Source organism: Armigeres subalbatus, unplaced genomic scaffold (assembly GCF_024139115.2).
Source record: "Armigeres subalbatus isolate Guangzhou_Male unplaced genomic scaffold, GZ_Asu_2 Contig307, whole genome shotgun sequence".
Taxonomy (NCBI): Eukaryota; Metazoa; Arthropoda; class Insecta; order Diptera; family Culicidae; genus Armigeres; species Armigeres subalbatus.
This window is the reverse complement of record NW_026943050.1, coordinates 1-102,924: the sequence shown is the minus strand read 5'-3', so window position 1 is coordinate 102,924 and position 102,924 is coordinate 1. Positions and strand designations below refer to the sequence as shown.

Below are 102,924 nucleotides of genomic sequence, written 5' to 3'. Positions count from 1 at the left end.
TAATGTATAATCACACGCTGATGGTAACTTACTCAAACCCCACAGTTCCTTTGCCACCGGGTTCTTTGGGAGAATTGACTTTGAATAAGCCAAAGAAACGATTGAGACAATGAAACGGGATGCAACTTTTGACAGGAAAGGTCAATTATCGGGTTTTTAGAAATCTTAAAAATAATTATACTCAAAATTTCCTCAAAGACTTGCTGTATCACTCTCACATCCGAATGTGCTACAATCATTATAAACTAGCTCATATTTGCATATCTCTTGTTTAGTTTAACTTCGGGAGATGAGCACGGCAGCGCAAAACAGATAGGCATCATAGAACAAACTGCAAATTTCAAAGAAGGCTTTTTGTGTATCAACCATCGACGAACGGCACTCCCGTATATACAAGGCGAAAGAAAGAGACAGCAAAGCATGTGATGCTGCTATGTCTAATGCGCGTTGTTCAGTAAAGCTTTAATTCCACCGCTAGGTTCGCTAGCGTTCCAAAATCATGGAAGGACCACATTCCACGACAAAAATGCCTATATGTTATGTGACGGCAGTCTAGTGATTACCGCTTCTGCCTTATATACAGGAGGTCTGCTGGAGAATACATCACATAATGTGGCATCACTTTTCTAAGTGAATTCTTGATCTATACTTCTGTGGCAGAGGTATTCTTTGTCTCTAGCAGCATAAAAAAAACTACACACTAACATTTCTCTCCTTTCCCAACTGACAGGCGCCATTATTGATCTGAGCGCTCTGCAACGTGTATATCCTGAATAGGTGGTAAATCACAACCTTTATTCACTTGGATCGTAGCGTTCTGATGAGTCACGGAGTCACCATTGACAAGTATAGTCAGTCTAAGCTAAGCTATTTAGCTACATCCTCGTTTAGATATTCAACTTTTGTTAATTCCTGTCGGTCTGTCAACTATTATAAAATTTCAGAAATTCTCTGAGCCTCCCTGAACTAGCAGAAATAATAACGGAAACGTGTAGTTTTCGGCTGTTGAAATAATAACGTACTTCCAGAAAAATTTCAACAATTGTATGGAAGAGCAGAAACTATTAGAAACTTCCAGACTTCTTGGAAAATCTCAAAACATAATAACTCCACCACGATTATCAGTTTAGCCTCTGATAAACTATCAAAAATCTGATTAAATTTGGTATTTTCTTACCATAGTGCCATATTCATGAGTAGGACAATGCTTCGACTGTCATACCCAGGTATTTTTATGCGTGAGACATGTCCTACTTGTCCCATCCACTCCCGGCGACACTGCCTATGATGATACTCCTAAACTGTATTCCCTATGAACCATCAAGCTGCTTGGCATCTATGGGGGCATCGGTGAGTCGCTGGCTTATCGTTAAGTACATAGATGTCATATCATCATTTCCTATCAGTATGCAGTCTACGAAATACTTCGTTACAAGGCAACGCAACGCAGCAAAAAAAAAGTAATTCGTGGTTCAGAAGACCCAACCCCACACATAAATATGAACATTTTTGACATTTTTCCCATATTTTCTATTAATAATGCAACATAATGTGACGTAACAACAATAAAAAAAATCTATGTCAGAAGTGGGGTTCGAACCCACGCTCCCAGATGGGAACCAGAGCTTAAATCTGGCGCCTTAGACCGCTCGGCCATCCTGACTGGAGGAAAACAGAGAGGCTCAAAATCAATAAGGTAACTGGACTTTATATTTTGGTTGACACCAAAAGTTGAGATCTTTCATTAGGATTCCATATAAAAACGGCCTCAATAGTTGGCCTCGATTCTTGGTTTCAAATGGCAAAATAGGGATGTTCTTTCCTGCACAAACGGTCGCATAATTCTTAAAATTTACATCACTATGTATTGAATCACTTCCTTTCTGCTATACTTAACAAATGTCTTACTTCAGCACTTCAAACTGCCAAGGCACAACTTGAAGATCAGGCTTGTATCGCTGATGCGGTTCTGAAACGGAAATCATTTTCAAAGTTAATCGATTCTACGATTTTTTGCTGTCAACTTACTAATCATAGCGTAGTGTTGCACATTCTGTACCAGCTCCAAATTGCCGGTAGCCTGTGCTGTCGCCTCAACATCCTGCCCGCTGCCGGGCACCACCATTTCCGGTATCCAAATGGCATCCAGCGAGAACTTGACAACGTGAAACAGTTCGCCGTAATCTTTCTGTACCTGGGAAGCCTGATCGATGAAATCCATCTCGATGGCCACCTTGCAGAGGGACCGCACCTGTCGCTGTCGCTCCACGGAGCATAAGCGCACGACAAGCGCATGTAGAGCATCGACCAGAGCAATGTCCTCGTACGGGTTGCCTTCCTTCAGACTAAGCAGCTTCCGCTCGTGCTTCCGTCGATTTTTGCTGGAGCGATGAGACTTACTGGAAAGATATGTGTCATAGAAATGTGTAGACATTCGTTCAAGGAAACTTACCCCGAACGTCCCGAGCTGGCCGTTTGCCTCGAGGAGGCAATTGTTGATACTTCCGAATATAGATCACAGTCGTCCAGATTGGTATCGTCATCGTCAGGTTGTGGGTCAAGCTTCTTTTTGGCTTTCTCCTCTCGTACCAGCAGAAGTCGAGTTTTGTGTTTCAAAAATTCTTCCTTCTCTGTGGCCAATTTAAGCAAGAAATTTTGCAGATATTCTTCCAAGTTCGGACGGATAAGGCTATCTACCAGAGTTCGATCACAGAGGTAAGCCTCCAGCAGTGCTTTATCAAACAGATGGTCTTTCAGGAGAATCTCCACAGCAATTCGATGGTCTTTTAGGTAATCCTTAGCCAATCTGGAAGCCGCTTCGTATTCTCCACCCTCTTGAAGGGCCGGAATCAATGACTGAACTAGACGGCGGAGTTCATCATCGCTGTAGCCCGCTGTGATTGCCAAATTAAGGCACCTCCTCCAATCTGCTGCATTCCTCGCCGCAGCAATAGCCTGTTGAAAGTCACCGGCCTTTTCGTAGATTAAACTAGCATCCACTTGTTTGTTGTTCTGCCTCAAGTGATCTCCATAACAGGAGCAAACCTTCTGATAGTATTTGTCGTTGCTTTTGTACGCAGCCATTGCCTTACCATACAGTCCGTGAGCGATCGTTAACTGCAGTGCCTCTTGGAACTTTTCTTCGTCATTCTGATATTGAGCAATGTTCCGGATCGCCTTGTCGAAGCGTTTCAAGTGGCAATCGATTTTGTATTTGCGGTAGTTTTCGTCCAAACGCTTCAACTCGTTTAAAAATGGAAGATACTCTTTGGGGTCCTTTTGTGACTTCGTAGCCACGAATAGGACCAATCCAAAATCGTACATTCCTAGGGCCACGTTGTACAGGTCATTGACTTCCACCAAATATAAAAGGTACTTAAGGGCTTCGTCCGCATCGTCGCCTTTTCCTGGTGTTTTTTTGAGATTCCAAATTACTTCCAGGGCTTGTTCTAGCATCCCTTTCTTCACGTAGCAAGTGATTTTCGGAAGCATGTAGTTGATGTTTGTATTGGACGATTCTAACGCCGTCAGCAAACGATCGCAGAGAAACTCCGATTTGGTTTCGACCTGATATCCATCGATGGCGCCGTTCAACTCACGACTCAAATAATTACTCCCATACATGGTGCTACAAACATCCTGATTCTGTAGATCACTGATGAATAAGTTCAACCAGTTAACATTTGTGATTTCCTCAAGAAACCGATCCAGATTGGACAGGAACAAACGAGGGTTGTGATCAACGATTAGGTTGAGATTTATCCGCTCTTTACGAAGTATATCGAATGCCTTCAGGTACTCCAAAGCGTCCAAGTGGTTTGCCACTAGGCAAAGCGAAAGAATTCGAGGCGCGATAGCTTCCAGGTTTCCTCGTGGAAGTTGGAAAACAGTACGAGCTGATTTGGGTACCACAACCACAAGCTTAGAGCCACGTTCAACGCGACGTTCACCAACAATCACATTCGTGTGCAAGTCCACAAACTTAAAATCCACAATTGTGGTAAACAGGAGATAACGCTCCGTTAGGAATATCGATGTGACATCTGAAGCAAGTTTGATACCATCGGCATAAAGATTTTGACGATTTCGCAGCGAGAAGAGCTTGGGCGTGCAGTTTGCCACGCGATGAACACGCAACTGTTCGCAAAATTCCGGCAGATTGAGGTTTTTGCTTAAAGAAATTGAAGGCTTAAGTTCTATTTTGTACAACTGGCCCGTGAAAGTTTCTATAAAAGCGGATGATTCATTGATAGACTCGATACAACCAATTCGATCTGTTTCCAATCCGACAGTAAGCGACTCCAATACACTAAACTCTCCTTTGACTAAATCGACTTTGAGAATCTTTAAAAGATTGGAACCTTCGACGAAGAGTAGAATATCATTTGACAACCATTGCCAATGAGAAAAAATCCCTGAGCCTATTTCAAATGGGCTGGCCAGTAATTGAACACCGGTAAGGCGCCGAACTGATGTGTCCGTGAAGTCAGGTTTGAAAAAGCTAACCCTATTATTGAAGTCAACAACAGCGAAACAGTTCGAATTCAATGGTTCTTCTGCATTTCGTAGGAAACTCACAGAGTTGACAAACTTGTCAACTTTTAGGGTGAAACCGCACATTGGTGGCGGCGTTACTACGCCTCGGAAATTAGTCAGCAACACCGTAGCTCCGTCGATAACTGTCACAAGCGACTGATCTGTGTTCTGTAATCCAGTAGAATGATCCACCGAAAAATCCCATCGTGATACCTCATATTTACCATTCTCCAATAAAACATGCAGCGTTCGTCCTTCAGAATATTTCAAATCCCATTGAACTTCTAGGATTTCCTGATCAAATTCTTGGTATTGTTTGATATACCAATGATAGTTGCAGATAATGAAAAAGTACAAACAATTTAATCCGCTGCTTGTCTTACGCGTTCTAATCACCAACACTTCCGAGTCGTGACTCCAATAGATGCCTTTGACTTCTTCCTCTCCCTGCTTAAATGGCAGATCTATCTCTCTATGCTTCAATCCATTCTTCTCGAACAGTGCCACGACGTATTTATCTTTCAGCACCTGGGGAATCGCGATCCACAGCCCGGAAGGCTTCCACCCCATTGGTACTTCTAAACCGTAACATTTCTCCGATGTAAATTGCAGCGCACCTTCTTTGCTGAACACTTTGAAAGCTCGCCCAAAGGGACCCAGGAAGCCAACAACAAAATATTCTCCATCCGCTCGCCAGCTTATCTCAACTTTTGGATCGATCTTGCTCACATCGACCGCAACTTCCGCTTCCTCTTTCTTCTTGCGTGCCGCACCCTTTCCTTCCGATCCGTGAAACTGTGTCTCCTTCTTACCCCATCCAACACTCATGAACTCCCGATCGCCGAAGGTATCATCCTTGAGGCACACTTCGTTAATCGGATCGTAGGCGCTATTCATCGTGACTACGTTCAAATTACTGCAAAAATAAAATTATGTTACCATTATTATCTACTTTCATTACGAATCCAATAAAAAATGATGACTTCTTCCTAAAATTTATAAGTTTACCATTTTTAAATATCTATGCATTACTTGCATAATTATCAAATTATTTCAGTTAAATTAGAAAACTATAAAATCTTACCTATCGACAAACACCACCACCTCTTGATCGGGACTCCAACTCATCGCCTCCAGTCCACCATCGCAAAACGTCACCACTTCCGCTTCCTCTGTTGGACGGCCCAAATTCAGTACCAACACCTCACCCGCACTCGTTGCCAAGCAAAGCTCATCGTTCAGTGCCAAATGTTCAACGGCGACCACCACTTTTTCCGGGAGAAGCGCTATTTCTTCCAGATTTAACGGATTTGTCCGGTCCAGCCGGTACACAGTCGCTCCGATGGCGACATACACCAGATTGTTGCTGTTGGAATCCACTACCATCAGGCTGCGCTGGTGATTCGGTGATGACGGGAGCCCCTCAAAGCAGACGCTCTGAAGAGCTACGCGATATAGATTCTTCATCGCAAAATTTGTATACCGATTTACGATGTAGCAGTAACGAAAATTCGATGACAAATTGAATGCAAAATGAAATGTGATTAAATTTTTTAAGCACGCACGTTGTTTTGTTTCCCGGTTTCAAATTCAGTTCAGAGGGTTCAGAAACGGTCGAAAACAAAATATTATTTGTTTTTACGTCTTTGATGTCGAATCAAATGTCAGAAAGTGAGTACACGCAAAACTGAAAGTATGTTCTTTTGTGGATAAATATTGATTAAGGCTTTGGTCCGTTTGGTCCGATTCGTGAATTAATCAATGAATCGCCTGCTTTGAGCGTAATTACAGCGGCACACTAGGAGTTAACTTTCTGCATGAAATCAGTATGGCGAAAGGCATCTACACTCAGAAATATAACAAATCCACGCTAGTATCTAAACAAATCTCTTCTCATATTTATAAAAGTTATACCTAGCGTTGTTTAAAAAGTAATCTACTCAAGATTACAATTTAATCTATTGGCGAATTTTGCGAAAATATTCCCCCAGTGTATTGGCTGTTCAGAAAATTGCCAAAGTCACATTTCTTGCCATTTGCGCTTCAGTTTTGTTCCCGAATTTGTTCCGACAGATCAACAGAATTTTCTACACAGAAAAAAATTTCATGGTAACGGTTACTATTTTGTAGACTACGCCATGTTTTTAAAACAACCACAAATTTTCAGCTAAATTAACCACGCATTCGGACAAATTCACCACTGATTCAGTTCATGCAACAACATTCCACCAGGACCACAGTTGATTTTTACTGCGCGCGTGGTAAAATCAAACGGGTTTGTTGTCTGCTGAAAATCGTCGGTGCTTATTCTTAAATTAACCCTCGAAATGGTAGTTTCGACCGCAACATTTTTTTGCGTGTAGAGAAACGGTGATATAGAAGACGAAAATTGAAGGTTGGTAATTTGAACTAATATTCCGATAATTATCTCTTATTGAATTTTGATTTAAGTACCGAATATCGTTCCTATCCCGATTCCGTTTTCGATGGCTCTGAATTGGCTAGAAGAATTCTAGTATTTCAAAGACAGAACATCGCGCTACCCTTAAGCAAAAGGGTTACAGCACCGCGATCGGCCCAAAGAACGAGGGTCCGTGATTTAAAGGTGGAAATCCGCATTCTCGAAGACGAATCGAATCGCAAAGCAAAAATGCCTATCTGTGGGCAGATTCAAACGGTGAAACGTTACTCCGAAGAGTTTTATCACGATGATCCCGAACCGTATGGACAATTATGTGAGCAAAGGTCGAGTAGTAACAACTCTGTTGTGCGCAAACTACGACCGTCAAATAGAACCGGCATTGTGTCGAAATATGCCTCGCTCGGTAACTTTAACCAATGACGTAGTGGATCCCAGTGGAACATTTGGGAGCGCCGGACAAAAGGGAGATAGATAAGGTGAGTTCATTTTAAAACCTATCAATATCTATCTATCAACCATTTTTTTCTTACAGAAAATTGGAACTCACAGCATCGTCTACAGCAGCATACCACTCTCGAAAACCCCAGCTGGAACCCCCGACGGATTAGACTTTATGGACATTTCAAAAATTAGAATATCATTCTGTTGCCAGAAAAACGGAGATTATGTCGCTTTAGATTCTTTGTTGCTTATTATTGCCTCAATTGCTTTTGTTATGCTAGAAGAACCGCTAAGATATTTTAAGTTGCATATTGCCATTTCCAGCTCTCGATGGATTTTTGGGAAAATCATAGATCGCACTTTGAGCAGTGATGTCAAATATTTTACAATATCTATTATTATTCCAAGCTTCATCTAAATGCATGAAACTTGGAAATAACCGTCTGTTGAACCACTATTGCAATTATTGTAAAATGCTTCCGCAAAGAATTCAAATTATAACTAACTTGAAAGTAGCGAAAAGATTAACTTTCACTACAAATCATTATTATTTTTCAAGAGTTTGATCAAACAAATGTACTGGCAACCCTGCCGAGCCCACGTGTTCATTTGAAAACATAAACAACTTTCGTTGGCGCCAACCCGTTTCACCCGATTCATCAGCCCGCCAACCGGGAGAACAAAGGTTTTTGACATCTCGCACTTATGACTATCTCGCACTTCTGAAGTGCGGAGTCCAACGAGGTGGGAAGTGCGCAATATTGATCACGAAAAATAAAAATGTTCGATAAAAGTGTTTCCTTGCTGTTTGTTTATTTTTTTGTAAACATAATTCTTAACAAAGCAAAATTAATTATAACAATAAATACTGTTTTTAATATCGTCGCTGTATACTATTCCCAAATAAATGAAAGTTATACTAACAGAGTATAACCAGCACATAAACGAAGCCGGGGTCAACCAGGCGAATAGCCAGTTAGAATGACTTTAAATCTATTTAGTATAGATTTTTCTCAGAGTGTAAGGTTCGATTTCTCAAAATTAAGGTCACTCCTGACGGAATCCAAGATTAAAAGTGCTCGCGTTTTCGGGGGCACACCACTCGATTCAGAGGCGGCGCTCAACTGTCATTTTTGTTGATTTAGCTTTGCTGCGTCGCAGCATGCGTGAAATAATAAAAATGACAGTTGAGCGTTACTTCCGTATCGAGTGGTGTGCCCCCGAAAACGCGAGCACTTTTAATCTTGGATTCCGTCAGGAGTGACCTTAAGCCCCTTCATCGAAAAAATATTTGGTAGGCCTACACACTTAATTTTGTTAACCGGGATCTCAGCAAAATGTTGAACTTTTACCGAGAATCGCACAGCCGTGCCCCAGCAAACATGTTTTTTGCCGAGATTTCTGTCAAAATTGCTGATAATCAGCAAATAATTTGCCGAAAATCAGCTAACAAACGCTATTTTTGCCGGAATATCAGTTATTTATTTTGCTGGCGCACGGCTGTGCGGATTTTTGCCGAGCTGCAGAAATAAAAACTGAGTGTGTAGTAGCGGACACCTTCCAACATAACCGGTACCAAATAGTTTTTCATGAAAAGTTCCTAATTTTGAGAAAACCCGCGTTAGATGTCTTTCGCCATACAAATTTCTGGCGGTTAACTCATGCTGGCTATTTGCGCATATATGATAGCGCCTGAATGTGGAAGCGGCGAGTAGAAAATCAGCCACTGCCAATAATTCATTGAACATAAATACAGTATCCCCATAGATATAATAATCAAGATGTTGGGGTCAGAGCAAATTAGTACTCATTTTATGGTTCCATGTACTAAGATTTCGGTACCCAGTGAAACTAGGGATCCTATATTAAGAGATGTGCGAATACTTTTCCAGACGATTTAGCAACGCTGTTACTTTCGTAAACAAACGCTGCCAGCACTTGCCGTGGCGCATAATGTTGGAGCTCGAACATGACTTTGCGAATAATGGAATTATCAGATTTCGTTATCTAACGTCCAACAGTGCATTATCACTAAAATAAAAGTGCAATACAAATGAACAAAGCACCATGCACAAACTAGACTACTTCAACTTGCCAATGTAAAACAAATTGTTTATTCGACAAAACTTTTCGTAAATTATGTTTCATTACAATCGCAATACCTTTCAATCCGCAACAATAACAATGTTCATTTGGCTCAGATTCTGACAGCTCTCAATGCTCGATTGGCTCAAGATGGCCGCTTTCGCATATCTCTGAATGTAGGATCCCTAAGTGAAACAAAGCAACGATTCAATATAAATTTGAACAGTTCTAATTTTCTACTGTTGTCAAGGTTATCATCCTGGCTGTTTATTATTTTCCTGCGGTTTCGGACTGGTCAACAAATGAGAGTCAAGAAATATGATAATTTTGGTTTTCTTCAGCTTTAACACTTTTATTTGTTTCTAGATCAATTCTTACAACTCTTATATATAAAGTGAATGCGAATCCGGATGTTTTGTTTCCAAATCCCATACGCGGTATCCTTTATGAGCGTATACGACGCAAAACATCTCAAGCTTTGGCACCGAGCTCAACTCCTACGGCACATGGACAAATACACCCTAATCGGAAACATCCGGTTTTCTTAGTTCCCTCGTCGAGGCAGCTGGACTCCTGTTCAATAAATAGGTTGCTATTAGCAAACCTTGACTCCAGAAAATCTTGTCGGCGGAAAAATCCTCCAGCATTGCCTTTGCCTTCTTAGGGCCGATGCCCACGTACCGGTTTTTCAAGCTGCGTTATCGCCGCGTCCACGCAAGGTAGCCAGCATCAAATCAAGACAAAATTTTCAAAACGACTTATCTGCTTTTGTAAACAAAGATTCAAACGACGATTTGACGAATCTGATAACTCTCCCACGCAAACCAACACCACCAATAGGTAGGTGAAGGATTCCGCTACCTGTTGATGGTGTTGGTTTGCGTGGGAGAGCTATCAGATTCGCCAAATCGTCGTTTGAATCTTTGTTTACAAAAGCAGTTAAATCGTTTTGAAAATTTTGTCTTGAAATGTAGTCGTGCACACGTATACGTGTGGATTACTCTGTTTGATGCTGGGTACCTTGCGTGGACGTGGCGTTAACGCAGCTTAAAAAAACCGCTAGGTGGACATCGGCCCTTAGTCCGCTTCATGCGCTCATATAGCCCATTCTGCTCCAGCATGAACGGAACCGTCCTTAGGATCTGAATTCCTTTGCATTTGAAGAATCTATTGAACCGCATGCACTGATATTTACCATCGACCGTTTAAACTTTGCCGTGACAAAAGCCTCATACCGGCACACGTATGTGTGAACAAGTTCGAGCGTTGGAGACGATCTACGTTTTTCACGCGACGAGAACGCTTTTGCGAACGGCTTCTCTATGACACAAAGTTCACATACAATAGTATCGTCGGCCACAAATCAAAAATATACGTTCACATTATACGTGAATACCAGACATAAAAGACAAATTTCCAACCGTAATTACTCAACTGTAATTATTCATGCTAGTCCAGTTTCTTGTCTTTTCGGATGCTTACGGAGCGTGCATATATGCCCGTTCGATCTGATTGGACATATCAAAGTGGAGCTTTTAGCAGACAAATCCCAACCAGCCAGCCTGAAGAAGACGACTCTAGCGAGGCTAGAACTTTGCGGTGCTTATGTGGCCGCAAAACTGTATCGTACTACCGTTAAGGCTTTGAAGATGGAGTAGATTGAAACTTGGTTTTGATCGGATTCTTCCGTTGTCTTGTCATGGCTCAAGCTACCACCGTTCGTTTGCCCAACTTTCGTTGCAAATCGCGTTTCACACATCCAGGATCTAATGAAGGGACACAGATGGAACTTCGTTAAGGGCGTTGAGAATCCAGCCGACCTTTTCTCAAGAGGAGTGATGCCAAAGGATCTGGTCTTCATAGTCCGTACTAGATGTCTCTACTTGATCAGCACTGGAATACCGCAAAGCTTTTGGAGTACGAGCCACCGTCGGAAAAACTGCTGGAGAAGAAGAAAAACGTTCTAGTTTTAAGGCGGAGCCCCAGCATCCTCATCCGCTGCTTGATCGATACTCCTGCTACTGGAAACTTCTGCGGATCATTGGCTTTTGTTTGATATTCGTGGTAAGGCATTGGCAAGTCACACATTCTGGAATTGCATTTGTTGCTTCCGAAGCTACCCTTTCCAACTTCCAAAATCCCGTACAACACTCTCTTGCCCCTTCGATGTCACTGGCGTGAACTACTATGAACCAGTCTACTTCAAACCTGTACATGGCCGAGCAGCAGCAAATAGGGCGTACATAGCCTTTTACGTGTGCTTCTGCACGAAGACGGTCCACCTCGAACTGGTTGGGGACCTCACAACTTCAGCTTTCCTCGCTGCTCTGCGGCGATTTATTTCACGGCGAAGTCTACGTTCAGAGATCCAGTCGGACAATGGGCTCAACTTCAAGGTTGCCAGCAACCATTTTCGGGACATCTACGATCTTTGCGCAATTTACATACCGCACCAGAGATTTTCAACAGAACTGCGCAACGAGGGATCGTTTGGAAATTTATTCCCCCGAGAGCACCCAATTTCGGCAATCTTTGGGAAACGGCCGTGAAATCTGCAAAGACGTCTTTAATTCGAGTGCTGGGTAAGCAGAAGTTGTCCTTTGAGGACATGGCCACAGTTTTAGCCCAAGTCGAGGCGGCTATGAACTCGTGACCGCTTACTCCATTCTTGGAGGATCCAGATGAGTTCCCAACAAACATTGGAAGCTAATAGAGCGCTTATTCAACCAAAAATAGTGTTCTTCAGCTAGAAAACTAGCTTGTTCAGCTGAAATTGTTTGTTGGGTTGGCCGTGCTCAAGCCTGGGCATAGTCGTTACTCGCAATACCTGATCCAGATTACACCGATGTACCGTCAATTGGATGCAACACTACCAAGGATTGCAACAGCAAGGATTGCAACAACACTGGAATCAGTGTAGGCGCGATTACATCTCGCAGTTCCGTAACCAAAATCAACGATACCCGCAATCAACACTTCTCCAAGTGGATCAAATGGTGATCCTTAAAGAGGATGGAATTTCTGGTACAGAGTGGCCACTGGCTAGCATCACCGAAGGACGTACGGAGTGGTCAAGGTAGTGAAAGTTCTGCCGTTCGAGAAGTTGCCGTCAACATAAACAAAACACAAATAAAACACAATAGTTCATGTAATCATCCACTTTTTTATTTGTCGCTTTTCACAAAATATATTGATCTTGCTAATGGAAAATACTCACTGTACACTTATTTACAACGCATTTTGCACATAAAAACATTTCTGCTGACCCGTGGTTAGGTCCGATGATGTAATGAGGTGTAGTGTTTTCACTTCATCTAGCGGACTACTGCTTCGGTAGCTACAATCTCGTGTACAAGTCGCACAGACCCAGTCACTTCAAAGGGGTATAAATGTGCTCCCAAATACATGCGGCGCGATTCAATCGTTTGGCGTCTGCGACTTTGTCTAGTATAGAAGCGTAAAAAGAACATCGCCTGCAGCGACCCAACGATAGAAATGCGGATTTTCCGGATGCGGATTTTTTTTTCTGTTGCAGATTTTCCTACATCTTTCTTGTTTTGCCTTTCTCGTATTTTTTAAATTATATTCCATGGGAATGATCGTTCTTCGAACGGCAAAACAATTTAGTTAGAACTGAAAGGAATAAAACATAATTGCTCAGCAGTGTACAAAACAAGAAGTTTTATTCATCCTACTTTTGGGAACAAACTCTAACAGAAATATTTTAGTCAGGAGATTATGTAATCCGACCATCCGAAAAGGTGTTATGTTCTTGCACATAGTATAGATATTAATTCCTGGCTCCTGAAATGAGAACCTGATTATGTTGAATATAAGCAAAAAATAAGCTCATAAGGTAAGCATTCTTACCTTTTCAAATATCAGGACTCGTTTGTTTAAGCAACAAATCTTTTGAAAATAACCACTAATTTAGGTAGAATTACTACCAACGATTTGAACTCCGTGATGCAATGATCCATGCCACAACAAGCTTCCATTTTTGTAGTTTGTTTTTGTTTGAAGAAAAACAACCTACGAAAATGTTGCTATGGCAGCAGTGCTAAAATTATTTCTAAAGGTCGCATCAATAGATTACGTACTGAAGCGACGCTTTCATGTCTGGGTACCGAAGACCGTTCATAGCTCGCGAAACTGGAACCACGAAAAATTCACCAGTTTCACATTGGTATCCCCCCGCTTATCCCGACCTAGCTATTCCGACGACTCGTTAGTGTGTGGCCCCAAATGGCCGGAGCGAATTGTTGTGACAGCAGCTCTCCATGGGTGCGTGTGCACGCTGCGGAGGTCTGACCAGAAGGGCCGAGTCATGGCTTGCTGCGCACCTATCGACACGCTGAGGTGTTAATGTATAATCACACGCTGATGGTAATATACTCAAACCCCACATTTCCCTTCTTTTCTCATTAAAAAAGGCAAAAAAAATCCTCTAGCATAGAACGCTTTGATTTTTTTTAAGTTATTTGCGCGAGACGAAGATGAACATATTGCTTTTGAAAAACCGATGATTTTCTTTGAAAACTGAACTCTAAAATAAACTTGTCTGATCATAGTGGTTTTTAATCGCAGAACAACGAAATGCAAGTCAATAGGTTGTATCATTTAAATGTTAAACTAAATTGGTTATTAATCTCACAAAAACATTTTATATTGTAGCAATAATCAAATATCTTAAACCTTCCATTAAATCCAATTATCAGCTTCATATATAGTAATACCAGCAAGCTGACCTTCAGCATATCGATGGACTTGCTAACAACCGCTTAGAACACGTGTTCCCAAACTATGGGCCGCGACGATTAGGGAGGTCGTGGGCTGATCAATGACGAGTTGCAAAAGACGAATCTTGATTCATTCTTTTGTCCCTATTTTGTTCCACAAATCTATCACAGCCATTAGATTTGGATCTATGCAGTGAATGGAGAACAATAAATTTTGAGATTTTGTCAAATACAATGAAATCCAAACAATTCAATCCAATTCCAATAAAAATCCAAGCCACATTCAATCCAATTCCAATCAACATCCAATCTCAATTCAATCTAAATCCAACCCAAATCCAATCCAAATCCATTCCACAGTCAATCCGTATCCGTTCCATATCCATTCCTAAACCGCTCCAATCAAAATCAAATCCAATCCAAAACCAATCTAAATCCGTTCCAAATCCAAATTCAATCAAATGCAATTCTAATCCAAATCTTAATCAAATCCAATTCAAATCCAGTCCAAATCCAACCAATGTCTAATCCAAATCCAATCCATATCCAGTTCAAATCCATTCCAACCAAATCCAATTCCAACCAAAATCTAATCCAAATCCTATCTAAATCCAACCCAAATCCAATCCAAATCCATTCCATATTCAATCCAAATCGAACCAAAATCTAATCCATATCCAATCCATATCCAATTCAAATCCATTTCAATCAAATCCAAATCCGTTCGAATTCAAAGTAATATAATGATGAGATATGAAGCAATTCATAATGGTTTTTTCAATCTAACGTAAACTTATTTTTATCCAAATTCTAAAAGCCAATGTGGGAGGATCGTAACCAATATGCGATTGTGCTAAGTGGGTCGCATGTACAAGTAGTTTGGGAACATCTGGCCTAGGATATGATATTTATCTAAAATTTCGCAGAGATATAATACCTTAATGAGATAGCATAAGTATATACCTAAATTTTAGACTTATGTTAACCAGTCCATTTAGCCAATAACTCCAAACTTATGACTTTGTGAATGCTGGCAACGTTTTTTGAGCTTCGTTGGATATCTCATCCAACGGGTAATTCCACTACGACTACTAAGTCAGTAGATTCCAAAATAAGAATGTTGGATATCTCATCCAACGGGTAATTCCACTATACGACTACTAAGTCAGTAGATTCCAAAATAAGTTTCAAGATAATATATTAAGCCTTCCAAACAACTTTGTAGCATACGATAGATCTCCATATCTCTCAGATTTCGATAGAACTAGCTTTACTGGTAGTCTCATGTACACTAAAGTCGCCAAGTTGTACATTTCAATCTAAATTTATTTTAACAAAAATAAATGCTTCCATGACCCACCTTGGGATTTTGTAGATTGTCAACTTTTTTTCTCGGCAGTCTCCCAGACACGACTTGTGATATTGCAAACCACAAACCAGCGGTCTCCCATGCTTTGTGATTTTCCAAACCACAATCCATTTTCCAGCGGTCTTCCAGACGCGCTTTGTGGTTTTCCAAACCACAAACTATTTTCCAGCTCTTCCAGGCGCGCTTTGTGATTTTCCAAACCACAATCCATTTTCCAGCGCTCTTCTAGACACGCTTTGTGATTTTCCAAACCACAATCCATTTTCCAGCGCTCTTCCAGACACGCTTTGTGATTTTCAAACCACAATCCATTTTCCAGCGGTCTTCCAGACGCGCTTTGTGGTTTTCCAAACCACAATCCATTTTCCAGCGGTCTTCCAGACGCGCTATGTGATTTTCAAACCACAATCCATTTTCCAGCGGTCTTCCAGACGCGCTTTGTGGTTTTCCAAACCACAATCCATTTTCCAGCGGTCTTCCAGACGCGCTTTGTGATTTTCCAAACCACAATCCATTTTCCAGCGGTCTTCCAGACGCGCTTTGTGATTTTCAAACCACAATCCATTTTCCAGCGGTCTTCCAGACGCGCTTTGTGGTTTTCCAAACCACAATCCATTTTCCAGCGGTCTTCCAGACGCGCTTTGTGATTTTCAAACCACAATCCATTTTCCAGCGGTCCTCCAGACGCGCTTTGTGATTTTCAAACCACAATCCATTTTCCAGCGGTCTTCCAGACACGCTTTGTGATTTTCCAAACCACAATCCATTTTGCAGCGTTCTTCCAGACGCGCTTTGTAGTAATACAACCCTTTGCCTTGTGTTTTTTTTTTAATTATCAGATATTTTAACACATTAGCACATTACCGATTCAACTTACCTTTTGAAATCAGCGTCAGGATCCAACAAATCTCCTGGCAGGATCGCCAAAATGTGTAAATGGTAAGGCCCAGCATGACAATTTAACACCAGATCTTATGAGTGGGAGTCCCATTCGATACCACTCTGCCATTCCTGCTGGTTAGTTAGTCCGGATCTCGCCAATGAATTATTGGCAGTGACTGATTTTCTACCCGCCGCTGCCAAATCCAGGCGCTATCGTATATACGCAAAATAGCCAGCATGAGTTAACCGCCAGAAATTTGTATGGCGAAAGATATCTAATGCGGGTTTTCTCAAAATACGGAACTTTTCATGAAAAAATATTTGGTACCGGTTATGTAGGAAGGTGTCCTCTACTACGCCTACCAAATATTTTTTCGATTAAGGAGCTTCCCGAATAAAAAAGTCCAATAGAATTACAATAGAAATTATTGTAACAATACGATAAATTTTATGGTAATTACAATAATCTCTATTGTTGCTCACAATAGAATAACAATTAAGAATATTGTTTCCCACCATAAATCCTATTGTAAATGGCAGTTTTACAATAAAAAATAGGGGTTGTTATTGCGATTTTTTTCTCCACTTAGACTTCACTGATATTAATTTCGCTGTCCTCAGATTTCGATAACGATTTCGCCACCGTGTCATTTTGCACACCCCTCACCTTTCATATATATCTTGAACTTTTTTGACAGACTCTATCCATGCTTTCTACGCTCGCCATAATGGCGGATGCTATAAAAAGTTTGACATTAACTGCTTCCCGACACTGAACTGAAATTATCGTCTAAGCATGCGTTAATGCTGTTCGTCGCCAACGACAACCCAACATTTGTTATTTTTTCAACAACAATCTACACGAGTATCTCACTTTAACATTTTTACATTTATCATATGAGTACATTTTAATTTTTAGTTCTTTATTTCAGAAATCTCAGTTCTAGGTTATTCTTCCCTTGCCCGTTAAACCCGCCTTTAAGTGATGGTCAGAAAAAGTTTTCTGTATTCGTTCTCACTATCGCATTGAAGTAAAGAAGCAACATTATATTTACGGAAGAATGTTTTTGTTGCTTTGCTTTGAAACTGCTTTCGACCCCGGGAGATCTACTTAGACCCAAAAGGAGAACTATCTAAGATCCAAACTGCTGGTTTTAAGCCAACGGCAGCTTTCGGGGTGGGCGCGAAAGTCATTCTCGAACAGCTGGTGACCTTTGGCGGTTTAATTTTGTCAACATCGAATCGCTGAAAACTTGAAGAGCTCTCCATCTTCGGAAACGTATTAGCCTCGCTGCAACACCGGCATATAAACATCATGAACACTATTGGCATAAATAGAAGTTCGTATGTTCGTATGCGGCTTTAGACCGGCTGTTGCGCTGACCGCCGCAGCAGACCCGGGGCTTAAATATTTCCTGTTTCAGCATGCTGTATGTCAGCGAGGAATTGTGCTAGGGCTTCATCCGAAAAGTACAACGTCTTCCGGGATAAGACTTACCCCAATTTTGAACCCGGACTTAATTTAGGGCAAAACACATTTAACTCTACGCCGCTCAGATTTGTCTAAAAACTTCTCGCATCCAGAGTCTATTATATATAGAGTTACGCAAAGAGTGAAGCCAAATCTACCTATTGAACTGTCAAACCGTCTACCTATCGAGCAAAGTAAACAAATGCTTGTTGGTAAGGCGGAAGTATTGTTATCGCCTAATGATTTTTATGGCGAATTAAAACGCATGAATTGAAATGTATAAGATTTGTTCTAGAAACAGTTTCAAAAACTTCAGTGCACCCCCCAATAAAGTAGCTACAAGAAACTCACGTGTTTGCACTCTGTGAGTGACTTGGTTATCGAATTAAAAAGCTTTAACAGTGAACACTCCCGTGAAGTCACTTTAAGGGCTGAACAAAAATGAAAGTTGCAAACACAATAACAAGAAGATTATTCAGAATAAGTATAAGAAGATCCTCTTTGCGCAACTCTATATAATAGACTCTGCTCGCATCGTGAGTCTTTACGACCGCTCGTCTTCCCAGCAGAACACCCACTGTCCTGTAGACGTATGTTGTCGGTCTTCTCGTCTTGCGTTTTTCAGTTTCCGTAGCTGGTGAGTTTCTGCCACCCCAATATTCACTCCGCTTCTACAAACAATAATCGGAATGGAGCTTAAGAACAAACACCGTTGTCGTCCAGTTTATTAGGTATAAGAATATTATCCAGTACTGCTTAGTATAGAATTTATTGACGGAGTGGAGGGAAATGTGTTTTGCCCTGAATTAATAAGCACGGCAACTTGGAGGAGGTCTTATCCCGAAAAATGTCGTACTTGTCGGATGAAGCCCTAGCATAATTCTTCGCTGAAAGAGAATGCCCCCCTTAAATCGATACAGCATGCGGAGGCAGTTATTGTCGAAGCCCCGGGTCTAGGGTCGCAAAAGCCGGTCTAAAGCCGCATGGACACAATGTTACATATATGCAACATATGTCGTATACCGCTTTGTAGCTGCTATTAATGCCGGAAGTGTTCATGATGTTTGTGAGCCGGTGTAGCGACAAGGCTGATACGTTTTCAAAGATAAAGAGCTCTTCAAATTTTCAGTGATTCGATGTCCACAAAATCAAACCACCGAAGATCGCCAGCTGTTGGAGACTGCCTTTTGCGCTTGGGGCTTAGGTAGTTCTCCTTCTGGGCCTGTGTAGATCTCCCGGGGTCGAAAGAAGACTTAAAGCAAAGCAACAAAATCATTCTCCCGTAAATATAATTTAGGTTCTTTACTTCAATGGTGAGCCACAGATAACAGATATTTAAGCTAGAACAAATTTTATTGGAAATCTTGTGTAAACTTTTGAGATGATATACGTTGACTCACTACTACTCAACTGATTGCGGAAGTACATACGGACGCAACTGATAAGTTACCGTCGAACGCAGTCAATACGCTTGACATTAATTTTTAGGCTGCGTTTTACACAGTAATGACCATCGCGCCATCTCCAAACGATTGCCAAACGTGTTCGAAATGTTTGGTGCATTTGAATCAACGGTTGCGGTTATTTACACACGTATGGTATACCAGCCTAAATATCTGTTATCTGTGGGTGAGCTATTGTGCGAACGGATGTAGAAAACTTTTCCTGACCACCACTTAAAGGCGAGCTTGACGGGCAAGAGAATCCGTAAGTAATTTTGAAAATAACCTCTAACTGCTATTGCTGCCAAGTCTAAACTAAGATTACTGAAAAAAGAACTAAAAATTAAAATGTACTCATATGATAAATGTAAAAATGTTAAAGTGGGATACTCGAGTAGATTGTTGTCGAAAAAATAACAAATGTTGGGTTGTTGTTGGCGACGAAGAGCATCAACGCCTGCTTAGACGATGATTTCAGTTCAGTGTCTGGAAGCAGTTAATGTCAAACTTTTTATAGCATCCGCCATTATGGCGAGCGTGGAAAGCTGGATAGTGAAGCTGAAACTTCAATGTTTATTATTGTTTTCTGCTTGAAAGTGCAATTTTGAGTAAGTAACCGATATGCCAGATGTAGATCATGAGTAACTTAATGTAAAAGATGGAACTGTAATTCGTCTTATGATTTTTTAATACATAATTATGTACTTTTTCTTTGTCTGGTTTAAACGTTTTTCGTAGTATATTTCTTTCAAAACGGATGTTTTTTTTTAGTATTTTACTTACATTACACATACATTCGACCTTTCTCGTCATTAAATGTCGAACTTTTCAACACTTTCGGCAGCCGAAGGGTCAAACTTTCCACTCCTCAGGTAACCACATTTTCTGAAGAGATTAGACATATTGTAGTCCTTGAAACTACTCATGACTTCAGCAATGACTAGTTTAATGTCTTGTTTTCCACCTTCAATATAAACTGCTTGCGTTCGACGTTTGCATAATCCAAAAACTATTTCTATCGGATTAAAAAATGGACAATATGCCGGCAAAAACAAAGGATATACTCCGAGAGATCTGATGTAGTTAATTATGTTCTCACAGCAATGTATTTTGCCCCCGTCCATGATCCAAATCGAATGTGATCCAGGGTAGCGATTTATCTGATTCGTTTCTAAAGCCAAACGTTTACAACACTCAAAGAATATAGATCGAGTAAATGTTCCACTAGTCGAGTAACAATCTATCATACCATGCTGACCAATGAAGCATAATAGGGAAATGCGTGGTTTCCTCACAAACTCACCTCGAAAAACTAATCGTTTACCGCGGATCCCGTATCCTTTAGATCGCAGCATTGAACGGTTGACGTAACTAACTTCGTCCAAGAACATTAAGTTGGAATAGTCCCAACGAATGTTTGAAACTTCGTTAAAAATTCTGATTATGTCCCCCTCCTTAATCTGAATAGCTCTCCTTTCGAGATATTTTAAAGTTAGTCCAGCTTGGCTTAGAATGCGCCAAATAGATGGAACCGAAATCCTTACATGGAATTCCTGTTGAAAATAATTTTTCGCTTCATGGAGATATGTTGTTGGATTTCTCAAATACATATCTACCAACCATTGTCTCTTTTCGGAAGTGAATTTTGTACAATCCCGCTCATATTTACTTCTTGAGAAAAATCCATCCTCCTCGTATCGTTTGATCCAGTTGGAAATAGTAGATTTATGTTTCTTATACAAAATAGCAAGCTTGGCTCTACTCAACCCGAGAAAGTAATATCCATATAACACATAATACACAGTGTTTCTGGATGCTCTCTGGTGCTGAACAACTGCTAGAATACTAGCCATTGTGTGCACTGTGGAATCTCTAAGTATTCTTCAAGTTAACAGCTGCGATGATGAGGAAAACTCTAGAGTGCTTTGAAAATAGGTCGTATGTGCAAAAGAGAGTCTCTCTTTGGATCTATTCTCTTTCGATTATTACGAAACTATACAAAAGTTTACTTAGAATTTCTTGGCAGATATCCAAAGACAATAGCTTTGTCTATCATGCTGAAGTGGAACTGTAGCAAAACATGCAAAACTAGCCGATTTATTAGCGAAAGAGAGCGTGATCAAAAAGAATCTCTCTTTTGCACATACGACCTATTCTCAAAGCAATCTAGAACTATGGTTTCTTGTAAATAAATGTATAGATGAAAAAACTACACACAAGATCTGCAATGCAAATAGACAGCTGTTTCATTTAGTAGTAATCCAATGACAATAGATACTAAGGTAAGGTATCTGTTCTCATTGGCAATGATCGTACAAAAACAACTTTAATCAACGTCATCATATCTTGTTTACATTTCACAGTTTACCATCTCATTTCATGTTTCTCTCATACCTTGTTAGGCAACTCATTGCACCTGCTAAAGCAATTCAAGATAAATACTTTATGAAGGTGGCCTGTTTTGGAAATCGTAAATTAATTTGACGTCGAAAATTTCGTCTTGAAAGTCTAAATTTTCATGAAAAAAGCAATAGTTACCGTAACAATAAAAATGTTTTTTTTCTCGAACAAATTTTGCCATTACAATAGAATTTATTGTTATTTTATTGTCAACATTTTTCTGTCAATAGATTTTATTGTAAGTTTATTGGAACAACAATAAAGCAATTTAATTGGTACAATAGAAGAACAATAGAATTGAATGTTCATCAATAAAATGTATTGTAATTTTATGATATTTTAATGTAATTCTATTGTATTTTCTATTCGGGTTTATTTTGAGAAATCGAGCCTTAGATGCCTTTCGCCAGAGTGAATGTAAACGAGCAGAAGACCTGTCAAATGCGGCACATGTCGCCATTTTAATTACATACACTCTGCCTTTCGCCATGCTGATTTCAGAAAGTTAACTCCTAGTGTGCCGCTGTAAGTACGCTCAAAGCAGGCGATTCATTCGGAATTTCCGGATTAAAAAGTTTCAACATCCATTTAAACACATTATGCTGTCAGGTTTCAAATTTGTGCTGTGCATTTGTTTTGGTTCATTTGTATGGATTTGACAGTGTAACCGTTTGGTTACAAATTGTGGATTTTTGTTTTGTCATTATGTTGTTGTTTCGGAACCTTCACGTTTCTTGTGCAATAACAGTAGATGCTACCACAGAAACGTTAGGGATGGTACCGCTGTAATTACATGAGGAAGCTACCAAAATCCAGCATGGCATCATGATGTGCAAATGTCATGTTGGGTGAAACAGAAATGAAAATAGCGGGAAAATATGGAGTGGGAATTTGTTATAAAAGAGTAGCCAGAGCCCAATTTCGGGCTCTTAATAAAACAGGCGTCCGTGTGCTGACGACGTGAATTTCAAAGTGCAGTGTAATAAAGTGAGTGAACCCCCCCCCCCTTTACTAGCAGGAGCTAGATTTAATAGTTGGGAAAAAGTGTTCAGGACCTCTCTTTTCCTACCTCTTTTTCAACGACGTTTTCGGACTGCTTTTCCGTCCAGCACACGGCTCGGCCCGCGAAGCCTTCAGGCTTCCGCGCCTAATCCGTCAAGGATTGTGACGTCCTTCATCGGACGATTCCTCGGGCCGTAGGCCCTAATCGTCAAGGAGGAATTCCCCTCTCGGCCGTCCAAGGTGGCTAAGCCACGGCCGGCCGATCGCGCCTACGAGGGAAGACGCCTGCCCACCATCGTCCAGCAACGCCCGCTGGCCCCGTCGGACGAAGACCGTCCGTTCACCGCTCGCCGCGCTATTCCGGCGAGATTTCTGGTCGCACAGCTCGACAGGAGTCGCTGTGTCGGCCATTCTGCTCCCGTCACCAACAGCAGCAGCGGTATGTACCGGTACCATCGTTAAAACTAGGTCACACTTAACAAATTAACACAAATTTATTACACAGAACAACACGCACACGCCACAATTAGGAACCAATAAATTATATTAGAAAAGTGAAAGTTCCTGTGTTGTTAGTTTTGTTTACCGCGAAAAACCCTTGATTACCCAGTAGTTAGCCGACCCTGGGATTGCCGGAGAGTCTCTTGTGTCCTGGTCTGGCCTGGCTATTGATTGTTGACGATTCAGGAAACTCTAGTTTCAACAGTCGGATTAACGAGAGAAACCCCGATAGTCCGGCCATACATTATTTTGTCGGATCAGCGGGGGTATACTGTATATAGTATATAGTATATATACTGTATTATTTTATTTATTCAGACTAAGGGCGAAGTGGCCTGTGCGGTATATAAGAGTCTTCTCCATTCGGCTCGATCTATGGCTACACGTCGCCAACCACGCAGTCTACGTTGGGTCCGCAAGTCATCTTCCACCAGATCGATCCACCTTGCCCGCTGCGCACCTCGCCTCAAGCCTCGCCTTCTTGTGCCCGTTGGATCGTTGTCGAGAACCATTTTCACCGGGTTACTGTCCAACATTCTGGCTACGTACCCGGCCCACCGCAGTCGTCCGATTTTCGCGGTGTGAACGATCGATGGTTCTCCCAGCAGCTCATGCAACTCGTGGTTCATTCGCCTCCTCCACGTACCATCCGCCATCTGCACCCCACCATAGATGGTACGCAGTATAGATAGTGGAATATATAGATGAGCGAAGATAAATCCTCTGTCTCCAAACGAACTGTCAAACGTGTCTCCAAACGAGCATGACGTCACGATTTCAATGGAAACGTTAAGCGCTGTTACGTCATATGCGCGTGTTCATGGCAAAAAAATCGACTCAGCCATGCTTTCGCTCATCTATAGATTCTACTATTGTCGGCGTAGCACCAACTTAGAATTCGGAAGTCCGGACTTCCGAACCGAACTTTCTTCCGAAGTTTTATCTGTCAAACTAATGGATGCGTTGTTTAGCGCATCTTTAGGGGAATCCAGCGCACTACTTCCGAAGTTGGGAAAGTTGCCTGTATCAGGAGAAAAATCCAACTTCGGTATAAAAAGCGGTATAAATTTATTCCGGATACACAATATCTATAGTACGCAGGACTTTCCTTTCGAAAACTCCAAGTGCGCGTTGGTCCTCCACGAGCATTGTCCAGGTCTCGTGTCCGTGTACCGCTTTATACACTGTATCACAGAGAACAGACATGGAGGCTCGAACAAAATTTCTTGCAAAACATGTGTAAACAAACACACCGAACCTCAAAGCCATCGACATCGACATTGCAACTCACAATCTCATTTTGACAACACGATGGCGCTGGCATGCTCTTGCATGCATAACGACACTAGCGCACAATGGCATTTATTGATGACGCTAGCGCTGATTATGCACGAGATAACGGCGACATTGCAAAGTAATTTCAAAATGAACAGTAAAAAGTTATCACAACATGGCGAGTGGAGCTTCAACGTCTGTTCTCTGTGACTGTATTCACCGACCGTAACTGTTACTGCGAAAAACCATCGACCGATCCGTCGCTCGTCCAATCTGTCACTCTCTGTCCACTCATAGTGTGCACTGCCGAGCTACCCATAGCACCACAGACAAACAGAGACTTATATGTGCTACATTAACAGATACATTGAAACACCCTTTTTTAAGTAAAGTGAAACATCTCGTTAAATTTTATGATTCATCAAGTTTGAAGTTTATTTAAAATGATTGGCAACACGTTTATTTACACTAAGCTTTACCCATAATAAAACCTTCGAACTTTCCCGGTTTCTTCATCATTCTCTGCGCCCTGGCTGACTCTACTACTCTCTCGCTACCAACACCATCTTCTCCTACAACCCTCACATCATCCAACCTTTCCAGATCTTCCCCATCCACCATTTCTTTGTTTTCGACTTGTAGTTTTTTGAAATGAGCATTATTCCTTACATAAATTTCTCCGGATTCTGTAGATTTCACTGTAATCTTGCTACCTTTTACCTCAATAACATCAAATTCTTCAGCCGTAAACGTCGGTTGCAGAGACCAATATGTATGTTGCGCATAATAACCGTGTCTCCTTCCTTTATTTGATGATAAACGGCGTAACGGCTCTCATCTGCCGTAAACCTTGTGCTTTTCCTTAAAGCCCCAAACGCAATATAACGGAACGGCGACGGAAACGGCAAATTTGACAGAAAATATATGGGCTAACTGTCAAATTTTCCGTTTCCGTCGCCGTTCCGTTGTATTGCGTTTGGGGCTCAAGAATCATGTCTCGATCACGCATTTCTTCCAATTCTAGACTGTTTCCTTTTTGAATCGAGGGCACGGTGGTTTGTATTTCCCGTCCAAGCATCATCTTACTTGGTGAAACTCAGGTCGTCTCTTGTGGTTTGGCATGGTACATGAGAAGGTAGTTCATTATATCACTCTCCCAATCTGTTCCTTGAATCGTACTTATCTTGATCCTACGACCGATGTTTCTCATTTGTCTTTCCACCACTCCGTTTTGTTGTGGCCAATACGGCTTGGAAAGATTCAAATGAATACCGTAACTGGTGCAAAACTGCTTAAGCTCCGTTGACTTAAACTGTGGACCATTATCCGCTTATTACTGAACGTGGTACACCAAATAACGAGAACATTCTCAAAAGCCCGCTAATGACTCTTTGGGAGGTGGCGGATTTCATAGCTTCAACTTGGATAAATCTGCTTGTATAACACACGAATACGAGTAGAGACTTTCCGGACGGTAAAACCGCCTTAAAATCCATTACCAGATCCTGCCATGGTAGGGTGGGGATACGACGAATAATCGGATTTGGGCTATCGGGTATGGACGTCATCTGACAGGCTTTTACATTTTTTTACTACCTGCTCAGCTAATTTGTCCATGCCCGGATTCCTGCAATACCTTGGTGTCCACTGTGTGCCAACTGTATAACCTTTTCTCTTAGAGATGACGGAATCACTATTCTATCTCCACGGAGAATCAAATCACCGTACGTACTCAAATCATTTTTGATTGTTAAAGCTCCGTATTGTACTGAAACGTCTCTCCAATCGCCGGTTTCAATGGCACTTTTTCTGGCACTGGTTTCATTTCTTTTTCCAACCATTTCACGACATCATTCTCTGTATCATGTCTCTTTCACACTCAGTCTTCAAAACGAATCGGCCAGGTTTTTGTCCCCTGGTTCGTATCTAACGTCAAAATCTAAAGATTGGAGTCTAAGCATCCATCTCTCTATCCTGACCGATAGTTTGGACTGTACACGGTTGAATAGGTATTGCAAAGGCTTGCAATCGGTAATAAGAGTGAAACGACGCCCGTATAAGTACATATAAAACTTCTCCATAGCCCACACCATCGCATAGCACTCTTTTTCCGTATGACAGTATTTTTTCTCGTGAACAGATACACTCTTAGAGGCACAATAGATTGCCCGTGATACACCATGTTTGACCTGTACAAGAATGGCTCCCATACCAACTGGGCTTGGATCCGTGATAAGCAGTGTTTCGTCGTCAGGATTGAAATATCCAAGATATTCGACTTTCCTCAGAGTTGCCTTAATTTCACAAAGTTCGCGATCATGACGATCCTGTCAAATGAAAGGTTTATCCTTGACAAGAAGTTCTCTCATCTCCTCTGTGATGAAAACTAAGTTGGGAATGAATTTACCTACAAAGTTTACCGTTCCCATCAAAGATTTCAATTCTGTTAAACAGCTAGGTGGTTGTAAATTCAGGATAGTTTGTATCTTGTCTTTCGTAGGTTTGATGCACTCTACCGAAATTATGTGTCCTACAAAAGTAACCTCCTTGACCCCAAAGACAGACTTCTCCTCGTTAACCTTCATTTTCATCTCTTTAATCCGCGTCATAGCTTTCTTCAATCTAAAACAAACAAAAATAGCTGTATTCATACTTCTATACTTCTATTTGAGTGGCTTGAGAGCAAACCTTCCGTCATGTTGTTCGTCAGTACTACCGTGACTTAGAACGTTATCTATGAATGAATACGATTAGTCCCTCAATTCCGCGAAACAGGTTATCAATTTCACGTTGAAATAACTCCGGTGCCGACTTGATTCCGAACATCAACCGACAACACTGGTAAACTATCTTCCTACTATCTGGCTCTAGTTCAAAATGATAGTATGCGGACTCGAGATCAATTTTTGACTGTTTGGCTACTTTGGGTATCGAACCTATCGCGGAATCTATGTTAGGCATGGGGTAGTGTTCCCTAACAACTGCTTGGTTGGCAACTCGCATGTCAACACATAATCGTATCTTGCCGTTACTTTTCCGCACGGGTACTAGTGGTGAAACCCATGAAAGCGGGCCTGCAGCCTTCAGCTCGATTATTGCTTAATCAATGAGATCACGGATAACCTGTTATCAGTAACACATTTAATTATTACCCAATACAAATGAAAGAAAAACATGTATAACTCACCTCTTCTACCTCAGTTTCCATAGCTATCGGAAGTCTTCTTGGTTCCTGAAACACCGATCTGACCGATTCATCGACTTGAATTCTCAGGGCAATCCCTGAAACTCCTTACTTCCTGTATCCGAAGTTCCATCAGCGATCATGTTGACCTTATATCCGATGCGCAAAACTCCTAGCGCAAATGCAGTCTTGTCTTGCTCAAAAGATTGATTTGTCCCTTCAGTGCAACGAGAAAATGAGCCCAGACCGCATTCTCATCCTTTGGTGTTCTGATCTCCGCTTCGAATGCCGTACTAAACACGATCTTATCGTTCGAAGCGAAAGCCTCCAATTTGAGTGTTTTATCTGCTTTCCGTTCGTTCACGATTCTAGCTCTGCTTTGCTGGAGTTTTCGATATGTATCCTCTTGGATAATATTCGCCGAGGACCCGGAATCGACTACCGACGAAACTGGTATGCCTCCAAAAAAAAAACTCCAGAATCTCCGAAGGACCCTCATCACTTTCAAAAAATGCACCATTTTCTGTTTCTTCAGTTTTACACCCAACCACCGAGTACACCCTCGTACACCCTCTTCTTCTCCGGGGCCCTCCTTAGCCGTGCGGTAAGATGCGCGGCTACAAAGCAAGACCATGCTGAGGGTGGCTGGGGTCTATTCCCGGTGCCGGTCTAGGCAAATTTCGGATTGGAAATTGTCTCGACTTCCCTGGGCATAGAAGTATCATCGTGCTAGCCTCATGATATACGAATGCTAAAATGGTAACCTGGCTTAGAAACCTCGCAGTTAATAACTGTGGAAGTGCTTAATGAACACTAAGCTGCGAGGCGGCTCTGTCCCAGTGTGGGGATGTATTGCCAATAAGAAGAAGAAGACCCTCTTCTTTGGTTCGTTGTATTCAAAAGAGTAATCCGTTTTTCTTTTCCGGCGACAGAATTTGAAATGTCCCTTATTCCCGCAATTGAAACAGCTGGCATTGCTAGCCGGGCACTTGGAAATATCTTTCGCGATATGGCCGCCTCTACTACGGTCACTTCCAATTAATTCTGTCTAGTCCTGGCTTTCCAGAAATTTTATTAACCAAACCTTGTATTGCCATTGAAGAACTTCCGTATTCCATTGCGTGTTTTTGTACTTCATCGATTGTTTTGCCTAACTGCACTACTTCCGTTATAGTTTTCTCTTCCGTCAACCATTTCTTTCTCAGTTCCACTAAGACACATCCTTCGATCACTTGATCAACTATCATGGCATCCGGATCACTAAACTTGCATCCCCGCATAATAAAAAACAACATGTTATATGGTCAGAATCATTATTACGATGTAAGATATAGCTTCACAGGGTCTGTCTCATTTGGAGAATTAAACTTAAAAGTGACAGTTCGAAAATTAAAAAATCACCCCGTTATAAGAATGGCTGGTGCTACCCAGCAATTCCAATTGGACATCGATGGAAAATGATTCGATATCTGTCAAAAGTAATCTTGCTCTGCGAGCAGGGTTATTCGATAATTATTGAAATGTCACTTTTAAGTTTAATTTCAGTTTAATTATCCAATTGAGACAGATCCACAGTTTACGTTGCGGTTATCGAATACTTTTCGATCGATTCAACCATAACTGCTCGACATCATCACTAAATGTCAACATATAAACATGCTGTCTCTAAAATGTTCTTTATTTCCTACATTATATGTCAACATTTTATCATACTGTTGAGCGAAAATTTTGCACGCGAAAGCAGACGATTTTTTATGGTGACATAACTTAACAACCCATTCAACATATTGTTATTTGTCAAATAACCGTATCACAAACTGTTAAAACTTTATATGAGATTGTTCATTTACAGTTGTCAACAGTAAAGGATACTGTTGTCGACCGCACGGGAAAATATCCATGTACAGTTTGTAATTATGCGGGTCGACTAGCCTGCCCTTTTATTCGAAACAAAAAGTTTTCAAACACTTCACTTTGCTCTTGCTACAACGTGCGGAATTGGTGTCTCTCAAACCGTTTATTCAACTGAGGGGCAAAATGGTTATCGAGAGCAAATACAGCTGATTCGTACTTCAAAATACGTAAGCTTGCACCGTCTGTTCCAATCGGAACTCCAACTTGAACACTATCAAGCATATCAAAATAAGTTTGTAATTCAATACCCCCAATAACAAGAAGCAGGTTATATTTTTCTTCGTCTTCGATCACTCCATTAGCAACAATAAATCTTTCGCAAGCTCGCTTCCATTTCATCCAATCGTTTCTCGGATCGGATCCAATCGAAAACGCAGGCATTACTGCCGCATCTACAAAAAAAACAAATCGATACGATCAGATTAGCTACTATGAACATTTTCCACATAACAGCTCGTTCACATAACGATGCTGGGTCATTAGGCCGAATGGTCATTAGGCCGAATGGTCATTAGGCCGAACGGTCATTAGGCCGAATGAGAACTGGAAAGTGAGAAGCGAGTAGTGCGAAGTGAGGAAGTAGTAGAACGGAAGAAGAAATAAGAAAAAAGGCGGAAGTATTAAGAAGGAAGAAGGAAAAAGGAAGAAGGAAAAAGAAAGAAGGAAGAAAGAAAGAAGAAGAATAAAGAAAGACGGGAGAAAGAAGGAAGAAAACCATAAAAGAAGAATGAAGAAGAAAGAAGGAAGAAGGAATAAAAAAGAAATAAGGAAAACGGAAAAAGAAGCAGGAAAAAGGAAGAAAGAAAAAGAAAAAAGGAAAAAGGAAGAAGGAAGAAGCAAAAAAGAAGAAGGAAGAGGGAAGAAGGAAGAAGGAAGGAGGAAGAAGGAAGAAGGAAAAATGAAGAGAATGAAGAATGAAGAAGGAAGAAAGAAGGAAAAAGAAAGAAGGAAGAAGAAAGAAGAAATAAGAAATAAGAAATAAGAAATAAGAAATAAGAAATAAGAAATAGGAAATAGGAAATAGGAAATAGGAAATAGGAAATAGGAAATAGGAAATAGGAAATAGGAAATAGGAAATAGGAAATAGGAAATAGGAAATAGGAAATAGGAAATAGGAAATAGGAAATAGGAAATAGGAAATAGGAAATAGGAAATAGGAAATAGGAAATAGGAAATAGGAAATAGGAAATAGGAAATAGGAAATAGGAAATAGGAAATAGGAAATAGGAAATAGGAAATAGGAAATAGGAAATAGGAAATAGGAAATAGGAAATAGGAAATAGGAAATAGGAAATAGGAAATAGGAAATAGGAAATAGGAAATAGGAAATAGGAAATAGGAAATAAGAAATAAGAAATAAGAAATAAGAAATAAGAAATAAGAAATAAGAAATAAGAAATAAGAAAGAAAAAAAACCCAGATTAATCCACCTAGCGGTGATGGTGCCTTTCTCGACCTTCGTAAAATGTGTGCGCTCGGAAAAAAGATGAGCTAAGAGTAAAATAAAAAAAAATCTGGGTCCGTTTTTTGAAAATCGCATTATTTCATGCGAAGATATGCTAATATGACTTTCGACAAAATGGTTCCTTTTCCAATCTTTTGAACGTACCTCTGTTTTATTTTTACCTAGTCATATATTTTAAGAATATCATTCTTGGATGTTTGTTGAACTGAATTTTCGACTACTACTAAAAAGGATATATAATTCCCATCGTTTGGTAGATTAAAATAACGCAACTGGAAATTTCAGGGAAACATCTCACTGAACATATATTCATGTCATCGTCTAACAAAGAAATACAGCATCAATCTCGTCGCTTCTTTTTGCTAACAAGCGTGCTCACTGGTGAAAAAAATCACAAAAATAAGAAACAAACCAAATTCCTTTTCATTGCTTTGTTTTTGATGGGATGGAAATAGGAGCTATGGGATGAAGTGCCGAACCATTCCCCTACAATATCGACGAAACAAATCGAATAATGTAAATTATCCGCATTGTTGGTGTATTGTAAACTGATTATCAAGAAATGGTTCTGCACGATTCATAAAAATTCAAATTCAAGGAAAATTGAAATTTGTCTTCAGCAGCAGTCATTCCAGTTCCTCTGCTAAAATATTGAAGAAAAGCTTTATGAAAGGATCGATTAAAAACGTATTGTCAATATTTCTGTGGATTAGGTCTTACTTTTAACTCTAATGTGTAATAATAGTGCAGTGGTAAAAGTCAAGGGCTTTCAATCTGAAGATCGTGAGTTCGAAACCCAGATTGTACGTATTATTTTTTTTTTAAATACGTTAATTCCTGAAGATCGTATAATCGTTTCTTTAATGTTTTTATAATCAATCGTTAGAATTAGACGGAATACAGTATTTACTAAAAATGGGAAGAAAAGTACTGGAGAACAGATTACACCCGATTCTTTGTTCACAATGGGGATACGTGCCGTGTGAATTAAAAATCTGTGTTATTTCGAGAAATCGTGTAAAAAATGCCGTGCAAAAATTATCCGTGTAAAAAAAGTAACCGGGTCTTTGTTAATATGGGGGATGCGTTCCGTGTAAAAATAATCCGAGCTATTTCGAGAAACCGTGCAAAAAAACCGTGTTGTTCAAGAATCCGGTTAAAAAAATCCGTGTGAAAATAATCCGTGTAAATAAAGAATCGAGTGTTTAGTTCTTGAGTTATGTATTAATTTCTGTTTCATTTTTATGGGAGTCCCGCTTTCCAGAAGGGGAAAGGGATTTAGAACCACCACAAAAACATATCTTCCCTTCCAAGCCCCCCTATCCAAATAGGGAGGGGTTTCGAACGAGCTTAAGAACCTTCACCGGCCCCAAAAACTTCTGAATACAAGTTTTCATGTAGTTTCCGTAGTAGGGTCAGACAGACAGAAATTCATTTTTATGTATATAGATTTAATTAGTTGGACAGAATCTTGCCGAAGAATCTGCGCTGCGAGTTACATAACCCCTAAGGTAGATCGAACGATTTTGTTTAGAAATGCAATTCTAATTCGATGAATAGTACACGATTTATATTCATGTATTTTATTTCATATTGCTTTCGACCATCAGGGGAATTATTGCATGTAGACGGGACGGGTTCTAAAAGTAGAGCTAACTTTATTGAAGGATACATTTTTTTGCCGAATATTATAATATAAGATAAGAGAGGGCATTATTCTTTTGTAAGAAAAGCACCACCATCGAAAAGTGAAAATGAATCTCTCTTTACAATTTGAATAATTGCTAATAATACTCTTAAAGTATGCAATCAGCTGTTTCAAGTGTTTTTGGAAATATACTGGAAAATAATATTATAAACTCAATGCTACATTAGCGAAACAATCGTTAAAAACTCATGCTGGTGTCAAAATCGGACTAAAGTTATATGTACTAGTATGGGAATGACACTACACATGTGTCAAGTTTTGAATATGTACTAAAATTTTAAATAAAATCGTACAGAAAATTTAAAAATACACGGGACACCCCTATTATTAGCTGTACGAACTGTACAGGTGTTTAGGTGTTATTTTTTGGTATTTTACTTCTTCTTATGCAAGGCTAGTGCATATCAATTTCTGTTATCGTGGCTCCTGCTTGGATTAGCTATTATAGTCTATCATTTTTTCGTAGCGCGCTCATTTTTCATACTTGTGAAGTGTACCTCTGAAAACAAAGAAGCATTCTACTTTAAAAGAAATATTTTGGTGTACGTTCTATTTATAGAGAGTACGCAATATTAAGGACACGTACACCTGTGCTAAGAATAATAGCATTGGAGACTGTTTCATACAAAATGCCCTACTTCGACAAGTTGCAACTTTTCCCCAATTACCGATTGAGCTGAATTGAGCAGTGTCTTGTAAATATTTTGAAGTTTACATATATGTATTGATCAAATTTTTCTAACCGCTCATTGAAAAAGTACACACTATTGTTAAAAAATTAGGCACTATTGGTCCAATTGTTCAAAATAATATCAGTTTTTATTTTTGAGGTACTGGCCAATTTGACCAGTTTGTAATTTTTTAATGAGTGGTTATAAAAAAATGATACTTGTAAATTTCAACATATTTGTAGTTCGCTGCCAAAATTTCAGCTGAATCGGTCATCGGAGAGTAAAGTTACAGCTTGTCAAAGTAGTAAGTAGGTAGTAGCATTATGTATGAAAAACGGCCTTCACTGCTATCAATCTGAACATAGGTGTAGGTACTTTCGAGGTATGCCTAATGGTTTGCCACGACTGCATGAAGCAAATCTGTCATTGAACTTTCAAATTCTATAGTAGGTATTGTCCATGAAGTGGAAGAGCAGGTTAATTAATCTCAAATATTATTAGTTGCTTAGTTTTGAAGTCCTACATTTTGTCCTATACTTTAAAACTAGGGTTAGTGCTTAAGCTATATTAGAATTAGGGTAAACAAATTCACTCACGGTTGTTTCTTTCAATGGTTTTTTTTCCTCCAATATTGTTTCGAAGCGTTTTATAGCTTTTAGTTTCCATTTATCTCTTTTTCCATTATTTTTTGTTGTTTCTTGCCTGTAGATGCCTAAAAGTCGAAATAGGGCATTAATGTTTTGCTATTTTGAATTGGTGTTTGAAAAAAAAAAAGAGAACGTATAATTTACCTTTTTTGTTTCCAAGGTTATTCCTTTTTTAATTCTGCTCCATTCAAGTTTGCTCTTGCTTTCGTCGTAACATCCATCCAATAGTACAAACACTTTCCGGTATTTATATCGATCCTAGTTTATCCTTCCTTCCTTCGTTCTATCCATTTATCCAGTCCTTCATTATCGACTCTTTGCCCGGCACACTTTTCCCCGTAACAACGACCTTCTCTTTGGGAGCTAGTTTGGAGAATCTGCGAACGAAACATAAACATAGTTGCTTTTCACTTACATCTTGTTACACGGAACGACATAAAAACACTCTCCTCACGCTTATGTGCTAGTTGCAGCATATTTTCACGAATTTCCGCTTAATTTTCCGACCGCACTTTTTACAAGTAGACCTTTATTTTGGTTCATCAGCAGTTTTTGACAGATGTGTGATGATAATGAATGTGAACTGAACCAAGATGAATACACTACTACACTAGTGGTGTATTCATCTTGAACTGAACTAACGAAATTGAATGACTTATTATTTTACCAGTAGCGCTTGATATAAGCAGTTGCATTACGCGCTGATAGCCGTGCGGTTTACGTATAGGGCCGCCAATCTCAAAGCGCTTGGTTCGGTACCAGCTTTCGATGTAAATTTTTTCTTAAACAAAATCTTCTTTCTTTGGAATTCCTGACGATTATTTTTTAGAAAATTCCTTAAATGTAATATTGTTCGCCAAGCAACCATGTGCGAAAGCGGGTATCGGCATGGGTTCAAGTATGTTGATGACCCTAGCCTTTAAAATAATATTCGGGACGGGAAGCGAGATGGTGGGGACGAAATGGTTTCCAAATAATGAAAGGTGTGATTTATTTATTTATTTATCATGAAGATACTATGAATTTCAATTTAGTTTGATGCTTACTCTTTCCCTCATCATAGTGAATAGTAGTTAAGAGTAGTTAAAGTGCCTAAGTGCGCGTGCGTGCAAAAGCGAGATTAGTGCGTAAGAGCACGTTGATCTTGAAAGCGACAAGTAATTATAAGTTACGATAAGTTTGCTTAGTGAGCAACCGTTAATCCATGCATACGGCGGAATATCCGTAGAATGTGATTAACTTATTGTCAGTAAAAACGATCAAAGTGTATCATATTTTTGTGACGTTCTTCGATTTTTTTCAATCGTAAAGTGTAGAAAATACAGACGTAGTTCTACGTCAAAATCACGATAATAAAGGTTAAAAGAATGGAATCTACACGCCCGTTTCAAATCACTTAGAGACTGAGTGAAACTGTATTGCCATTTTATGACAACAAAGGGAAGATGGAGGGATATGCAAGAGAAAAAAAAGTACCTAAAATTACAGAGGATTCAAAATAAAATGTTGAAATTGATTATGAAGTTGCTTCCCTGCGCATCAAAACAATAAGAATATTACATGTGACTTATTTGAATGAAATGACACAAAAGCACCTGACGTAAACTCAATCGTACCGTTTTGACTCAAATCCCGAACATGACTTATATTCCGATATAACTAAACTTTTTATCGGTTCAGATTATATGCCACCGAACCAAAGCACAGCCCCAGGTGCGTTACCGCACGTATGCACAAGCAGCCTATGTCTTGATGTAGTGAAATAGTTATTTATTGCAAATCGCGTAGCCTCTTGTTCTTCGAACACTAATATCTCAAGAAACAAAGATACCTCAGTGGTAACGTGATAGGCTCTCATTCAGAGGATTTATGTTCGATCCTCGTGTAAGGCATCTTTTTTTTTCAAAACTCATATTTTCTAGGTGTGTGGTATAATACGCATTGCAAGAAACATTTTGAATATTAGAAAATTCAAGCGCCTTTAAAAAAATTGTATTTAATATTTTCCATGCTAATAATCAATGTAACCTAATGCTGTGTATTGTTTATATTTATATTCATGACATTTCTATAATTGAATCCATCTGATTATTTGGAATATTTGAAAGAATTCAGGTCTGAACTTTAGATGATGGAGGTAGGAAATGAAACATAAATACATAAGTTGAGAATCGATATGTACTCAACAGTTTTCTTTAATGATTGTTAGCAGAAACAAAATAGCTTTTGATTTATCTTGGTAGTAATCAAACTTGCCCACCGAGTTTCAATAGACAGTAAACATAAGTAGGAAATTATATTCTATTGCTTCAATGCACAAAAGAAAATATGTTTTACTGAATAGAAAAGAAATAATTATTCAATAAAATTAGAAGCTTGCGAGTTTATGGTGCAGCAGACGCTATATCCAAGGAATTGAGACCGGGGATTTCCCTCTGCGCGTTATTTCCGCGGAGCTATCCAAAATTTTCTTTTTTTCCGTAATACATACTCATGAACCAGTTTCCCCAAATCTCATTTGCTTGGATCAACATTCAACCCAGCTGAGCTAAAAATAGAACATTGCCGCACGCAATGCGATGTGTGTTGGTGATGCTTCCTTCGGCAATATTCATCCGACGGCAAGAGACTGAAGCGAATGCGCATGCGTTCCGCGTCTTCCCGCACACCAGCTGCGCTCTCATATGCTGATTGAACGCCACAAAGAATGATGCTATGAGTAAAAATAGAACAGAAGGACGGCTTGCCGCTGATGCTACGATGGTTAAGCCGACCGATCCACAGTGGCGGAAACCCAGACAAAACCCAAAACAAATCATTCTTTCCTGAAGCTGATATTATTTAAATTTTGCACATTTAGTCAATGATAATTCCTCAATTTGTTAATTGTAGTTGGTAAATTTAATTTTTGGTGACTTGGTTCAAGTTGATGGTGTAAAGTATCTCCTAAACATATATGTATGGGAAAATTAAATTTGACTAAATTTTGTATCGGGAAAAATTCGGAAAGAACTGATAATGATGCATTGAAATATATATTTTGTCACTTAACAGTGGTTAGTTTGGCGAATTGCGCCTTGCTGCACCAAAGCGGGAAATTTATCTGTTTCAAGGTTATAATTAAGACGCTGCTGTGATCCTAAGTTATGGGCTTCCGGAAGTATTTGGATAGCATAGCATATGTCGGATAACTATTTAAATTTCAAAATGAATTCAGCGTTACAAAATTACTGTTGCTAAATTTTAAGCGCAATCGTAGGTTTAGTCGAACATTTGTATGGGGACCACCACTGCGCGACGACACATTGCCATTCCTTCTTTTAGGCGCATTCGAACGGGAGAGCGTTGAACGTGTTAAACAAAACACGATGATTTTTGAAATAGCTATATGAGGACTGAGGAGTTTACAGGCTGTTATATAGGGTATTTGTGCTTTTCTTAGCGCTTGATAGCAATAAGAGATGAGAAAAGTTATGTCTAACGTTTAGCAGAGAAGAGGATTTTTAATTATTGAACGAATATCCTATTGTAAAAAGGTCACCCCAAATTACTATTTAGTAATTTGCATAGGGCACCCGTAACCTGAGGGGTTCTTATTGATACTTCCCATTATTATACACATATGTGTCTACTAGTTTGGATGTAATTATGCAATTATACCAATATAATTTTGCATTAACATCCTCGAATCAATAGTGAATCTACTTTTATCTCAATTCAAGTAACAGCGTATCCAAGCGATTTCAATAGTTTATCTATTAGATCATCATTACTAAGCGCGAGTGTTTTGATCATCCTCGCAGCGCTGTCATTTTAGTTTAGTCACTCTTTTTCAACTGGTCACTATTTTCGGTTATCATTTTGGTGGCTGCATTCCGTACAGGTGACGTTTAATAGTTCATCAAATAGCAGCGCTGTTATCGCGCTACCAAATTTGATCACCTGTCCGCTGCGCTACTGTTTTAGCAGCGCGTTTAGCAGCGACCGGAAAAGTGTCAAGTAATGATACTGCGCTGCCAAACGGCTTATACTCACCACCGGCAATCTTGCTCTAAGTTAATGTATTGAAACTGTATATTTTAATAACCAACGATAAAAGCTAATATTTTCTTTTCTCGATCCATTAATAATTCCAGTATAGGAATCGGTACCCTAGCAGGATTAACTCTGATGCTTATAGAGGTAGGTAATGAATATATGCCCAATTCGAAGATTTATATTTGTATGTATCTTGTCACATGTTATGTGTGTTGATGGTGCTGTGGTGTAGTAGCCGCTTCCCGATCAAGAGATCACGAGTTCGAATCCAGATTGGAGCATTTTGCTTTTTTTTTGCACGTAAAAACAGTTTTTTGGCCATAACTCCGAAACGCAAAGTTCAATCGATCTAATTTTAAATAGGAACCAATGGGACTGCATTCCGCGTCGAATGCAACTTGTTGCGAGCAAATCGGATAATGATAAATGCCCAAAAACGTGTCTCACATTTTTGTACACATACACACACACACACACACATACATACACACATACAGACATCACCTCAATTCGTCGAGCTGAGTCGATTGGTATATAACACTATGGGTCTCCGAGCCTTCTATAAAAAGTTCGGTTTTGGAGCAGTTCTATAGCCTTTCCGTATACTTAGTATACGAGAAAGGCAAAAAGAACAAAGAAAAAAGAAGAAAGAAGAAAGAAGAAGAAAGAAGAAGGAAAAAGGAAAAATGAAAAAGGAAAAGTGAAGAAGGAAGAAGGAAGCAGGGAGAAGGAAAGAGGAAGAAGGAAGAAGGAAAAATTAAAATGAAGAAAGAAGAAGAAAGAAGGAGAAAGAAGAAAGAATAAAGAAGAAAGAAAGAATAAAGAATAAAGAATAAAGAAGAAAGAAGGAGAAAAAAGTACGAAGGAAAAAGGAACAAGGAAGAAGGAAGAAGGAAGAAGGAAAAAGGAAGAAGGAAGAAGGAAGAAGGAAGAAGGAAGACGGAAGAAGGAAAAATAAATAAAGAAGAAGGAAAAAGGAAAAAGGAAGAAGAACGAAAGAAAGAATATGGAAGAAGGAAGGAGGAAGAAGGAAAAAGGAAGAAGAAAGAAGGAAAAAGGAAGAAGAAAGCCGGAAGAAGCAAGAAAAAAGAAGAAAGAAGGAAGAAGGAAGAAGGAAAAAGGAAGAAGGAAAAAGGAAGAACGAAGGACGAAGAAGGAAGAAGGAAAAAGGAAGAAGGAAGAAGGAAAAAGAAAACGGAAAGAAGGAAGAAGGGAGAAGGAGGGAGGAAGATGAAGAATGAAGAATGAAGAAGGAATAGGAAAGAAGGAAGAAGGAATAAGAAAGAAAAAAGAAAAAACCCAGATTAATCCACCTAGCGGTGATGATGCCTTTCTCGCTCGTTCAAAATGGTTGATAAACATATATGAAAAGTCTAAAATAACAATTGGTGAATAAGACTTATTTTTCACATTTTCACATTCTCGTAAATAAAGATAGATAAATAAAGATAGATTGAATTGAAAATTCACATTTGTTTATACACATTGTAATAATTGCTGCCGGATGCAATTTGTTGCAAGCAAATCGGATGAGGTTAAGTGCCCTGAAAATGTGATGAGGTTGAGCAATTGCACAAATCGAGTTTTAGACATAGTATAAAAATTTGTATTTTGGCCATAACTTTTGAGCCCATTCCCCAGTTCGACCTGATTTTTAATGTGAAACAATGGGACAGGATTCCCCGTTTAAATAATCGGTTCAGGATAAGATTTCGACAAATGAGTTAGATTTTTTTGCACACACACGCACACACATGCACATACACACACTTCTCGCTTAACTTTTCAAAAGGACCTAAGTAACATTTTTTTCATGAATTAATTTGAATAGCGCATTCAACAGAACAACATGAAAGCGTTCGATTGCAGTACTCAAATTAATTCATGAAAAAAATGTTACTTAGGTCCTTTTGAAAAATTAAGCGAGACTTCTTCTGAAAATTCCGTTTTGAAGCCAGAATCCAGCTGAAATTGTTGTTTTGAATAATATGATTCTTCATATAGATAAAAATTCAGTTGACCATCCCCGTCAAAAATTGTATTTCGTTTCATTGTTTCAGTCGATTCTTTGGCTTATTTAAGGTCAACTTTCCCAAAGAAAATATGGGTTCTTTGAAGCCTCTAACTATTAAATCAAAAACAAAAACCAGCCACTGCAAACTTATAGGCCTGGAGATACTTGCGCTTCGTCGGACTAATCTGCAAAGGCTGTTTGTTTTTGATATTTTAAAAAATGTCGTGCAGTGTCCATATTTATTGCAAAACGTTACGTTTTACGCTCCTTCTCGGCATCTGCGTGAACGCGATCTTATCATGATTCAGCGTCACAGGACGTCATATGGTTTTAACAACCCTCTGGAAAACTGTTTTCGGTCGTTTAATAGTGCAAGTGCTGTTTTTCATTTTAATGTGTCTAAACTAGTTTTTAAGAATAGAAAAGAAATATTAGATAAGAAGCAGTCTGAGGAGTTTTTTTTATAATTCAAGACGAAGAAATAAATAAATGAAAGCGAAATAAAAAAAAACAAAAACGTGTGCACGTGTTAACCGACCTGAAAAAAATCACTTGATGTTCGTTCAAAATCGGGCCAATATTAAAAAACAGCACTTTTTCGATTTTTGTTTTAAATTTAAAAAATACTTAAGCGAATAAAAATTTTTGACGGGAAAGGTCAATTTTTGCAAATGAGTAGTTCCGTTTTTGTCATTATCATTCAAACACTTTTCAACAAGATTTATGAATTTGATCTGATTTAAAAAAAATCTGATCAGAATTCTACTGGGGTTGCTTTTCTTTAGATGGAAAGCATTTCGCAGTAATTATGAATGTATGGTTAAAATTGATTATTTTGATTTCTAAACTGATCCAAAACTATTTATCAGATCACTCTACAGGTAAACTATCCAAGTACAAAATCTGATAGATTACGCGTGACATAGCTAGTGTTACCAAAATCAGCATTTTTGAGCTCATATTGTGCAATAATTTACATCGTAATGATTACATACCTGATATACTATCAGAAAATCGAAAATCGTTGCTTGCCTTCGAGTAATTTGTTATGGATTGTGGCAAGGATGTTTTCGATCATTAGTATTGTGCCTTGCAACAAAATGACAACTTTCGTGATCATTTTCCAAGGCTCTCAAAGATGTGAAAAATTTCTCCGCAGTACAAATAGCACGTGCTATCCAAGCATTCACCGCCGGAAAGTACCACGTGGCGGCCAAATTAAAAAAAATATCGAATTGGCTTTTTTTCTGGAGGTATGTTGTTCTTAGGCGACTATCTGGCGCGTATTTTTCGTTGCGACCAAAGTAGATTTTTTTATGAGCGGTACAGTAATATATGTTCGATAATTTAGTAGTTTGTCGATAACTCATTCCAGAGGTTAAATTTCAAACGTGATACCGTGGGGCATCGAAATCCGTACACTTAAGCACCTTAGTTTATGAAAAATTAATTAGAAAATAGGAATTGAATGCAAATAAAACTTTTGTCATTGACACTAGAGCATGAAGGCTTCTACTTTTGAAGTGTTCCACATTTACTCATTAAAAACTACGAAAAACATGATAAAATAATGAATAAAATCAACTACTCCTGACTCAAAATCCGTCCACCGTGGACGGATTTCGAATCAAAGGATCAAAATCCGAACAGCTACATTTTAACTAAATATTTAAATTGAAGCAGTCTGATTGACTAAACTACCAATGTAAATAGTTCGATACGCTCCTTGAGAAGCGATCCCTTCGATTTGTATTCTGCTTATCTTATGCAATGATTCGAAATTAGCAATTAAAACACAGTTACGATTGGTGCAATTATGCTCTAGAGTAGAGTGGGGCAAGAGTACGCACTTAGTTTTCAATCGATCATGTGGCCCTTATGAAGCAAGCTTCTGCATATCAAATCAGTGCCGATGATTCATGTACTCTTCCTTTATGTTACCCAGTGGAAAAAATATTGAAATTATTGAGATTCGTTTTAGTAGAACCCTTATTGCAAGACAAGTGAAAAACGCACTCTTACCCCACCGGTGGGGTAAAAGTGCGCATCGGGTGGGGTAAGAGTACGCATTTATCCAATAATGTGCTTTAAGTATATATTAACACAAGTAAGCGTTAATAACATTTAATTGATGTTTAATGAGCATATATTAGGGAATGTTCAAAGATTACGTAACTCTTAAAGGGGGAGGGGGTCCTAAAAATGTACACTTTCATACGAAAAACCATCGTTTTTTATATATACAAAAAACTACAGAGGTAAAAATATATATCAGGTTTCGCGTAACGTATACAAAGGCATTTTCCTTACAGAAAGTCCACCAATCACGTAACGTAAAATTTGGCTATTTCATCACCCCTCCCCCCCTAGCTTACACTATTTGTATGAATCCTCTAAAAATTATATGGATCGTCATACATCTCACAACCCCTCCCAGCTAAACGTTGCGTAATTTCTGAATGTTTCTTTTGATTAAATGAAATTATCATTTAGATGAAATTGTGTTTTCGTACTATGTTCAGGTGTACAACAAGTCCTAATACAATTTCATTATTTCGCTTCAGTGCTTTGTACGCTAAGTCCTTTCTAACACCAAATTACTTCAACTTATCCTAAAAACTTGTGATAATTTCAAATTCTGTCCCTTTTTTCTTAGTTTTGGATGTTTACGCTTTGGAAGAAGTCTTATTTCGGCCGGAGATACGGGTTTGACATCATAACTAGAAGATTCATATGCGTACTCTTGCCCCACCGGTTCCTGCGTACTTTTACCCCACAGTCCCAAAAATTATTTAAGTAATGGTTTTGACTTCTTGGAAAACCAACCGGATTGGTGTTCTGTACCATAAAGTACTCTATACAAGAGGTTATCGAAATGGTATAATGTTCACCTGATTGAACGTATATATGGTAATGAAATACTAGTTGCGGAAATCCAATTATTTTTAGCAAAATGACCAAAAAGTTATCTAACTCCATATCTCCCTTGTTGTTTATTCAAATCGTTTACAATTACACATGATAATAGTTGGCCAGAATACCTGTCAAACTGATGCAGTGCTGCTAGTTTATCTTTTTTTATTACTTAAAAAAATTGAAAACGTACTCTTACCCCACGCGCACTCTTGCCCCACTCTACTCTACCCGAAAACAAAATGGCGGCAAAAACTTCGCGTTTGGTGGGTGGCGATTTGTTTTTGATTTTTGTTGTTTTAATTTCAAAGTCTTCTTTCCATTTCTATGCCCTAAGAACTTACTACCAGGTATCTGAACAGGATAAGAGAAATTATTTCTAGATTACTAACCTTTAATCCCCTTTAATTTATTAATATCTCATGAGGTGGACGGATTTCGGTGCTGTACGGATTTCGGTCCCACACGGTATGTGGAGGACTTCTAGAGCGAAGGTTTTTACAACTCTGCCTAATTGTTGTTTCTATTGCACTAATAACAGAGTTATAGCGCTAGTTGCAGTAACTTATTATACAGACTGATCGAAATTTTGTTATCATTTAGTATTAGTAACTAGTGCTTTATAACTCTATTATTAGTTGAATCAAAACAACAAACTATTAGGCAGAGCTGTAGAAAAATATTCGCACTAGAACTCCGCTGTAACACGTTTTGATATTTAACCTCTGGAATGAGTCATTGTAGTTTGTCAATGATCGAACTAAGACTATTAAATGATCTAATACATACTTGGATTATAGAAAAGTTTGGATACTTTTTCTACTGACTTCCTAAAATAGAAAATTTTCTCCGAATCCTTACAAAACTCAGTTTCTCCTACATAATCCGAGTGCTTTACAAACGAAATTAATATCCTATGGAAAGAACCACGCGAATAAGGTTGATATAGCCATTTAAATGCTAGTGTTCGGAATATGAGTCATTTTCGGGACTTGAGTCAAAACGGTTTATATTTTTCAACGTCGGATTAAATGCCACCGAACCAAAGCACAGCACCCGGTGCGTTACCGCACGTATGCACAAGCAGCCGATGTCTTGATGCAGTAAAATAGTTATTTATTGCAAATCGCGTAGCCTCTTGTTCTTCGAACACTGCCCTCTCAAGAAACAAAAATAGTTCAGGGGTAACGTGATGGGCTCTCAATCAGAGGATTTATGTTCGGTCCTCTTGTTGGCCATCTTATTTTTTTCAAAACTCATATTTTCTAGGAGTGTGGTATAATATTACGCATTGCAAGAAAAATTTTGAATACTAAAAAATTCAAACAAAATTTTTGTATTTAATATTTTCCATGCTAATAATCAATGGAACCTAAGGCTGTGTATTGTTTATATTTATATTCATGACATTTCTATAATTGAATCCATCTGATTATTTGGGATATTTAAAAGAATTCAGGTCTGAACTTTAGATGATGAAGGAGGTATAGGAAATGAAACATAAATGCATAAATTGAGAATCGACATGTACTCAACAGTCTTCTTCAATGATTGTTATCAGAAACAAAATAGCTTTTGATTTACCTTGGTAGTAATCAACTTGCCCACCAAGTTACAATAGAGAGTAAACATAAGTGGAAAATTATATTCGATTGCTTCAATGCACAAAGAAAAGATGCCTTACTGAATAGAAAAGACATAACTTTCAATAAAATTAGAAGCTTGCGAGTTTATGGGGCAGCAGACGCTATATCCAAGGAATTAAGACCGGGGATTTCCCTCTGCGCGTTATTTCCGCGCAGACATCTAAATTATTCTTTTTTTTCCGTGATACTCATGAACCAGTTTCCCCAAATCTCATTTGCTCGGATCAACATTCAACCCAGCTGAGCTAAAAATAGAACATTGCCGCACGCAATGCGATGTGTGTTGGTGATGCTTCATACGGCAATATTCATCCGACGGCAAGAGACTGAAGCGAATGCGCATGCGCATGCGTCCCGCGTCTTCCCGCACACCAGCTGCGCTCCCATATGCTGATTGAACGCCACAAAGAATGATGCATATGTGTAAAAATAGAACAGAAGCACGGCTTGCCGCTGATGCTACGATGGTTAAGCCGACCGATCCACAGTGGCGGAAATCCAGACAAAACCTAAAACAAAAATCGTTCTTTCGTGAAGCTGATATTATTTTAATTTTGCACATTTAGTCAAGGATAATTCCTCAATTTGTTAATTGTAGTTGGTAAATTTAATTTTTAGTGACTTGGCTCAAGTTGATGCTGTAAAGTATCTCCTAAACATATATGTATGGGAAAATTAAATTTGACTAAATTTTTTATCGGGAAAGATTCGGAAAGAACTGATGTCATGCATTGAAATATATATTTTGTCTACTTAACAGTGGTTAGTTGGCGAATTGCGCTTTGCTGCACCAAAGCGGAAAATTTACTGTTTCAAGGTTAGAATTAAGACGCTACTGTGGCTGCAGATCCTAAGTCATGGGCTTCCGTAAGTCTTTGGATAGCATAGCATATGTCGGAACTATTTAAATTTCAAAATGAATTCAGCGTTACAAGATTACTGTTGCTAAATTTTAAGCGCAATCGTAGGTTTAGTCGAGCATTTGTATGGGGGACCACCACTGCGCGACGGCACATTGCCATTCCTTCTTTTAGGCGCATTCGTACGGGAGAGCGTTGAACGTGTTGAACAAAGCACGATGCTTTTTGAAATTGCTACATGAGAATTATTTACAGGCTGTTATATAGGGTATTTGTGCTTTTCTTAGCGCTTGATAGCAAAAAGGCATGAGAAAACTTATGTCTAACGTTTAGCAGAGAAGATGATTTTAAATTTATAAACGGATATCCTATCCTAAAAAGTTTTGCATTGATTTCCTCGCATCATAGTGAATCTACTTTTATCTCCAATAAATGAACAGCGTATCCAAGCGGTTTTAATAGTTTATATATTAGAGCATCATTACTAGGTGCGAGTGTTTTGATCACCCTCGCTGCTCTGTCATTTTAGTTTAGTCACTCTTTTTCGCACCGGTTGCTATTTTCGGTTATCATTTTGGTGGCTGCATTCCGTACCGGTGACGTTTAATAGTTCATCAAATAGCAGAGCTGTTTATCGCGCTACCAAATTTGATCACCTGTCAGCTGCGCTACTGTTTTAGCAACGCGTTTAGTAGCGACCGGTAAAGTGTCAAGTAATGATACTGCGCTGCCAAACGGCTCACCACGGCATCTTGTTCTAAGTTAATGTATTGAAACTGTATATTTTACTAACCAACGAGAAAAATTAATATTTTCTTTTCTCAATCCATTAATACTTCCAGTATAGGAAACGATACCCTAGCAGGATGAATTCTGTTGCTTATAGAGGCAATGAATATATGCCCAATTCGATGATTTATATTTGTACGTATCTTCTCACATGTTATGTGTATCGATGGTACAGTGGTGTAGTAACCGCTTCCCGTTTCAGAGGTCACGAGTTCGAATCCATAGTAGAGCGTTTTGCTTTTTTTTTGCACGTTAAAACAGTTTTTTGGCCATAACTCCGAAACGCAAAGTTCGATCGATCTAATTTTAAATAGGAACCAATGGGACTGTATTCCGCGTCGAGTGCAACTTGTTGCGAGCAAATCGAATGATGCTAAATGCCCAAAAACGTGTCTCACATTTTTGTACACATACACACACACACACATACATACACACATACAGACATCACCTCAATTCGTCGAGCTGAGTCGATTGGTATATAACACTATGGTCTCCGAGCCTTCTATAAAAAGTTCGGTTTTGGAGCAGTTCTATAGCCTTTCCGTATACTTAGTATACGAGAAAGGCAAAAAAAGAATAAAGAAAGAATAAAGAAGAAAGAAGGAGAAATAAGGTAAAAGGAAGAAGGAAAAAGGAAAAGGGAAGAAAGAAGAAGGAAGAAGGAAGACGGAAGAAGGAAAAAGGAAGAAGAAAAAAGGAAGAAGGAAAAAGGAAGAAGTAAAAAGGAAGAAGAATGAAGGAAAAAGGAAGAAGAAAGAAGGAAGAAGCAAAAAGGAAGAAGGAAGAAGGAGGATGAAAGGAGGAAGAAGGAAAAAGGAAGAAGAAAGAAGGAAGAAGGAAAAAGGAAGAAAGAAGGAAAAAGGAAAAAAGAAGAAAGAAGGAAGAAGCAAAAAGGAAAAAAGAAGAACAAAGAAGGAAGAAGGAAAAAGGAAAAAGAAAAAAGTAAAAGGGAAGAAGGAAGAAGGGAGAAGGAAAAATGAAGAATGAAGAATGAAGAAGGAAGAAGGAAGAAGGAAGAAGAAAGAATAAAGAAGAAAGCAAGAGAAAGAAGGAAAAAGGGAGAAAGAGAAGAAGGAAGAAGGAACAAGGAAGAAGAAAGAAGGAAGTAGGAAGAAGGAAGAAGGGAGAAGGAAAAAGGAAGAAGGAAGATGGAAGAAAAAAGATGGAAGAAGGAAGAAGAAAGAAGGAAGAAGGAAAAAGGAAGAAGGAAGATGAAAGGAGGAAGAAGGAAAAAGGAAGACGAAAGAAGGAAGAAGGAAAGAGGAAGAAGAATAAGGAATAAGAAAGAAGGAAGAAGGAAAAAGGAAGAAGGGAGCAGGAAGAAGAAAGTGCAAGAAGGGAGAAGGAAGAAAGAGTAAGGTGAAGAAAGAACTTCTAATTTTTCACTTTTTGCTGATTCGGCCTAATGGCCATTCGGCCTAATGACCGTTCGGCCTAATGACCATTCGGCTTAATGACCTTCGGCCAAATGGCCTGACACCCATTTCGCTCCAAAATCGAACTTTTTATCGAAGTCGCGGAGACACATGATGTATACCAAATATACCATCGACTCAGCTCGTCGAACTAAACAAATGTCTGTCAGTTCGTGTGTATGTATGTGTGTGTGCACGCGAAAACCGAAAAACATTAGCCATTTTTTCATATAGTTATTGTTAACCGATTTTCTCGCAACAAGTTGCTTTCGACTTGGGATAAGCCCTAGTTGATCACTATTGAATATAATCACAATCGGTCAATGTGTTCAAAAGTTATAAGGAAAATGGTTTGTTGAACCACATAAGCTTGGTTTTGGTTGATTCGCTGTACAGCGTTTGCAAGAGTTGTAATGTAGGCAATTATTTATGATGTGTACCACATCAAGGCGAAACCAAACGATTGAATCGAGAAAGGCATCGTCACCGCTAGGTAGATTAATCTGGGTTTGTTCCTTAGTAATAGAGGGGCGCCCAATAAAGAGTTCGTCAAGGGCGCCGGAAATCCACGCTACGGCTCTGTGCATCACAATCGTATATATATACAGGAACAGGAGTATATGCACTATAAGATGCAATTGGCTGGATGATTAGATAGGCTTCCCCACCCCCCACCCCCCCCCCCAAGTATATTCCAAAAATTATGAGATCATTAATTTATTATGTAACAATGGACTATAAAATATTCGATAACATAAGAGGTTGGCAGCATGTATATAAATCATTATAATCTACGTGTTTGCTTATCATATTCAGTTTAGGTTCTTTGAAAAAAAAGGTTCAACATTAAGTGTTTTCTAACAAACAATATTAAGCATTCGCTGATGCACTTTGTGCTGAGATTTCTGTAGAATTGGATAAGGGCCGCACTCCAAACCGAAAATGCAAGTTACCACCTGGTGAAAAGCCGCAATCGTTGTTCAGTGAGTCTAAACTGATAAACTGATATTCAAATATAAATGATGTGTTGAAATTTTTGTTCTGTCGTTTTATGACAATATTTTTCGTTACATTGGTATGTATCAGTTCGATGAAGAAATCACAGCAAACGGCAGATCGTTTCTGCAAACCGATTAAAGCTTTAAGTTTGTTTGAATGCACATCTGCATAAACCTCCAAATACCACTGTCTATTTTTACCATCTATAACTTCAGAGGAACGTAATGACGTTCTATTTTTAAGATTGCTTAATTTTGGATGAAAATGCATAACAAGGTGTTTGCTGAAAAATAAATTCATGAATAACATAAAAATTGAATATTTATCGATTATCTTACTAGTCATCTTCATCTCTTACACCATTGTACTGAAGCTCCATTATGTCCAATTCAGACAATACATTTTTACAACGAACGCCAATCTTCATCACTAAATCGCCATTGGTTTCCCTGCAAAAACCTTCATCTACAAGGAATGAGGAATATACAACCTCTATCGCGTTGTATTGGTCTTCGAGTTCGAATGATTGGTGTATCGTCTTCTCATAGTCCTTATGAGGAATCGTTACCATCAGCTTGTGGGGAAATTCCTGCATTCGAGGGTCGACTGTACGTGGCTCAATAAGAATCATATCCATTTTCGTAACCGTAACTCTCCATTCAACACCGTTGTCCATAATCAATTGAGAGACAGAGATATCCCCGTTGGCAGCATTGCGAAACGCTCGAAAAACAATTTCCGTACAGTTATATTTTTCGATCAGTTGGCTATAACAAGATGATATTTGTAATTTATTTGAAGCCCTTACTTTTATCTGTTTTAGTGCCGTTTGATCTAATGACATAATAATAATTTATCATTGTAATTGCCTTTTATAAATTTAAGTTAAATTCAATGTACGAAAATCTGCCGGCTTCCATCTACTGGTTATGTCTAATGACCATTAATAATGGGGAATAGCACAATCTACATCTTACCATTGAAAGTCGTCAGTTTGTTGAACCGTAACTTTGACGTCCTGAGCTAGCAGTTTATCACAATTAGCATCAAACTCCGAAAGTAAATTCAACAATCTGTACGGCGACACCTGTTTTGCTGTATTCCACATATCTTCCAAAACCGCACCATTCGTAAAAGGAACATTCAGCTTTTCCTTTAGTATCTGCTTCCGAACTGTAGTGACTCGAGACACTTCCAGTCGAGATTCCTCGGCAATTGCTTCAATCTCTTCTAACATCTCAGCCTCTTCTTTCTCAATGAACCGAAGATTTCTCCGATAAACCTCACTTCCCGCATGTAGTTCATCGTTGAATTTCTCAGCGATCTTCAATTTATCCCTTAGCCTTGAGGTCCTCTCGAAATAAACGGCCACCAAATTGTCGATCCGGTGAAAGTCGTGTGGCTCTCCAAGGCACATGCAGTCTCCACAAATACTCACCGAGCAGTTCAAGCAATATAGCGTACGCTCTTTCCAATGCAAATCGCAAAGATCACTTCTGTCGACACTCACTGATGCATTCGTTTCGTTTCCAGGACCGGTGACCGAGTTGGTCACGCGACTTTCGTTGCGGCATTTCCGACAGACTCGAGCCGCCAACAGTGCCACATCGGCATCAGCCATTACCATCGCACTAACCAAAACATTGAAACAAGCAGTGCAACAAATTTGCAGACAGTTTGTGCAGGAAATAGATAAAACCGAATACTTTCCACAGCTGGAACAGACGGGAAACACGTCGAGAGACATTTTACACTTAAATTTGGCCGGTTTTGACTTTTTATTTATTTTTTTTTAACGCGAAGGTGCAGTTTCAAAAAGTTCAAAAAGCAACGCCGCGGACAACAAAATAATGGGGATGCCACATAGTTGATTATTTTTTGATTAATCGATATCGATTATGATATATTTGTCACACCCAATTTGGGTTTTTTTAATTTTGAAAAACATGTTGATTTTTTTTGTTCATTCGATAGAACACCTTTTTCTAAGCTACAACATATTTTTGTCGAACTCATAAACCCTAAATTTGATGTTAAAAATCCATTTTAAAAGTTTTAAAAATTTGACTGCTTGGCAGAGCTCACAGGTTGACAGCTCGGTTCATGTAAAATTAAGGTAGGGCTGTTCAATACGCGAAATTATTAGGTTTTTCGAGATTGATTTAAAATCAAGACAAAATTTTCAAAACGACTTATCTGCTTTTGTAAACAAAGATTCAAACGATGATTTGACGAATCTGATAGCTCTCCCACGCAAACCAACACCATTAATAGGTAGGTAAAGGTTTTCGCTACCTGTTGATGGTGTTGGTTTGCGTGGGAGAGTTATCAGATTCGTCAAATCGTCGTTTGAATCTTTGTTTACAAAAGCAGATAAGTCGTTTTGAAAATTTTGTCTTGAAATAGTTCCCGTGCACCAAAATTCATGAAATTTTGAATTTAAGGTTAGTATCGTGTTCAAAAGAAATTTATTTTTCTATCTCAATCACATGTTAAATTCCGTTCACTGAATCGGAAAAGTAAAGAATCGAAACAAAATTCTTACAGCAGCATCCACATGAAAAAAACAAAAAACATGGCATTTGTAAGGTTTCCACGCAAAGTAATGGGAGCTGTCAAGCCCCAAACGCAATTAGGGTCTCGCCGACATTTCTCACCAACACGAACGCAGGTTCGTGGTTGCAAACAATCCCATTTCATTTTAACGGTATATTGTAGTGGAGTTGACCATGAACCATAGTAGATTTTACCGTTGCGCGTTCATGATAGTCCCATGGTAAAATTAAACGCACATTCTGTTCGAAACAAATGCGACATGTAGTCTGCACAAATCAAGTGGCGTTGTGCATTTAATTTAAACCATCAGAATGGTAATTTTTACTGCAGCGTTGTTCTCAGTGTATAGCGCACAGCGGCATTTTTTGGTGATACTAGCGCTGATTTTGCACGGGATAACGGCGGCATTCCAAAGTTATTTCAAAATGAACAGTAAAAAGTTATCACAACATTACGAGTGCAGCTTCAACGTCTGTTCTCTGTGATAAAATCCTGATAAAATCGGTTGGTTTCGTCGGCACCCGACTTCGTCGGTGTATCAGGAAATTTCCCATCTGTCAAATCAAGACAAAATTTTCAAAACGACTTATCTGCTTTTGTAAACAAAGATTCAAACGACGATTTGACGAATCTGATAGCTCTCCCACGCAAACCAACACCATCAACAGGTAGCGGCATCCTTCCCCTACCTATTGATGGTGTTGGTTTGCGTGGGTGAGCTATCAGATTCGTCAAATCGTCGTTTGAATCTTTGTTTACAAAAGCAGATAAGTCGTTTTGAAAATTTTGTCTTGAAATGTTTTATGCATGGGGTTATTTTATAAATGTTTGAGTTTTTCCTAATCATCGTGTATTTTCATAAATGTGTCAAACTCAAATTCCAAAACGCGGACGCCCGTTTGCCAAATAAATACGCGGTTTAGTTATCATATTAATACAAAATCGAGTAAAACTCTGTTTTCGGAAAGTGTAATTGACTAGACTTTCATAATGTCTGGTTTTAGTTTCGGAGCTCCGACGACGAGCGCACCATCGTTCTCGTTCGCCTCTTCCATAACAGCAGTCCCATCCGCAGGCACTTCTGCTGCAGCTGTTGCCAGTCCGGCAACGGGATTCTCGTTTGGGGCGACTCCGACGGCAACTGTCACGGCATTGCCAACAGCCGCAGCGCCAGCATTCGGTGCGTTGGCAAAACCGTCGTCAACCATAGCTCCTTTGGCGGCACCGGCAATCGGCACAGCAGCTCCGGCATTCAATTTCAGTGGGGGAACCTCGACGACACCAGCAACAACGACCACCACGTCTACGGGATTTGCACTACAGGGAGCTAGTGCACCCACAGCAGCGGTGGCGGCAGTCCCTGCTTTGGGAACTGGTTTGAGTTTGAACACGACACAAACATTGTCTCTTGGTGGCGGATTTGGTACAACCTTTGAAGCTCCCAAGCCAGCAGTGGCTACAACCTTAACGCCCTCTGTAGCTACGTCCAGCACCGGAGGTGGACTCACAAAACCTATTGGATTAGGAGGAGTTGACATTAATGCGACCGCACCTAAATCCGTCGAAGGAAAACAGGATAGCACCAAGGCAAAGGAATTTCAGGTTCCGCAGGAAATTGTCAACACCGTAGAACAGCTGAAAGAATACATAAAAAAGCAGAAATCATTCAGTTCGGACATTGCGCGGACATCCTCTCGCAAGTTGTACAATGTTTCCTCGGAAATCAGTCGATTGAATTGGAGCCTGATCGACATATCCAACAGCGTGACGAATAATCAGTCGGCCATCAAGATGCTGCGGGCCGAAACGGGCAACATTATCCAGCAAGCCGACATGGCACAGAGGACCCACGACACACCGGCGGGACTGCAGTTCGAGAACACGATGCCGCTACAGTACTTTATCGAGCTGATCCAGAAGTATGAGACTGATCTTCTCAATCTCAAACAGCAGGTATGCATTAGATTGAATATTAATATTAGCACTTACAAACATTATACCTTATGCGCACATATTCAATCATTTAACAATGGATCATTGCAAATACAATGAACTATTACTTAATTTATCGAAAGGCCGTTTGTCCTAATAGTTGTTTGGTGCAAAAGATATTTTAGTTACCAGATAAAGATTGTCGCTGTCCGGAACATCTTTTGCTGGCGAGGATAGGGGATCTAAATGTCAATGAAGGAAAACTACATACGATTTGACAGTTAGGTACCACACATGTTTCGGACAGCAGAACAAAGGGAACCGAAGCGACAGTCTTTATCTGGTAACTAAAATATCTTTTTTGGTGCAGTATCAATAAAGCACTGATACTAAAACTGGTTATGGTTGATAATTAATATGTCCTGCCATTTTCTTACGCTCCCTAATTAAAATGGTTTAGAATGGTCGACAATCCACTGCGAATCAGGATGAAGAATTTAGGATATTTGTTGATTGCCTTCACTAAATATTTGATGAGATTTTAAGTTCAGTCGTTTTATTTAAATTTTATTTTGTCAGTGCAATACATTCTTGAATTCGTTCAAGAGAACAGAAAAAAAATGAAAAAAAGCATTTTTCTACATTAGCGCAATGAGGCCCCAGAATCACATACGTTTCAATGCTCTTTTGAACGGAAGTTGATGCACAGTATCGTTCGTCCGTGAAAAATATTTGCTTCTCTCAATTTCAGGTCGAACTGACGGAGAAGCACATGCAGTCGTTGACCGTACCACAACACTTCACCGCCACAGACCTCAAGCGAGGTCTCCAGCAAATTCACGAGAGCTTCATCGCCCTTGCGGGTCGGTTACACGAAACCCATCAGAAAGTCGAATCCCAGAAGGAACGATACATGAACCTTCGGCGCTATCTGCTGCGTGACAACACGGACGTGTTCGATGGTCAATCATCCGGGCAGTCTGCCAGTCAGGTTCGATTCTCCAGCGCGATTTCCACCGGACCGACTCCATTTTCGCCGCTCATGGGCCCCGTCAATCCCGGACTTGTCCCGAAAACAACCCAGGACTCGACATTGTGGCCTCGTGGTTCCGGTTTCGGATCGGCTTCCGGTTCGATGATGGGAATTGCCGGCCCCAGCGGTATGACAACAGGAGCATTCGGTTCGACCATGGGTAACATGGGAACAGCTAATACCAGTAGTCTCGGAAAGACCTTCGGCGACGGAAGTGGGGCTCCCGCGACGACGGCCACATTCGGATCGGGTGGATTCAATCTGCAGACGCCGCCTCTGGGGAGCAAGCGAAATAAACACTAGAATAATGAGAAAAAAAATCTTTGCTAATTGTGTGTTTAGTTATTTATGTATGATTCGTTAAACTCGAAAATATAAGTGACAAACGGAATGTAAGGAGTTTAAATTTATGTCGAAAACGAAGCTGATACAGCTAAAACAAGTTCTGATTGTTTATTAACATGTGTGTCACTTCCACAATTGTATCAGATTATAAATATAATTCACAATCTCAGGGAAACCAGAATAATGCTTTTAACCTACAGCGTCTGAATTGAAGTCGAGTAAGTGAACAGTTACAAGTACAACAGTTTGTAACTATAGTTATTTATTTTTATGAACACTTTTATCCAGGGTTTTGGTTTTGTCAATACCAACACCGTATTGGGGGAAATGCTTACCTAAATTTCCGATCCATTGCAGCATAATAGTTCATATATTCTTGTTCTGTACACTGTACGACTTCACCCACGTGAATCACTGCATGTTGAACCGACTTACGGTTGTTGACGATAACCACCTCCGTCTTATGTTGAGCGAGCTGCAGGCCTCTAGCGCTCATCCAATCCTCCACCGTGCTGATCGCGTGTGCTGCGGTCAGTTCTACCTCGGGAATTGACTCCCCGTAGACCTCCAAGGTTACGTTATCTGCAAAACCGACGATCTTGACACCAGGAGGGAACTTTAACTTCAGAACCCCGTCATACATAAGGTTCCATAGTACCGGGCCCAGTATTAAACCTTGCGGAACTCCTGCGGTAATAGGTACGCTTCTCTGACCGGCATCGGTCTCTTATAATAGTACACGGTAATCCTCGCCAATCTATCTGGGGACCCTCAGGGGGTGAAGAGCTCCCTTTGGTCTTGGCCATCACTATCCTATAGGCGTCACCCTATGGATTCGCGTTGCCTACTTCGCATAGGTTGTCGAAACACGCTCTCTTACTGCTCTTGATGGCCTTGTTAAAGGCCAGTTTCGCAGCTCGAAACACTTCACGGCGGTCCGCTCTTTCATCCTCGGTGCGGGCACGTTGCATCCTTCGTCTAGCCTTAAGGCAGGTTGATCGAAGGGCGGCAATCTCGGGTCTCCACCAGTATACTGGCCGTCTGCCATTTCTCGGCATGGTGGCATCACACGCGCGTGATAGGACAGCTACCAACGCATCCCCGCTTAGACCTTCAGTGTTGGCTTCCAGTCTTAAGGCCGCGGTGAAAACTTCGCTGTCGAAGTGATTGGTGCTCCACCCCGGACCTGACAGGGATCCCCGGATCTCGGATGTAGCACGCCATAGTTGATCTTAAAGCGAATTGCTAGATGATCACTATGGATGTAACCCTCGTCCACCCTCCAGTCCAAGTCTATCATCTGATTGAACTGTTCTAATGGCCACCTTGGTGGGGCATAGCAGCTACAATAGAACACACCATTGATCTTAGCTATCGCGACACCCTCAGCAGAGGAGTGTACCACCTCTTGGATCGGGTACCGTCCCTTCGTGCAAATAGCCGCCATCCTAGACCCAGCCGCCACCCAATTGCCGTTATCGAAAGGGAGGTTGTACGAGTCGGACAGGAGGGCGACATCAGTCCTCGACTCCGAGACCGACTGCCGCAACAGCTGCTGGGCAGTTGCACAGTGGTTAAGATTCAGCTGTGTTGCTTGTACGGCTTATTCTTATTTTTCTCTCCGATGGGAGACGAATACCCACCCATAACGTGGTTACAGGCTTGCTTTTTGCTGGCGCAGATAAGGCACTTTGGTGCCTTATCACATTCATGCGCCTTGTGCCCTTCCTCACCACAACGACGACACAGGTTACTATGGTCTGGACCCTTACAGTTGTAGGACTTGTGTCCCAACTCTAAGCACCGATAGCACCTGTCCACTGAAGGCGGCTGGAGTTTGCTCACTGGGCATACTGACCAGCCGATCTTCAACTTCCCTCGCTTCATTACAACTCGCAACCGGAAACCTAAGGTAGGCTACCTGCGTGCCAAAGGGACCACCTCTTAGGTGTACAGAGGTCTTGTCGACCTCTGTACCGCACTGGTCTCTGACGGCAGAGACGACGTCGTCCGCGTTCGTGACCTCGTCCAGTTGCTTGCACTGGAGGGTGACTTTCGCCCCCAACGACCTCACCTCGGCGTCGTCACCCAAGACCTCTTGGAATGGTGAGTGTGGGAGGTTACATCAGTAAGAATCGTTTTGGTAGAACGTGAAACACAAAAAGAACTAAGATAGAAAAACAAAGTAGGAAAGCGAAAGCGACCCGCTACATGTTGGTTGCCAGGGCGAACAAGGTGTTCAAAGTATCACAGGTCTTTACTGCAGCTGCCAATTTTGTTTAAAACGCAACCATCGCTGCAGCTTCGACATAATCTGTTGCGCTGCTGTGTTCACCGCATTCCAAATATCCTTGTCCCGGCACATCCTCTCGATAAGGTTTCCCGGGGTCAAATCCATGCCTCTGACGAGCAGCATGTCGTTTCGCTCAATATTGAATCGCGGGCATGCAAACATCACATGTACCGCCGACTCCACCTCGCCTACGCATTCCGGAAAATCCGCAGATTCTGCGAACCCGAACCTATGCAAAAACTTCTTGAAACAGCCATGATCACGCGGTATGCGCTTGCGACCCGTAGACACATCAGCCGGTGTACTCTGATCAATTTCATTGTACCTGGCCTCTAGTGCCTTGTGTGGTTACGGCAGACAAGGGAACCACCTCACAAAGAATAACAACTAGAGTTCCCTCTCGATGCTCTGCCGACCAGCTCCTGAATGTTCCGATCCAAAGCACCTCCTGGACTCCTGCTGACCAACCAGCATCCTACCTTACGTGGCTGATCCATGATCCCACTGCGCCACGCGACTTAACGGCCGTTCCATGATCCCACTGCGATAACGTCGACGGCCATAACATCCCACTAAGATGGAGAACGGGAATCGTTCCTGGGTCCATAACCTGTAGGAAGGGAACCCCCTCACAAAGAATAACAACTAGAGTTCCCTCTCTACACCACGGCAGGCTACTGACTGATACTTCTGCCAGTAGCTGCCGTTCTCTTTATTCAACAATAGGTATCTACAATACATCCATAACAATATTCCTTAATATACCCAAGAGCAACTACAACCAACTGGCGCCTCCTACCCATCTTCGATCTACAGCGAAGCGTCGTATACTACCTGATATTCCAACACCTTGGACCACGCTGGTGCGCCGTATCGGATAATAGACAACGCTACTCCCGATATAAGCATACGCACCTCCGATCTGTGCGTGCGCGAACGCGTCCAAGACAAAAGAGTTTCTCTTGCTGATATTCTGCTTTACGAGTACTTGGACGCGCTCCGCATCGCTCGATGCGTCAGTATGTCATCGCCCTAACTGCCGTCATCAAGCGAATAATATGCACTTTGAACAAAACTCGCCTCGACTCAATCTTTCCTTCTATAGTGCTTTACGAATCAATAACAATTCTTATCAATAATTGTGGCTTGAAAGCAGCTTACACTGATGATGGCCAATCGATGGCACTTTAGCCGCCACCATTGCATATTTATACTCCGCTGCGCTGCTGTAACGACCGTAGCACACAACCGAGAGTCCGAATGTTGCGAGAAAATTTCGCTTGAGTGCTGCTGATCCTAACGATGACAACCACACGACCAATCCCGCCTCTTTGTTAATCGATATGAGTGCGAATATTATGCAACGTACACACCAGTTAAGCAGTTTGACGAACATTGACTCCGCCCCCAAGAAAACGCTTCGGTTGCTGCTTTGTTTGAACGTGTGTGAAGTTGTTCGAACAACCATTTGACAGTTGGCGGCTCGGTTGGAAAAAAATAAAACGGTTTGATTTTGGTTTGAGTAGTCGGAGGCGGAGTCAAGGTTCGCCGAACATGTTTGAGCATTTGTAGTGAAGTTGCACAAACCCCATATATTTTTTGATGGTTGGTGTTCAAGTTGGGGCTTCGGTCGTTCGTGTGTGATATTGTTGGTCGAATAAATTGATTGTTCGTGCCGCTGTTGGTAAAACTTGATGGATGTTTGAATAAACGCGAGGTGGAGTCAATGTTGGTCAAACTGCTTGACCGTGTGTACGTTCCATAAAACTCATCAAAGGGGCGGGGCTAGAGGGTTTACTTTTGTGGTTATTCTGCGTCTCGTATGAGTCGACAATATTGTCTATCCGGATTAAATTTATTACGCTTTTTATACCGAAGTTGGATTTTTCTCCAGCTACAGGCAACTTTCCCAACTTCGGAAGTAGTTCGCTATTTATCATCAGACTAAGGCCGGAGTGGCCTGTGCTGCACATAAAAGACATCTCCATTCAGCTCGGTTCATGGCTGCACTTCGCCAACCACGCAGTCTGCGGAGGGTCCGCAAGTCGTCCTCCACCTGATCGATCCACCTTGCCCGCTGTGCACCTCGCCTTCTTGTTCCCGTCGGATCGTTGTCGAGAACCATTTTCACCGGATTACTGTCCGACATTCTGGCTACGTGCCCGGCCCACCGCAGTCTTCCGATTTTCGCGGTGTGAACGATGGATGGTTCTCCCAACAGCTGATGCAACTCGTGGTTCATTCGCCTCCTCCACGTACCGTCCGCCATCTGCACCCCACCATAGATGGTACGCAACACTTTCCTTTCGAAAACTCCCAGTGCGCGTTGGTCCTCCACGAGCATCGTCCAGGTCTCGTGTCCGTTGAGAACTACCGGTCTTATAAGCGTTTTGTAGATAGTCAGTTTGGTACAGCGGCGAACTCTATTCGATCGGAGCGTCTTGCGGAGTCCAAAGTACGTTCGTTATCGGCGGACACCAGTGAGCCCAAGTACACGAATTCTTCAACCACTTCGATTTCGTCACCACCGATAGAAACTCGTGGTGGGTGGCTCACATTGACCTCTCTTGAGCCTCTTCCTATCATATACTTCGTCTTCGACGTGTTGATGACTAGTCCAATCCGTTTAGCTTCGCTTTTCAGTCTGATGTAGGCTTCCTCCATCCTCTCAAAGTTACGTGCCATGATATCAATGTCGTCGGCGAAATCAAATAACTGGACGGACTTCGTGAAAATCGTACCACTCGTGTCAATCCCTGCCCTTCGTATTATCCCTCCAAAGCGATGTTGAATAGCAGACACGAAAGACCATCACCTTGCCGTAACCCTCTACGGGTTTCGAAGGGACTCGAGAATGCCCCTGAAACTCGAACTACGCACATCACCCGATCCATCGTCGCCTTGATCAACCGTATCAGTTTATCCGGAAATCCGTTTTCGTGCATTAGCTGCCATAGCTGGTCCCGATCGATTGTATCATATGCGGCTTTAAAGTCGATAAATAGATGATGTGTGGGCACGTTGTATTCGCGGCATTTCTGCAATACCTGACGTATGGCGAACACCTGGTCTGTGGTAGAGCGTTCACCCATAAATCCCGCCTGGTACTGCCCCACGAACTCCTTTGCAATTGGTGTTAGTCGACGGCATAAAATTTGGGAGAGTACCTTGTAGGCGGCGTTCAGCAATGTGATTGCGCGGTAGTTGCTACAATCCAGCTTATCGCCCTTTTTGTAGATGGGACACACGACACCTTCCATCCACTCCTGCGGCAGAACCTCATCCTCCCAAACCTTGGTAATCACCGAGGTAATCACCCAGTGCAGCGCTCTAGCCAGTGCTTCACCACCGTGTTTAAACAGCTCTCCTGGTAGTTGGTCAACTCCAGGGGCTTTGTTGTTTTTCAGCCGGCCGATCTCCTCCTGGATTTCCTGGAGATTCGGAGCCGGAAGTCGCATGTCCTGCGCGCGTGCTCCTAGGTTCATTACCATACCGCCACCGTTGTCTGCTATATCGCCATTCAGGTGCTCTTCGTTGTGCTGCCGCCACCTTTGGATCACCTCACGCTCGTTTGTAAGAAGGTTCCCGTTTATGTCCTTACACATATCGGGCTGTGGTACGTGGTCCTTACGTGAACGGTTTGGGGGCAGCAGGGACTATGTCCAAGGGCTTGACGATCCCTCCCCAGGCCATCTGCGAGTTGTGGCGCCTGCCTAGGATGTGGTGGGGTTTGACAGTGGGCCCTGTTAAACCTCTATAAAAAGCTGCATGTATCCGCAAGTAGGCTCCGCCAAAGCGACCGTGTGCCGCTCAAAGCGCACAAGCCCAAGTCCTGGTGTTAGGTGGGACGCTAAACAGCCCTGACACGACGGCCCTCCGACGAGGCAGGAGGTTTGCGCAGGCCCAATAAGCCGCCTTTAAAAACGACTCGATACAACCGGCAACGACCTAGGCGACGTATAAAGGATCACGATTGGAAGCTTGGAACATGGAACTGCAAGTCGCTAGGCTTCGCAGGTTGCGACAGGATAATCTACGATGAATTACATCCCCGCAACTTCGATGTCGTAGCGCTGCAGGAAATCTGCTGGACAGGACAGAAAGTGTGGAAAAGCGGGCATCGAGCGGCTACCTTCTACCAAAGCTGTGGCACCACCAACGAGCTGGGAACCGGCTTCATAGTGCTGGGAAAGATGCGCCAACGCGTGATTGGGTGGCACCCAATCAACGCAAGGATGTGCAAGCTGAGGATAAAAGGCCGTTTCTTCAACTATAGCATCATCAACGTGCACTGCCCACACGAAGGGAGATCCAACGACGAGAAAGAAGCGTTCTATGCGCAGCTGGAGCAGACATACGATGGATGCCCACTGCGGGACGTCAAAATCGTCATCGGTGAAATGAACGCTCAGGTAGGAAGGGAGGAAATGTATAGACCGGTCATCGGACCAGATAGTCTGCATACCGTATCGAACGACAACGGCCAACGATGCATAAACTTTGCAGCCTCCCGCGGAATGGTAGTCCGAAGCACTTTCTTCCCCCGCCAGAATATCCACAAGGCCACATGGAAATCACCTAATCAAGTAACGGAAAACCAAATCGACCACGTTCTAATCGACGGCAAATTCTTCTCCGACATCACGAACGTACCCACTTACCGCAGTGCGAATATTGAATCCGACCACTACCTCGTTGCAGTATGCCTGCGCTCAAAAATCTCGACGGTGATCAACACGCGTCGGAGTCGTCCGCCGCGGCTAAAAATTGGGCGGCTACAAGACGGTAGACTAGCCCAAGACTACGCGCAGCAGCTGGAAGGGGCACTCCCAACGGAAGAGCAGCTAGGCGCAGCATCTCTCGAAGATGGCTGGAGAGATATTCGATCCGCCATTGGAAGCACCGCAACCGCTGCACTTGGCACGGTGGCTCCGGATCAGAGAAACGACTGGTATGACGGCGAATGTGAGCAGTTAGTTGAGGAGAAGAATGCAGCATGGGCGACATTACTGCAACACCGCACGAGGGCGAACGAGGCACGATACAATCGGGCGCGGAACAGACAAAACTCGATTTTCCGGAGGAAAAAGCGCCAGCAGGAAGATCGAGACCGTGAAGAGACGGAGCAACTGTACCGCGCTAATAACGCACGAAAGTTCTATGAGAAGTTGAACCGTTCACGTAAGGGCCACGTGCCACAGCCCGATATGTGTAAGGACATAAACGGGAACCTTCTTACAAACGAGCGTGAGGTGATCCAAAGGTGGCAGCAGCACTACGAAGAGCACCTGAATGGCGATATGGCAGACAACGGTGGCGGTATGGTAATGAACCTAGGAGCACGCGCGCAGGACATGCGACTTCCGGCTCCGAATCTCCAGGAAATCCAGGAGGAGATCGGCCGGCTGAAAAACAACAAAGCCCCTGGAGTTGACCAACTACCAGGAGAGCTGTTTAAACACGGTGGTGAGGCACTGACTAGAGCGCTGCACTGGGTGATTACCAAGGTTTGGGAGGATGAGGTTCTGCCGCAGGAGTGGATGGAAGGTGTCGTGCGTCCCATCTACAAAAAGGGCGATAAGCTAGATTGTAGTAACTACCGCGCAATCACATTGCTGAACGCCGCCTACAAGGTACTCTCCCAAATTTTATGCCGCCGACTAACACCAATTCCAAGAGAGTTCGTGGGGCAGTACCAGGCGGGATTTATGGGTGAACGCTCTACCACAGACCAGGTGTTCGCCATACGTCAGGTATTGCAGAAATGCCGCGAATACAACGTGCCCACACATCATCTATTTATCGACTTCAAAGCCGCATATGATACAATATTATCGGGACCAGCTATGGCAGCTAATGCACGAAAACGGATTTCCGGATAAACTGATACGGTTGATCAAGGCGATGATGGATCGGGTGATGTGCGTAGTTCGAATTTCAGGGGCATTCTCGAGTCCCTTCGAAACGCGTAGAGGGTTACGGCAAGGTGATGGTCTTTCGTGCCTGCTATTCAACATCGCTTTGGAGGGAGTAATACGAAGGGCAGGGATTGACACGAGTGGTACGATTTTCACGAAGTCCGTCCAGTTATTTGGTTTCGCCGACGACATTGATATCATGGCACGTAACTTTGAGAGGATGGAGGAAGCCTACATCAGACTGAAAAGCGAAGCTAAACGGATTGGACTAGTCATCAACACGTCGAAGACAAAGTACATGATAGGAAGAGGCTCAAGAGAGGTCAATGTAAGCCACCCACCACGAGTTTCTATCGGTGGTGACGAAATCGAGGTAGTTGAAGAATTCGTGTACTTGGGCTCACTGGTGATCGCCGATAACGATACCAGCAGAGAAATTCGGAGGCGCATAGTGGCTGGAAATCGTACGTACTTTGGACTACGTAAGACGCTCCGATCGAATAGAGTTCGCCGCCGTACCAAACTGACTATCTACAAAACGCTTATAAGACCGGTAGTTCTCTACGGACACGAGACCTGGACGATGCGCGTGGAGGACCAACGCGCACTGGGAGTTTTTGAAAGGAAAGTGTTGCGTACCATCTATGGCGGGGTGCAGATGGCGGACGGTACGTGGAGGAGGCGAATCACGAACCACGAGTTGCATCAGCTGTTGGGAGAACCATCCATCGTTCACATCGTGAACATCGGAAGACTGCGGTGGGCCGGGCACGTAGCCAGAATGTCGGACAGTAATCCGGTGAAAATGGTTCTCGACAACGATCCGACGGGATCAGGTGGAGGACGATTTGCGGACCCTCCGCAAACTGCGTGGTTGGCGAAGTGCAGCCATGGACCGAGCTGAATGGAGAAGACTTATGTGCAGCACAGGCCACTCCGGCCTTAGTCTGATAATGAATAAATGAACTTTTCTTATAATCGACGATTTTTTTTAGTGCATAGAATCTTCTGGTAAACTTTGAAGGATAAGCCATTTTTATTCATGTCGTCCACTTGAACACGTTTTCGACTTTGAATGTATTTAAAGCAGATGAATGAAATATTTGAAATGAGAATTCTTCCTATGTTTGAAATGCCGAACAGCACCTGAAACGCATCAAATTGCAAAAGTTTTGCATTGTAAGACAGTTGTAATGATCGACTAAAGATACTAAAGACCTAAAATCTGTTTTCCATCAAGATCTGTTAGCCCGGGTCTTCCACGCAAGGCTGAATCACATAAGGCTGAAAACTCGTAAGGCTGAACACGAAAGGCTGAAAAGTAAAAATCTCACATAAGGCTGAAATAACAAAAGGCTGAAACTCGAAAGGCTGAAAAATCGTGAGAAAAAAATATTAGTGGAAGAATTCACATTTGACGTTAAAAGGAGCATAAACTAAAATGATCCGCAACCTTCTTGTGACTTTTTGTTGTCTTTCAATTTATATACAGAATTCTTATATTGTAGTCTATACAGCTCATAACATTTTGAGGTACTGTCGTCGGGGGTGACAATGGGTCAAATGGGGTTGAGAATGGGTCACTGAATGAATGCTTGTAGAATGCATTGAATGTATCTGAGAGCAAGAAGACTAAAATATAAGAGATCTTTTTGAACGATTTTTCTCTACGACCTCAAGACTGCCGGTGAGAGCGATGACCCATTCTCACCCCAGACCCATTGTCACTCCTTTTTTCTTCATTCTTGTGTTTTCTTCTTTCTTCCTTCTTCATTCTTCCATCTTTATCCTTCCTTCTTCCTTGTTTCTTCTTGCATCACCGTTATTTCTTCTTTCATCTTTATCTTACTTTTTCTTTCTTCCTTCTTCTATGTTCTTTCTTCAATCTTTCATCTTTTTTCCTTCTTCCATCTTCCGTCTTCATTCTCTCTCCTTCCGTCTTCTGCCTTCTGCTTTCCTCCTTCCTTCGTCTCTGTGAAATTTTTATTCTTTATTCTTTATACTTTATTCTTTATACTTTATTCTTTATTCTTTATTCCTCATTCTTTATTCCTTATTCTTTATTCTTTATCCTTTATTCTTTATTTTTCATTCTTTATTTTTTATTATTCTTTATTCTTTATTCTTTATTCCTCATTCTTTTTTCCTTATTCTTTATTCTTTATCCTTTATTCTTTATTTTTCATTCTTTATTTTTTATTATTCTTTATTCTTTATTTTTTATTCTTTATTCTTTATTTTTTATTCTTTATTCTTTATTATTTATTCTGTATTCTTTATTCTTTATTCTTTATTCTTTATTTTTTTATTCTTTATTCTTTATTCTTTATTCTTTATTCTTTATTCTTTATTCTTTATTCTTTATTCTTTATTCTTTATTCTTTATTCTTTATTCTTTATTCTTTATTCTTTATTCTTTATTCTTTATTCTTTATTCTTTTTTCTTTATTCTTTATTCTTCATTCTTTATTATTAATTTTTTTATTCTTATTTATTCATTATTCTCTATTCTTTATCAATTATTCACTATCCAACCACTCAACATAGTTGGTACAACATATCGTATGGTTGGGATTCATTTCATCCCATCAATTTCAGCCTTTCGATACGTTTCAGCCTTCTGATACTTTCAGCCTTTTGAGACTTTCAGCCTTTTGATACTTTCAGCCTTTCAGGATTTCAGCCTTTTGAGTTCAGCCTTATGAGCATTCAGCCTTATGTGTTTCAGCCTTTCGTAGGACACCCGTTAGCCCACCAATATTATAAAGTATTCAAATGAAAATAAAAATAGAAATATCTCAAAATACAAACGAGTTTTTGGAATATGAGTCTTTTCGGGAATTGAATCAAAAAGGATTGAAGGTCTTAAAATACCTGCCAAAGCGGTCACTGCTATTGCCTGAATATCTGCGAACATTGGTAGCTCTGCTGTTCCACCACAGACACTAAATTTTTAATTCGACTTCACAACGCTTACCGACGTTTGGACCTACTGAATAAACGAACGATAGATATAAACTGGTTCTTTGTCTCGCCTCTCTTCAACACGTGTTGGAATGCACTGTATTCTTAAACTTCAATAGGAAAATAAATAGTGAGATGATGCTAGTAAAAAAATGTAATTGATACCCCAAAATCCGTTATCATTAAATTTAAAAAAAAGACAATTATTTCAAAATATTTTAGTATGCTTATTTGGAAAATATTTGGCTTTTTCAAGGGGTCGAATGGACCAATGAATGGTCAAGGCCCTAAATGGACCGAAACGTCGGGAAAAGATTAAAAACATAGTTTTCAATTTCCTCCAAGACTGCGAAGCCAAATATTTCCCAAATAAGCTCAATACTACAGTCGAGCGAAAAAGAATATTTTAGTATGTTCATTTCCCGGGAAATTGGGGAAACTGATACATAAATCCCGGGAATCGGGAATCCCGGGAAATCGTTTCCGAGAATGGAAGCCCTAGTCTCAATGCGCTTTTCAGCGCTCCCGTGGTGGGACGTTATATTGTCAGCTTCAGTATTGAACTGAGCCTGACGATATGACCAAATTTACACCGTTACACATTACTACAACCAGAGTGTCTAAGATATCCTAACGGCTGAAGGAGGTGGGATTGATAAAATGCACGTAGTAAACGGCAAACAGTTAAGTCAAGAGTAATTCCGACAAAGGCAATAATAAATGTCTACATTTATCTAAACACAACAATGACAATTGAGGGTTCTAACTTGTAGTGAAAGCTTTCTTTCTTCCCATTTCCTCAGAAAACTATTTTTTTCGCATTAAATATTTTACTATTGGACTAACTGTTTTACATGACGATTTGATGAGTGCATAATCGTATTTCGGATAAGAAAAACAGATCAAAAATTTAAGTAGAGATTTTTTTTCACATTAGGAAAAAAAAAGATAGAATAATATGCCATGGAAAAACATTGAATGCATAATAAAGGTTTATCATCTATACACAAAACTGCAACTACCGAAGATCTCAAAAAATAGTACCAAAAACATACACATCCATACCGTTAAGTTGCACGGCTAATAACTTCACTTTAAACGTCTGGTTGCCATTCGAATTGGCCTTCTTCCTGGGGGCATATTCGAACCACCACCGGTGCCGATGCTAAACATGGGGGCACCTCCGGGTGCTGCTCCGTTTGGCATAGCGAATGGACCTCCTGATACTGCTGTTGCAGCAGCGCCACCGGTGAATGAGAATGCAGTTGGAACGGCGGCACTAGGAGCGTTGCCAGCGGGGTTCGAACCGGCGGAAAAGTTAAACGCAGGCGCCGATCCTCCGCCAGGCCCTCCAAATATTCCGGCACCACCAACTGACGGGGTTGATGTGGTTTGACTAGGCGTACCGAACGCAAACGGCTTAACGGTCGCCTGATTATTATTATTAGTTGCGCTGGTATTGAAGGAGAATGGAGTGTTGCCAGTGTTACTATCGAATGCTGGCGGAGGCATAACAGAGTTGGTTGCGTTCGAAGCGACACCAAAATTGAACGCAGATGCACTGGCAGCAACTGGTGCTGCCGTTGAATTCGATCCCGCGGTAAAACTGAAACTGTTAGATTTATTAACACTGCCAGCCGGAGTAGAGGAGCTTACACCAGAGCTGTTGTTACTGCTGACAGTGGCATTACCGCCAAATGCAAAAGGTTTATTGGTCGTTGGTGGCACTGTCGCTGCGGAAGCACCGAAAGAGAATGGAGCGGATGCTGGGGAAGTAACACTGGATTGATTGTTGTTGGAAGTGCCGCCCCCGAACAGGCTTGTTGTTGACGCTGCCGGTGTTGAATTGGTCCCACCAAAAGGCGATGTAACCGTGGAGGATCTACCAAATACGGCGCTGGTATAGAGGAGAAAAAAAATAGAATTAAAACATGTGTACATGTGGAAAGCAATTCTATAGTTGAATTATAATGTAATAATTGAATAAGCACAAAATATGAAACAAAAATTGTCTATATGAAAAACTTACCTTGAATTAGCGGCTGTGGCTGACGATCCGGGCCCGGCACCAAACATTGGGGATGCTCCAAAGCCAGTAGCCGTCGATGTCGCGCTGGCAACGGAAGCACCGAACGCAGGTGGGCTGGTGGCGGCACCAAATACCGGAGCCGGGCTGGTACCGAACGAAGGTACCGAAGCGAAACTCGGCACAGAGCTCGCGTTTCCACTGTTAATCCCGCTTCCAAAGACGTTACTGCTGTTGGCCGCCACTGGGGCTGCTGTCGTGACTGTGACCGGTGCTGATGTGGCGGCATTTCCGAACGAAAACGCCGCGGTGTTATTTCCAGAACCGAACGAAAAACTGGAACTCGCAGATGGCACCTGACCAAATGTGATTGGTGTATTAGCATCAACGGCTCCTCCAAAAATGCCCGCAGAATGTGGCTTTACCGTGGAAATGCTTGAAGTGGATACGCTTCCGAATGGTGGAGGCGCCGTTGTTGGTGGAGCGTTCGGTGCTACGAAGGATGAGGCTGCCGTAGTGGTCGTTGCGGTTCCAAACAAGGGAACAGTAGAAGTCGTCGTTACGGTTCCAAACGAGGGAGCGATAGAAGCCGTGGTAGCAGTAGGGACTGAACCAAACCCGAATTTCGGTGCCGCGGAGGACGCACCGAAAATAGGTGCTGCCGTCGCCGGTGTGGCAGCAACAGATGACGCTCCTCCGAAAGAGAATGCACTTGTGGTTGTCGTCGTGGATGCCGCTGCAGTTGTAGCTTTCAGAATGCTACTTGTTCCGAAAGAGAAACCACCAGGAGTTGGAATGTTGGTGATTGTTGCTGATGTTGAAGCGGGTGGTGTCGCAGCAATGGTTCCAAACGATGAAACTGCAGCGGATTCAGTCGTTGTTCCCGCTGTAGGTGATAGTGGTTTAAAAGCACTAAATCCAGAACCACTGCCGAAGGTAGGAATAGAGGACTGGGCGATGCTCAACGTGTTTTGAGGACTGCCTGACGATGCGTTTGTAGAAATAGCAGGGAGAAGCGAAAAACCACTTTTTGGAACGTCCTGTTTGGATGTCGGAGCTGGTGAGAAGTTAATTAAACTTGGAGTAACGGAAGCCGTTTTTGTTGTGGTGATCGTTGATTTCGGGGAAGTTGAGAAACCAAATCCGGAAGGTGTCGCCGGAATTGGAACTGATGTAGAGTTAGCTGCCGGTAAAGTGTATGCAGGAGGAGCATCGGACTTCGGGGCGTTAATACCTGGAGCAGCTGTGGTTCCAAACGAAAAAGTAGCTTTCTCTAGAGGTTTGGTGTCCGCTGAGGTTGATGCAGGTTTGGTCGGTGTTTGGAAGCTAAAAGTAGCATTGATGTCCGTTGGCTTGGTTGGTGTTCCAAAATTGAATTGTCCCGTTGATTTTGATGGTTCGCTTGATTTAACGATTACCGGCTTGGGAGGTTCAATTTTACCTAAGCCAGCATCCTTGATGGGTTCACTGATCAAAGCTGCAATCCCGCTCGGTTTCGGGACAGTCACTTCCGATCTCTTTTCCTCTACCTTACCCAGTGACGGTTTTAAAGCATCAACTGTATCTTTCGCCACAATTGGAACATTAGTTATAGGTTCTGGCGGTTCCTCTTCATCGTCATAGTCCTCGCTGAGGCAACTAAGAATCAATGATAGTTTTGACTTCTCAACCTGCCGTAAAGCTGCCTTATCGCTGTTCAAAATCGGCGACTTTTGCTTCGGCTTTATAAAACTAATCCGGCCTCCCAATTCTTCGTCATCATCCTGCTCCTCATTATCGCTCACCACTTGCCTGACCAATGTATCGTCATACTTCTTGTTGAATAGAGTAATCTTCGGCTGAGAAGGTTTAGGTTTAATCGGCGGCATAATTTCTGGCACACTCCTAACTATCTGCGGCAACGATGTAGATTCTAAATTATTCAAAACTACCGACTCTCGTAATTCGGCTTTTCTATCGGCCACCACTGTGGCATTCGAGCCAAAGGGCGTTCCTACATTGGTTGCAAAAGTCTGATCCATGTTCAGCTCACGTGGCTTCGAAGAAACGGGCTCTACCCTTTTCGGCGTGCTCATAACCAAACTGGAACTCAATGAACTTAAAATATCATTATTTTTGCTGCACAATCGTTTCTTCTGAAGCTGCTGATCTCCAGATCCTTTTGAAGGTGGCGACGCCGATGAAGGGAGTTCTCTGGCACGTTTTGTTCCACCTCCGCCTCCAGAATCTACCTCTGACAGTTCCTTGCATTGCTTTTTAATTCGGTCCGCATCCAGCTCTTCGTTGTTGATTCTCTTTCGTGAAATTTCCTTTAAAGCATCCAGCACGCTCTTGGTCGGAGCTACATCCAGTTCAGCCGTCGGAGCTATAACTCGATTCTCTGCGTCGATTTCATCATCCGGTTGGGAACCTCTGGCCAGTTTCATATGTGGCTCCGCTGGAATCAACAGCGAACCGGCTCTCAAAATGTTGGATCGAGTGTTGGCTTGAAAGACGGACTTTTCCGGTGGAGCGATACGAACCGACGTCACGGAATTGTTCCGCCGAGGCGAATACTTGATTTCGGTTTTCTTCAAGTGCACTACAGGAATTGACCCGGTTTGTTGTATAAGCTAGTCATAGATTGACTTTTTATTCAACGGAGATTGTGTCCTGTCATGATACTTCACCAATCGATTGACCAACCCTCGACTTTGAGCATCGGTGTAAACTCTGAAACGGTAAAATAATTATTAAAAAAATTACAAACACTCATTGCAGAAAATGTTTTTTGGTTCTGGCAAATGTAATTTTTGAAATAACTATAAATTTTTTTTATATATTTTGCTGATGTATAACAAACTAACCAATGTTTGCATAACCCGCTGCCATCCCTGTCACAATTCGATAGTTAAAAATATTCATTTAAAAAACTCACTGAGGATCAATCCGCCCAAATCCGGTCAATTTAGATTTCCGCTGCTTCTGAAGGTAGTCTTGCTATTAAACAGCGGCGAAGTTGGTTTCCGCTTCACGCTGGCCATTCCTTTTGCCGGACTGGTAAACAACCCACTTCTGTTGTTGCTTGGGCCTTCTAGATGTGTCGATTCCGCCACCGGACTGCTAAGCGTTCGGCTCAAATTAACCCGCTTAGATCGCTGAACGACGTGAACTTGCTGCGATTGTGATTCATTGCCTCGGTGAAAATCCGAACTAGAAAATTCATATTTTACTTATCGCATATCAAAAACGTTTTCAAAAACAAACATCAACTATTCCTAACCTCAAATTCTCTTATAGTAACAGACTCACCTCAAGGAATGCTGTTGCAACATCAACTTTTTACCTTGACCCCTCACAGCGACCGTCGGCTGCTGGAAACGAAGTTTCAATCACAGGTTCCCAGTGTTTTCCTTTCGAGGTTTACCACACTACACTAGAACCGCACTTCCGCTAACGGAGTTCACGGATTAGTCACTGCTTATTACCAATTGACAGTTAATTTCGAGATATTTTATTTTACTAACAAAAGTAACACAGAGAAACAAAGTCCGCTCCCGAGTTATAAACTCCTTCGCGGTTTGTCGCGGTTTGTCAAAAAAGCTAAAAAAATATGTCATTTTTGTGCAAAGATGACAGTCATTGACGAGCGTCATTGATTTGGGGAGACCCTATAACTATACACTCAAAAAAATATACACGCTACTATGAAGTGTTTTGCACTTTGATTCGCCCCTGCACTGTGCCACCAAAGTACTCTTTAATGGGTAAAAAAATGCCCATTATGAAGTTAAATAGTTCAACTCATTAAAAGAGTAAACAGCGTTTACTCATTAATGAGTAAAAGACCTATACGTCAGATTGAGGAGTAAATTTTACTCATTATTCGAAACGTCAAGCTACCAAGAATGGGTACTTTTTACTCTTGTTGATCAACAAAAAATCATTTATAATTTCAATTAAGTATTATGTAAAATTAAAACAAGCGACTCATTTACATAGGGTGCATGGAATAATCTTTATTTAAGCATATTTTAATAGTAGTAATAATATGGTTACCGGGCTCCGAGTCCCACACTAGATTTTTTCAATTTTTAGGACCAAATTTTCTTTATGAAGTCTCTCTCTTCCCGGTTCTACCACCGTCAGTCAAAGTACTCCCAGCGGCTGTCTCGACGGTTATTCCAGACAGTGGTGGTCAGTGCAAAGGTTATTCCCAACGTTATTCGATTGCTATAGTATACGGGAAATAATCAGTTAGATTAGAAAAGCACTGAGAGTATCAAAATTACCTTGAAAAATTCATCCTCCGGATGTTGAATCACCAGAAGCCGGATGACTAAACAAATAAGCACCGCACAGGATCTCCAGGAACCGAATGTAAGCAACATATTGATCCTATCACGGAGTGTTTTATAAGTACCGGTGGATGTTCCGCAGCAGTCTAGCTTTTGTCCGAATCGCTTGGTACATACTTCGGGGTCTACCTTGGGTCTACCCCAATCCATTCGGGTTATGAGGCATGTGTACATAAAGAGCTCAAACTCCTGGTTCTTGACAGCGTTTGTGAACTGAAATAGATATATAGTTTATTTTAATATTTCAAATATCAATAGAAAAAACAAAAACTCTTACCATTCTTCCGCCAACAGCTTTTTCCATCGTTTGTTTGAAACTGAACTTGTTTTTCACTCTTTAATGAGTAAAAACATGGAACATGGAAATGGGCATAAAATACGCATTATTGTCAAAAATAAATTACCCATTATTTTGACAGCTCCATATATCGGCAAAAAATGTTCATTTTTTACTCTTTAAAGAGTATTCCTGGGTTTACAGTGTGGGTGGTGCGGATAGAATCGATTTGGTTGTCAAACTGAAGCCAAAATTTGCTATTGTGCCGGAGCCAAACATTGAAGATTGTGGTTATGTTCGTTTCTGATCTAATATTGAGAAGTATTGTTATTATTAGGTAAAAAATAAAAATTAACTAATTAATTATAATTAATTATTTTAGAGCGTCTTAGGGGAAATGCTACAAGGTTAAAATACTATTATTCTTCCATTTACTTCCACTATTAACTTTTTTTTTATGTATCAACAAGCAGATACACTGTGCCACCAAAGTACTCTTTAATGGGTAAAAAAATGCCCATTATGAAGTTAAATAGTTCAACTCATTAAAAGAGTAAACAGCGTTTACTCATTAATGAGTAAAAGACCTATACGTCAGATTGAGGAGTAAATTTTACTCATTATTCGAAACGTCAAGCTACCAAGAATGGGTACTTTTTACTCTTGTTGATCAACAAAAAATCATTTATAATTTCAATTAAGTATTATGTAAAATTAAAACAAGCGACTCATTTACATAGGGTGCATGGAATAATCTTTATTTAAGCATATTTTAATAGTAGTAATAATATGGTTACCGGGCTCCGAGTCCCACACTAGATTTTTTCAATTTTTAGGACCAAATTTTCTTTATGAAGTCTCTCTCTTCCCGGTTCTACCACCGTCAGTCAAAGTACTCCCAGCGGCTGTCTCGACGGTTATTCCAGACAGTGGTGGTCAGTGCAAAGGTTATTCCCAACGTTATTCGATTGCTATAGTATACGGGAAATAATCAGTTAGATTAGAAAAGCACTGAGAGTATCAAAATTACCTTGAAAAATTCATCCTCCGGATGTTGAATCACCAGAAGCCGGATGACTAAACAAATAAGCACCGCACAGGATCTCCAGGAACCGAATGTAAGCAACATATTGATCCTATCACGGAGTGTTTTATAAGTACCGGTGGATGTTCCGCAGCAGTCTAGCTTTTGTCCGAATCGCTTGGTACATACTTCGGGGTCTACCTTGGGTCTACCCCAATCCATTCGGGTTATGAGGCATGTGTACATAAAGAGCTCAAACTCCTGGTTCTTGACAGCGTTTGTGAACTGAAATAGATATATAGTTTATTTTAATATTTCAAATATCAATAGAAAAAACAAAAACTCTTACCATTCTTCCGCCAACAGCTTTTTCCATCGTTTGTTTGAAACTGAACTTGTTTTTCACTCTTTAATGAGTAAAAACATGGAACATGGAAATGGGCATAAAATACGCATTATTGTCAAAAATAAATTACCCATTATTTTGACAGCTCCATATATCGGCAAAAAATGTTCATTTTTTACTCTTTAAAGAGTATTCCTGGGTTTACAGTGTACGTATTTCGTTTCCTACTTGGAAACTTCTTCAGTGTTTGTTATCGACTGAAGAAAAACATTGCTCATTAACTTTAAATATGGTGTGTAGGTAGAACTGTAGGTAAAAATTAGGGCACGTCGCTTGGACCGATTCGTCGTCGTCCCGTGGGTAGTAATCTAAACAGCCAGGTATATCCGTTTCCTTGATCTTTGTTAAGTAAGTTTATTTGTTTTTGTTTGTAAATTTCTAAGCTTTCCGCTACGTCAAGTTTCCAAGGATTTTGTATTTGTCTGAGAAGTGATATGTTGTCTTTGGTTAATTGATGATCTTCGTTAAATATATGTTCAGCTACTTTAGATTTGAAATGATAATGTATACCCTTTTCAGTGTCTTTGTTTGCTTTAGTTACTTCTGCCAAATGTTCTTTGAACCTCGTGTCTAGTGTTCGTTTTGTCTGTCCTATGTAGATTTTGTCACAGTGTGGGCATGATATTTTATAAACTCCAGATTTTCCTAATGCGTCAACGGGATCTTTTGTGCTTCCAAGTAGTGTCTTCAGTTGGTTGTTCCTGCTACTGAAAACTAATTCGATACCAATTTTCTAAATTTTGAGCGTAATGGTCTGGTTATATTATGGTCAAAATTAACGGATACTCGTCATAATTCATTTGTTATTGGTGATAATGTAGTTAATGATTTTCTGTACTGGGTTTTCTATGTTTGTCTATAATAGCTTGAATAGTTCTAGTTGAGTATCCGTTTAGTCTAGCTGTTTCAAAAATGTAATTTAATTCTTTCTGTTTCCTGTGACGCTCAGCGGAAAAGTCTCGAGTCTATGTATCATGTGTTTGAATGCGGCTGCTTTGTGTTGGTGTGAATGGTTTGAAGTGTTGGGTATAACTCTTTGTGTGTGTGTGGGTTTTCTGTAAATTTCGAAATTCATTTGGTTTGATTCTATAACTATTAAAACATTCAAAAGGGTAATTTCCCGTCTTTCTCTTGTTCACAAGTGAACTTGATATCCCTGTGTGCGTGCACTGTTAATGGCTTCTAGGATTGATGGAAGTGCGTCTTTCTTGATGATGCTAAAGATATCATCTACATATCTCCACCATCGTTCAGGAATGATCTCTTTTTCCTTCAAATCCTTTTCAAGATTAGCCATGAACAGTTCACACAAGAAAGGGGACAGGGGATTACCCATTGGTGTTCCTTTTGTCTGCTTGAAGTATTCTCCTCTGAATATAAAAAAGTTATCCTTTGTGCAAAGTCTTGTTAATTTTAAATATGTGCGTACTTTTGTCTTCCAAGTTGCGTCTGATTTTTGTTTAAGTAACCAGTCTTCCAACAAGATAATAGCTTCTTTTACGGGTACACTGGGGAACAATGCAGCCACATCAAATGAAACCATTATCTCGTCTTCTCCGATATGTCCTGAATTTTGTAAATTGTCAATAAACTGTTTTGTGTTTTGTACCTGTCTAGTGTCTGTCTGTGTGTGTGTGTGGAGTGTTTGGAATATCTTTGACTAACCGTTTTGCTATTTTGTGAGTTGGAGATCCTTCCGCAGATATTATTTCTCTGATTTCGTTTCCGGGTTTGTGAATTCAGGGCTGTCCTCTAATTCTAGGCAAAGTTGGGTTGGAAATTTTAAGTCGAGGCAAATTTTCAAATATGGGTTTACATTCTTTGATGGTTTTATCTACTTTTTTCACAATATCTGTCAAGGGATCTTTTCTTTGTTTTCTGTATGGACCATTATTAAGTTTTTCTATCATAAGGTTATCGTAATTAATTTTATCTAGAATGACAATTGCATTACCTTTGTCGGCTTTTGTATAGAAAACTGGTTTTTCTTTTAATTCCTTAATAATGTTAGTCTCGTGTGTGTTGGGTGTGTGTTCTAGTGTCTTTAATGTGTCTTCTGTAAATGTCCTAGCTGTGCCAAATTTCCCTTGACCAGAAAAACACAGCTAGGACATTTACAGAACATTAAAACTGAACACTAAAAAAAACAAACTAAATTAATTAAAAGAAAAAATTCTAAAGAATAAATGAAATCTATTAGTACGATAGAAAACAATACAGAAAACAAAATCTGAAATTATTGAAAAGTAGATCAAAAAGAATTTGAAAGTAGGAAATCACAGACAAATACAAGAAACAAATCAAAGTTCAAACAAGCAACACAGGATGAAAACAAAAACATGAACAAAACAGTGGACGAAATGAAATTTCAGGAAAAATTTACAAAAGACAACTAAAGTCTAATCATTAACAAATGAAATATACATCAAGAGTGAAACAGAAAAATTCAGATACAAAAAGATCAAAAACTACATATCTGCTTGTTGATACATAAAAAAAAAGTTAATAGTGGAAGTAAATGGAAGAATAATAGTATTTTAAAAATTAACTTTTTTTGAGTTTTGTATTCTTTGAAACAAATATTCTCACATTATATTTCGAGTGGAAAATTAGTAGGAATGCAACTAAAAAGCACTCGTTACGAAATTTCTTGAGATTCAGCAGCTGATTGTAGCATGAATGTATGTAAACAATCGTTAAGTCATGTAGAGTCTAGCGCATTTGTGCGCCTTCATTTAGCGTGGAAAGAGAAATTCGAAGAGCGGGAAATGTTTGACAGCCGAGTAACTGCAAAATAATTTTGTTTGTGGGAGTGATTTCAAAATATCCCTCTACTCGCTTGAGCGCAGAAAAGCGGTTCGAGCGGTTCTATCCGCAGCACCCAGATTCGCCCTATAGGGGTAATAACAAGGGGTGGGCGCTGAGCACAATTCGAATTGTGTTCATTTAAATTTTTGCGCCACGGTGTGCCGCAATGTGCCACATTTTGTGATTGACAAAAGTACTGATAAAGCGACAAAGTTTGGCAACACTGTTCGAACATAAACATTAGACTTCTGTCAATAGAAAGAAACAAATAGAAAACAAAATCTAATTTTCACCACTCCAGTTCGGCTACAACGTTTCAAAAGGACGATATTGCTTTTGTAAAGAAGTGCTCCCGCATAGTTGTGGACCATTAAATTACTGTCTCCTATATAATTAAAAACCATTCCAAACAATACTTGTACAACGGTATGAATCACCTATCGCAACCATACGTCCACACTATCCCAGATTGTTTGAACAATACGATAAATTGTTTTCCACCAATTTACAATATGTGGTAAGGGCGGTTAAGTTATGTTACTATAAAAAATCGATCATTTTCTCGAACAAAATTTTTCACATATTATACAGCAGAATGTTGGGATATCATCCACTTTAGAAGCTTCGAACAATAAGTCTTATTTTGAAGTTATAATCGAAACATATAAGGAGAATCTGTGCGACGGTACCCCTTGCGATTAATTTTTACTTTAGATTTTTTTGTATTTTCTTTAAATTTAATAATCATTTATAACTACGAACGTATTGTTTTCAAAGTGTATATATTAATGAATGTTCTAAATAAAAATAAAAACATCACGAATAATTTAAATCGGAGGACAGATATCACATCGAAGGAGAGATAATAAAGCGCACAAGAAACATTACCTTGAAAGCTAGCCCAAAATCATTATCCAGTCGGCCGTTGAATACGCAGCCTGTATATTAGATCTCGTGTTGGCCAATCTTATGCAGATCCTTTCGATCCTTGTTCCGATCATTCATTTGTATCGAATACCAAGCAGTATATTTCATTGTCTCTCTGATCATTTAGATTATCTAGAATTAAATCAAATCTGTAAATTACCAATGATTTAAATGCAAATTAATCGAACTTACCATTATCAATTTTATTCGGTTGAAAACAAGCTTACTAACAACACATTTTTGCAGCTCTGGCACAGGGTGTATACAGGAAAACGGGACTTTGGAAAATAATACGATGCACGGAATGAAAAGTGTCAGAATCTGTTGATAATTATTACAATTATTCATCAACTATACTCTGAACTTTAACTATATGCATCATTGTGCAAGTGATGTAGTTCATAATCCAATACGCAAAAGGAATTATGGTCTCAATGTAAATGAACAGCAACATAAATGTTAACGGTGTGTATTAAAATGAGTTTATTATAAGTACATTATACAAAAAGGTTATTTACTATGCGGGATTTCTCTCGTTGCTTGTGGGCTCACACACGCAATCGAATGGCAGCAGCGTATTCTATCATTTCATTAAATGGCGCAGGATTGCATTGGTGCGCACACATTAGCCCACCAGTGACGGAAGAAGCTTTTGTTTACAAAAGCGGTTTCACCCTTTTCTAATGAAGATGCCGAATTAATCGGAGGTGAAGAGGTGAAAATGTTCATATCGTCCGAAAGGCGCTTCAAAATTATATCAACGCCTTTTGGATATTTGTGAAAATAATTCATCATGAACTGCAGTGTCGGAAGTAATTGAACTAGCGCCTCCTCGCACCGTCTTAATGGACCCATTTTTAAGCAGACCATCATCCTGGCTGCTGATTTAGTTCAGCAACGGCCGGCATAATCAATGGTATTTCCAACTATTTTACTTTCTTCGCGTGTGAAACTCGAGAAATGAAATAACTTTTCAGGGAACTCCATTTTCAAATTGCGAATAGAACAGGAGTTTGCCAAAGATTTAAGATTTACGGTCTGCTCTAGAATCAATGATCTTCTGGCTGATCTGTCGAATCCTTTCGCCCATGCAAGCTAAAACCACCAACAGATAGATTCATAATTTTGATCGTTTTGATATCGGGTGCCATCAGTCTCAATAAATTTATGCATCTGGTTCGCATAAAAACAAATGATTTGCTCCGAAAAACTAAGCTGTTCATGTCTAAAGAAACAAAAAATTTAACAATGGGATGTTTACTTTACATGTTTGGAAAAAGCGGGAAAAGAATGACAGTAGTTGGCAAGGTTGCCGATTTCTGACATTCTGCCAATGTCAATGTCGAAAGTGTGCCACACTGTGCCACAATTTATTAATTTATTGTTCCTTGTTGGTCAATAGTGTTCCGACACATGGCGAAAAAGTTTGCTTGGAACATTGTGCTCAGCGTCCCACCCCTTGGAATAATATCAACAATATCATAGTACCCATTAATGGGTAAAGTCAACCGTGCATGTGAAACTCGAGTGCAAAACACTTTCAGAAACTCATTATGCCACATATAGCATCAACCGTCAAACACTTTCGATTATTATTATTATTTATTCAGACTAAGGCCGAAGTGGCCTGTGCGGTATATAAGAGTCTTCTACATTCGGCTCGGTCCATGGCTACACGTCGCCAACCACGCAGTCTACGAAGGGTCCGCAAGTCATCTTCAACCTGATCGATTCACCTTGCCCGCTGCGCACCTCACCTTCTTGTGCCCGTCGGATCGTTGTCGAGAACCATTTTCACCGGGTTATTGTCCGACATTCTGGTTACGTGCCCGGCCCACAGCAGTCGTCCGATTTTCGCGGTGTGTCATATTTGTTCACTCCAAATAATCTAAACGTTGTTTCTACCGAGGGGCGATTCACTGATGTCGATGATTGAATCTTAAATACTCAAAGAAAAATAATGCAAAAAATACCAATACAGTAGACGTTCGATAACTGCAATGCTTTTTAACTGAAATTCGATAGTTGCAACAGTTTTGCAGTTATCGGACCGCCAAACTTCAAACTGATGTCAAACTCAATGACAGCTGCATTGCGCTGCACATTTAGATGCACTTTTATTGCATCTGACGTCGATTGACAACCGTTTGACGTCTAGAATGCGTTGCAGTTATCGAACGGCATTCGTTAACTGAAAAGTAAACATTTTGCAGTTATCGAACGGCTACTGTAATACACGAAAATATTATCAATTCGTTGCAAAACCGAATTATAGCCGCTAACAAAGTTGGATTTTTCTCACAATCCATACGTTAAACCTAACTTTGGAAGTGGTGCGCTGTTTTCATTTGGTGATGTGCTATACAGCACACTACTTCCGAATTTAGGTTTAACGTATGGATTGTGAGAAAAATCCTTGGAAAAATCCAATTTCGATAGCGGCTATAATTCGGTTTTCTACTGAATTTATAATACAAATAATTCACCGAAATGTATTATTACACGGTAAATTTGAAAATAAGTTTTTAATGCAAAAAATACACTGAAATACATAAAAAATCACGATTTAAAAAAAAAAAGGATCTCGAGAAAAAATAATCGCGAGATTCAATATTCGGAGAAAAAATACTAAATTTCGTATATTATTACACAGAGCACTCAACATTCTGGTAAATGCAACAATTTGTACGCCGCAGACGCGATGAAAATAAATCAAAACCTGTCACTCAGTGTCACACAACTAGAGCAAAAACAAGCCTATTCCATCAATTTTATTTTATTCATGGTGTCTTTGAGTTGTGCTATGGACGCCAATAAATAAAGTGTCAGCTGAAAAAAAGTGAAAAGCTAGGGGTTTTCTGCGCTCCGACTATTGTCGGTATACATTTGTATTAACTAGCCACAAAGAGTGACTTTCTTTCGGATTCAACTTCGTCCTGTAGGACGACGCTATATCGGAATTTGTTAAGTTAATAAATTTCGTGGAAAACGAAATCCAATGGTCGTGTTTGATTTCCGACCCATCGATAGGCTTTGCGATGATTTACAAATTATCTACTTTGCCGTGCTGCCATGTTATCAACGGAAAAGATATCGTCAATGGGCAATGCGGTATTCGTTTGAAGAAGGTACATGTTTGTACTGGTCATCAAGAGAAAAGCCAGTTGTTTGTGGGAGGTTAAACAACCCAAGTTTTCTTTTCGATGAAGCACCATGGTACTGCTCTTATTCACGGATTCTGTATAGGTTTCATGTTTTCTATTTTTATCAGCCATGTGTAAAAAACTTTGGGCTAAAATGTGACCGAACAGCGATTGAAATCTACTCCGAGTCCTAGTTCAATAGGACAGATTATAAAATTCATCCATCTACTTCCATTATATGTACGCATTTCGATACCTATAAATATATGTACTGTGTAAGCTGAATGAAATTTCAAATAAGTATTCATTGTAATTTCTTGTATTACACCGGTTGAGACATGTCATGCATCATGCATCATTTCTGCAGCATTCTAAATATATATTTCTTGAATTTTACAATAGATTCACAAAAGGCATCCCAAAGACCATTTAAAACTGGATTAACAAAAACTGAATCATGTTAAAACGCGTTTTTAGCATTAAAGCAAGTGTAAATAATGAACCCTCAAAATATATTCTGAAATATTAATACATCGATTTCAATACAGTATCCCCCCGCTTATCCGGACCTCGCTAGTCCGACGACTCTTTAGTTCGGATCTCACCAATTCGGAATTTTCCGGATTAAAAAGTATCAACACCCATTTAAACATATTATGCTGTCAGTTTTCAAATTTATGCTGTGATTTTGTTTTGGTTCGTTTGTATGGATTTGACAGTCGGATTAACGAGAGAAAACCCGATAATCCGGCCATACATTTGTCGGATCAGCGGGGATATACTGTACACTTATTTTAAAAAATACACTTAAGTACAGTAGCCGTTCGATAACTGCAAAATGTTTACTTTTCAGTTATCGAATGCCGTTCGATAACTGCAATGCACTCTAGACGTCAAACGGTTGTCAATCGACGTCAGATGCAATAAAAGTGCATCTAAATGTGCAGCGCAATGCAGCTGTCATTGAGTCTGACATCGGTTTGAAGTTTAGCGGTCCAATAACTGTAAAACTGTTGCAACTATCGAATTGCAGTTAAAAAGCATTTCAGTTAAATGACTTGCAGTTACCGAACGTCTGCTGTACTAAAATACACGAAAAAATACATTAATTCACAAAAATGCATTATTGCACCCAATACGTATAAATGCACGAAAAATACATCAATACGTGATCAAATACGTTGGCCTGAATCGAAAATACACAAGTGAATCGCCCCTCGGTTTCCACCTGAATTTTCAGGTACATTTTACGTGCACACGTAACTGCAAATGCTTCAAAAAATTCAGGAGAAACTTACGTGTCCGATGAATTCTATCCAAAACTCAGGTAGAACTTACCTGATTTTCACGTGGAATGAAAATTCTATCGTAAAATCAGGTAAAAGTTACGTGAATTTCAGGTGGAAAAAATCTACGTACTTTTTCAGGTGGAAACAATGTGCAGATTTTTTTGGGTGTTGTAGAAAAAAAATTGAGCATTCAATGATGAACTGATGACGATTTGATGATTGTTTGTGCTTCCCGTGTCACGACCTTAAGGCCACCCCAGGGATGCCAGATTTGAAGACATGTCTTCAATTTGAAGACATTTGAATCTCTGTGAAGACATTTATTTCAAGAAGACATTTTGAAGACTTTTCAAAATATTTGAAGACTTATCTTCCTATTTAAAGGTACTTGAAGACAATCAATAAGCTAGTGATGAACTTAATTTTAAAATTTAAAAATCACTTAAATAAAGGAGAAAAACCAACAATAAGCCAGTGAAAAGAAAATATAATTTCATTACTAACTTATAAATTCTGTGACTTCTATATGCAGAGAATATAAATATTACAAAAGTTATACATAATAAACTAATGTCCCGGACTAAAAATCTTATACGCCAAAACACATTTAAGGTTCCCCCAGACCTAAGTGATTTTATCGCCGCGACGGCGACAACTAGTCGCCGCGATTCTACCGTTGGGTCGCTGCAGGCAATGTTCTATTTACGCTTCCATACCAATGGCGACAGAATCGCTGTCGCCAAGCGCTAGAATCGCGTCGCGACTGTCGCATCGCGTGTGTTTGGGGGAACCTTTACACTAGCCGGTTGATAAGGTTGATAACTGCAACACATTTTAGAAGTCAAACGTGCTTTTTTTTAGTTGTGTGCTGGTTCAAAAATTTGCGATTGCAGCATTCGTTTAAATTTTCCTAGGTGGCGGTGGCATTTTCGACATGTTTCTTAAAAAGGTATTTCGATCATTACATCAGAACGCAATGACCGATCTAATTTAATCTAAACGGCAAAAAAGACAGAATTCTACAATCACTTGATTAAATCTATTCAACTGTTGGGCTAGAACATTTTTTTTAATTTCTTCATAATTCATCTGATCTTTTCGGCACAGAGAAACAGACATCTCACTTAGAACAAAATGTAATCTAAATCATCGTCACGGAAACATTGCCTTTCAATGCTAAAATCACTGAGCGTGGTCAAGCCGCAACCAAATGGCGGTGGTGCGCAAAAGTCAAACACTAGCAAAATTCATCGAAGCGCCATAGGGGGCCGATTAATCACCTACAAATAAAAAATTAACAACCGTTAAAAAGGTGAACGATGGAACGATGAGTCAGACGTCTGTTTCTCTGTGTAATCGGTATTTCCAGAATACCCGTCGAGAATGAGAATGGATTTTGAAGAACTCTTCGAATTTTCTGAAAGTTTTAGAAATATTTTTTAGTGAAAAATCGTTTTAAAAAATAATTTCCCGTGAAATAAGGAGCATGGGGAATTTCTTGTAAAATTCAAGAGGATTGAAATTGAAAATTCTTTCCAAAGTATCTTCGAAATTAATAATATTCACCGTATGGGCAAATAAAGGAATTACTCCAAAATTTAAACGGGAGATTCATCTCAATTTCCACAAGATTTTGTCTAAATTCTAACTCCCTAACTCCCACAATGAATTATTTTTCATTTCCACAAGAAATTTATCTAAATTTTCGTGGGATGTACCCGGAGTTGTATTTGAAATTTTAGGAATGTCTCTTCGAATTTTCCATGTACTACAGTTTTGCAGAAAGTTCTAAATTTCAACAGGAAATTATTTTCAATTTTCTCAGTAAATTTTCTTTAGTATCCAAGATCGAAAATTCTTACGCTTGTCGGCAAGAAATTAAAATTGTTCTGGTGTTGAATGACTATTTCTCACAATTGCCACGTAAATAATTTGATGAAAAAAAATCAGAAAAATTTCATAAAAAAATCCGCCAGAGTTTTTTAAAGACTCAGTAGAAAGTTCAGTCGACAATCGTTACACTTTCTCGTTGAACTCTTCCTTTAATTCCATTGGTATATTTTCTAGAAATACTTTTGGAAACTCTTCCAGATTTTTGTCTGAGAATCCTTCTAAGAATTTCTCCAGTAAAGCCCTCTCTGGAGTTCTTTCTGAAATTCCTTCTGAAGTTCCTCCAGGGATTCGTCCGCAAATTCCTTCAGAAATTTTCAGAAAATTTCTCCAGAAATTCGTTTAGAAATATTTCTAGGAGCTCCTCCATAAGTTCGTCCAGAAATTTCTCCGTAGGATCCTCGAAGAATTCCGTCGGAAATACCTCCAGTCGTTTCTCCAGTCGTTCCTCCACAAATTGTTTCTTTCACGACTTCCTCCACCAGTTCTTCCAGAAATGCCTCTCGAAACTACTGCAGGCATTCGTTCGGAAATTCTTCCAAAAATCCCCTCGAAATTTTTTTCAGGAATTCCTCTTGATGATTCTCCAAGAATGTTGCCGAAAGATTCCCCAATAATACCTCTGAAATTATACTCCGGAATTTTTCTGTTATTTCCTCCAGGAATTCTTTCGGAAATGCCTACAACAATACCTCAGGAAGTTCCACCAAAAAGTTGTCCAGAAGTTCCTCCGGAAGTTTCTTCAGGAGCTCCACTGCAAGCAAATCTTTTCAGTAATTGATCAGGAAAATCCTTCAGGAATTGCTCAGAAAAATCCTGCACGAATTCTTTGAGAAAATCCTTCCAAAAAATCCCTCCGGAATTCCTCCAGAAAATCCCTCCGGAAATCCTTCTGAAAGTTCTCCTGCAATTCCTCTGCAAGTTCCATGCTAATGGAACTAGAATTTCACCCGAAAGTTCCTTTAGAAGTTTATCTGGAAGTTCCTTCAGAAAATCCTTTAGATGTTCCAACAGCAATTCCTCCGTACCTTTTAGGAGTTTCTTTAGGAATTCTTCCGAAAAATCCATCAGGAGTTTATCCAGAAGTTCCTTCACAAATTCTTCCAGAAATTTCTTCAGAAAATCTTGTGGAAGTTTCTTCAGGTATTTCACGGTAAATTCTTCCGAATCCCTTCAGGGAATTCTTAAAAAAGAAACTCAGAAGAATTCCACATGGAAATTCAGTTAAAAAATCCGCCCTGACTCGTAAAGATTTGAAGGAATATTTTCTTGAATTCTAACAATTTGAGTGTTAAAAAATAAATGCTACAAGAAACAAGGAGATGCTTGAAATTACAAGCCTGTTGAATTTTGAAATTTCTCGTAATCGTAATTTTGATATTGAAGACATTTGAAGACATTTTTACTCGACTGTGAAGACATTTGAAAATATCCCCTGGCATCCCTGGGCCACCCTGCGGAATGTGGAGACTTTTTGTGTTTGTCAAAATTTTCAAATGAGATCAAAACCTGCGAGAATCAAAACAAATGTCGTGTCGTCATTTTTTTAGATTTTTTACAGTACGAAGCAAATCGAATTCACTAATCATCAGGAATAAAAGAAACATTTTCAATGCTTAAAAATTGAACGATTTGCATAAAACTTGTTAAGTTTCATGTTTTTGATGCAATTACAAATATTGGAAAAATGAATGTAATTCGTGCTGTACAGCTGTACCTGGAGAAAATGGTGGCAGATGCTGGTCCCGGAATGAAAATGCTGATGATGGATCGCGAAACCGTAAGTGCTTTGAGGGAGAAGTGAAGTGACCGAACTATTACTGTTGTTTTTGCCATATGGTGCAGCCAGATCGTATGTAAAATATTCATGTCATGTTAAATTTCCAGACCAGCGTAGTTTCGATGGCTTTCTCGCAGTCGGAGATGCTTCAGAAGGAAGTGTTCCTGTTCGAAAGGATCGATTCCGGGCGCTCGAATGAGCGGCTCAAATATTTGAAATGTATTGTTTTTATACGACCAACAAGGGACAACATTCTGCGCCTGCAAAGTGAACTCAAGAGTCCGAAATATGGCTGTTATTATATTAGTAAGTAGTATTTTGGCATTTTGATTTCAACTTATTTACCTAATCGTTCGTTGATTTAAACATAAGACTGAAAAACCATATTGGGAATTAGAGGGAAATTGTCATTGATTGATTTCCAATACACCAATCTAAACACTGGGTTATTTAAAAAGTTAATTATTGACCATTATCACTTAAAATTACTTCTCTGAGGTTAAGCTGAAGTTTTGATGCACCTGGTACCTACTAACTCAAATTATATAGATTTCAGCAATATTATTCCTCGTACTGATATCAAAACCCTCGCAGAAAGTGACGAAAGCGAGTCCGTTCGTGAAGTGAAAGAGATCTATGCTGACTATCTACCGGTGAATCCCAATCTTTTCTCTCTCAACATTCCAACATGCCTACAGTCTCTCTCCTGGAATCCGGAAGCCCTTGAACGTACTGTTCAAGGCGTGATCAGTGTGTTACTGTCGTTCAAGTTTCGACCTGCCATCCGCTACAAATCAAGCTCCAGTGTGGCGCAAACTCTTGCCAAAAAGATACACGATACGATTAACAAGGAAACAGCTCTGTTCAGTTTCCGACCACCCGAAGATGGGTCTCCGCCTCCGATGCTGTTGATTCTGGATCGCCGAGACGATCCCATTACACCGTTGCTTAACCAGTGGACCTATCAAGCGATGGTACATGAGCTACTGACCATCAACAAACAGCGAGTAGATCTTTCTGGCGTCCAAAGCGTACCCAAAGATTTGAAAGAGATCGTTTTGTCCACCGAGCAGGATGAGTTCTACGCTGCTAATCTATACTCCAATTTTGGCGAAATTGCCACTACTATCAAGGGGCTGATGGACGAGTTCCAGAAGAAGGTGCACGATCAGAAAAAGATCGAGAGTATAAGTGATATGAAGAACTTTGTGGAAACATATCCACAGTTCAAGAAGATGTCCGGTACGGTATCGAAGCATTTGGTGCTCATTAGCGAGCTGTCGCTGCAGGTCAGCAAGCAGCAGCTGTTTGAAATATCCGAGCTTGAGCAAGAGATCGCGTGCCGAGCGGATCACTCGACACAGTTGCAACGGGTAAAGAGACTCGTTAGCGACGAAAAAATAAATTTACAAAACGCTCTTCGTCTTATTTTGCTTTATTCTATGCGTTACGAGCGGCATGCTAATTGCGGAACATCTGGATTGCTGAAGATGTTACAAGACCGTGGAGGGCGGGCGTATATCGCCCCTCGAATGTTAGAGTACATCAGTACCAGCGCTCGGCAGGAGCTATTCAACACTGTGAAGATCACGGATGCCGTCAAATTGACCCGTAATCTAATAAAGGGTCTTAAGGGAGTTGAGAATGTCTACACCCAGCATAACTGCGTCCTTAAGGAGGTACTGGAGGAGGTAACAAGGGGTCGGCCGTTGGACGCAGCTTACCCGATAATGGGCAACGAGCTGCCCTTCCGGAGGCCTCCACAGGAAATTGTGGTGTTCGTGATCGGAGGGACAACATACGAGGAAGCGTTGGCAGTTCATCGGTACAACCAGGACGGATACAAAATAATTTTAGGTGGGACAACTGTTCACAATGGGGACAGTTTTATTGAGGAGATTATGGCGGCAACCGCAGGGGTGCCGCTCAAGCATTCCCGTTCGCTACAGCAATTTCATCATGCACCACCTGGAGACGCTTAAAAGGATGCCGATTCAGGTAGCGGGTGATGTCACTTTGTTCCAACAGAATAAACGTAAGTATGCATGTTTGTATTAAACATTTAACGTAAAACAAAAACGTATTATATTAATCATTCTGAACAGCTTAATATGTATGTATTTATAAACCAAACGAATAGATGTGCAAGAAATTATAATGCAGTATGAAATTGAGTCGCACACGTAGAAGGTTTGTATTGGTCGATTGATGACTGCATTGTTTTATTATTCGACCTTATCAAACATTATTTTGTGTTTTTTTATCGTAAATTTTGGCTTAGTCACACCTGAGATAGATGATGCTTGTATACTTCGTGTTGCTCGGAGCAAAACCGAATGCAACGTAATTAATCCTGCTCGTCGCTTTAACTTAGGTCGCCAATCGCCAGGGGGCCGTACACATATTACGTAAGCACTTATGGGGGGAGGGGGGTCCGTCATTTTCTTACGCACCATATAAATAAAAAATCATTTGTATGAAACAAATCTCACATGGGGGAGGGGGGTCGAAAAACCCAGAAAAAATGCTTACGTAATATGTGTACGACCCCCAGTCTGCACACCGACCGCACGCGCATCTTCCTTGATTGCATATAGCCAGCAAGTGCAGAGTATAGCAACAGTTCGCTAACTGGGCGCTTTTTAACTGGGCGTTCGCTAACTGGGCCAAAGCCCAGTTAAAAAGCAGTTATCCGTCAAAAAACAAAAACAAGCTAGGCTGCGAGGGGAGTCGAAATGGTAAATTATTCACTTTCCAAGTAAAACACCGATCATAACAATGCATCGTAAATCCCCAGAGTGTATTTAATTACATACACTCTGTAAATCCCCTCGTTAGCCCATCAGTTAAAAAGCGGCGCTCGTTAACTGGACTGATGTTCTCAGGGGACTGAAGAGAAGGCTAATACGCCTACCCACCATTCATTCAACATGGCGTACAATGTTTTTGTTTTAATTTGGTTTAACTCATGTTAAACGTGTACAATACACATGTGGAAGTATTGGCTTGAGAAATGGATTGCGAGTGATTTGACTATGCGTCCAATTCGGGAATTTCGAGCTCGTTCAGTAGCCTAGGTTGCGAAGGCCGACGGACCTTAGTTGGTTAAAGCACCAGTCTAGCGTACTGTAGGGTCATGGGTTCGAGTCCCATCGAATGGAAAGTGGTTACCTCCAATACATTTTTCAAATCAATATCTTCCACGTTATACATATCCACATATGAGTTTTCATAACATTGTAAAAAACTTCGGAAGCATTGACGAGCTATTTTTCGACATAAAGATGCCATACAAACACAAAAGACTCGATGTACCTCAACTAATTGCAAGTTTTCGCCAGAAGAAGTTAATTGCCGATAATAACTGCGTACGAACCAATCACCCAAAATGAGCGCTGCATTCGGGTATACTACCCAGAAACAGGGTACCAAAAACAGAAGAACGAAAAACGATGTTGGGTAGAGTGCCATTGTACCGCAGATGACGGGCGTTTCACCCTCCTGGATGTTCTAGCCCATTTAGCGAATGGTTACTTCGCAGCCGATATCATCTTCCAGGTTCACTACTAAACATCACTTTTACTGGTTTGTTTTCTGTCTGATGCAACTCGTGGTTCATTCGCCTCCTCCACGTACCGTCCGCCATCTGCACCCCACCATAGATGGTACGCAGCACTTCCCTCTCGAAAACTCCAAGTGCGCGTTGGTCCTCCACGAGCATCGTCCAGGTCTCGTGTCCGTAGAGGACTACCGGTCTAATGAGCGTTTTGTAGATTGTCAGTTTGGTACGGCGGCGAACTGTGTTTGGTCGGAGCCTCTTGCGGAGTCCAAAGTATGTACGATTTCCAGCCACTATGCGTCTCCGAATTTCTCTGCTTGTATCATTTTCGACAGTCACCCAAGTACACAAATTCTTTTACCACCTCGATTTCGTCACCACCGTTTCGAACTCGCGTTGGGTGGCTCACATTGTCTTCTCTTGAACCTCTTCCTATCATGTACTTCGTCTTCGACGTGTTGATGACTAGTCCGATCCGCTTAGCTTCCCTCTTCAGTCTGATGTAGGCTTCCTCCATCTTCTCAAAGTTACGTGCCATAATATCTATGTCGTCGGCGAAGCCAAATAGCTGGACGGACTTATTGAAAATTGTACTACTCGTGTTAATCCCTGCTCTTCGTATTACCCTAAGACCATCACCTTGCCGAAAGACCTTTAATCCTCTGCGGGTTTCGAAAGGACTCGAGACTGCCCCTGAAACTCGAGCTACACACATCGCCCGATCCATCGTCGCTTTGATCAACCATGTCAGTTTATCCGGAAATCCGTGTTCGTGCATTAGCTGCTAGAGCTGATCCCGATCGATTGTATCATATGCGGCTTTGAAGTTGATGAATAGATGATGTGTGGGCACGTTATATTCGCGGCATTTCTGCAGTTCTTGGCGAATGGCGTACACCTGGTCCGTGGTGGAGCGTTCGCCCATAAAACCCGCCTGGTACTGCCCCACGAACTCCCTTGCAATTGGTGCTAGTCGACGGCATAAAATTTTGGAGAGTACCTTGTAGGCGGCGTTCAGCAATGTGATTGCGCGGTAGTTGTTACAATCCAGCTTATCGCCTTTTTTGTAGATGGGACACACGACACCTTTCATCCACTCCTGCGGCAAAATCTCCTCCTCCCAAATCTTGGTAATGACCCAGTGCAGTGCTTCTAGCCAGTGCTTCACCACCGTGTTAAAATAGCTCTCCTGGTAGTTGGTCAACCCCAGGGGCTTTGTTGTTCTTCAGCCGGCCAATCTCCTCCTGGATTTCCTGAAGATCCGGAGCCAGTAGAATTATGTCCTGCGCGCGTTCCCCCAGGTCCATCACCATACCGCCATCTTCGTCTTCCACATCGCCATTCATCGCTCTTCGTAGTGCTGCCGCCACCTTTGGATCACCTCACGCTCGTTCGTAATAAGGTTCCCATTTATGTTCTTACATATATCAGGCTGTGGCACGTGGCCCTTACATAAACGGTTTAACTTCTCATAGAATTTTCGTGTGTTATTAGCGCGGTATAGTTGCTCCGTCTCGTCACGGTCTCTATCTTCCTGCTGGCGCTTTTTCCTCCGGAAAATCGAGCTTTGTCTGTTTGCGCCCGTTTTTATCGTGCCTCGTTCGCCCTCGTGCGGTGTTGCAGCAATCTCGCCCATGTTGCACTCTTCTCGTCCACTAACTGCTCACATTCGCCGTCATACCAGTCGTTTATCTGATTAGGGGGCACTGTGCCAAGTGCAGCGATTGCGGTGCTACCAATTACGGGTCGAATATCTCTCCATCCATCTTGAAAAGACGCTGCGCCTAGCTGCTCTTCCGTTGGGAGTGCCACTTCTAGCTGCTGCGCGTATTCTTAGGCTAGTCTACCGTCTTGTAGCCGCCCAATGTTAAGCAGCGGCGTCCGACTTTGACGCGTGTTGTACACCGTCGAGAGTTTTAAACGCAGGCATACTGCAACGAGGTAGTGGTCGGATTCAATATTCGCACTGCGGTAAGTGCATACGTTCGTGATGCCGGAGAAGAATTTACCGTCGATTAGAACATGGTCGATTTGGTTTTCCTTCGGACTACCATTCCGAGGGAGGCTGCGAAGTTTATGCATCGTTAGCCGTTGTCATTCGATACGGTGTGCAGACTATCCGGTCCGATGATCGGTCTATACATTTCCTCCCTTCCTAATTGTGCGTTCATGTCACCGATGACGATTTTGACGTCCCGCAGTGGGCATCCATCGTATGTCTGCTCCAGCTGTGCGTAGAACGCTTCTTTCTCGTCGTCGGGTCTCCCTTTAATAAACAATAAACGAATTTATGCACCGTAATTACTCTTACTGGGCCCTCCTTAGCCGTGCGGTAAGACGCGCGGCTACAAAGCAAGACCATGCTGAGGGTGGATGGGTTCGATTCCCGGTACCGGTCTAGGCAATTTTCGGATTGGAAATTGTCTCGACTTCCCTGGGCATAAAAGTATCATCGTGCTAGACTCATGATAATACGAATGCAAAAATGGTAACTTGGCTTAGAAACCTCGCAGTTAATAACTGTGGAAGTGCTTAATGAACACTAAGCTGCGAGGCGGCTCTGTCCCAGTGTGGGGATGTAATGCCAATATGAAGAAGTAGTGAAATGGTGTTGGATGGTGAAACATTTGAAGTTGTAGAAGGATTTGTGTACCTTGAAACACTAGTGACGTGCGATAATGACGTTACCCGCGAAGTGAAAAACGTATTGCAGCTTCGAATAGGGCTTATTACGGACATCGTGACCAGCTTTATCCTGTAGTCTGCGAACGAAAACGAAATTTGCGCTGAATACTACTCTGATTTTTCCGGCGGGTTTACACGACCATGGAGCATGGACGTTTAAGGAGGTTGATCGAGGAGCTTTCGAAGGATATGAGCGTGAGGTGTCGCGGATAATACTCTGCGGTAAACAGGAGAATGACATCTGGCAGCGTGGCATGGATCACAATTTATACCAGGTGTGTAAAGAGCTGGAAATTATTAAACACAACAATTATGAAATACAACACGACAGCCTACGGTGGGCTGGGCACATTGTTCGTATACCGAGAGTGCATCAAGTGAAGAGAATATTCAGTAGAGAAGCCGGAAGAGGTTGTAGGCATCGTGAAAGGCCGCGTACACACTTGCTTTCTGGAGCAGAAGTGGGCACTGAACGTTCAGGGCGACTGGTAGCGATTGGCCCAAGATCGAATCCAAGGGGGAAGTATAGTTCATTCGGCGTAGGCTCACCGAGAAGGAACTTATCAAGTAAGTAAGTAGCAAGATAATTAGACACTGCACCATAACCACGGACTTCGGACAGTTTTGTTATCAAAATCCTTTTCAATTGAATTAACCTAGCTGACAGTCCAAGAGTCAACTCATATTTTAATGTTTATCTTGCATTCCAAAAAATTCCACATAATCAGCATTCCTACTCTTCATCGTCATACTCAGGCTCATCATACGAAATGAAGTTACTTCCGCCATGATCGTTGTGCGATATCTATGAAAAGAAAAGAGATACTTGAAAATAAGAAAATCATTCGGATATATTCAACATGAAATCCTACCGTCAAAATCCCGGATAATAAAGCATAGCCAACCATCGCAATGGTAGCAAAAATGCCAGACACTACATAGCGTTTCCTGCGCTCGTACGGCGTATCATCGGCATCCTTTTGCGTTCCGTCGCTGAACTTTGGCTCCGCTCCACCGTTCGCCTTCGACGATCCATTCGAAGAGGACGACGACGACGACGAACCATTTCCGTTGCTACCGGCACTGGTGAAACCTTCACGAGCGAAGTAAATCTTCGTAATCCTTTCAACGAACTTGACTAGATTGCTGCATTGCTTGACGTGGTTCTGCAGGACGCCGTTGGGAAGGCTCAGCTTCAGCAACACCGACAGGTATCCGTATAGGACTGCATCGATTTCGCTTGGAGTGTCTCCGAAGAAGAAACGATTCTCACCAAGCTTCTCCGATATCCAGTTGATACATTTCTTCGCGTTGAGCATCATGTCCTTGACGTCGTGCAGTTCGACTGAGTCCTCCAGGGCAAACCCAGCCAACGAAACAGTCAGCTCGTTCGTCTTCAGAACATACTTACGTGGGCAGTAGAAGTTGAATGGAATAGGAATCCGCTTAGCGTACAGCGCCCTGGTGGTGTCTAGGTTTTGTGGGTCACCCCAAAGATTGTACATGAAGTATGGGTATAGGTTCTCGAATACATACTGAATGCACCCGTTTATCACAATGTAGTTCTGTCCTTCAAGTTGCGCGTTGGCGTCGAAACCCCGGGACTGCAAAAACTCGGTGATTTTATTGTATCCGCCGATCTTCTTACCGTCGTCTGTGACAAGATACGGGAGCATTCCGTCCGGTGAGCTGAACGGATTACCGTTGAAATTGAGGGTGATTTTAGCATCGGAAAACTTCAGGTACGCCTAAACAACGAAAAGCATGTGTGTATATTGGATCATGGGATGAGATTTTCATATTTTTGTTCGACTCACCAGTAGCCGTGCACAATCGTAATCGATTGTGGGCAGACCCCACTCGCCTTTGTACAGGAATAGTTCCATTATTTCATTTATTCGGAATGATGTAAATGGCTGGATATCAATAAAGTGCTGTGGTTCATCAGTTTCAAATTCAGCGCTATGGAACTGGGCGAGTTGCAATGTTTATGTCGGTTGTGCAACATCGGTTTTGTTCTGCATGTTCTCCCGTCTGCGTTGACGTTGACGATGGGGTCGGCGCACAGTAGTCGATAGTGTATAAAAAAATGTATTTAATAGTCACATGACTCGAGTATTTTTTGGTACTGCCTTAATAAAGTTTTAATTTTATTTTAAGATATTTGTTATTTTGTCAAAAATAACTGTATAAGAATAAAAAAACAACAAAGCCGAGACAAAATTTTAAAATTTTGGAAACAACGAATTGTCTCAGACGATTCTTTGGCTTATTTAAGGTCAACTTTTCCAAAACAATCGATTGAGCGAAAAAAGTAGAAGGTTCAGAAACACGACCGCAAAATCAACGTAGAATAACGTATTAGAGTGCAGTGACTCAAAGCAGTAATTGTATAGGTTTCTTGCCTTAAATCATTTTTCGAATTTGATTTTTACCATTCATCAATAATTATTCACGCGCCAAATGACTAATAGCCGAAATGGAGGCAATTAACTGTGTATAACAAGTTTTCAACAGTGCCTGATGAAATTCAATTTCTCAATAGTTTATTTAACCTTTATTTAATTGTTTCTATTATGTAGTTGTGCAGAATCTTAAAGAGTTTGTCGTTTGATTGATACAAAAATAATCTAAATCGGTTGGAAGATGGCTGAGTTATTAGCTCATACTTCCTGATCACTTTTCGTGACGGTCTCAAATTTGATTCTGCAGAATGACCCCCCTATATTTTCCCGTAAGACGTATACTACGTCAAAAATTTGTGGCGAGTAAGCTCAATTGAAGTGGTACAGGTACCCTATACATGTATTCTACCAAACGAACCAAGCGCGAAAAGCAGCTAAAACTAATAAGTTGTCTATAATATTATAGTATATTATATATTTTTATATTATTTATATTTATTTATTTTTCGTTTCTTCTGATGTTGAATTCTTTCTGTTGAATTCTGGCCAGTTTTATATACTCGATTAAGTTGAAAACCGGAATATGGGACTAGCGAAGTTGGATTTTTCTCGCAATCCGTATGTTAAACCTTACTTCGCTAGTGGCGCGCTAGTCTAATTAGGGCCTAATTAGACTAGCGCACTACTAGCGAAGTTAGGTTTAACGTACGAATTGCGAGAAAAATCCAGCTTCGCTAGTCCCCCATTTCGGTTTTCATCTTGACTAGCGATATTATTAACTGCGCGCACGAATCCTGATGCGCTGTCAAATGTATACTGTCGGCTAACATCTCCATTTTTGTGGGACGCCAGACGCGGAAAAGAAAACAAGACGTCGCAAAAGTTGTGTGGAAATTTTTCTAATTTTCTGAAAGAAATAAACATTTCTAGCTTTGGTTTTGTGCATTTCCGAACAGTGAACAATGAACGTATCGATTGAAAGGAAACGTTCGGATTGTGCCGCTCTTCCCAAAGGTTGGCAGCGGGAGGAAGTACTGCGAAAATCTGGTCTCTCTGCGGGAAAAGTGGATGTTTATTACTACAGGTACGCACATTTTAAGATGAACGACTGCAGATTATTCATCTTATGTATCGGATTTATGTAAATTGGGCAAGTGATCATTGAATTGACAAAAGATAAGTAGTTCCGTAACTCGCAGTTTTTTTTCACTAAAAATACAATGTTTCTCTAAAATAGTATACCTGTTGGGCAGTTTTATCAACAGATAAATAAGAATACCAATGAATGAGGTAAAAACAGATTGGTGTTAAAATAATAGCCTGTTTAGGTTACAAGATTCATCATTTGATTATAATAAAATAAACCCAAATTAATACTCCTAGCGCATTATAAAAATAAGAGCAACATATATGAGAGGTCGAATTTGCACTTTAGGGAAATAGATTTTACTTTTTTCTTCAATTTAAGTCTTTTTGCGGTCATTTGAGTGCATTGCATCGGTCTCTGTGAAAAAAATCGATTTTAATTTTTTTTGTCCTTGGCAAAAACAATGTTTTTTTTAATAATTCTGGAACGCAATGCCCGACCGAACCAATAGGAAACAACTAGACCGCAATCCGCGTCGATTGCAACTTGTTGCGATGATGCTAAGTACCAAAAAGTGTGTCTCACATTTTTGTACACACATACAGACATCACCTCAATTCGTCGAGCTGAGTCGATTGGTATATAACACTATGGGTCTCCGAGCCTTCTATCAAAAGTTCGATTTTGAAGTGATCCTATAGCCTTTACGTATACTTTGTATACGAAAAAGGCAAAAATAAAATGTGTGAACTTTGACATTAGGCTTCTTTTTTTTATAAAGTGATAAAGCTCGTAAGACTGGAACAGACAATCAGAATTTGCTCTCATCAGCTTATGAAGGCCTATAATTGAAAGCGCTTTGTACAATATGAAGGATTTTATTGGAAAAATGAAAGTAACAATTTCCTTTGACGGGTCTTATTGAAATGTATTGGACGTAAGCAGTGCACTGCCCATGATTTCATAGTTGACGTAACAACCATTGCACTTTCGCATGTATTTTGAATTTTTTAAGTTTAAATCTTTTCAAACCGCAAGCACTAAAATGAGATTTGAAACAAGCAACGTATCAATGTTGTAGCGGTTGATATTTTTAACGTTCAGTCCGGCTGCTCAATTCCCGGAAAGAAGAAAACAGAAGTGCTGAGTATACTAAGTCCACTAAGCTGCAAGGCTGCAATGTCCCAGTGAGGGATGTAATACCAATTAGAAGATGATGTCAAGCGAATTGTTGAATTCAATTGGTCTAATCTAAACTTATTTATACTTTAATTATTCTTGTCACTGCTCTACGTGCTATTTATATCACCATTTTGTCTCGATTATATTTTGATCATACATTTTCATCATGGGTTAATACGTTATCTGGATGATATGCAAGCGACGCAAGTAGCAATAAACAGATTTAATCAACGTTACATTGGTATAATGTAAATTTTTGGTAGAATCGAAAAATCTAGCATCCATAAAATATACTTTTGAGCATATGCATGTCCATAAATAAATCCTCACTATCTCTAGTCCTACGGGGAAAAAAATAGAAAGCAAACCGCAGTTGGCCCGTGCCCTCGGGGACACTATTGATTTGTCCACGTTCGACTATCAGGCCGGTCGAGTCGTTCCCAGTGCAACCCATATGATGTTGCAACATAATGCACTGAAGCGGAAACTGAGCGTCACATCGATAGGGGGCGGAGCATCATCGTCATCCAGCATTGGCATTGTGGCTGGGCCAACTGGACCCAATCTGCCTCCCCCTGTACCCATCTACAACCAGCTTCCACCGACCGGTAGACCGCATCATTATCAGCATCAACAGCAGCAACAGCAGCAGTCACCGCAGTACGATTACAGGTACCGGTCTCGTGTGGGACCGGAAATCGTTGATACTCAGATTCTTTCTTTTATTACTTTGTTTCTTTGTAAAAAAATGATCTCGATTGGCTGGACATTTAGGACATACAGAATGAGAATATTTCGCTGATTTGTGAATTCGTGGATAAAAATTGAAAATTTTCGATTGGCGTTTTAAGACATGCAATAAAAACCAATACAAAAAAAGGCCAACCACATAGTGTACGTTCGTGTTCTGGCGAACAGAAGGCAAACGTATCCTAAATATTTGTGTCAGACCTTGAAGATTATTGGTTCTTTTTTGCTTTGATACACATACTCTTGGTCTTAGTTAACATATTTTGACCGTAGTTCATATTTCTGCTAACGATTTTACGTGCTGGTCAATTTTCAGTCGCGGCATGCGAGCGGATACTTCTCTCATTCCACCGATCCGGCAGACGGCTTCCATTTTCAAGCAACCTGTAACCGTGGTACGATCGCAAGAAGGTGACAGCAAGGTGAAACGTGAGCTGCAGCATGGTTCGCAGGTTAAACCGAAGCAGCTTTTCTGGGAAAAGCGTTTAGAGGTTGGTCTCTATTGGTCAAATACAATGGGTAGTAATCTGAAACCACGTTTGTCGGTTGCAGAATCTTCGCGCCAACAATACGCACAACGAGGAAATCGGCACGCTGGAACTGCCCAAACGGTTGAAATCAGTGGGCCCGGGTGTGGACGAGGCCACGGTTCTGCAATCGCTGGCCACCGCACTGCATCACAACACGCACCCGGTGACAGGGCAAACGGCTTCCAAAACGTCCCTCAACACCAACGCCGGGGTTTTTCTCAATCCCGATCAGCCGTTGATGCACGTGGCAACGGTAACCGAAGATGACATCAAACGGCAGGAGGAGCGCGTGCAGTTCGCCAGACTGAGGCTGCAGGAGGCACTGCGGACATAGGTAATGTTTATAATAAATTATTCTCTAGGATTAAGATAATTTTCTATCGGTGTGAGATCAATGATTTAACAATTTCGTCTTATATTGTAATGCTAGGGCGTGTGTATTGGAATTATTCATGAAACTGCATAGCGTTAATGCAGTAATGACGCATGCGAAATGGTAGCGTTGCTCTCATTTAAATACAATGATAAGAAATGACTACCTTTTCGTTTATCGTGATGTCATGAGATATCACATCCTTGCATCTATACTATTTGATTTTATCCATTTGATTTTGTGAATATATTCAATAATATTTAAGAGTGTAGTACGTGTTACATGTCATTTTATCGAATGTAAACTTTGCAAATAGCACATATTCCGTCGTTAGGGGCATCTACAACACCTACAAATTTCGTTAAATTTCCATAAATTGATAATAGCACATCATAAGTCTAATAAAAGCTATAGTAGAATTGATGATATTGTACAATTTCGTAATGCTTCGGTTTTTAAAACAATTCCATCTAACACGAGCTTGTACCGGTGATGACGAAATCGAGGTGGTTGAAGAATTTGTGTCCTGGGGCTCTCTAGTAACCTCCGAAAACGATATCAGCAGAGAAATCCGGAGACGCATCATGGCAGGAGATTGTACGTACTTTAAGATCCGCAAAACGCTCCGATCGAATAGAGTTTGCCGCCATACTAAACTGACAATCTACAAAACGCTCATTAGACCGGTAGTCATCTACTGACCCGAGACCTGGACAAGATTATTATTTTACCTCTTGAAACAAGCTGTTCAGATAAAGAACATTGTAGTCCAATATTACGCGTTTCTCGGTGACGAATCATCAAAGACGCTTATGGACGATGAGTTGGAAAACAAACTGAACCTCTCTGGACAGCGGCTCCCATTGCGCCTCAAGTGGACTGGTGGCCTGCATCGCGCGTATGATAATTCAAGGAGCGTAAATATTGAGATCTCAGGACTGAACTAAAAATGCTTTGAATTCCGGCATATTCGAACGGTATGCAAGATCTTCTGTCGAAGTACTCACATTTGAAAGGTGTTCCTGCTCAATCCTATCGAAGTCATCGAAGTGCCCGACAGGACAACTCAAATATTAACATGGTGCACTACACGTACCACGTTACGTTTGATGCTGTGAACACGACAACGACGACGAAGTGCAGTTGCCTTCGCTTCGGAAGCGTTTCCCGATGAAAACAAATCCTATCCCCTCCGTGCGCGTACAAGAGAAAAATGATTAACGTCAGCAAGCCTTATGCAAGGTACGGAAACTGGCCCCAGGTTTGGAATGCAGCTGCCGTGACCAACGGAGTTTCGTTGAATACTGCAATACTGGCTGGTCTCGATTTGCTAACGCCGCTTATAAATGTAGGACTAAGGAGGGGAGAAGAGGTGGGAGATTTTTCATAGGCCGATGACATACTGACGCGTGTGTAAACGCGTTAAAGACAAAAGGAATCCTATAGACGAATCCAAGTAAAAATAAGAAGAAGACATACGACGGTGTTAACTTTGACAGATCCTACAGCACAGCATAGGAAGATCATTTAAAAATTTTACTTACTCATAAGTAAGTAAGTACACCTCCGATGGTGCAAAGGGCCGACTTGAAAGATCTCCACCCTGAGCGTTGCCCGGCTATCGCTTTAACCTGTTGCCAGGATAGATTTCGGTCGACTTCTTTTATTTCTTTATTGAGGCTTCGCCGCCATGAGCCTCTGGGTCTGCCTCTGCTGCGATGTCCCGCTGGGTTCCAGTCTAATGCTTGTTTACAGATTTCGTTTCCGCCCCTACCTAAAGTGTGGCCGACCCAGCCACACCTCCGATCCCGAATTTCTGTTGCTATCGGCCTCTGGTGACAACGACGATGGAGCTCGTTGTTTGAGATCCAGTTGTGAGGCCACCAGGCCCGAATTATATACCGCAGGCATCTGTTAATGAACACCTGCAGTCGTTGAGTGTTCTCCACTGATACACACTATGTTTCGCTAGCGTATAACAGCACAGATTTCACGTTAGAGTTGAAAATTCGTATTTTGGTGCGTTCACTTATCTGCCTGTTTTTCCAGATATTTCTTAAACTCGCAAAGGCAGCCCTTGCTTTCTTGATCCGTACGCCTATGTCGATCTTGGTACCGCCGTCTGACGCCATTTGGCTACCAAGATATTGGAAGCTTTTAACATTCTCCACTGGTTGTCCGGCTATTGTGAAACTGGAAGGAGTCACCGTGTTTACATCCAACGATTTGGTTTTGTTGACGTTGATAACTAAACCTGCCGAAGAGGAGCGCTCGGCAAGGTCGTTGAGCTTACTCTGCATATCAGAGCGCCGTTGCGCGAGGAGTGCAACGTCATCAGCCAATTCGAAGCCGTTTAGGTGCTCCATGGTTATAGGCTGCCATAACAGTCCGCGGTTTGGTTCAAAGTCAATCGCATCTACCAGAATCTCGTCGATTACGATGAGGAACAGTAACGGTATCCTTGCCTCACACCAGCTACGACCCGGATAGGGTCGGACATTGTGCAGCACTCTACACGAAAAGGCCTCGTACTATGCTTCGTACTGTGATTTTCTCAGGAACACCCTTGCGTCTCAGGGTGCCCCACATATTCTCGTGATTGAGACGGTGGAAAGCTGTTTCGTAGTCAATGAATAGCAAGTAAAGTGACTCTTGGAATTCGTTGACCTGCTCCAGAATGATGCGGAGCGTGATAATATGGTCCACACAGGATCTTCCGGCACGGAATCCGGCCTGCTGCCGCCGGAGAGTCGCATCGCCTGAATCCGGGCTAGGATAATTTTGCATAGAACTTTAAGAACGGTGCACAGCAACATAATGCCTAGCCAGTTATCGCATACAGTCAGGTCACACTTTTTGGGCACCTTCACTAAGATACCTTGCATCCAGTCGACCGGGAAAGTTGCGGTGTCCCAGATATTACGAAATAAACGATGCAGAAGTTGAGCGGATGTCATGGGGTCAGCTTTGAGCATCTAGGCTAATATGCGATCGACCCCTGGGCTTTATTCGATTTCATGCTTTGGATGGCTGTTTGAATCTCGTGATGGAGCTTCGGTATTGACGCGTGTTATACGTCGGATCCTAGGCAGATCATGCCGAGGTGGTGATGGCCTGGCTGGCACTTGAAAAAGTTGTTCGAAGTGCTCAAACCAGCGTTTCAGCTGGTCAGTTGGGTCGGTCAATAACTGATCATTCGCGTCTTTCACAGGCATTGTTGCATTCATCTTCGCCCCGCTTAAGCGTCGTGAGATATCGTAGAGAAAGCGAATGTCCCCGGTTGTGGCGGCTATCTCTCCTTCGTCGGCCAGAGAGCGTTTTACTTCCTTCTCAAGAGCCGCGTATCGTTGACGGGCTGAGACTTTGGCTCCTCTGGTTTTTGATCGCTCTATCGCGGCTTTGGCTTCTCTTCACTCCTCTATCTTCCTCCAGGTCTCATCGGTTATTCAATGTTTTCTCTGGGTGCGCAGTTCGCCCAAATTGTTCTCGCTGGTGGCGATGAAGGCATTCTTGATGGCGGTCCATTGGTCTTCCACGCTGCCACCTTCCGGAATATCTGCAGCACGCGTCCCCAGTTCTTCAACAAAGGACCGTTTCACCCTGGCATCTTCCAGTCGGCGTGTGTTGAATCATCGTCCAACTCTCTCCTCCTGCCGACGAATCCGCGCAATGCGCCGGCGTATTTCGCCGATGAGAAGGTGATGATCAGACGCGATATCGGCACTACGTATATTCCGTACATCAAGAAGGCTCCGTTTCCATTTTCGGCTGATGCAGATGTGGTCGATTTGATTTTCTGTAAAGCCGTCACGGGAGACCCACGTGACCTTGTGAACCGGTCTATGAGGGAAGAGCGATCCCCCGATCACCATGTCGTTATTACCACAAAATTCTGCGAACAGCTCTCCGTTTTCGCTCATTTCTCCGAGACCATGGCGTCCCATAATGCGCTCATGGTTCGAGTTGTCGAATCCAATCTTCGCATTGAAGTCGTCCAAACAGATCTTGACATCATCCTTCGGAATTCCTATCTACGACGGCATTGAGTTGACTGTAGAAGTTCTCTTTGTCTTGCAGATCGGCAGCATCGGTTGGCGCATAACATTGGATTATAGTAAGGTTTCGGACCCGTGTTCTAAATCTGGCAACGATTATTCTTTCACTTATAGGTTCCCACTTCATAAGCGCAGAGTGTGCCTGAGCGCTTCGTAGGAAGCCAACTACGCGATGCCGGGGAGCGTGTTCACCTCGTAAACCAGAGTATAGCAGAACTTCTCCCGACGACGTTCTGTGTTCTCCAAAGTTTGGCCAACGAATTTCACTCAGTCCCAGGATCTCAAGCTTCATGCGGCGTGCCTCATTGACAAGTTGTGCTAATTTACCCTGCTGGGCTACACAGCAAATAATAATGAAATTTCAACGACATGTAATTGATCGTTGATGTAATTATACATTGGTTGAGCTAGACGGTCAATTGAGTTTTAAGTCAAAATAAATGCACATATACAGAACATAAGAAAACATACAATATTACATTCTAAACAAAATAATTTTCCCTCCCAATTTATTTTTAA

The 102,924-nt window shown here is 40.9% G+C and overlaps 9 protein-coding genes, 2 long non-coding RNA genes and 1 other non-coding gene across 13 annotated transcripts; 4 read left to right on the top strand and 8 right to left on the bottom strand.

Annotated features, from left to right (window-relative positions):
- Positions 1-1,579: 1,579 nt before the first annotated feature.
- On the bottom strand, positions 1,580-1,663 carry Trnal-uaa (transfer RNA leucine (anticodon UAA)). Its single transcript has one exon. It is a non-coding gene; the product is annotated as a tRNA-Leu (tRNA).
- A 170-nt stretch (positions 1,664-1,833) lies between these two features.
- On the bottom strand, positions 1,834-6,156 carry LOC134203980 (elongator complex protein 1-like). Its single transcript, XM_062678817.1, has 4 exons — positions 5,621-6,156; positions 2,453-5,452; positions 2,029-2,399; positions 1,834-1,969 (listed from the first exon to the last, which is right to left on the bottom strand). Exons 1-4 carry the CDS (start codon positions 6,001-6,003, stop codon positions 1,905-1,907), a joined length of 3,819 nt encoding a protein of 1,272 aa, XP_062534801.1. The 5' UTR covers positions 6,004-6,156; the 3' UTR covers positions 1,834-1,904.
- A 740-nt stretch (positions 6,157-6,896) lies between these two features.
- LOC134203972 (uncharacterized) lies at positions 6,897-7,700 on the top strand. The gene is made up of 3 exons (XR_009977743.1): positions 6,897-6,931; positions 6,988-7,434; positions 7,491-7,700. It is a non-coding gene; the product is annotated as an uncharacterized LOC134203972 (long non-coding RNA).
- A 4,927-nt stretch (positions 7,701-12,627) lies between these two features.
- Positions 12,628-13,524, bottom strand: LOC134203971 (uncharacterized). The gene is made up of 3 exons (XR_009977742.1): positions 13,355-13,524; positions 13,180-13,288; positions 12,628-13,117 (listed from the first exon to the last, which is right to left on the bottom strand). It is a non-coding gene; the product is annotated as an uncharacterized LOC134203971 (long non-coding RNA).
- A 35,018-nt stretch (positions 13,525-48,542) lies between these two features.
- LOC134203979 (uncharacterized) lies at positions 48,543-50,653 on the bottom strand. 2 transcript variants are annotated; one of them, XM_062678816.1, is made up of 4 exons: positions 49,809-50,653; positions 49,170-49,598; positions 48,904-49,114; positions 48,543-48,834 (listed from the first exon to the last, which is right to left on the bottom strand). In XM_062678816.1, exons 1-4 carry the CDS (start codon positions 50,576-50,578, stop codon positions 48,703-48,705), a joined length of 1,542 nt encoding a protein of 513 aa, XP_062534800.1. In that variant the 5' UTR covers positions 50,579-50,653; the 3' UTR covers positions 48,543-48,702. The 2 variants fall into 2 exon arrangements, with proteins under 2 accessions (XP_062534800.1, XP_062534799.1); XM_062678815.1 differs by having other exon boundaries at positions 48,543-49,114.
- Positions 50,654-52,230: 1,577 nt separating this feature from the next.
- LOC134203974 (nuclear pore complex protein Nup58-like) lies at positions 52,231-54,758 on the top strand. The gene is made up of 2 exons (XM_062678809.1): positions 52,231-53,340; positions 54,071-54,758. The coding sequence occupies exons 1-2, from the start codon at positions 52,378-52,380 to the stop codon at positions 54,653-54,655; spliced, it is 1,548 nt and encodes a 515-aa protein (XP_062534793.1). The 5' UTR covers positions 52,231-52,377; the 3' UTR covers positions 54,656-54,758.
- Positions 54,759-66,682: 11,924 nt separating this feature from the next.
- LOC134203975 (mucin-2-like) lies at positions 66,683-71,090 on the bottom strand. The gene is given in 7 exon segments (XM_062678810.1): positions 66,683-67,769; positions 67,902-70,488; positions 70,491-70,530; positions 70,532-70,610; positions 70,816-70,843; positions 70,846-71,022; positions 71,025-71,090. Coding segments are annotated over 7 exon segments (3,765 nt in total). The 5' UTR covers positions 71,071-71,090; the 3' UTR covers positions 66,683-66,961.
- Positions 71,091-71,893: 803 nt separating this feature from the next.
- LOC134203970 (uncharacterized) lies at positions 71,894-72,649 on the bottom strand. Its single transcript, XM_062678808.1, has 3 exons — positions 72,513-72,649; positions 72,170-72,448; positions 71,894-72,110 (listed from the first exon to the last, which is right to left on the bottom strand). The coding sequence occupies exons 1-3, from the start codon at positions 72,537-72,539 to the stop codon at positions 72,057-72,059; spliced, it is 360 nt and encodes a 119-aa protein (XP_062534792.1). The 5' UTR covers positions 72,540-72,649; the 3' UTR covers positions 71,894-72,056.
- Positions 72,650-73,266: 617 nt separating this feature from the next.
- Positions 73,267-74,022, bottom strand: LOC134203969 (uncharacterized). Its single transcript, XM_062678807.1, has 3 exons — positions 73,886-74,022; positions 73,543-73,821; positions 73,267-73,483 (listed from the first exon to the last, which is right to left on the bottom strand). Exons 1-3 carry the CDS (start codon positions 73,910-73,912, stop codon positions 73,430-73,432), a joined length of 360 nt encoding a protein of 119 aa, XP_062534791.1. The 5' UTR covers positions 73,913-74,022; the 3' UTR covers positions 73,267-73,429.
- Positions 74,023-85,482: 11,460 nt separating this feature from the next.
- On the top strand, positions 85,483-87,953 carry LOC134203976 (vacuolar protein sorting-associated protein 45-like). The gene is made up of 3 exons (XM_062678811.1): positions 85,483-85,779; positions 85,887-86,085; positions 86,329-87,953. The coding sequence occupies exons 1-3, from the start codon at positions 85,687-85,689 to the stop codon at positions 87,759-87,761; spliced, it is 1,725 nt and encodes a 574-aa protein (XP_062534795.1). The 5' UTR covers positions 85,483-85,686; the 3' UTR covers positions 87,762-87,953.
- A 4,716-nt stretch (positions 87,954-92,669) lies between these two features.
- LOC134203978 (metaxin-1 homolog) lies at positions 92,670-94,207 on the bottom strand. Its single transcript, XM_062678814.1, has 3 exons — positions 93,841-94,207; positions 92,896-93,771; positions 92,670-92,828 (listed from the first exon to the last, which is right to left on the bottom strand). The coding sequence occupies exons 1-3, from the start codon at positions 93,907-93,909 to the stop codon at positions 92,757-92,759; spliced, it is 1,017 nt and encodes a 338-aa protein (XP_062534798.1). The 5' UTR covers positions 93,910-94,207; the 3' UTR covers positions 92,670-92,756.
- A 1,066-nt stretch (positions 94,208-95,273) lies between these two features.
- Positions 95,274-98,515, top strand: LOC134203977 (methyl-CpG-binding domain protein 3-like). Its single transcript, XM_062678813.1, has 3 exons — positions 95,274-95,512; positions 97,764-97,938; positions 98,000-98,515. Exons 1-3 carry the CDS (start codon positions 95,391-95,393, stop codon positions 98,309-98,311), a joined length of 609 nt encoding a protein of 202 aa, XP_062534797.1. The 5' UTR covers positions 95,274-95,390; the 3' UTR covers positions 98,312-98,515.
- The last annotated feature ends 4,409 nt before the right edge of the window (positions 98,516-102,924 follow it).

What these genes read in the sequence shown, in the direction of transcription:
- LOC134203977 (XM_062678813.1), top strand. Translation starts at nt 95,391, where the DNA reads ATGAACGTATCGATTGAAAGGAAACGTTCGGATTGTGCCGCTCTTCCC. An exon ending in GTGGATGTTTATTACTACAG is followed by an intron (nt 95,513 to 97,763) that starts GTACGCACATTT and finishes GTCAATTTTCAG; the next exon opens with TCGCGGCATGCGAGCGGATA. An exon ending in TCTGGGAAAAGCGTTTAGAG is followed by an intron (nt 97,939 to 97,999) that starts GTTGGTCTCTAT and finishes TGTCGGTTGCAG; the next exon opens with AATCTTCGCGCCAACAATAC.
- LOC134203979 (XM_062678815.1), bottom strand. Translation starts at nt 50,578, where the DNA reads ATGTCTCTCGACGTGTTTCCCGTCTGTTCCAGCTGTGGAAAGTATTCG. An exon ending in CAAACTGACGACTTTCAATG is followed by an intron (nt 49,599 to 49,808) that starts GTAAGATGTAGA and finishes ATCTTGTTATAG; the next exon opens with CCAACTGATCGAAAAATATA. An exon ending in GTAAGAGATGAAGATGACTA is followed by an intron (nt 49,115 to 49,169) that starts GTAAGATAATCG and finishes TTTATTTTTCAG; the next exon opens with CAAACACCTTGTTATGCATT.
- LOC134203978 (XM_062678814.1), bottom strand. Translation starts at nt 93,909, where the DNA reads ATGGAACTATTCCTGTACAAAGGCGAGTGGGGTCTGCCCACAATCGAT. An exon ending in ACGATTGTGCACGGCTACTG is followed by an intron (nt 93,772 to 93,840) that starts GTGAGTCGAACA and finishes TTCGTTGTTTAG; the next exon opens with GCGTACCTGAAGTTTTCCGA. An exon ending in TATTATCCGGGATTTTGACG is followed by an intron (nt 92,829 to 92,895) that starts GTAGGATTTCAT and finishes TTCTTTTCATAG; the next exon opens with ATATCGCACAACGATCATGG.
- LOC134203976 (XM_062678811.1), top strand. Translation starts at nt 85,687, where the DNA reads ATGAATGTAATTCGTGCTGTACAGCTGTACCTGGAGAAAATGGTGGCA. An exon ending in TGATGATGGATCGCGAAACC is followed by an intron (nt 85,780 to 85,886) that starts GTAAGTGCTTTG and finishes TTAAATTTCCAG; the next exon opens with ACCAGCGTAGTTTCGATGGC. An exon ending in ATATGGCTGTTATTATATTA is followed by an intron (nt 86,086 to 86,328) that starts GTAAGTAGTATT and finishes CAAATTATATAG; the next exon opens with ATTTCAGCAATATTATTCCT.
- LOC134203969 (XM_062678807.1), bottom strand. Translation starts at nt 73,912, where the DNA reads ATGGAAAAAGCTGTTGGCGGAAGAATG. An exon ending in AAGCTGTTGGCGGAAGAATG is followed by an intron (nt 73,822 to 73,885) that starts GTAAGAGTTTTT and finishes TATCTATTTCAG; the next exon opens with TTCACAAACGCTGTCAAGAA. An exon ending in CGGAGGATGAATTTTTCAAG is followed by an intron (nt 73,484 to 73,542) that starts GTAATTTTGATA and finishes CGTATACTATAG; the next exon opens with CAATCGAATAACGTTGGGAA.
- LOC134203980 (XM_062678817.1), bottom strand. Translation starts at nt 6,003, where the DNA reads ATGAAGAATCTATATCGCGTAGCTCTTCAGAGCGTCTGCTTTGAGGGG. An exon ending in GTGGTGGTGTTTGTCGATAG is followed by an intron (nt 5,453 to 5,620) that starts GTAAGATTTTAT and finishes TTATTTTTGCAG; the next exon opens with TAATTTGAACGTAGTCACGA. An exon ending in GCCAGCTCGGGACGTTCGGG is followed by an intron (nt 2,400 to 2,452) that starts GTAAGTTTCCTT and finishes ATATCTTTCCAG; the next exon opens with TAAGTCTCATCGCTCCAGCA.
- LOC134203974 (XM_062678809.1), top strand. Translation starts at nt 52,378, where the DNA reads ATGTCTGGTTTTAGTTTCGGAGCTCCGACGACGAGCGCACCATCGTTC. An exon ending in TTCTCAATCTCAAACAGCAG is followed by an intron (nt 53,341 to 54,070) that starts GTATGCATTAGA and finishes TCTCAATTTCAG; the next exon opens with GTCGAACTGACGGAGAAGCA.
- LOC134203970 (XM_062678808.1), bottom strand. Translation starts at nt 72,539, where the DNA reads ATGGAAAAAGCTGTTGGCGGAAGAATG. An exon ending in AAGCTGTTGGCGGAAGAATG is followed by an intron (nt 72,449 to 72,512) that starts GTAAGAGTTTTT and finishes TATCTATTTCAG; the next exon opens with TTCACAAACGCTGTCAAGAA. An exon ending in CGGAGGATGAATTTTTCAAG is followed by an intron (nt 72,111 to 72,169) that starts GTAATTTTGATA and finishes CGTATACTATAG; the next exon opens with CAATCGAATAACGTTGGGAA.